The sequence below is a fragment of the Diorhabda sublineata genome, chromosome 7 (genome assembly GCF_026230105.1).
Source record: "Diorhabda sublineata isolate icDioSubl1.1 chromosome 7, icDioSubl1.1, whole genome shotgun sequence".
NCBI lineage: Eukaryota > Metazoa > Arthropoda > Insecta > Coleoptera > Chrysomelidae > Diorhabda > Diorhabda sublineata.
The window spans coordinates 17,631,104-17,740,281 of record NC_079480.1 but is presented as its reverse complement, the minus strand read 5'-3'; the positions used below and the strand labels follow the sequence as shown (position 1 = coordinate 17,740,281).

General features: G+C 33.2%; 1 protein-coding gene across 1 annotated transcript; it reads left to right on the top strand.

Moving 5' to 3' along the window:
* The first annotated feature begins 525 nt into the window (after positions 1-525).
* On the top strand, positions 526-80,057 carry LOC130446337 (protein vestigial). The gene is made up of 5 exons (XM_056782531.1): positions 526-882; positions 48,266-48,566; positions 55,751-55,918; positions 71,954-72,268; positions 79,499-80,057. The coding sequence occupies exons 1-5, from the start codon at positions 739-741 to the stop codon at positions 79,546-79,548; spliced, it is 978 nt and encodes a 325-aa protein (XP_056638509.1). The 5' UTR covers positions 526-738; the 3' UTR covers positions 79,549-80,057.
* The last annotated feature ends 29,121 nt before the right edge of the window (positions 80,058-109,178 follow it).

Here is a 109,178-nt window from a genome sequence, read left to right as displayed (position 1 = left end):
ATCAATAAAAAGTACAGACTTTTATTTTTTTAAGGAACAGTTTCATAAATTCTACCTTAAAAAAATCACCCTGAATTACCGCACCACAGCAATTATTAATAATTTAATAATAAAATAATTTTTATTTTAAAAATATTAAATAATATAATAACCCCCATACTTCTCCAAACCAATATCTAATAATCTCCCCATTTCCTAACATTCACTCCTCTATTAAATTCATCAAACTAAATTGAATACAGATACGCACACTTTAAAAAAAGCGTGCCAGCAATAATGAAGAGCAAATCACTCAACTAAAATGATTCCATATGGCTTCCATACCCTTTGTAGGACTATTATTTGATATAAAACTTGCTCAAGCCAAACCGAACGTCGATTCACGATTGGTCCCTCAAGTTTGAACCTCGATTATGATTGGTAGACGCCCGAGGAATTCCGTAATCACTATAGGAAGGTGTGTTCAGTTCTGCGCAAAGTGGGAAAATGGGCGGGGTTGTATGGAAACAAGGGTGAAGAATTTTTATTTCAGTCCAAGAATCAGTTCCATGCCGGTCTGAGTAACGTCGCGTCAATTTAATATACAAACGTGAACTTTCGGCAATTAGGATGTCCTGATGGATTTTGGAACGTAAAGTATGTTCGGTGCGTCTGTGATAAATTCTTCAGTTAGTTGTTCGTGTGAAATTAGATTGAAGAAAGTGCTAGCGATCGGTTAATAATGTGCATATCTAAATAATGAGTTGTTCTGAAGTTATGTACCAGGCATATTATCCGTATTTATATCAAAGAGCTGGAGCAGCTCCGCCAGTGTCGGCGCATCCTGTTCCAAGAACAGGGCCTTTTACTTCACCCTTCGGAGCTGCCCACCAATATGATAGGGTGAGTTAAATACGAAAGTAATGCTGCTTCAATTCTTACAACACGTCTAGTACAAATAACAACTATTATTTTTTTATTCGATTATAGTCAGTCGTTCGTTTAACTGACAAACTTAATTAACTCACTGAAAGCAATAACAATAAGGCGCTGCATTCTTGTGGCATTATCAATATTTACAGAATCTGTTTATTGAACTTTTAACAGATCTTCTAGACACCTTACATCAATCTTCTTTACTATTATTCTCCATTTTCCTCGGTCCTTTGCTACTTTCTTCATTCAACCCTTCTTACCTTTCTTCTTGGAGCAATTTTTTCTTTGGCTGCTTAATTCTTCCTAGAGCCATTTTCTTCCAGCACCATTTTCCCAATTCTCTGTTGTGGCAGTCTTGCAATGTGTCACAACTATCTTGTTCTCAAGCAATTTGGGTTTTCTTGGACTTCTTGTATCATTATTAGTTTTTTATACGTCTTCTACATATACCTTCTGCCATTTTTACACCGTCATATATTTTCCCAGTTTATTCGCCCCCCTTTTGCCCTGTTTCTAATGCGTATAGAACTATTTGCTACGATTTTGACTGAAATTAGAAGGTTTTTGCTCTCAGAATTATTTATAATGATCTCTACGGCTGTGTTACTTTCAGACCTACCTCATCTTGGCTTGTAGATGTTATAGTTAGTCCTAGATAATGAACTAGATCAATTTCCTCAAAATTATAGTATTTTCCAATTGTTATCCATTTCGAATTTTTGCTTTTATCTGTGACTTTGAAGTTTATTTCGATGCCTTCTGTTTTTCCTTCATTTATTTGTAAGCCAATATTTTTTGCTTCAACCAAATTTTTCCTAAGAATCTATCCCCCAATTTCCGCATTTTCCTAAAATATTTCCTCCTCTAGCGAATTACATCATATTTTTCCACCAATACTAATCTACGATCATGCTTCTCTAGAAAATTTTGTTGTTACATTCTGTTGATTTCTGAATTTTGCTTATTAATATCGCAGTGGGCATTTGTCATTTCGACTCGGCGTCACTTTACCTAATCGGGTAATCAAAAAAATCCTTAAAATGTATAAGACAGCTGGAGGCTTCTCCAAGTTGCACCTACCAGCTTCACCAAAAATTTTATCTACTTTGCACAACATGTTAAAGACATTGGTTTGTTCATTATGAAATTTATGTTAACTGAGCGTGAAAAAAGTTAATAATTTGTCATAGTTTAGCATTTTACGAAAAAATAAAAAAAAGACAAAAAAATGCTTTTTTGTCAAAAAATTGTTTATCTACAGTTAGCAGTTGTTATCCATTTCGTATTATTGCTTTCAATCTGTGACATCGGAGCTTATATCCATGGATTTCATTTTTTTTATTAATTTGAAAGCCAACATTTTTTGCTCCATCCACAAATTTACTGAAAATCTTCTCAATTTCTCTCGATATGATTGGTAACATTTTTCCTAAGAATTTATCCCCCAATTTCCGCATTTTCTATTTTCCGTCTCCAGCGAATTGTATCATATTTTTTTACCAGAACATCTTGTTGATACATGCCGTCGATTGTTTCTCATTAAGGACGCAGCGGATATTAGTCAACGGTATTGGGTATTTCGGCTCAACTGTCACTTTACCTTAGTAAAGAGTAATTAAAAAACCCTTAAAACATACAAGACAGTTGGAGGTTCCTCCAAGATTATCTGGGCAAATTACAGAGTAAATAAGTTGCAACTACCTGCCTTATCAGAAACTATATCCACTTTGCACAATATGTTGATGGAGACATTATTGGTTTATTCATCATGAACTGGGCGTGGAAATAAGTTGATAATAAATCACAGCTCAACGTAATTCAAAAATAAAGAATTGAAAGAGAAAAAAAAATGGTTTTTTGTCAAAAAATTGTTAACAATTTGCAGACACTATTACACTCAAGTAGTCCAAGTGGTGCCTGCCGTGTAGAGGTGCCTGTGGATATTGATCTTAAACTTCTGTAGGTTGTAGTGTTCGGAAAAGACGTGCCTAAGTAGCTCATTCAACGGAAATAGGTCCAGATAAAAAAAAGTTCTGTGCTTTTGCCGGCGACCTCGGAGTAGGTCTCCCAAGTGGTATTATGGCATCTGCCGTGGTAGTATCGGTAAAACAGAGTGAGAGAGACAGTGACCTTTCTTCTATGATCTTAGCTGTAAGTCGACTTGCTCTCTTCCGTATTGAGTCGAGCATTCTCATAGTTTGCTTGGGAGCCGAGCAATACTCCAAAGATGGACGAATCTAGGTCTTGTAGAGGAATAAAAGCTATTTCGTAGTAGTTATATAGCTTTTTGTGCCTAAAGATATCTCAAAGTTTTTGTAAAGCTGCTAATTAGGCGCTATTCATGCGTAATGATTGGTCGATATTTAACGGTAGTATGATCCTTCAATTTAATATCAAAATTATCTTCTTATTGTTATTGGCTAAATGAATAAAAAATTTCCCTTTTGCTATGCTCTCTAATGGAAAGATGAAAGATCTGTGAAAAATGTGTTGTTTCAGTGGTAAAGTTGAGGCCGTCTGCGCTAAAGTGGTTCAAAATGTTCAAAAATGGCCTAATTTCAGTATCTCATATAACTAAGAGATGGCGCCAAGGAATATCTTTTCCCATAACAGTAACATCTTGTGACAAAAACGCAAAAGCGGGTTAACCTGTGTAACATGTGTAAATAAGTATATAAATACTATATTATTCGTAAAAATAATTCTGCTCGCCAGATCTGGATTTAAGTTAGTACGCGGAAAGAGTTGAAAATGCAGCACCGAAGTTTATTTTTAGCAAAGAATTTAATGAACAATTTAACAAGAGTTTTCATGTAACAGATTTATGCCAAAAGTGTGATGCATTAAATATTAAAATTAAAACGGCTGATAATGATGAAAAACAAGACTTGAAAAAGAAAGAAACTTATATTCACTCAGGGCAAATGCTGCAAGAGAAGGCTTAAAAAAGATGTAGAAATCTATAAAAATGATGAAGATGTATGTGTAATTTGCTTCGATCTTATGAAAACACTTCCAACCCCTGTTATTAGTACAGGAATATGTTATTACAAGCGTCAACTCTGGACATACTTCTTAGGTATTCATAATATGAAAAATGATGAAGTGTATATGTTTTTGAGGGATGAAACTATAGTATCCAGATGTCTCGAAGAAATAGCTTCCTGTCTATTGTATTTCTTAAAAAATATTGTAAAATCCAAACATCTTATAATGTACTCTGATCAATGTGGATGGCATATCTAGATGGCTCATTTCTGTCAGTTTGTTGTTTCCAATTCCACTGAATATGGTATTCATAAAATTGACCACAAATTTTTTGTGAGCATGCGATCAGGATTTTTATTAAGTGGAAAAACAGAAACGGTTCTTCAAAAACATCTAAGTGCATAAAGACTAGAAGCAAGTTATTTTAGCGGCTATAAAGAGTAAACCGTTCAAAATAATTTTTTTGACAAAAGATTTATTTTTTTCTTGCAATTCTCTAGAAAAAAATATTACGAATCGTAAACTATGTTGAGATAAAGGCACAGTTGAATAATTAAAGATGCAATGGCTAATATTTTGTGAAATTCATCCTTTTAAATTTTCTTTTAAATATTCTAATAATTATGAAGACTCGTGAAGTTGAACTTAAGAGGAATTCTGTTGTCTTTGAAAATCTTGAACTTTTATATCCCACTACTCACACAATCTGTAAAAAGAAAAAGAAAGATTTAATAGGGTTATTGTCTTATATACTCCCAATTCATCATAATATTTACAGCAATTTAAAAACATCTTCAACAGTTATTGATGAGATTTTCATTGACAACCTCGATAACCAAAATGATTAATTGTTTTTCAATTTCTATTTGTTGTAGTGTGTAATAAAAATAGAGATATTAATAGTAATATAGATTTTTATTCCTGTCCAAAATGGCCTCATATTATAAATTGATATCTGAGACATTATAAACCACAATGCAAAAGTGGCCCAACTCACAATTACAAGTAATTAAATATTACAGTTTTTGTTTCTAAAATAGTTCTATCTTAAAAACTTAAAACAAACTAAATTTTCATTGAAATTTAAATCTGACAAATAAATTCAAAGGATACTATTTTATGACTGTTAATTTTTCCACGGCATTATCTTCTAGTTTAGACCACTTCTGCGATCGCGGCCTCAGTTTTACTTCCATTACTTGGCAAACCAGAAAAGCTTTCAAAAACTTTGTAATAATCTCCGATACTTAGGTATTTAATGGCTTCAATGCGAGCGAAACCGCGGTTAAAAGCTAGTACTAATTATTTAGTACATTTCGAAAGCCAAAATAGTGAATAAATAATTTGTTTATTATTTATCATGTTCTATAGACGATGTAATCCCAATATTTTTCAATCTACCACAACAAATAAATAAAATCAAACGACGAATGATACTTTTAATGAAGATTACAAAATTTAATCTACAAATCATAACAAAAATATGTAATGATACCTACACAATTATATATTTTCATAATCAAAATCATCAATCAAATGTTAGCTCGTTGACATTTCCCTTATGATACAAATCCAAATACAACTATCTATATCGGTCTTCAAGTGTTGGCGGCTTAAAAGAAACCAGACCCCAGTATTTCAAGGAGGGGATGGGGATTGGTTGCTTATACCACTAACTAAGCAGCAACAATGTGGTCGACGTTTATTTTTTGTAAAATCCGGGATTTCAAAATTCTCCCTGAACTTAATCTATTAAGATTCTGATTTTTCAGACCGCATCTAGTTCGTTTCTTTCCAACGCATTTTTTTTAGTATCTGCTCTTCTTCAGTTTCCAGTCGTATTCCTTAATCCTTGAATCCTTAATCTTTTGAACTACATATCATAGGATCAATACTACAATTAGGCTACTACAATTCCGAGGACATCTCAAATTAATACTTTTACCAATTTTTCTGGAGATTGTAAAGATTCGACACCAAGTTACTGCAATATAATTTCAAAATTTTAATCAATTGGGAGTATTTAGGATTTGCTTCCAAAAAAATTTGTGAGAAATATAGAAAAGTAGTCCTTGAAATATAAATGTGTATCTACTATGGAAATTTAGATATCTTGTTCTAGCACTAAGGTCATTTTATATTTTGAGTTAGAAATATTAATATCCCATATAATTGATTATAACATGTTTTTAAGAATTATATTTTTTCTAAATATTTTCCAGCTTTGAAAGCATTAATTTCCCAACGTCAAACTAAATGAAATTAGAAAACCAGGATTTTTCAAATTATTCATTTTACAACAACAAAGCTATAAAATCGAACGTTAAATTTTACTGTTTGATGAAATTCATAAAAGTCAATGTATACATTGGGGAAAATATGAAGCAATAATACAAAATAAAGAACTTTTATAATCAGAATTATCACATTTAAGTTCATCGACATTACCATCATGAAGCAAATCAAGATACAACTGTCTCCAAATAGTCGATGCCTCAAAGAGAATAAAGAAACTAGACCATTGTATTTCAAGGAGGTTGTTAATTTGATTGTATATAATTGCTCTAATTTTTGTTCGATACATAATTTCAAACAACACTCGCTGTACATGTGTGGTCCCAAAAGTAGAGATGGCGGTAGTCGCTTGAAAAATACCTCTGTTCAAAGGAGGTCGTACGACTAGCGGAGACCAGCATTGCAGTGGTCGACTTAATGAGGTGATGACTCCAGAAAGCGGTACTGGATGATCGTCGGCTGAAAGTGTGCGAGCTAGCAGACATAGTAGGCACTTGAAAGTGCGGACATCGCATATTAATTGAAAGTTTGGAAATGAGAAAGCTGTGCGCAGGATGGGTGACGTGTTTGCTTACAATGAAACAAAAACAGCGTCGAGAAGATGTTTCAATTGAGTTTGTGGTAATAATTAACAAAGTTCACACCCAATACAAAAGAACAATCAAAACAATGAAATGAATAGGGAAAACCGACTCTAAAGAAGGCAAATACCGTTCTATATGCAGGCAAGTTCATGGCGTCGGTTTTTTGGGATGCCTGTGGGATAATTTCCATTGACTATCTTAAAAAAAGATAAACTATCAACGGCTAGTATTATGCGAACTTATTGTAACATTTGAGCGAAGAAATCAGTCAAAAACGGCTGCATTTGGCTAAGAAGGAAGTGGGAAAAGTAAAGTTTGAATTGCTACCTTATGCACCCTATTCTCCAAACCTAACCCCCTTGGATTATTTTCTGTTTCCAGACTTAAAAAAATGGCTTGGTGGTAGAAAATTTTCCAACAATGAAGAGGTGATGTCGGCAGTTAATGGCTATTTTTAAAAGCTTGACGATTCTTATAATGAAAAGGGTATCGAACTTATTGGAGAGGAGGAGATTATGTTAAAAAATAAATATATTTTTTTCCAAAATTTTTTTTGTGCCAGTTACTTCTGGAACTATCCTCGTAAACCGGCCTATGTTATCTTTCTATATATAATCTAGTATTTAATATTTGTCAAGAAGACTTTTTTCATAATAATTCCCATAAAACAATTTCTAATTATAGATAGTAGTAAAATAAAATGTGAAATTAACACACTCCCGCAGTTTTACTTCAGTTTTAAGCAACAACGTGTGCCGACGGTTTTTTTGTTGAAATCCAGGGTTTGGGAGTCTCTTCTCTGAACTTCTTCTTTTGAGGGATTATATAATTTCAAAGTCTAAAAGTAAACGAAAACCTATTAACTTGACCTATCTGTGTTATAGTAAATTCTCCCACCAATTACATATTATTTCCTTAACCACTAAACTTCAAGGAATAGGTCCATATTGATTTCATATTGATATTCTTTGAATCTGCTATTTCATCCTTAAGATTACCTAACAATTGTTTTTATGTATAGCTGGATTTATAAACCAATTTTCAGTCCAATCTGTTGATAATTCCTCCCAATAATTCTGTATAAACAGAGTTGCAAGGTACCAGAGCAAATTTTTTTTGTTTGACATTGTGATTTTGGAAGAAAGGTTATTTTGATAGAGATTTCCTAAACTTATAACGGTTAATTAACTGTGTCTAAAGTGGGAAATGAATTAAACGATGTACCAGAAAGTGGAGGCTGGCTATCTTATGTTTTATGCAATGGAAAGAATCGACCGAAATGTATCTGGGTTTCTCGTAAATAAATCAAATTCTAGCCTGTTACTTTTCCTAATTACTACAGTATCTAAAAATGGCAACTCTTCAGTTGCCTTTTTCGTAACAAATACAGCGAAAATGTCGTCTTCGTAAGTACCTGTAACATACCATTGGAAAATACTGAAATTCTTGATTAATCTGCAAATTATTTGGTTTTAGTTCAGCTTCAATCTCTGAAGACCATCCCTTGGTAATTGAAATGCACGACAAGCAGTGTATTCGTTAGTGTTGACGTAGTGGTAGTGTCTTCAGTCTTCACCCACAGTTCCAGATATTCCAGCTTAGTTGTAAGATTTTGATTTTCAAACCGCTTCTAAAATTCATTTTTTACCAATGCATTTTCTCTGAATTTTCATATTCTTTTGGTTCGTAAGTTATTTGTTCATGGAAACCTTGTACTTCTCAATATCTTGGAACTGAATATTGAACTAGTTCGTAGCGGACAATTTGCTTCACGTCATATGGCCCAGACGCTGCGCCTAAAGAATACTCGTAAATTCCATATCACAACATATCAATTCGATCCATACTGCAACGGAATGCAACGACTTTCAAATCACATTTTTACTACAAATAAAGAAAAACATACTGACTACTTAAACTTTTTCCTTTGATGTAATCCTCGCATTAATATCAACTTAACTTATATCGATAATATGCTAAACCGACATCAAATACAGAATGAATCTAAAAATAGAAATGGACGGTACATTTTGTAACAATGTTTTAGTCGGAACGCCCATATTCTTCTAAATCCGTCCATATTTCTTTTCTATCCAATGTTCACTTTTTTGTTCGCATATAAATACCTATGGAAAATGATGGCGTTTCGAATGTTGTCTAACACAAATCGGCTTTTACTTTTGATCCACCGTCTTCCTCAGTGGAATAAATATTGTGCTGTCAACTATGCAACAAACATCTAACCGAAATTTACATATCTTCTGCTCCGTCTGGTTTCTTCTTTACCGATCGACCGCGTGAGAAACTGTGATTCGTGATTCATTATATTGATTTTTTATTAATTATTTTTTTGGTGATTGAGTAACCTTTCAGCCATTCATGTTCATGTTTAGGTAAAGTATTTTCGCATGGGATTTTAGAAGGTTATCGCCAATTTGCAATCTTTTTAATATTGTTATTATCATTTTGTTATCTATTCATCTTCTTCTTCGAGTTCGAAATTTGTGGAATGGTGATTTTTGATAGTCGTTTTTTAGAGTGTTAAAGAAACATTTTTTATACAATTAATAACAATAATCAAAAGCTAAATACTCAGCTCTGAGAAAAGTTAAAGATTTTTCTAATAAACTTAAAGAATTATATACAAGGTGTTCCAAAATTTACTTTACAACTTCAAAAATTCATAACTTCGAAAATAAACATGACATTCATATTCTGTCTTTTGCGTGTATTACTGCAACTAATAAAGTTTTTTTTATTACACTTCAACATGCGCACCATTGGTGGCCCTAAGAACTTCCAGTTTAATAAATTTCAAGCCAGGTACGCTGTAATATGTCGCCTGTGATTGTACTAAAAGCTTGTGTAATGCGGCGTTTCAAGTCATCAATATCATTAACTGGTGTCCGGTAAACAATGTAAAGAGCAAAGTTTTGAAGCATATCCAGGTACACGCAGCCAGTAACTGTGGTTTCTATGAAGAAGAAAGGACCAATGATTTTGTTATGCATAAGCCCACACCACTCATTAACCTTTGGGCTGTTTCGTTGAAGCTCGACTACTGCATGTGGGTTTCAAAACCCAGAACCCCCAGTTTATTGTATCAGACACATGGAACGTAGCCTCATCACTGAAACACACCTTTTTCGAGAAATATTCATCATGCTCAATACGTTGGAACATGTCTACCGCAAATTACACACGTAACAGTGCCTGAGCAACTGTACCTTATAGGCATACAGACGTAACTGTTTATGAAGATCCCTGTAGATTGTAGGCATTTGGAGTTTCCTTGAACCCTGACGAATTACAGTTTTCGAATTGTACTGGAGTGTTCGCCACATTTTCTGGACTTGTGCTGGGTCGTCGTGCCATTCACGGATGGTGGGTCTCTTTGGAATTTTGTCCTGAAGTTTCGTTGAACCTGTGTATCTGTTTTCGTCTCTATGCACCATGACACGTATTGAGCTTTCTGTTGTGGTGTCTACATCTTCACTTATAACTATTCAGCCTATAGAAAAAAAATTATTAGTTGCAGTAATATATGCAAAAGACAGAATATAAATATTTTGTTTATGTTCGAGGTTATGAAGTTAATGAAGATAATTTGTACCTGGTGTTCCAATACTCGAGGACTATATATATATATATATATATATATATATATATATATATATATATATATATATATATATATATATATATATATAAATATATAGAGAGAGAGAAAGAGAGAGAGAGAGTGTGTGTCACATGAGGTTTTGGAAAGTATATTTGTATTAGATGTGGCTCTTGTTTGAAACAGTGCAGGGAGTCTGCTTCTGACGAGCTATATCGATTTGATTTCAATTGGCAAGTGATTGTGCATTTTTTGTGCATTGTAAAATATTGAGCCCTTTAATAATTCTTAACGTGCATTTTTAATCTTCTGAAGAAGTCCCTGCAGTGAGCCCTGCTGTTTTGTCTGAATAAATATCTAACAGTTCTCTTTTGAGGTTTGAAAATTCGCTCAAATTAAGTCGCACCTCACGTACTTCAGAAGGGAAGGATATATCGGAGATACGACATAATAAGGGCATTATAAACTGTTGGATAAATTCAGCTCTTCGGAAACTGATCCCAGCGCAAAAGTGGAGGAACTTAATTTTTTATATAATATAATAATAAGAACTTTACAGAATCAATGACGTCCCTGGTGGTGTTATTTGATATAAAAGACGGCAAGGTATTTTTATATGAAGAAATTTTGGTTTTAAAAACGTTGAGACTCAGAAGATTAGATGATTTAAGGGTGGTTAGGTCACTAGATATGGTCCTATGAGGTGCTGTGAGCTCAGGGTTGCTCCAAGACAAACTAGTATCGTCTGCAGATAGACATATTTCACCACTGATGTCTAGATAGGCGATGTCTCTCATAATAAGAAGAAATATGGCCTAGTACTGAGCCTTGGGACACTCCATATTCTATTGGCTTGCAAGAAAACATCGTTGTATCAAAAATTACAAAGTGACTACTGTTTGTAAGGTATGACTTAAGACGAGAGGTAGTACTGCAATTTGTAAGACAATCGAAAGCCTTAGAAAAATCACAAAAAGTTATTGCAGTGGAGTGATGGCTGTTTAGGCTAGAGTAGACATTTAGGAGGAAGAACATCATTTATGCATTTAACTCCTCTTTTATGCAGAGGTATAATTACAGCAATCTCAAGGCAATTTGGAAAGGTTCCATTTCGAAATTAAACTTCTGTGTAACTGTGTAAGTTAGCATTAGCATCAAAGATATGTGTAAGTGGATCATGAGGAAGAGTTATAGAATTTGATACATTTTTGGCTACATTCATAAAGTAATTATTGAGGTTATGAGGTGAAGTAGAGATTATGCTCGATAAAGAAGCCTTTATCATAGACCATGTTTCTTTAGAAACATTACGAGAATTGGCGAGGCTCCTATTATAATAAATATCTTTGGTAGCTTTTATTGTCTTATGATAAATTTTTCTGTAGTGTCACGTAATTTTTGAAGAAGACACTATCCGAGAATTTTCTTAGGTGAGATAAAGATCGCATGCTCTTTCAGATATAGGTAAACCTTCTGTGGAGCAGGATTCTTCTGGTTGGTGCCGTTAAATGCAGTACCATACCAAAAGAATCAAAAATTGACAAAAGATATTTTTGACTAGCACACACACTGGAATAATCAATATTGAAATAGCTACATAAAATTAGTTTTCTTTTTACAGATAAGGATTCCAGTAAGGTCAGTAGTTTGTGACAGAAAGTATGCACGTCAGCTTCAGGTGTTCTGTAAATACAAACAAAAACAAATAGACGATAGAAAATTCGTATACTTTCTCAGCTATCAATTTATTCCGTTATTTCGGAAAGTCGTTGGTTGTGGACATAATCATAGTACCTCCTTGACATAAATTAGTTATATTGAATCTGGCTACTGCGGTATAATTTTTGTCAAGAACAGGTTCATTATTATTAACCAATATTCAGTGATAGCAAAAATTTCTAAAAACTTAAGCTTCTCTAGTAAAAGACACAGTTTTTTGTCTTAGGGATTGAATATTAATAAGAAACAGGCCGAGCATGCTTCAGTTAAGTCTTTCAGAAGGTGCATGCATGCGTCATTTCAACTAAAAATTTTCATTTTTAACTGTAGGGCTGGAATAATTCTTGTTATGGCTTCCCCTAATTTTTTGAAGCTGTAGAAGTTTCTCCGTTGAAAAGAAAAACCTGAAGGCGAAAATACCAATACAAAACACGTTGTGGAAGCGGTGAGAATCCACGTCGCTAGGGAGTCCCTCTGATACTAGCGTTAGTTTGATGCTGGTATTCGTGTGCCCATCAAAACACACGCTACATAGTTGGTCGTGGAGATAGGCGAGGAATAGTCTAAGTGTTTTAAATATTGTGGTATCCCTCAAGCCTTGCCAATACGTAGCGTACATTTGCGCATCCTAATCTAGCGATAGCCGCACTATAGGTGGTGTAATCTAAATCAATTATTGAGAACAATGAACACGAAATGTTGAAGTCACGATTTAAAAACTCATCGAGTAAAGGATATATAATCTATAAGGATGTGAAAGATTTACTCCGAACATCATCAATTTTGAACACTGATGTCATCAGCTGTATAAAATGTATCATTATCGACGTGTTCTGGTTCACCTAGAAAATACGAGTAACAAGCTTATTGATTCACCAAAAGCTTTTAAAACTTATCGTATAGCCACGATAAACCACTTCCGCAGTATCATTTGTTTAGGCCTCTAGAAAATTTAAGACCCATAGAATTTTGGAATGTAATAATATGATAAAAAATTAAGATGTCATAGTAAGGCTAGAAAAAAAAATATAAGGAAAAATAGGCTGTACGAAATTCAGCGGAAAAGGTCTACGAATATTCAAGCGTTTTTTCTGATTTGAATCGATAATCTATATGAAGAGAAAAATAAACTTAAATTCCATATATCACACTATAAGTAAATTCCAAGGGAGACTTGTTTCTTATATCCGCAATTCAATTATATCCATTAAATAAATGTTTTTACTTATGATTAGTTATTATTATTGAACATTGAAAAGATAGCGTTCTCAAAATATAAATAGATGAACAATTTATAAACAATTTCCGTAAAGAATAAACACTATAATGGTATGATTCAGGTCAGGTTTTTCAATAAGAGAACATGTGAAATGGAATTTCGAGGTTTACAGAACTTTTACCACGTTTTTTATTATTTTATTAGTACAACTAATGGATGTATGTTTGTTTTTATCTCAGAAAAGCATTTCAAACAGGCATTATTCCACTATTTAGACTAAAATTTCAAATAATACTTTCTATTGTTCATAAAACATCGAAAGTAGTTCTTATTCTGGCTTTATTGTTCACCTCTATTGAAGTTTGAAAGAAAATCAACAGATGCCGTCCACTTCGTAGTTTACTCGAATAGAGAATGTGTATTCATCGAATTTGATATTACGGAAACTGTAATTAGACAAATATAGGGAACGGGAATTCCGAAATTTTTTATGCTTCATTCGATTTTTTACCGCGAGATGACAGCACCTCTTAGGTCTGCTTCTATTCCGATTCGGATTAGGTTGATGTAATTAAGGCTTGTAGCATCGTCGTCAGCTCCTCAAAGTATATTTGTCTAGGATATTGTCCGGTTAATACTGGTTTTGTTTGGTTACGCTACGCTACGAATTCCCATTCTGTTTTGTTCGTTTTGTTCTCATCGTTATCATCAACGAAAACTCCATTCCCATTTCGTACCTTCCCGAAATCGGGGCACATCATCCCTTACCTCCAGTAAAATGTTTCAAATTCGAACTTGCACATCTACGAATGTAAGTTTTCCCGGGGAACCAAATTTATTCAATCATTTCTTCATTCCATTTGTCGAAGCATTTTTGCCATTCCGATTGAGGTACCTCCAAATATTTGAAGGCATCAACCGGCGTAGGAAGACTTTGACCTCGCAATTTATTTTTCATCTCTAGGAATAAAAACGTTTTTCCATAAACTGATCTGAGGAGCTCGTATTGTATTGATGAAGAATGTCTCATCTTCTGCGATTGGTTTCCCGATTTTCTCGAGCACTTCTGGCAAACAAATACTGGTTTTGGAAGACCATATAGTCGATTGATGTGTAGTTTTAAGTTCAAATGTATAGATCAATAATTCGTCTCCTATCACGATCTTTTAGACGTCTTTTGAAGTACCGCGTTTGAATGTTTTCTTTGCACCAATCGATACGAGGCTTAATATGAGCGATTGTCAAATTATGCGGGATCCAACGCGAACAAATCTTCTTGACGGCCAAAAGTTCATCTTAAGATATTGAATGTATGCGATTGGAACTATCTCACGAAATGTCACATGACCATCTTGTATTATTAAGGTCACGCACAGCATTGATATTTTCTGGTACAACAGCTATACTGTAGCTAGCGAAACATGTAGCTAGAGATGGTGCTCCATCACCAAAAATACTTTCGGTTTAATCCACGTCGAAAGTCATAGAAAATCATCGCGATTTACTTCTATTTTTTGGCATGGATAAATGCTTCAATTATCTACAAACAACTCGTATAGCATTCGTATTACAAAACGTTTCAAAACTACTTTTAAATTTTCTGCAATTTTTCCAAAAAACAATAAAATAGCATTAGAAAGAACAAAATGAAAAATGATGAGTGTTTATTCTAGTGGTTCAGATATTTATTAGAACAAACCAATTATTTTGATCATCTTTTCAACAATTTTTCAAGCATATCATCAGTCACCAATTATACTATTAGCTTTTAATTCTCTATAGTCGGACGTATCAAATTCGGTTCTCAAATTGAATGTCATATCTTGACACATTAGTTTTTGTCCCTTAGTAACTGTCACATATGAAAGTCAATTTCAAAATACAGTTTGTTAAAAACTGATCATAAAACGTACTCGTGAAGTATTTAGAGATGGTTGGTACTCCTCACACGAAAAAGACTGATTTAACAGGATCACATAAGGAATATGTACCTCTATTCTTCTTTTGTTGAAAGTATGAATGTTAACAAAATGTTTATCTAATAGCTTAAAGTAGGAGCAGTGATGGAACTGAACTACTCTAATGAGATATAAACCCTTTCAAAATTAATTGGTAGGATGTAGATATAACAGAAGAAGAGTTCAATAAAACTTTCGAACTTGCAGATGTTCGTAATATTCTATTATAAGTCACAGTGAATTTGCACATGAAGCAAAAACCTAGATAACGTGAAAATTTTATGGAAAATTTAAAGGATTTTTCCTTATTTCCTTAAAACATCCTAATGATCTGATAAGGTGAAAACAAGGTTAATCTTATCAGTGCAAACCTGAAAAGGACCACGCTAGGAGCGCATCAGGATAACCCTATTTAAAATAGATTAATTTTTCATAAGGTTTCCCTGATCATGCCCATATAAGGAACCTCTCAGGCTCACCCTTTTGAGAAGAAAACTATTTCTTATCAGGTTTTTCTTCAGGCTTTCCTGGTCATGTCTATGCAAGGAGGCTTTCAGGATCACTTCATTAAAATAAAGACTATTTCTTATCAGGTTATCCTGATGAGGTCCTCACTAGGATAACAGGGTTAACACTATTACAAATAAATTATTTTATATCAAGTATCAACTCCGTGAAAGGATTCTCTTAGGTTTACTTAATTTGAAAAATAGGATATTTTTAAGAAATTTGGATAAGTCGATTATTCCCGAATATTATCAAAGCCGGTTTTAAAGCATCTAATTGGAACCTCATATGAATTTCATTACAACTGTACTCTCATTTTACTTTTAGAAATTGCTTTTTCATTTGGCTGTTGAATTGGATATCGAACTAAAGTGTGAACTACTCCAAGAGAGACAGTTCGTCAATAATATAAAGAGAAGTTAATAAAAGATAAATCTTTGCGTGAATAGAAATTACTTAATATAGTCAACATCATAATATTTAATATATCGCGTTTATTATTTTATCTGGGTTTATATTGAAAGCATTCCTACTGAAACATTGAAATACATTCTAGTGTAGTAATTAAATATAAGTTTCTAACTTGCCCATGTGTGTGAAAGCACGTGAAAATTTCATGGAAAATTTATTTATCAACTGATTTCCATGGTAATGACACCTTTATATGTTTTTCCTGATGATTTGTCTTGATTTTAGGACTCTTTTCTATTAAAATCCGTTCAAAATAGTACGTAAAAATTAACGTTCTGATCTAATTCGGTCTTTATCAAAATATGAGTTGATACTGACGATTTGCGTAATTATATTAATCAATAGATCACCTACATCATGAACTAAAGTACATCAACCTCATTTCAATTGCTGCAAACAGGGATTGTCCACAAGGGGGAGTCGCTTCCACACTTATGTGGAGCTTATTAGTAGACGAACTCTTATGCAGGCTGACTGAGCTCATCTAGGCAAAAGGCTGCGTTGAGAATACACTCTGTGACATAGTTCAGAGAGGACTCTATACAAAAAGGTGGTGGTAATCCAATTGGTGGGGCTGCACGTCAATCCGAACAAGACCTTCTTAATTTCCTTTACTAGAAAGAAAAAACCCAACCTCAAGCCCATCAAGACGGGTAATCGAGTGGAAAACAGAGTGGAAATATCTGAGACTCACACTAGACACTAAATTTCTCTAGAACATACATGAAAAAGAGATAATCAACAAAGCCACAAAAGCCCTGATGTTGTGCAGACACTTTGCATGACCAAACAAGAAGATATCTAGTAATTAAAGCAATCCCACATTCTAGATATTTTGAAAGGAATGGGATTGATGGGTCAGTTGTAAACACTGGGCTCTCCAATATCTTAGCAAGGAAGGGGGACACAATAGATCCTTTGGGTCTCAGTGTATACGAGACCCCAAATCCATACATACAGTCACTGTCAAGTGGTATTTTGGTAAAGAGCGTAGTAGATCGAAACGTCGCTGTTTACGTACTAGTTTCACGAAAAATCATATTTTTTTATATTCCCTGTATATTTATATTTCTTTTTCTAAAACCACTTATAAAGTTAAAGATTTCAAACCGTACCTGGATAGTTATTCATCAACTACTATCAATATTTTGGAATGTTACTTTTTAATGAACAATTATTTTGATTATATAACTAGTGCTTTGGAATTATTTGCAATTATAACAGTACCTGGTACTGTTATCTAACGATTATTCATATTGATTATGAATATTTGAAATTTCTTTCTATCGGAGATTGATAAAAATATTAAGAATAAATTGCTTTTGTCAAATAGTCAAATTTGTTTTCTCCAGTAGTGCACTATGCAGTGATTAAGTTGAGAGTATGATCTATTCGTGTCAGTAGTTGGTACTAAACATCATCAACTCGATCAGTTGATAGTAAACATGGTAATATATACTATTAGATATTTTTATTTGATATAAATATTTTAATTAGTTTCAATTGAACTGAAACAAGTTATGAGACTAGATATCAAAATAAACATTCTTAACACGTTGGCGGCTAAACATAATTTTTTTTTTGTTCTCAATTAAATACCTCAATTAACAATAAAATTTATAAGGCTTCGGTTTCTTGTGATTTCGCTAATGCCTTGGATTGTGTTGATCATGAAATTCTGATTAACACACTAAATTATTATAATGGTAAAGTTTAAAATAAATTGGCAGTTGGGTTCAGTTTTGAATTTAGTTCTGTTCTTGGTATCCATTAATGTTGCCACAGACTCAAGAATTGATAGTAAATTCACTTTATTCGCAGATGACACCATTGTAACCTGAAATAGTCCAGATAAACAAGATTCACATTTTACCATTGGCAAAGATACTATTAAGTCCTGGTCTGACGTGAACAATATCTGTTTTAACACTAAAAAAACATTAGTTTTATCATATAAAGGAGATTTACCAGCTCTAAAACTCAACGATCCTCAAATTTGATCAAGTTTCTTGTTCTACATATTGATGATCCCTTTCAGTGGTCAGTACATGTAGGAAACTAGGCAGTACATGTAGAAAACTAGACAAAAAATTATCCTCTGTTTGTTTTCTCATTAAATCTTTGTCTAAACTGCTCGATTCCCGTACTGCATTGACAACTTATTTCTCGATATATATGGTTTAAGTAGTAGAACGCATTCGAATTCTATTTTAAAAAACATAAAATTTTAACTCTCCCCGCTCTGTTCATTTTAGAATCTGTTTATTTGATTTGCAAACACAACTCAACTGAGAGACCCATTCATACCTACCTTACTGGAAGAAAGAATTTGAATATTTACTCAACTATACCCACTTCTGATCTGGTAGAAAATTCCATCATTTTCAGCGCCAAAAAATTATTCAATCAGTTACCTTCGGAATTAAAAATGGCAAATACATCCTATATAGGATTTTACGATGGGCCCAGTATAGATCTAGACTTGGACCAGGTATGTACAACTCTGGCCCTAGCTTGGAAGCCGTTATTGGCCCAGACGTTGGACTCTGCGATGATATAGATGTTCCTCGCTTGGTTTGCAAGCTTGGACCAGGCCTGGTTGCTTAGATGAAACCAAGACTGGTCTACATCCCTGGGCCAGGCTAGTGCTTGTAAAAATAGATTTTTAATATATTGTTGAAAAATTATAGTTTTATGACAAATTTCTATTAATTCACTCTCACACTAATTAATATACATAAAAATATTAGTTAAATAATTAAACATATAAAGAAGAACTTTTTTTATCATTCTATTGTTTATTTTCTTTTATGCATAAAAGAATTTTATTCATAAAATATTATTACTTTTACTGTTAAGATATCTATTATGGATGAGATACTATAACAAAACTTTATATAGTTATTCAGAATTCTGCCAAACCTGGCTGACTATAAAATGGCCAGGGCTAAGTTACGCAGACTTCAACCAGCCTTGGGCCATTATTGGTTAACCAAGGTCGGGTTTCCCAGCGTTGGTCCAAGTTAAGCTCCGTCGTTTAAGTCTGGGGGCTCCTACATGGGATTTAATAAGTTCCGAAAATTGACAAAATATTTCTGTTTGAAAGACCTAATTATTCTGTGGCAGAATTCTATAGTATACCATAGACTATTATAATTTAATTTGTAGTATCGACTAAGATATTAATAAGGTATTATATTCGTAATTATTATAAAAACCAAATTGTTATTTTATATTATGTAATATAAAATTGTGTCGCTTTGCCGACAAAATTGTAAAATTTTCTAATGACAATGAAGGTGAGAGATAACCTGTGGCTGAAATTTTTTTTATCGAAATTTAAACGGAATGCAATGCTTTGAAAACACCATAATATTTTTCTATTTTTACTATGAAAAAGTTCCTGACGAAGGATGTTCGATGTCTGCCATTTGGAAATGACATCCATTCCTGCACCGGAAACGAAACAGATATATTGCAGATATAAAGGCGGTATCTTCAATCCCTGTAACCTAACCATACTTAAATAAGTCTTTTTTGTGGAAAATTCAAAATATACAATTTTTTTAATTATTTTGAACCAAAAATGCACTCATTCTTAAAAAAATAATTTGTTTTCTATCAATTTTTGTTCACTATTTATAAATAATATTGAACATTTACTCATTTTGTAAAATCTCTGCTGATAGTTTTTCGTTTTGTCTTAATGATAATTATTCAAAAGTTCGTATGTTTGGCCATCTCCAGGACTCAATTCCGCAGATCAAATTTTCTTGTACGCGGGTCTAACGATATATTGGATTCGACACAGGTGGTGTGTGCTAGATGCACGAAATGTTTTCTAAATATGCTTGTGCGCTCAATGCACGTGTGCTCTTCGCACTTCACCATTTTTTTTCACTTACATTTATCATATTAACCCTTGTCTTAAGATGAAATAAATTTCTTACCCCGTTAAAATATAACTGGTCCAAATTAAAATTATGAAAATCTAAGGATTTAGCATTAAAAACGTGTAGGACTCATTTCCTTTTTTCGGGTCAAGAAATTGATTAAAACAAGTTTCATTTAAATTCGGTCAAAACTGAGAGAGACATCTTGGAATATTTTTGTTCATGCGGTTTCAACGAAAAATTTTCTGGATGTATGAATAGCAGAAATAAACTATATCTTATTTCAAAATATATGAGAAAAGTTTTGCAAAAAGCAGTTAAGCTATACGGACAAATAGTAAAAGTATTTTTTACATTTCCAGAATCGGATCCTTTTTGCATAACTAGATACATTGAAAAATCGGGTGTCGGGTGTCATAGGCATTAACTAAATTTTCTTAATTGCATCCAAAAATATCCCAAAATACTGAAAATACTTATTTTATCCCAAACTCTAATGTAACTTTTCTACAATCTTTAAACACATAGTAAAATACGCTTGTTATAGATTAATATATACGTTTAAATTTAAGAAAATACACAATATTCGCGATAACATACAAAATGTGAAATTTTGTAACCTAGTGTTAAAGATCCTTCCGTGGCCACTTCCTATTCTATGGGTTCAATACATAAACTTTCTGCTGGATTCACAGAGTTCCGTAAATATTGATTTACATTAATTGAAACCAGTAAATCCTTTTTATACTGAACTCATGTTACAGTTACAATTTCGAATTCTCACAATTCTGCCAGATCCACCTTATTTCTCAAAATTAAATAGTATCGAGACCACCTTCCATTAGAGAATTGCTTGATACCGTAAGTAGAGTACAAAAAAAATAACAGGTAATAGCAACAACTGTAAACAACTATAGAATAAATAAACTGTTAAATCTGTTCTTTATATTCCTCTCGATCAGAGCCTTATACAGGTCTAGATTCAGAAAATTCTACAAAGGAGAAGTTGTGTTCAAATGTTTTTCATAATAATACACTTCTCTACAAATTTCTCTTGTTCTATTGACAAGCGGATGTCGAACTGTTGTCTTATAAACACAAAATAATAGTGTCCGTTATTTGTTCACTTTATATCACCGCATATTTAATTTTCTAATTGTGACAATTCAAAACTTCCAAGTTCCATTGTGTAACTGTGAATTATTTCTTCGGTAAAACGTGATTTATAGTTTTTGGACCAAAACATACTTTTGTGAAGGGATTTGAGAAGGAAGAATACAACTTCACATTTTTGGAATAATTTGAAAAACGAATAGAACCAAATAGGCGACGATTATTTTTCATAATTGTTACAGAGGTTGCCAAAATTGTGCACCGAAATAATAAATATCATCATCATTACATCGATTAATCATCAATTTGAATGGATGTGAAGAAGGACATTCTACCACCTCATATCATTTCGACAGGTCCTCATCCTCGTTCACGTCGCAGTTTCGCGCGTAGAGTCCTTTCTCTCCCCTGAGATCTATGGGAGATGTTTAGGGTCTCATATATAGCCTCTTGGCTATACCCTCTTGTCTCCTTGGTCTGGACGTCTTAATGTGTGTGTATTTCGCTACCTTGGGTAAAACCTTTCCAATCTTCTTCGGCAGGTAAAGATCTAATCCGATTTAGTCATTTGCCTTCTTTACAGCTATTCCTGATGTATAACTCGGCATTTGCTTATTAAGTGCGCAGTTATCGTATCGGGGTTGACTCGGAAAACCTATAATTCTGGAAGAAATTTGTTTGTACTTTTTTTTTGTTTTTCGAGTTTTTTATTTTTTTCATGTGGACTTTTGTATTTATTTGTATTTTTGATAATTTCTTACTAACCTAACTAAACCCATCGATCCAGTTGTCTTCCCGTGTTTTATATAATCCTCTCTGGTGTACCTGATGATTTCTCTTGATTCTTCGTTAGGAGGTGTTGCCAGCTCCTCGGATAGCTTTTCCACCCTGTGAGGTCCCGTTTCTCTGTATAGTTCCTCGCTTCTTGTCCAGTAGACATTTAATGCTTGTTTCAGCGTTATGTTTTGTTGAACCTGTAGTTTTTTCCTGTTCGATTTGCACTTGTCCCCATGGAACCGAGGTACAACCTGTACAAAGAAAGCAACAATGAATTTTCAATCGATTGGTCAACAAAAAGTTTCTTTTCGTTTAACTCGATAAAATGTATGGCTTAGGAGATTCTTAGATCGTTGTACTTGTCATGAAAATCGTTCGCCATAAAGAGACATTCTGAAGAAAGGTATCATAAATTGCAATTATTCATTGAAAATACTTGGAAGATATTGAAATACAAACGAACATATTTAATTAAACTGCTCACTGTTCAACATCGTGTTACTTACATAAAGAAAAAATGTCGTAAAATTTAGTTGGTTAGCCTACAACTTCTCAAATAAAAAACAAAAAGAACTATACTGAATGTTCAAAGTGAGCACCTTGGACTTCTGTACACTTCCGGCGTATACGGAGGATATTTCTTTGAAGTAGGAAGACCATTCGTCATGTACAGTGCAATCTCGAATTGTCGTTTTGCAGATTAATGTATTTTTTGTAAAAAGTCGTCGGATAATTTCTGATTGAAGATTGGTTCATTTGATCCAATTTTACTGTATTGAGAGTTTGTTCAGATTTCAGCACAATGAACAATTTCGCATATTTTCTCCCAAACATACACACAAATCTATTCTGTATGATGTCTTTAAAGCATAACAGTTGCATCATACTTCGGATACATTATAATGGGACCCAAACAATTCACTTATTTTCCAAATCTACTGCAGATTCTGTTGGAAGTTCGATAAAGGTTCGATAAAGAAAACCATCTTTGTCGTTTACGTCTAATGCACATATGTTTGTGGTCAAAATCGACTGTTCTCTTCTGGTATTTGTCTTGTTATATCACCCAAAAGTGCAAGCAAGGTCCAGTATTTAATTATTTTTGAGTAAATCAATCTCAAGTTTTTCCACGATCTAGTCTCCATATGATATGAAATAAATACACTCTACCTTTATACAGGGTCATTCACTAGAACCGCATGTTTTTGAAGTGTATTGTACAAGCTCATGGTGGGAGGGGCACGTGACTGGTATCTGAAGTTTCCTTTGTTCATAGCATTTACATTTCAGTCATTGAGATGGAGCCGTGGACGCTAGACCAACGCTTGTACGCGTATGACTGTTTTGTGCGAAATGACGAATCCGTAACTGCTGTTCAACAGCTCAGTTTAATATCCATCGTAATGCAAGTGTCCCTTTTCGTAACACAATAATGCGATGGGTAAACAACCTTCGAACAAGTGGATAAATATTTAAGAAAAAACCACCGGCTACCCAACGAACTGCTAGCACTCCGGAGAACATTGAACAAGTAAAGGAAGCCTTTGTCAGAACCACGCCGCTCTATTCAGCAGCACTTCAAATGAGACAAAACGAATACTGCATACAGATCTAAATTTCCATCCTTACAAGATAGCCGTCGTCCAGCAGTTAAAAGAACAAGATTCCCAGCAGCGATAACAATTTTCTCGACAAATGCTCACCATTTTTGAAGAAACTAATATTTTGATATTGTTAATGAGTGATGAAGCCCATTTTCGGCTTCGTAAACAAACAAAATTGCCAGGCAGAAAGAAACCCACATCATCTTCTCGAGATACCACTTCATAGCCCAAAGGTAACTGTCTAGTCTGAAGTAGGAAAGGTTGGTCTTGTTGACCAAATTTTTTTGAAGAAAATGACGCTGCCGTAACAGCTGATCGTTAAATTTCAATGTTGAATACGTTTTTCATCCTCGATTTATGAAGCCGGGGAATTGATTTAAAAAATGTGATATTCCAGCCGGATGGGGCCACAGCGTATACAGCGAGGGCAGTAATGGCTGTTCTCCGTGATTTGTTCCCGGGACGGATCGTTTCCAGATTTGGCCACATTACTTGGCCCCCTCGTTCCCCCGACTTGAGTAGTTGTGAGTTTTTCTGTGGGGGTTTCTGAAATCGCGTGTTTACAACAATAAGCCGCGTACTTTGAAGGACCTAAAGATCGCAATTCGTCGACACGTCAACCAGATTGATGTAGACATGCTGCAAAGAATTGAGGACAATTTCCGTCAAAGGCTACAACAATGTATTGCCCAAAATTGATATAACTTGCCGGATATAATTCTTCGTGAGTAAGTAACAAATTCTCCGATTTAACAAGTGTTTCAGTACCAATAAAACTTTATTAAAGTAAATATTCAATTTTTTATGTTTATTTCAGAAACATCCGGTTCCCATGAATGACTCTGTATTTATACCTGATCCTAACAGGGTCGAACTATGCATAGTCCTAATGCCTCTCTCTGTCTGTGTCAGTATTAAAATCAAATAGATTCTCCAAAATTCAAATTTCCCATATAACCTATTGTCTTAAATTAACCACAATTGGGTGTTATCAAATTTTTGTAGTAGAAGTATCTATTAAAATTGTGGAAAATACTATACACAATAAGTTTACAAATAATAATATATCGATATGCGATCCACAATATTTTTTCGTGCTTATTTTGTGATGATGTTGATATCTTCTATTAGATTATATGTGAAATTTTTTCCAAAAAATGTGTTAGAAATCTATCAAAAAGCCATAGAAATGAGAGTACAACAAATATAGTTGCTTGGATGATTATTTCAAGTAAAATTTGTTCTAAAAATCCTGAAAACTCCTAAAAAAGATAGTGTAGGCAGATTTTAACATTTTCACTGCTCACAGCTTGCGTTACTTTTGATATAAACTTACCAATTTCTATTTGTAAATAATTTTCTTTACAAGATATTTTGCCATATTATCTTTGAGTAGATATTTTTCAAGTGCACTAGAAATATTTACATATTATATTTCATATCTCTTTTGTAGTTTTGTATATACTTGGTGTCAGTTTAACATGCCTCGACAGCGCTGGTCATTAGCAGCACACCACAAAAATAATCTTAAGTTAAATACAGGACTGTTACAAAATCTATTACAATGCATAAATTAAATTAAATAAATAAATTTTCTTATACAGCTTGGTGGCTTTAAGAAACTCCACGATTTTCCTTATTTACGTCGGGCAGTTAAGTGTCTCCTTGAGGTTGGTTTTCATATCAAACTGTTGATATGCGGTAGAATATTCTCTGCAGTGAGGATGTGCTTAACAGTCACAGGAACTTGACAAACTCGGCAGACAGGACGACCTTCTAACGACACCAAATAGCCGTGAGTAAGTTTCGTGTGGTTGATGCGAAGTCTTCTTATTGTCATTGGAGTCCCATTGAAGGTGGCTAAGGGTTTTAATTATGTTCAGCCTCTCTAGGCAAATGCATTTTACATCATGAATATGGTGATTCCAGTTGAGTCGAGAATCAAAAGTCATACCAAGGATTTTGCACTAATTCAAAATAGGTAGAAGGGAGTTATCAAAAAAAATTTTAGGTGAGTGAGAGAATTTTATCAACATGGATTTGTTTTAGGGAAAATGATAATTGTAGGTAGAGGGATCTTGTAGTAGATTTATTGCGTTTTGGAGCAATTGGCATGTAGAGGGGAGGTATTTACCATGGCAATAAATGATTAGGTCATCAGCGTTTTCGACATATTTTATGGGAGATGGGAAGTTGTCACATAGCTCATTTATTGTGAGGATAAATAAAGTAGAGCTTAATACTGAACCTTGAGGGATGCCAATATTTTGTGGATGAGGAAGGGAGAGCTTACCGTTTGCGGAAACCCTGGAAATTCTATCAGTTAGGAAATTATGGATGAATGATAATATGTTACCATGTAGATTGTAGATAGTGTCAAAAGCGCCTTCAATGTCGAGAATAGTTGCATTGACATCCTGATGGTTATTTAATGCAGAGGAGATATTTGTTTGCAAGAAAACAAGGTTGTAGTATGTCGATTGATTGCGTCGAAAACCCGATTGTGCATCAGGAATAAGTTTGTATTTTTCAAGGAACCATTGGAGTCTTGTATTGATTATATTTTCAAGGAGTTTGCAAGTAGTGCAAGTGAGTGAGATTAGACGGAAAGTAGAGTAGAGTAGAGTAAAAGACCGTTTTACCAATGTGAGCCTTGGTAGCCGCAAGTATGCTCTTAGTGAATATATCTAGCGTATCGTTTATATTAGTAGTAATGATCAAAGATGATAAGTATGCTTCGGAGAGTAAGGTAAACTCAGGCCAGTTTGCATTTTTTATTTGCCAGAAGCTTTGGAAACTTGCCAAGAAAGAGAGAGTGCAATTTTAGGGTCATAGAAGGTGAGGTCAATAGCAGGAAAATAACCTGAGGAGATGTTAAAGTGATTTTTGGATCCAGTATTTAACAGACAAATACCATTTGAATTTATAACTTTTTCTATTGTGTTGCCTCTAGTGCGAGTTTGGTTGGTGTCCCACATAGTGTGATGTGCATTAAATTCTCCAACAAGAATGTATGGTTGGGGAAGCTGACGAATTAGGTCTGTTAACTCTTTTTCATCAAGTGGGTTGTCCGGTGGAATGTATATACTGCAAATGGTAAGTTTATTGGGGCACCAGGTAGTGACAGCTACTACTTCAAGGTTTGTTGTTAATGGGAGGTGAGATGAGTATATGTCGCTGGATACAAATATTGAAGTACCGCCACTGGCTCTTATACAGTTGGTACGGATGTAATGATATCCTTCAAAGTTTCTCAAATTACGTTTATGATCAATTTTGAAGTTGATTTTTTGGAGACAAAAGTTTGTGGGAGGAAATGATTTTCTGAATTCTTTCTAGTCGAGGATGATATCCATCGCAGTTACACTGTATTAGGCAGAATGTACTTGTTTAGGAAGAAGGGAGAGAGTGTTTACTGAGATAATGTTGATGAGTCAGTGGTATTCCCATCATCAGGGGAATACCACTGAGGGAGGAGTTTTTTGCTCGGGATGAAGTTTAAAGTTAATTCTATTGATTAGACGTGTAATACGGTTTTCAAGAAACGCAATAAATTGGGTGCCTGTAAAGGAAAATGATTAAGGAGAATCGTCGAATTGGTTATGTATAACAGAACGGGATTCAGGGCTTATGGAGTGACAATCGTTTTCAGTCAGTTCAGATTTTTTGGTCTTCTTTTTCGCAGGGTTTCTGGAGCTGGATGTTGAAAATTCGGGGGAGGCATAGGATCTGGTTAATTTCTTTTTTGGTTAATTTCTTTTTTTTTTGGTCAGTAACCATGCTGGCGTGAAGATTAATTTTTTTTAAAAGCGGGATTTTGCCGGCCTAAAAGAGCCTTCCACCGATTTCAAATTTTTTGTAATATAAAATTGTTAATTAACTTCTAATAAGAAGTAGATATGAATTCCACTCATTCGAAAAGAAGGGACCTAGCTTTGGATTACTACTTTATTGAGGATTACTAACCTTTATTGGGATTTAAAACTTTAATTTAGAATTAACGTCTAACCTCAACTCGTGGAACTACCTAGTCCGGGACAACTTACCGAATGAACCTCTACTTCTTAACCACATTCCATGGATATGGTCCTATTTGTATTTTCCTGAAAAGTAAGGAACCCTTATGTTTTGTTAAAAGTCAAATCAACCATTATTTTTTTTGTCGTAAAATTTACTCCATTGTTTTTATTTATACTTCATAATAATCAATTACAAAATTTTATTTTTTTTTCACCATAATCTCGATATAATATATGTATTAGACTAATTTTTATGGTCCACACTTAAAATTTGTACATTACTGTAAACCAACAAAACTCATGAGTTGGTATTTTAACCTTGGTTTTTTTATATTTTCAAATTTCTAATACAACTAGTGTGTTCTTATTAATAAATTGAAATATTTCTTTTAATGTCGAGATCTGTATCAACGCATACATATTATTATTACCTTACTATTTTAATCATAAACGAGAACTTACTAGGTTTCTCAAAATTTCCTTTTTTTAATAATCAAATCTAATCTAATGAAATCAAAATAATAATAATTGTTAATTTCTTGGTCAAGATTGCTTGTAATCTTCATTTTTTTTTAATTACCAATCATTGCGTTTGGTCTCAACGATTAGCTTTATTCCTTAAGATATCTAATCCTATTTCTTTATCTTTCTACGTTTAGGTTAATAAATTGAGTGGTGCCCCATTTGAGAATTTGAAAACATATTAAAATTTTTGAACATCATAAACACTACAAAATCTTGCAACGAACCCTGACAACACACATTTGCATGATGAGCTTAGCCGGAGCCCACAATGTGACCTTGTATGTTACAAGAAGTAAAAACTTATGGAATAACCCATTGATCTTTACATATTTTTATGGAAATTGAAAGTATCAATAAAGGAATTTAATTTAGAAGTAACCTTAATCACTTTAAGTACACATGACTAGACGGATTAAGTAGATATATTTTTTAGCAGTTAATAACTGTCGTACTGATTCATTGTTTACGTAAAAAATAATTTTACATCCACCATATATATTTTCAATGGTCCTATATAAGAACAAGAGATTCCTCTACATACCTGACGTTTACTGATTAAGTTCCTCACCTGTTTTTACTCCAACACTTTTTTCGAATGAAAATCTAAGACGAAATGTGGGAACATGACCAGTAGCACAGAATATGTTCGGCTTGATTAAGGTCGTTTCGCAGGGCATTCCATTTGATGACGACAATATGTATCGCGGCCTCGGACCATCAGGCTGTACAACCATCGGCGAAACGGCCAATGGTTTATGCTTAGTTAATCGCTATCGGTCGATTGTTTTTCAAGCTGGGGTCCCTTGATGGATAGACTGGGAACAAAAACGAGTCACATGTTGAAATTAGAAGACCGGGAAGGGAGGTTTGTCCCGCGCCGAACTATGCTTTGATAAAAGCCGACTATGCGTTGGAATGATGATAGTGCGGCCACAACTTTAACGAAAAACTTACTGTCAAAATATATAGTTTTTATACTTAATTCTTGCTGATTATTTTATGCAATAGGTATTAAAAAATTATTATTCTTAAATATGATTATAATGAATGTTCTTAATAACATGTGACTAATTTCGTTTGGGGTTCTATAGACATAAGATTTTATCTTCAAATAACACTATATAAAAATAAAACACTAAAAGATACTCCTTGTAAAACTCGATACTAACTATTCGGAATATTTTGATTAAACAATTATAAAATGATAAAGTTATTAATTAAACGAAAGATCAAGAATTTAAAATCATGACTTGAATCTACCTTCTATCTCTGTAGTATAGATTTTTTACTTAAAATACTGTGTAGTCCAAAGGATTAAAATCATAAAATCGAAGAGGCTGATGAATCGGAGCTTCTGCTCATCTATTAATGCATTAATTCGGTTAATGGTTAATTAACACCTCATATGAAAGTACGGTGGAGCTCCACCTTTGCTCATTTAGCATTAAATTTTCTAATAACTGGAATTAGTGCTTGTTTGAAAGATCCAGGTACACATCTTCAATCAAATTTCCAGGTAGAATGTGATAACCTATTAATTTGTTACCTAAAATTGCTACCCAAACATAAATTTGATTGATTGGAATGTAATACCCTTTTCACTTGTGGATTCTCACCAAAGCCGCGGACATTTTTGTTGGTGAACATACGCAGTGCGTTTTCAAAAGTCTTTAGACATACGTCAGTGTAAAAATCTCAAAGTTTCAACTTGTTGCTTTGATTGATTTTATTATAGCAGAGCTCGAACAACCACTCAGTCAAGTTGTTTCAAAGATCAACACCAACACGAATCAAAAAAAGAATGAAGGCTGTTTATGGTGACATTTGTCCATCATTTTCAAGTTATTTCACTGGGGATGAAAATCCTTAGAAGATAACTCAACTCTGTGACGTTGATTACTCCAGAAAACATTAATTTTAGTGGATGTGATCGTAGCATAAAAACAAAAGAAATCATAGCACAGACCAGCATTTCTAAAACAAATGCTCTAAGATTACAATTAGGTGTCTCGAATTGTCAAGTGCGTCTGTTAGAATGTGAGCGAGACCTGTGATTATATCAATAGCAACGGGTGATGGAACTATGTTGTTTTGTTATGATCCAGAAGATATTCCATGGTGGGGCATCGGAAAAAAGAACCAAAGTAGCAAAAGTCAAGATAAGTATCAAAAAAGTGATAGATACAAAATTTTGGATCTGCCATTGATTTGAGAGATTTAATTGCAATCGCTAGAGCGGTATATTTTACTTGGAAAGTTCCGTCAAAAAATTATCGAAGAAAGACGCTGAAGCGGTACCTTCTTCATGAAAATGCTCCAATCCACACTGCTTCGCTTTCCGAGGTTACTGTACATGAATGTGGCTTAATAGATATTGAGCACTCACCACTATAGTATTGATCTGATCTCGTCCAACGAATACCGAATCTTTTGGTAAAAGATTTAACAGCAACGATGAAATTAAACAATTATGATTATGAAATTACAATAAAAAAACTTAGAGTAGAAGGTTCCTTTCGGAATCTCCGTTATTTGAGGCACTAGAGGATTGACACTGCGTTGTTGCCAGATTAAGTAACGTCGAATCCCATCGTATACCTACTTGAAGCATGTTGTCTCTGGACTCCGTTGAATGATACGACAAGTTAAAGGTCGGTGTAGGGATTAAATAGGAAGGATTTAACGAAATATCGTGTTAGTTGAGCGAAAACGATTTCCGTGTAAAAGAGTGAGATTCACAGTACTTGATATTCTATTTCATGTTACTTGAAATCACAGACACCAATCGAATTGAGATAAATAATCCCATTGATTGAACACAATTTGGTTTCCAGATCTTATAGGGAAAAATTCATAAATGGTAGTATTATTAGAGTATACACCCGAGTTGCTTATAAGTATACAAGTGTATCGCTACTTCAAAATAACACAAAAATATATACAGACTGTACTTGACATAATGGTAGACGAGCCAAACAAAGGAGGTAATTAGAAAGAAGAAAGACACACGTAAGTGATATCAGGTAAGCGCAGCAATAGAAACTATGAAAAATAAAAAGAACAGAGAAAAAAAGTAAAATATATGGTAGTTGAAGCAAAGAAGACGAGTTGGAAAGACTTCGGTGAAAAACGCAGTAGGATACATAACTGACATTCTAGAAAATCACGTCGTTCCGTTTGGGCCATTTATTGGTGATGATTTTCGTTTAATGCATGATAATTCTAGACCATACGTTGCAGCACATGTTCTGAATCACCTAAACGAATTCATACCCTGGATTGGCCACCAGAAAGTCCAGATATGAATCCTATCGAGCATGTCTGGGACATTTTAAGAAGTGATACAGCACCTAATTGAAAGCATGCCAGGAGAATGCTAGCAACAATTACATCCATAGGCGGAAATACACACTACTAGTGTTTTAAAAAAAGGAACATTATTGTTTAGAATGCAAGTTTCATTTTTAAGAAAATTTGGTTTTATTGCAATGTTTTTATTTTGATTTTTTTACTCATTAAAGATGATCAAAAATTACTACAAATTTCTCATTATTGCGTCAGAATGATTGAAGAGCAACAATAGCAATATTAATTTAAATTTATTAAACAAAAAAATATTTTCAAAAATCGGGGTGGTTCGTTATTTTTAACCACGAGTGTATTGTGCTATATACAGATAGTTTTAACTCGTCGTGGGACACTCTATATAAGCACTTATCTGATATTTCCAACTCATAAATATACTATTTCCATTTCTTTTTTTCAAATTTAACTACTCTATATAAAAAAATTTGTATAGTCTCATAAACATCCACTTTAGATATCTGAATTCATTAAACAAAAGAATATTTTCAGAAATCAGGGTGGTGCGTTATTTTTGACCATGAGTGTATATACTTTTTTTGTGTGTACGATTCAAAAATATATTAATAGGGTATTTTGGAGCTATGATCTATATTTACTCAAAATCGTCTTATACAGATCACGTGCATTATGCGACAAAACTTTTATTAAACATTTTTTTGGAAACCTACCGACATCGAAATAAAAACTAGCTATTTACGTTAATTTTTGAACATACTGTATTATAAATAAACGTGTCAAGATTGATACATTTTGTTTTTTTATTGAATGACGATGACATGAAGGTAACATTTTTCCCTATTGTGAACTTAAACTTGAAATATATTTCTTCTGAAATCCATCGCAGCCACTACTGCATTGTGAAACTAATACACATGTACTTCTTCTTTGAAATTGTAACTGTGTGAATTTATTTCATATCAAATTTATATCCATTCGTGAGTCGAGTGATCAATCAATTCCTAGAAATAAAACAAGAGTAGAGAGCTACGGTACACGAAATCAGAACCGTCTTTAAATTTCTTAGGTAAACAAGAAGGAATTGAAATACTTTACATTTAATGGTACAGTCGATAAAGGATAATACGTACATCCATATAAATCAACTAAACGCTAAACTAAAAGTATAGCAAGGTCATATCGTATCTTCAAAACAGAAGAAATATTTGAACAACTAAGCTGCTCTGTTAATAGCGTGAAAATGAGGTGATTAACACATAAATAATATGCTGGTGATATACTGAGTATTTAAAAAAAAAAAAAGGGTGACATAAGAATTGGAACGAAAAATATTTTGATTTGCTGAAATAACAAATTTGGTATGAGTAAATTGGAATCGGTTTTATACAGAGTGAGTTTTATGTACGGAACCCCTCAATTATCCCGGAAACGGCTTGTACGATTTTTATAATTTTTATGGGTCACCTTGTATATTTTGTGTTGCTAGAAATATTGATTATTTTTTACGTGATATTCTCTATATCTAAATGCCATAATTACGGAGTTATAGCTACAGTTACTGTATTTCCACCAAAGTTACAATGAATATTGAACATTTAGATGGTTACGATTGAATGAACTCGTTTAATTTGAATATTCTTTAATAATTTATGTGCTAATACAAATCTAGTAACAAGGTTTAGTGTCAGTAAATTAGTAAAAAGGTCAACGAAGCTGGTGCAGTAAAATATTTATCCAAATCATGGCGTAGAAAACAACAACAAGTGAAGACAAATCTTTGGATATTTGTGTCATGTTAGAAGTAGATCCACATATGTGAATTAGAAAAATTACGAATTTTAGAAAACGATTTCAACAGATGCTCAAAATGTTTGTCCATTTACTTCAATACAACAAATCCATGCGATTTTTAAAACTTTGCAATACATTTTGCAACATCCCTGATTCTTCTTATCTCTGTGGTAATCCTATCTTTTAATTCCCGAATATTGGCTGGTTTTATTTTATGAACAATGTTTTTTAAGTGACCCCATAGAAAATAGACCAAAGGATTCATGTCGGGTGATCGCGGGAGCCATTCGACTAAAACCACGCCACCCAATCCATCTTCTGGGAATCACATTACTTAGATATTGCCTCACCACACACGCATAGTGAGGTGGGGCACCATCTTGTAGTCAAATATTGTCGTTTGGGATATTGTTATTGTATGAAAATTTCGAGTAATGAAGTTTTCTTTAAATCTAATTGAAAATACTTACTTGGATTTGAAAATATCCGAACAAACTCAGGTATAATACAACTTTCCAATAAAACTAAATACGCCGGACCATTTAAGTTACCCTCAAAGAAAAAGGACCAATTATTTTCCGCCTATTATTCAGTTTTTCGGGATTCACGCAACCAACGAGGATTGTTACGTGATCAGTATCTACAATTATGCCGATTTACGTTTCCATTAATACAAAAAATGACCTTGAAGTTGAACTTTGAATACTTCTTATTGATATTTTAAGTACAAATTCTTCTGTATTGACAAGATAATATTTAATAACAAGTTTTTTTCGTAAGATTAAGAATCTGTCATTAGAAACCGTCGAAGCATATAACAAAAATCAACTAGTATGAATATAATATTACGAGAGCATACAATATTCCATCTATAGGAAAAACGACATTTGGTTGTGGAGATTGATGTTTTATTTATCCTTTAATGTGTGTTGAAATTTATTCCATGTATAAAATTAGTGAGTCAATAACATGAAATATTGCAGAGCAATTATGAGATAGAAAATGACATTATAATTATTGTACGATTGACAAGGTTTTGTAAATATCTACATTCCTTCCTAGATGTTATTTTATGTGATGAAAGAAATAGTTTATCAATAATATTTAATAATAATGAGACTATCGTAATAACTTGATAATAATTGAAGGTGTATAGTGTATAGTAGATAATTTACTTTCACTTTTATCTATTTACGTAGTGCGGTCCATAAGTTCTTGGACTCGTAGAGTGCAAAAATACTCAGGCACGCGTCTAAACAAGTTTTATACAAAGTTCCAACTTGCTACTTTATAACAGTAGTCAAATTGTTTCGAAAAATGCCTCAAAATTAGTTTCCCACTAAGGAAAATCAGCCGAGGTGTGCGCTTGTTTCATTCTAATGTTCCAGTGCAAGCTGCTCCGCTTTCCAAGAATTCCAACTAAAAGTACCATATATATATATATATATATATATATATATATATATATATATATATATATATATATAAACGTTTTCTTTGTGGGATTGTGGCAAACTTAACCCATTCAATACGGCAGCCATTTTGACAGATTATAAATGAGTACGGGGATATTTGAGATAAACCTTTGGTTTTAAAAAAAATGATTGAAGAATCCGATAACTAAGCAGGTGCTCGTGCTCCGTCAGTAGTAAAGTATCAGTTCACCCGGACAACCTAACTTCGTGACTTACCTTGTAACTAATTCGTTGTTGGTTCCAAGACCGAGAAATTAAACTAACAATAAAAAAAATCAAAACGACATTTTAAAAAAATGTAATTGTGTATATTAATTACGTTAACGATTACTTAGAATCATATACATTTTTTTTTATTGTCAATCAAATAAAATTGTTGTAGGAATATAATAAATAAACAACCTTTTACATTTTTTTTTATAAAATGTTTATTATATGTACAATTTTTCAAAAACTTACTTATTTACTAAAATTATCATAAGAAAATTCATATAAATTAGATCAAAATTATATTCACAATTAACAGTAGACTTATTGACTAAAATTAATATAAGAAAATTTATATAAATTCAATTGAAATTATATTTATATTTACAAACAACACACTTATGTACTATAATTACAACTCCATAATATATTTATGATAGTTTACGAAACAGTCAACTAAGCACAAGGAGGGTTTATTTGAACAGTCCGGCCAGGGGTTTTTTGAGAGATGTGCATGATTATATCGTATTCTAACTTCTAAAAATCGATTAAAAAATGAACGAAAATACAATATCAAAAATATAGAAACGATATTGTTTTTAAAAGTTGGGATGGGATAAAGTGAAATCAGAAAAAATAGAAACAGAATGTTTTATGGAGAAATATATCCCAAAATTTGAAAAATAACTAAAAAAACAAAACAAAGAATTAAAAATGATGATAATTTCAAAAATGTTCTCAAAAATAAATGTTTGGTCCAATTTACTATAATCTTTATATACAACTTGCGAAGTTTTTTTATCAAAAATAATTTTATAAAATGGACTGAACGAAATGTTGAAATTGAATATATTTAATTAGAAAAAATGTCAATTTATGTTAACGATTTAGTTATTTAGTTGTCATATTTGTTTTTCAACATGGTTTTACTCATATACAGGTGGAATTTGAAAATTAATATCTATAACAAAAGTAAAATCTACGAAAAATGTATTTCACTTAACTGAAATTCAATTTAAAAATAAGCACACTTTCACTTGTCCGATTTTAAAACGATAAACGGCGTATTGTACACTGTTTCTTCGAGAATCACGGGAGTACAAAACTGAGTCCTTTGGTTATAACGGATAGTTTAGTGTCGAGTTGTGAAGCGAAGGGAAACGAGCGCGTCGGCACGCTCTCCGTCATTGGTGAAGGGAAAGCAGCACGCGCACCGTCAGTGGGTAAGGAATCGAAGAGCGCGCCACCACGCTCTCCGTATTGAACAAAGTGTACTGACTCTAATATATTTCCGAGCTTTCGATTACTTATGAATTCAGCACCTGGGTCTGGAATTATGGTGAAGTACAATAAAAAAATATGTATACAAGTATAAAAAACACTGAATTCATCAATTTCAAAAATAAAATTGACACTTAGATAGAAATATCAAGGTTATTGATCATAGTTGTTGTGATGGGTTAGAGTAAGATGGGTTGCTTCGATGATGCTGAATATTGATTGGTTGTCTAATAAATGACATTTAATTTTGATAGGTTAAGTCGTTATGGATGGAATTATAAGTGTAGTTAGGTAAGGTTAGTTGGTTGTTAATTTGTTTTTTCGAAATCTAGAAGATATGCATTGATTACACTAAGGTTATTTAAAGTTTTCTTAGTAATGCGTTGATAATTTTGGGCAATATATATTTCTAAAAATAGACGTTTTTTGTAGCATTTCTCAGTTGTCAAACATCCTGAATAGCACTATTGAAATAAAGTCAGAATAGAAATCAGTTATAATTACGTGAATTTTCATTGTCAGTGTCATATGTTGCTAAAGATCGAAGTAGGTCTAAATGTCAAATTTTCACTCATTACTCTAAAAGTCATAATTTATAAAAAGTGACCTGAAATAAAGAAAGATAAAATAAAGATAAATTATCACGAAAAACATAAAAATAGGTTTAAGAGGTAAAGAGTGGAAGAAAATAATTAATCAATATTTCGAAAATGTATTCTGTCGTTCTCCAAAGAAGAAAACAACTACTTTCCTGGCTAATGCCTCGACGATTATTGAATTACATCTCCTCTGAAGAGCGTGATGTCAATAGACCTTTTTGTCGATACTAACATCCTCAATGACTCGCAATTGCAAGGAGAGGTTCGTAACCACAGACTAGTTTCGACGTTATTACGTCTCATCAGAGTGGTATAACAACTCTCGTTCTGGTTTAAAACCCCAACTGAAGACAACAACAAAGAGCGTCGCTATGAACTAGACTAGACATATCGCCACTGTTTCATTAGAACAATGTAGAACTCTCCATTCTGAAGTGTTCGAAACAATCAAGAAAACCAATCGCCTAAGATGAATCATTCTCTAGAACGACAATGCGAGCTCTAACATATCAATTCAAATGAAAACATTTTTGAACAGTCAATAGTATGAAAAAAATACTTCGACAAATAGTTCAACGCATGCAAAACAGTATTAAGCATATTTTGAGAAACAATAAAGCCAAACCCAATTATAAATATTTGTTTTTATTTGTTTATTTCAAAACTTAAGTAGCAACGCTTGAAGGGGGAATTACTATATTCACATTCCATGAAGAAATTTTCTTTTTCTCTACTTTCCGCAGAATTTATTCTTGAATTTTTATTAATTTATTTTTGGATGCAATTATTGACAGCTTTGACCGGTTCTGTAAGATCATTTTATTATCAAAAATTGGGAGATATTGGGATTGACTGCTGGAAAATGTATGAAGCAACGTTTCAATACTTAAAGAAATGCTGTATTCGAGTCTTCAAACATCAAACTTGTGTTAAGGCGGGTTTACACGTTACGATAAATCGTAACAACTTATCTGAACGATAAGTCGTTGCATGCAAGTCGGTGTGTGTAAACCGCAAGTCGTTACGACTTGTCTGAGTTGGAGCCAGGTTGGAAGGTTGATGCAAATTTCCACAAACTTCTCGGGTTTGCAACGACAAGTCGGAAGGCTTCATCGACAAGTCGGAACGTGTAAACGGTGACTCCGTCAAATCGGTCACCTCAGTTCTATTTTTGGAGCGAAGTACCTCAGTTCTGCCATTGTGAAGCCATCTAGACAGTGTAGTAAATTTTGTATTTTCTGGTTTTGAGTGAAAGTTTTTGTTGTTAATCAGTTTTTATTATAAGTTTGCTTCGGTGAAATGTCGGACCTACGTCAAGCCTCTCGGGAGTTCCTGTTAGAGTTCATTGAATTGTACCGAAACTCTACATGCTTGTGGCAAACCAAAAGCAAGGATTATTCTGACAGAAACAAGAAGGACTTAGCCTACGCCGAGTTAGTGAAAAAATATCAAGAGATCGACCCAAAAGCAGACAGATCTACAGTTGTCAAAAAAATCAACTCATTTAGAACAGTATATAAAAGGGAACAAAACAAAATAAACAACTCCCTGAAATCCGGAGCAGGTAGTGATGAAGTTTATAAACCAAATCTGTGGTATTTCGAACATCTCCATTTCTTGAATGACGTCGAACCAGCAAGGATTTTCAAAAACACATTCGATGAAACCGAAGAAGGAAACATAAATGAGGTTAGTAAACCCATTTGAACCAGGGTCTAGGGTCTTTTTTGTAAGTTTATTACAGGGAATGTTAACATTTCCTCTTCACACTTGTTGCAAGGCAAGTTATGTACATATACCATAACAGTAATTCCTCCATTGCTGGAAAGCACTTCACAATTCACCTCACACAGGAGAAAGTAATTACTGACTTGAACGAAAAGTCGGTACGTGTAAACGGACATGCGATATTCGACAAATCGTTACAACTTGTCAACGACGATTTGTCGTTCAATTTGTCGTAGGGTGTAAACCCGCCATTAATATTATATACTTTTTATAAACGAGTATCGTGAACTTCAAGCATTTTTAGAAGAAAAATATATTATTGTTAGTAAGCTGTGAAAAGCAGTCTTCTTGGTAATTATAACTTACGTCTTTCCAAATAGCGTCAAAATATGTTGTAAACAATATAGGGAGCACAAAAATAATAGTTATGTGTAGAATAGGTAGAAAAGTGACTCATGACAGTCGAGGTCTTATGCCGGGTTTCCACCGAGCGGACCGGACAAAAACACGAACTATCTATTTGAACAGATATTTCGAACAGTTTTGTTTTAAAATTGCTTCAGCACTGTTGGGTCACCAATGAACTCTCTATTTACACCAGTTATGAACAGAAATCAATAAAAATTAAATTAGATTTTATTCAGTTATCAAAGACGTCAGAAAATATATTGGTAGTTTAGTTTCAAGAGCTAGCTAGCTAAAACGAATAAAACTTAAACTTTGTGGTCTAAATATTCGTTTTCAGTATTTCACTAGAATATGATTATTTCAAATTATTTTTGGAAGAAATTACATCATTTCATCATCATTGTTTCGAGACATTACATAACGAAATGTAATTAGGAATATGAATTTTGTCAAAGAGATTGAGATCGACTCCTAATCAAGCAGGCTCCAAAGATTTTTAGTCGTTAAATTTAGAAGCCAGTAAAGGAAAATATAGTTTTTCAGTTTTCATTTTTATAATCATCTGTAACATTGCGTGCCAAAGTTACAAAATATTTGTGAAACGTCTAGTGGAAAATATTTGTTTTTATTATACTCTATCGACTATGGAGTCACATAAAATTTAAAGGTATGCGCAAAAGGTATGCGAGATGCAGTTGTCATAAAATCAATACCCAACACAGAAGTGAGGGCATCCAAGTCACACCCATACAATCCTAATACATCGTTCTGAGTCCTTTTCTAGAGACTGGCAGCAACCGGGCTACGATTTCAAGAATAGACTAGTAAGAGAGAGAAAAAAGTTGGAAAAAAATATGTTAATTAACTATAAGAAATAAAATTATAAGCAGGGGCGGAACTGCAATTGAAAAATATAACTATTCAATTAAGGTTTCCATTTTTAAATCGAATGAAAACAGGAAATTGGATAATCAGAAAAACAAGTTACTTATATTGCCTAAAATCACGAGTCACTAAATGGCGCTGAATTTGGCTTCTATATCAGTAAAGAACAATACAATCTATAAGGGTGATTGATGCTGTTTAGTTTATTTTTATATTTTTAGTGATTTTGAAGGATTCTCTTTATTTTTGTAATTTCTGTTATTTCCTAAACGTGTTTGTGTATTTAGAACAAAAAGTTGTGTTTAAGAAACCGTCTAAAATGACCAAAATTGAAATAACCCTTTTTAAAATCATGGAATATATTGGAGTCAGAAGCAGATCATCAGAGGGAAATATAGTATTTTGTTGCCTAGAAGGAACAATTTCAAAAACCATTAAAGGTTTGTGTCTGCAGACATCAGGTCTAACTTCGCAGCCTCATGAGGAAACAATTAATTTGAATGATGTAGTTACAGATTGGAAATGCATTTGTTCATGTAACTATGATATGAAGAGACCTAAATATCTATATGAAGCTACCAAAAAGGTACACAAGAATTTTATTGGTCACCAGAATTTTTTTTTAAATTTGCAAAGAGAGCAAAATTTAAATAATTATTGCAATAATTTGAATTGGTCATTTTAATTTGTGTCCATTCATGTATCAAAACGCAAATTGAATTTTAAAAAATTTATGCATTAAGAGTGGGTAACAAAAACTCTACAATTATTGTGGATAAGTGTTGGATAGACTAGCTAATTAAGATCATTTATGGATTGATAGATGGAGACATTGGTTTTAAATTTAGATCATTTCAAGGTACACTTTGTCCAAGGTAGAACAATCTCCCCTACATTTGTAACACTACAACTTTGACCACGTTCTTATAGTCCAGTCATTTAAGCTTAAATTAGGTAAGAATCTCGGAATTCGAGATACCCAGCTGTAAGTCTGTAAATACTTGTATATTGACACCCTTAAAGTTGTCTCAAAACCTACATATGGTAGGTTTTACGCAACTATTAAATTTCAAGGTCAAATATCACAAAAATCGGGCTTTTGTGCTTTTTTGTAAATATCTCATTTCCTATGGGTTTTTTGCTATTTGTATTCTCTATCAATATTGTAGAATACAAAATTCTCTACAAATTTTGTTTAAAAAAATTTTTATACGGTGAACCGTTTTCGAGATAGAGAGCGCGCGGTCACAGGATCACTTCATGTCAACCGGTGCAGTTATAATAGGGCAAGATATTGATTTACTTTTCTTTTTAATTGGGTGTCTACTGTCTTACGAACAAGAAATTTTCTTTAAAAAAGTTGGGAAAGGAAATGTAAAAACGGAGATATACTCGACTAAAAATTATGATAATTATCCTCATTCCAAAATACATATTTTATTTCTGCACGCATTAAGTGGCTGTGACACAACTGCGCTTTTTAAAAAGGGAAGAAGAATGAACTAGCTGCAGTATTTGAGGAAGAAAATTGTTCAGCCCAGAGATTATTAGAGAGTGGAAATCAAACCTTTTGCTCCGAAATCTGTGAAAAGTCTCGATCATCTTCGTTATATGCATTACGTCAAGTCTACAAAACTTAATAAATCTGTGCAGCTTTCAAATATTCCACTAACAAGTGCAGCTGCTCATCAACATTTCAAACGTGTATATTATCAAGTTCAAACTTGGTTAGGGCATGATTCTTAACCCCAGGCATGGGGTTAAAGTAGTACCTGCACCTTGCAATCAGCTTCAGGACAGTAGAGGAAACACTAGAAAAAGATGTTCACAGGAAAAAATCAGTGAGTTACTGGAAGAAACTACAAGGGTAAAGAAAAGCAGAGATACTCCTAGGAAACTAGAGCAAAAAATAACTTTTCAATGTATAGTAAACTGCAACTTAATTATAATTGGGAAAATCAAGTTTTGACTTGTAATAGTGCAATAAATTTTTTGGTCAAAACTGATACATTGAATATGTAATGCAAAACAGTTCGTCTTCTGGTTCCGTAAATTTGTCAATATTTGATAACTTAACAAAAAAAATATCTAAACTTCAAAAAAGCTCATATTCGCTTGTAATAACCGGAATATTACTCGGAGGTCACCACGAAACGATTGCTGCGTATCGACTTCCACCCCGCTCTCACCCTTTAAAAAATATATCTGTTTAATTTCCCCTTTATAATCCTTTTTGGATTCATAATATTTCGTGATTCTGGTTTTCTCAAAATAAAACCATCTCTTGTTTCATTATCTGAGTGCGTCTTCGGTGACAATTTTGACATGTATTCGTCCGAATCATGATTCAGTATATCTGCAAATATTCTAATATATTGAAAAAACAACAACATGGATATAGGTTATGTAAAAAGCTAGAAATAGATAATAGGAGCGGAAATATCTATACGAATAGGAAAACACACAAAGAGGGTTATGCGAGAAACAATCAATACTTCATAAATACATATGGCACTCATACCAAAAAAAAGTCGGTAAACTTATCAATATAGACTATATAAACTAGTCAATATAGACACAATTTCTTCGAAGTATTCCAGCCACACAATCTGCGATAAGCTGTGGCGTGGATGGGTGAGATTCATTTAATTTATGAATTTCTTAAAATAAATAGAAATATGGCGTTGTTCAGACCATGGGCAGATTAAGACAATGAAATTGCACAGTGTAGTGTGAATAAAGACAGGAATGAACTTAATAAAAAAGATTTAGATATACAAATACAGCAAGTTATTTTAGATATATTCGAATGTTTAAAAAAGGAAAATATTCAGCAATGTTTTGTCAGCATATGGTTTTAAGCACAAAAACTGAATAAACGGATGGCAATAACCGAATCGTCAAGAATAGTTCGATGGCGACAAGATTATTTGCGTCAGATAAAAGACTAGCGAAGTTCTAATAGACCAATGGGTTACAAAAAGGGCTCGGTTCAAGTCTGGTACCCTGTTTAAACTGAACGCCCTTTTATTTTACTCGTCTATTTACGTTTTATAATTTAATATTAAGTTGCAGGAAGAGCTATACACCAGCAGACCCGACGTTGTCCTGTACACACATCTTAAATTTAATAATTTCAAATATTTATGTATAAAGTTCAACTGGACGGTTTTGATTTGATTTTTATTAAAAAGTTATTACAATATCTAATGACTTTACGTATATGGTTTTCACAATTCGACCAAGCGACAGCGAGTGAATATGTGTATACTATGAGTTAAATGTAGAGGCTGTGTGAATAAAAAATTAAACTTGTTTCAAATAAAGCTGAAACTCAAACTATTTTATAACATGAATATTTATCAAATTGTACAAAAACTTGTACATTTTAAGCCACAAATCTTCATTGTTTTACCTTGTGACTTATTAATATTGTAAAAATTTCAAATGTATAGGTGAATCTGAATGAATAACTGGGATCCGTGGTACAAGTATAATTTTATCTAAAAATAGATTTGTAGGTTAGGATATTTGTTGATAAATGCGCGTGTAAATTATGTAAAATACTAACTTGCACACTAAATTTCCAGACTTCAAAACTCTTTACACTAATTACATCTTTCTGTAATAATTGAATTAATTTATTTCAACAAAATAATAACACGAAGTAACAAGATAATTTCCTGAACTGGAATCCTGGATCGCTGTGCCAACTGTCGGTACAAACTGGAATTATGATAAAATATTCTTGAATATTCGGTAATGCGATCTTAGCGCAGTCTGTCGGATCTAATGTGAAGCATTCCAAGATCAACAACAATTTATTATTAATTAAATAAATAAATCCATTGGACCGGATTGTGAATCTAAACCATTCTCAAATCGTCTGGAATAGACACAAAAAATTTTATGAAAATCGATAGCTAATTAGAAAACCAAAAAGTCTGATTCAAAAATTATTAAAACTCTTTCTCTCTCTGTGAACCTAAGTTAAATTTTAATAACATTAGTGTAATGTAACATTTGGATTTTCCAATTCTAATTTCCTTTAATAAAATTGGCAGCGACGTTACTGGACGGCAGATTGTCAAACGAAGAGGCTTACGGAAAACAGCGAAAGAAAAGCAACAATTGTCACTAGATTTAATTCTTGGTAAAACAACCAAGACGGCTTTGTCTTTGGTTTAATTCAATGCCAATACAATAGGATATCAAAACAGAACGCAAAAACAACCGATAAAAACGATGTGATTGAAACTTGTTGCGAATACCATTAAAAGGTTTATATAATACCTTCTGAGTGCTGATCAGTATGAGGAATAACAAATTAATTGTTTGGTTACTTGAAAAACTATTTTAATATTTGTTTAATATAGTCATTTAATGCGATTGTGACACCGTAATTATAATTCCGAATACCGTCAATGTTATGAAAAATAAAGCGTATTCTTTCAATACTAAATGAAAATTAAAATTAATAAATCGTTCTCGTTCTTTGAACCTTTCTTTACAAATTGGTGTAATTTGATATTAGTGCAGGTCCGGCGTTTGGCACTAATGACAATTGACAGTTAAGCTTTTTATCAACGTTGCAGCTCGTGGCGACAAACCTCGATCACCGCGCGCCGAGCGCAGGCGGCTCTGTTCTAGCGCGTTAGTTTACTATCTGCCATTTGTTCATAAATTGTTTAATCAATTGCGATTTTAAAAAAACGTACCAGTTTTTCGCAAAAACGCTAGGCATATTTGGATTCAGCGGCTCAAAATACATAAGAATGCCTTGACACTATAATTTCACACGGAAGCATTGACCGCTCGGGACTAATATATTCCATCGTATGTATAATAAAATTAAAACTGCTTTAACTACACAAAACACGAAATAATTATATTTATAACTGAAAGGGTGAGAGCCCAAAGGGTCGAAGTGCCATTATTTGCATTTGGAGATATTAGAAGTCAAAGTTAGTTGATTATTGTGAAATTTGTGCAAACATTTCATATGGTATTTTATTATATAAGTTCTTCATACTTTTAGATAATTTCTGCTAAATGCTACATTTTTTTCATAAAAATGTCATTTGGACCCCTTCGGTTTGACATTTGTCTCACAAGAACAATTTTGTATTATCAAATAAACTTTCTTTAAATACACAACAAAAAGTGATACAGCGTATTTAAACCTCATAGTTGGTTTAAATACTTCATCTACTCCTTCTTCTTTAACATTTTCTTTCATCCGTGGAATAAAAGGCAAGAGCTGAATAAGATTCTACCACTTTGCATATGCTATTTTCAAGGGGGCTGCATAAAGACGTTTGTTTAAATTATCCAGAGATAAATTTGGTCTACCTGCTTTAAGTGAAGAGCACGCCTCAGAATATAAAACAGGAAAATTTGGATTTCTCGTTATAAGGAACATAAAGAATAAAAAGTGTTCACACATGATCTTATGATGGTAATCAAAGTCGAGAAAGTCGTGTTATATACCTGAAAGTTTTTGGTCCTTCCAATGTTCTGGAATAAAAATGCTTAATGTCTGTTTTTTAGCAAACGAACGGTCGCATTTCATATAGGAATGTACTACTTAATAGTACATAATACATAATACTTAATAATAGTAACTAATCAAAAACATAAACAATTTAGCAATGTTTTTATTTTTGTCTTGGCCAACAAATTAGTCTCTGTGCAAATTAGTTCTTCGACAGTTGGTGCCACATTTTATGTGAACTGAAACAAAGAAAATAAATTTAGATAATAGTGTTGAAGTATAATGATAATAAATTTTCAAACTGCAAAAATAGATAGCGATCCAAGAAACAAACAATATTCATGATAATCACTAAAAAAACGATAATATTGATTTTATTGATGGAATTGATTTGATTTGATACAAAGTATCAATGATCTGTCTGGAACATGATGAAATGAAATGAAATAGCTATAAATATTTAGTCGTGAATTTTAATAAAGAAAGGACGGACGACACTGAAATAAACTCGGAAATAAGCAAGGCAAAATTCTATGGAATACAGAGATAGGCAAACAGAAAAATGAGAGCATTTGAAACCAAGAACACAACCACGTTAATATACTCGTATAAATCAGAGACGTGGCAACAACAAGAACAAATGGAAAGGAAAATAGAAGCTAAAGAAACGGACGCAATGAGAAGGAAATCTAGGACATCAAGATTGGAAAAAGTGACTAATAAGAGAATTAAGGGGGTCATCCCATGTGATGGGCTCAAAAAATCGATATTTTCTCATAAATTGCTCTCCTAACATGTTTAGTATACGGTAGTAAAGTGATTTTTGAAAATTCGAAGTCGTTTTAAAGATACAGCAGGTGGTAGAAAGAGCTGTTCGGAGCATTGAGTGGGCAGTTGGGGACGGGGCCTATTGTGTACCGTCGACTTTATATCTGGCCCCCCTTTTATACATATATACAAGTTTAGACAAGTTTCTACAGGCTTAAACAGAAATTTCAAGAGGAAGAGGAAGGAATACTCTATGGACCAGGCATCGTAGATTGGGGGTAAGTTGAGATTTTCATAGTTTTAAATGGACTTGAAACTTTAAACGCGTTATTCTCAAAACTGTAGTTTTTAAACTTTCCTCCATCGTATCTCAAAACGAGCTTGACCGAATGACTTGAAATTTATAGGGCATACTCAACACATGTAAATGCATGGAATGAACTATTATCAATCGAAAATTTCCAAAATTTTGATTTTTTTATAGTAAATAACAAAAAATAAGCAAAATTCGCAACTTTCATTTCGAATGTTTACCAAAAGTCCAATTTTTTGTATATTCATTTGATAATAGTCCATTCCGTGCATTTAGGCTCACAGATTAGAACGCCGTTTTTTGTTTCAGATCAGCCAATCAACCAGAATCGTGGAGGAAGTGCGAGCTCATTTTCGAGACAGGGTTGTTCAGAACGCTGTAACCCAAGTTCTACACAATAGTTCTAGCTTAAAATTTATATTTATACTGTCGAAATATATGTTAATAAATGATAATAAACTTAAAGCTCTATCTATTTACTAGTCGTTAAAAAAATCCTACAAAATCACTAAAAATTAGTCCGTCACATGGGATGACCCCCAAGGAACAAATAGGTGTGGTATGATAGGGCATGTTCACAGAATGATAGAACCAAGATTACCATAGAAAGTACTGAGGTGGATACCACTAGAAAATCGAAAAAGAGAAAGACCAAGGAAGGAATAATTATGTTCCTGAATCGTCTTGATTTTAGGCCTCTTCTGTTATAAAACTAATTTTTTTCAATTTTTGAAAGGCAGATAAAAATTTTATGTTTCGACTACTTCTAGTCTAGTAAGAATAAGATTTGACACTTGTTTTTTTATAACAAAAATAAGTTGACGGCCGCATGGTTAGGTCGTTTCCTTGCAGTCAAATACCCGTGGGCTTAAGTCTGAATGGAAATGTGCAATTTCGCATTTTTTTCATTACTAAAATTGTTTTTATTTTGCTAAATAAAAATCATTCTAAGGAGCCTACAGCCAAATGAAGTCTCAAATGTAGAATAGCTTCCATAGATTAATGGTTGAAATGTTGATAAGTTGTTGATAATTTTCTAAAATTCTAAAATAAAATTTTATTAAAGTTTTCACAAAAATTACAATATATTTAAAATGCATTAAAAGTTGAATTTTTGGCCTAAGTCTTGGTACAATTGATTATTATTGATACAAGAATTCAAATGATAGACACTGAAGAAGACAAAGTTGAAACAATATATTGTCAATATATTGAGTACCTATAGTTAATATCCAAATTCAATAAATTCAAAATTATTATGAGGTCCGATTTCATCGCTGGTGCAGAGTTTCTAGCCCGCACTTTTCTCTTAAGTTCATGTCATGAATGCTCGATAAGATTAAAGTCCAGGCTACGCGCTGGTCAATCCATAGCGTCAATTTCAACATTTTGTAAATACTGAGGCAGTAAGTGGACTGGCATTGTCTTGCATAAGGATGAAGTTATCGACGATGAAACTGGAGTAGGGAACGATGTAATCCCCCAAAATTTCTCGTTTCTCTCATTTCGTTGCTAATCTATCTGCTCCATTGCCAGTTTCCATAAGAACCAACTCTGTTTTTGCTTCCATTTAAATACCCACCCAAACCATCCAGAAACCTTACCATGCAGGCACACTCTAATTTCGTCTGAAACGAGAACGAAGCCCCATTGTTCGTCAGTCTAATTAACTTGTTCTGTGGCAAATCGTAGACGGATTTCTTGGTGGGGTGGGTTAATTTGGAGCCAGTAGAAGTTTCCCTGTGTATTCTCAAAACCGTAATTTTATCAATATTATTTGTTTCAGTTCAACGTTCAACGCCTCCAAGACGCCCACTCCTTATCCCAAGCTGCGGCGGTGGCGAGTTCGAGTAACGGTAGTGCTTCTTCACTCGGTGGTGGCGGTCTCACCGTTCCCGGTAGTCTCGATAGTACTGCAGGACATAGTGGAGTATCGGGGACAGGAGGAGCGCATCCCCTTTACCTACAGGGATCTGCGCATAGTTCGGGAGGATCTGTTAGTTCGGCGGGGGGCGGTTCACCTACTAGTCCACTTAGGCCTGGGAAAGAAGAAGACTGTAGTTTACATGGGAGGAGTAGTACCGAAGGTAATTTTCAATATACCTATCCAGTATCAATATCAATCATATCCACATAGGTATTTTTCTCACTCTGATTGAGAACAAATATTTTCTAATGATTTTTAAATGATTTTTAAATAACTTCATAAAAACCAAACTAGAGATGTGAAATGTGAGTATCTTGTTCGCTATCAGATTGTTCTTCTTCTTCTTCTTCTATTACAACGATTTGGGACAGTGATATCGAGAAACTTACAAATGCATTGAAGATATTTTACTCTAATCTAATTAGTCAATTCAATTTCCAGAAAGGGAACTTAGTGTTGGGACGGTTCATATTTTTTTTATATTAAGAAGTATCCAGGGCGAGACAATTTTCATCACAATCAGTCAAACAAAAGAAGTGAAAATAAAGCAAGGAACAAAGTTCTCATACCAGATGTCACCACTATCTAAACTCTTCACGTTGAAAGAAGTAAATACGATGATTAGAAGCAGGCTTCACTCTAATACAGCCCCAACTTATAACCTCATGACAGAAAATCTAGTCAAAGATCTTCATATAAAAGGTACAGTCTTGCTAACTATTATCTTGAATGCAACCCTACGTTCAGGATACTTCCCTACCAGTGGAAAGTTTCTCAAATTGCTCTCATCTCTAAACCAAGACAACCTCCTACTAATATCACGACCTACAGCCCTAGCAGCCTCTTCTTTATATTGTGTGTGCAGATCGTCGAATGAGCATCCTGATGATTGTCGAGGCTGTAAACGCTAATAAAGAAACGATTAGAGAAATTTTACACGAGGAATTACACATAACAAAAGTCTGTGCGAAGTTTGTGCTAAAAAATCTGACTCCTGACCAAAAGCTCTTGCGTCAACGGGTCTATTCAGATTTCCTTGAAAGGTTAGAAAAAGATCTGCTTTGAAAGGCACCCGATTTAAGTTAATGGAAGCGGTAATGCAAAAAACACTGTTTATATATATATTTATATGGAAATGTTATTGAAGAGGATACGTTTATCAATAACCAACTTTATTTAATAATAAGTTTAGATAAAATTGAACAACTTATAACATTTAAATTAATTTCAAAGCGGTAATATTTATTCTGAAGTCAATACACTCTTTCCATCAGATTATAAATAAGCAAAAACAAGAATAAATTACAAGAAAACAAAAAAAAAGAGTATCAGCAATAAAAAGTAGTCATTGAGTTAAAAATATATCGTTAGATATACATCAGTTTTGATAGCAACATCGTTGCAACTTGAAGATCATGAGTTGAACGAATCTTGATTAAAACGAATCAAGATAATAAAGTCGACTAAGTTATGAGGTGCGTCAAATTTCAAATTTCTTCGACTCCGCGGCATACAGGATGACTTAAATATAGCATAAGCACTCAAATAACCAAAAAAATTTAGTAATTGATAAAAATTAATAATTGAAAAGAAAAGTTTAAACTTGAAGAGGCTCTTTCTAGATGAATAAATTCGTTCTAGTATTTTGAGAAATTTTCGCTTATAAACCGTATAAAATAATTCAACGATTCTGCTTATTATATTGAAAAACATAAGGTACGAGAAATACCTAGTTCAAAGAAGAAAATACAACATTTTCTGAAAAAAATATATTTATTTTTGAACGTAATCTCATTTTAGATACATACACTTTTCACAGCGATGTTATAATAAGAATTGTCAAGCCGCTCAAAATAGTCTTTATTTACCGACCTCACCTCTTCATTATTAGAATATCTTTGACCACGAAGTCATTTTTTTAGTGTACGAGTTAGCAATTCAAACTTTAATTCGTTAATTTTTCTCATTGCAATAACGGATGTGTGAGCTGGTTAGGTCTAGATGAAACAACACGTTCTTCTTTTTGCTTTTTTTGGAGACAATTTTCTCTTCTCACTCCATTGTTTTGATTGCTCTTTTGTATTGTGTGTAATGAACCACAATTCATCCTTGTTTATGAAACGGTGCAAAAATTCTGTTAAACATACGCATTTCCAGTCGACGATCATACAGTACCTCTGGATTTTCTCCAACATTTTTAGAGCAGTCACCTCGTTTGATTGACCACCGCAATGCTGTTCTTCTACTACCCAATATTTTATGGTTCATAACGAAGAAGCAGTTTCATCCAGAGTAGAATCTAGTTCATTTCTTATATTAGTAGGGCTATGTTTACAAATTCACGGAAAACGTTCACTATTGATCGCTGCCAAGCAAATACTAAACAACGTGGCGTCTTCAAACTTGAAATACATGATCAATAGATTGTGTATTTTATAAGAAACTACCGCCATCTCTAGGTCAGGACAAGTACTTCTGTACCCAGGCTGCTCAGCCCAGAAGAAATTTTAAGTGGCCCGCGCAAGTGTGGTTTAAAAATACGCACTAAATTCAGAAATCCCGCGGCGTACATTATGGATCCAGTAGTACGCTGCATAAATTACATACGTGCAAAAGCTCTTAACAAACGTCAATTCAGGCTATTATTTGAAGAAGAAATCAGAGAATATGGAGAGTTACAACTGTATTGTGCTGTGCAATGGCTTTGAAGGGGCAGCATGTTGAAACATTTCTTCAACTTGCGAGAACAGGTGTCACAATTTTTAGAGCAGAAGGGGCTTTACCATTCGAAGTTGATTTACTGAAGAATACATTCTGGTTGAGTGATCTTGCATTTCTTGTTGACATTACGAATTATCTCAATATTGAGAGTTGACTTCCAACTTTCCAACTATGTTTATTTTGATAAGCGGATTCAAAGCAAAATTTCGAGAGTAAAAAACAAAATGTACAAATTTTTATACATATATATATATATATATATATATATATGTATAAAAATTTGTACATTTTGTTTATATATATACAATATATATATATATATATATATATATATATATATATATATATATATATATATATATATATTGTACTTATCCTGCCAATATTCAATTAGAACTTGTTGAACTGCAATATCATGATATGTTGTTGAAAAACCTTTTTGCTAGCAAATTGTCTTCGAAAGCACAAAATTCTTCAGAAGATTTTGCAGATTTCTGGAAATTGGTACCAAAAGGAGAATTTCCAGCAATAACTGACGTGGCGTTACAGTTTTTAAGTAGTTTTGGATCGACGTATGTATGCAAAAAGTTTTTTCAGATCTTAATTATCTAAAAAATAAATACCGCACATCCTTAACTGAGCAACATATTTGTGACTTGTTGTTACTGTCAACGTCGCGTTGGATTTGTCGCCAAACATAAGTAAATTATTAAAAGACAAACAATGGCAAAAATCACATAGGTTCTATAAACAAATTATCTAGATTTAAGTTCAATATTGTTTCTTTATTTAGATTTTAGAATAAGATACAATTTGTTCTTAATAAACAATAATTCAATTTTATTTTCTTAATAATTAGGTTTTTATTGCGCTTGTCCTAAGAGTACATCAATATATATAAATTTTCTATTATACAATATGTTAAAGTATTTATGCTGCATAAACGAAAAATATTTGAATTGAAAAAAAGTAGGAAAAACTATAATATTGGTATTTTCCGAAAAGGGATGGTTTTCACCCCTTAAAAACAATTTTCACACCCTGTAACCATGTAGATCTTGATATGAAGAGTAAGATGAGCTTAATTCTAAATTTTCAGTAAAATCGGAGCTGCATTAAAGAATTCGGAGGTTTGACCCCATTTTGAGCTTGAATAGAGAATAATCATAGTTATCTGGCCTATCTTGGCCCATCATTTCATCAACCTATACTCATAATAATATTACAATTGTTTCTTTTCGGATGCAATAAATTCATCCACAAAACAAATACTAAGTTTACTACAAGTAGTTATTGAACTTGAAATCTTGTCTTACTGGTGAACTTTCTTAATGTTTAATGTTAATATTTAGATAGAATCATTCAAACAATTCTGTTGCTAATTCTCTTCCATTATTTCAAGTTACAATTAATGTTAATAACAAAACAGGTTACCGAGAAACACTTGAATGGTGGAGTAGAATATTAAAAGTTAAATATTTTCAACAAAAAGTAGCGGCGCGCACTGTTCTTGAATGCGACAGTGCTGATCAAGGTTGAATTGAATATTTTGGGCAAGTTTTTTGTTCTGCATACTTCTCTTTAACTAATTAAGGATGTGGAATGCGTTTATCTGACGAATCTGTCCGAAATACAAAGATGTAATCAGGAATTGCCTGCTTAAGATAAACAATTATAAATTAATTATACTTTTAACCATTTGTCATCTAATTTCTAATTATAAACTATATATATCATACAAGAGAATTATTTAACTCAATTTTTTCAAATTATAAGAATACACTCAAAGAAAGTGGACAATGTTTTAGATTATATCGTAGCACTAACTAAGTGGTGTCGATCATCACCAACCAATTCTATCTTAACGGCCAATGCTCTTGAAAAATCGGTAGATATCCATGCGAGAGGTCTCGTGGGTCCGTACTTTTCTGAGGATCTCGTGACAGAACAAAGTTATCTGGAAATGCTCGAAAACTTAAGTGGGCAAATAGACAACGATCCAATACTCGCGAACATCCATCATTTCATGCAGATAGATCTTTGTCTCACTGGTCGGAAATACCTTAATGTTCATTTTGGAGAATGGATAGGCAGATGAGGATTCGTTGATTGGCAAAGGCGGTCATATGACCTGACACTGTGTGATTTGTTTCTGTGGGGCTTCAAGGATCGCGTTTTTGCAAGAGGTTCAAGTACCCTTCCCGAACTACGAACTGCAATTGAAGAATTATTATTGAAGAAGAATTTTTAACTCTTCGCGGACAGCTTGACATGCTTCACCAGACATGCCTCTCTGTTGAGAGAAGTTGCCTTAAATTCATTGATCAAGATGAGCATCAATTTGATCACTTACAGTAACCCTTTTTGAAGTACCTTTTCTAATTAATTTCTTTAAATAAATTTATTTTGAAGCTGCATTTTTTTTAGTAATGCAAATTTGACTTGGTCGACCTCTGTATAAGTAGTTTGAATAGGTGCCAATCAAAGCCACTCGGAGGTCTACAGGTGATTGAGGAACAGAGGTTCATGGGCGGAAATATGATCATTGAGGATATTCAGTTGAAGGTAAAGATCATAAACAAGCTGAATAAGCTAAACATTCTCTTATTATTTTCAAGAACGCGAAATAATTGTTTCCATTTTTGTGTAATAATTCCTCGCGTTCTACGTCAGTTGGGTGGACATCTTTCATAGTTCACCTTGAAAAGAATGTACTAACATGAGATGTTGCCAGGTGTGGGTGACCCCGAGGCAGCCGATTTGGTGAGATAACCACGGCTGACCCCAAAAGTGTCGTAGACTATTAATCAGTGGACGTACCACACCATTCAGCATCAATCTGTGGTCGTTATAGAGAATTTTGGTGAAAAACTTGAAGATGGTTCTTCATCAAGTGTATATAATCCGTCAGTTCTGACATACGTGTAACTTACGTTAAAACTATCCTGAATCTCAGCTACAAGGAAGAAAATGATTTTTGCTACAAATGAACGTAGGGCTCATTATAATATCTAGATAGATAGTGGATAAGCAAAATCGTCATTAATGAGGCACTTAAAATTGTCGTATTACACACAAAGAGCTATTACAGCTGGTCAAAATTACTTTATGGTGTGGTGATGCTGGCATCATAGAGCTACTACTACTCTGAAAGAGCCAATGGTCAACAACTTTCCATCCCCTCAACTAAACGGATTGAAATTGAATGACATGTCTCGTTTTATCGGTTCGCAATGGCCTGCATAACTACCTGATCTAACTGTTTTAGATTTCTGATTTCTGGGGCTTCTTTTTTATCTACTATTTTCAGTTCGGAAGCTGGCTATCATCATAGCTATTTTGGATTTGGAAATTGCGGCCCTAAATAAGTTAGATGATATGAAGATAAACGATTTTGGCATGTTCCTAGGCCAAGATATTCCTCTCTTTCTATTAGAACTGGTTGATACAATTTTTTTCTGAATTATAAGTTATTTTTGGATATCTCAAGAGGTCATCAAAATATTGAAGTTTTCTTCTTCATCTACGTCCATTCCCATTCTTCTCAGAATATCTAAATTGGTAACATGATCTGTCCATATTATTATCTGTTTACTTCGGTAGGTTCACACCGAGAAGGCTTCGAGCCTTCTCGCTCGCATGTACGTTGAGGGTCTAGGTTTCTACACAATATAAGAGGACTGGTAATACATAGCACCTGAGCATCTGTGTTCTCAGCTCCAAGCTCATGTGGCACCCAGCTTCTTGATCCTCACAAACGATTCATAGCTTCTCTCGATTCTAAACCTTATTTTTAAACAGCAATCCACGGAGCAGTCAACACTTATACCCAGGTAGTTATACCTCTCGACTGTTTCCAGGCTTTTCACTTCCATATGCAGCTGTTTATTGGGCGATTCAGTTTGGTTGACAATCATATATTTGGTCTTCTTAACATTAAGTGTCAGATCATATTAACTAACTTTGACGACATTATTCAACATATTTTGTAGCATATTTTTGACGAGAAGTGAGTGCCGTTTTATCCTTATTCTGCCGGTTTAGTTTTCGAGAGCTTTGGTGAAGGTTTCCTTTGAATAGACGTTGAAAAAGAGTTTGGTTATTATTTATGTCAATGTTTTTTGGCTCATGAGTAAACTAATAGATGCCAAATTTTTTGTATAATTTAATGATAATTAATGATAAAGTTTGAACCATTTTCCATGTTAGAATGACTGTATGAGATTTTGCGAAGGGGAATTAATTTAATGCATAACATAACAGGAGTGATAATTTTTTTATGTTGACGTTGTTATAGAAAATACTATGAGAAGAAAACCAATTGAAATGAAAAACTTGGAGAAACGAAATATAGGAGGACATAAGAGCACTCAATGTAGAAAACTGGAGAGCAAAATTCTGGAACCGAAAAGAATGGAAAATAAAACGTCCAAAACAAACGACAAACTATGAAGAAAATAAAAATTAGAAAACGAGGAGTAATCCACCTCAAAAAAAGGTTTTAAGCGCCAATATTGATAGCCACAATCCCCATAAGATTGGAAGGCTTGATGATGATGAAGATTATTATTATTATTATTCTATATGGTAACTCGTGATTACAAATCAAATTTTCTTTTACAGATCCACAACCAGGTGTGGACGACGACGACTCCCAGGAAGCTGCTAGTTCCAGGGCTCAGTACGTCTCTGCGAATTGTGTGGTTTTTACGCATTACCAAGGCGATGCGGCCTCCGTAGTTGATGAACACTTTTCTAGAGCTTTAGATAAATCTTCATCACATACCAAGGGTAAGTAAATTATTTTTAAGATCTAAAGGAGAGTAAATAGTTGATGGAATATAACTTTCTTAGTTAACTCTTTAACAGAGTTCTTGATCTAACCAATTATTTTCTTAATAATATTTTTCTAGCTACGAATATTAGAATTCTTTTACTTATATATTATTTTTAAAACATGAACATACTTTTTCAGGGACTAGTGATTATCGGCTATACACATAATTTTTGATTTTCCTTCATTTCTTCCAGCTTCCAATATTAAGACAGTGTCAGAAAATTTTCCTTTTTTATGTTCTTCGGTAATGGTGATGTGGTATATAGTGGTATAGAATCTCTGTTGCATCTCCAAAGAAAGATTGTTCAATCTCTGCAAACCACTGCTTTTCCAACGATTCCATGTTTAAAACGAAGATCGCTCCCCACTCTGTTCTTTGCATGCGCTTCGTAAACAACCGGTAATGATTTGGGGCTGTCTATCTAAGCTATTATGGATCTCTGACTAGGTGCTTTTCCTAGCATTTTTCTTTTATAGCCTTACTTAATCTTTGAACTCGATTGGAATGATTTGCATCTGTCTTTCCACATCATTAATTGCTATGGTTAAAATTTACAAATTGCACTTAGTCTTGATGGTTGATCAATCAACGTATTCACCACATCCGACACAAAAGGACTTTTTCCTGTATTATAACCTGTATTTACAAAGACTTGAGGTCATCCAGGACATGATAATTTTCGTCTGTACTTTAGATATATGATATACAAAACAAGTCTGGTAACTCCATATATAGAAAAGAACTAGTGATGTGTATTAAGTTTAGTTAGATAGATAGATAATTGACAATTTAAAGCATCTTGAACAGTGTGTGTCATATGATAATGGGTCCAATATGGCTAGGACCTATAAATTATACGTTCCAAGTCATCCCGATTTTATCTGACGATAATGGATTGTAGAAATTTACAATTTACAAAAATTAAATTGGAACTGAACCCGATGAATGTGCAAAAACGGCACATTGTTTATCAACAATTTGGAAAAGGAAAAAAAAATTAAAAGTTACTATTACTGCACAATATTGAACCGATTGAACAAAGAACTCACATTCTTATACGCAGAAAAAAACTCTTTCGCCACAATAGGACAAGTCGAAAAAATCGATGGTTAAGTTCAATTCAATCAAGATGTTTTTAGACCTAACGGAAACGGAAATGAACGATGAATTGAGTTATCACTTAAACAGAAGCTTAATTTGAGGACAATGAAAATAAAAATGCCTTGATGCGATTACATCACTTTCTAGGGAAATTATTTGATGAATAAAACGGAATTTGATCAAAATAAAACTGTTCTTCGTTATAAGTCATTTGTAGAATAATGATTTGACTTATGTCTAAAGAAATCACCACAAATCAGGCGAAGAGGGTGGATGCTCAGTGACTGTTGTATTGTGTGACGATGCAACCTTAACTAGCGATTATTGATTGACTCAAGAACTGCAAGTAAACCTTTTGTAGTGTATCAATATGCTGTAGCTATACGTTGATCTTCACGCTTAATGGCTTTCACTAATCCTGTACAAAAAAAATACGTTCCTGATAGACCTTTTCGCTATTATTGGTATTATTGAATCTTCGTGAATCCACACACAGCACTCCTGGTGGGTAAGAATACCATAAAATGGTATTCCCCTTGCGAAAACTCCATCAAACTAAAATAGAGAGATTTGTGAACTATTGGAGCCAATCAAAAACAGTGAGTGGATCATATTGGTCTTAAGAGGTTAGGTCAGGTTAGGTTAGGTTAGAGGTTAGGTTAGGTTAGGTTAGGTTAGGTTAGGTTATTTAACTGAAATAGAGTGATTTGTGAACTATTGGAGCCAATCAAAAACAGTGAGTCCTGCGGAAGAGTTGATACTGCACAAGACAATTGTCTAGTACCCATACTGGGAATAAAAAAAAGAGAGAGAGAGCGAGAGAGAGAACTATTACCGAAATGTCGATATCAAACATACGGAGGAAAATATCATGAGACAGATGATAGAATGTACGAAAAAATATGATGCGATAGGAAAAAATATCATAAAATAGAAAAGTAAAGAAGAAACTGGAGATAAATATCAATAGACTAAAAATAGTAATTACCACTTGAAGAAATTTGAAAGCGGTTTCTGGTAGAAAGCCGGTTACAAAGAGTGGAAAAACTTTTAGTCGGCTGATGCTCCGGAGGAAAAATTAACCCTACTACTCCCACATCCTGAGGGGAAGTATCATAGCACACATTTCCTAAGATTCCGTATAAAAAGGTTAGTTTAGCTTAGCTTAGAAGGTTAGTTTAGCTCAGATTAGGTTAGGTTTCCGTAGTTTCTTATTTCTCTTGCATTATCTTCACCCCAACATACATCATATACGTAGTTTAATCGATACTAATACGAAGTTTTGACGCTCTTTGTTCTGAGTACCATATGGAGCTCAGGAGATTTTTTTCTCCACATCAACCTACTAATATCAATTTAATTTTCTGCCTACGTTTTAGTGTTTAAACAATGCGGCAATCATTTTTGCATGTACTTTTAATTTGTCAAAGATATTCAAGTTGTTGATGAAAGACGTAGTATTTCACATTTAAGGACGATGCACAAACAATTTCTGATTCCGAGAATACTATACGATAGACAAGAGATATTACAAATTACAAGCGGTAATGTGATTAAAGAGACTCTAAGAGAGAAAAAAATAGAAAAGATAGAAAGACCTGAAGAAGTAGCCGCTGCTTGGCGTAATTTAAGCCCGATAGCCATCTCTCGAGACCAGTATATTAAAAAGCGAGAGAGAGAGGGCATGAAATATTTTTACATCTGATGGATTTATGAAAGTAATTACGGTAGTGAAATGACATAAATAAGGAATGATTTATTGAAAACGACTGAGGCACATAAGCGTACATTGTAATCCATTGTACATATGAATAAAAATAAATAAACACGTTTAAACACTAAAATATTATTTCTAATACGTTTTGAAAATGGGTTCCAAATAAAGCAAATGTTTTATTATTGGAAGAATTTGAATAAAATCTCAATTTTTTCTATACTTTTGCTGTATGAAAAATGACATCGATTGACCAACATACAGGGGCGGTTAGTACATTAGCCCTACAGGGTACACGGTTTAAGAGAGTAGCGTAATTAAGTGGGGAAGTTCGCTGCTTTCAGTCTAACGCAAAGAACAGTACGGTGGGCAGATGCCAAAGAAATAAGTTTTTCTCGCCACTTTTGCAAATGTCTAGTTCTTTAGGACGATTTGTACTTATTAGCAATATACCGTAATAGTCTGTGTGATTTTGTGATTAGATTAACAATACTTGCACAAATTTGAAGATAAAAATACTGGAAAACTTCGAAAGTCATCTTCATAATTGGATATTCGTATGCATTATCAAGAGCAACTGATATCATGACTATATATACAGTTTAATATTGGTTAAATACAAAGAGGTAAAATGAAAATGTGTTAAAGGCTAGGTGGATATTTTGAATGGAATTAGAATTGAATTGAATTAGAATGGAAATCTGTTTTAACGAAAAAAAAAAACATTTTCATTTACAATGGTACTCAACTTTATGGAATAAAACTATAAATTTCACTCAAATTGCTTTGGTCTTTTTTATCATTGTCAGCTTTTTCTTTCTTATGTATGTGAACTATTTCTAAAAATTATCTTTTTCTTATATTTTATTTTGTTAATAATTGAATGTACTTTTTTTGGATATTTCATGGTTTGTTTATGCAGCTTTATTCTTTTATCGTATTGATGACCTTTCAATCTATTTAACAGCTTCCGAATCATTACTTGATATACAATATTCCTTCTTTGGATTTTGTTGGTCTAGAATTTAATTTAGTGAACTATTTGGATGATGTATTATGTTCTTTATGACGTATACTTATATCATATATATTGATAGTTGTTTAGCAAAATACTTCTATATATTACAAGGAAAAATATTTGTTTAGTTTCTTTTTTCTTTGTTAATTGTTGATAGTATCCATTCAACCTTTTTTTGAATATGTTATTTATCGTCTTTTCAGGATAATTGTTTTCGTCTAATTCAGTTGCTGCATTTTGAATAGTTAAGCATCTAAATTCAGGATCTGATAGTTGTAACCAGCATTTGTTTCTAAAAACCTCAAACTAACATGCCTCTTCTCGTCGCAAAATAACAAAAATTACGAAATTTTTTGTTTCCCACATCTAAAGACCGCTTGATATGATGTGAGACAACGTGTAAGAAATTGCATGATGCAAGATCAATATATTGCATTGACGAATGTTGCATGTCGCCTGACATTATGCAAGTTTCTTGCCATTGCATCATGGTTACCTTTAATGAAAATTCCATAAGTGAAAGTAAACAATTTCTTAACCTTAACCGAACCTAACCTTAAATTTCATACAATATTTTTTGGTCGGCTTAATCTAGGTAAAGAAAAAAGTAATCAGTGCGATTCTTGCCATCATATAATCAACTACTGCCTTACTTTTAGAGTCTGATGGACAGAAAAGACCACCCAGGTGATTGTGGGTCAGGCACTGGCTAGATAGAACAAGAGGAAACATGAGTTTAACTATAGAATTAAATGCAAAAACATACAAAAGTATTTTAGAATGAATGAAGAAACATTTGAAAAGCTCTAGAGGCAAATAAAAGATAAGATAACTGAGGAATCCTTAGCGAGAGACGTAATATCAGCAGATCAGAAACTCATTTCGGATCGGAACTAATAATGTTGCAAATTCCAGATTTTGCATGAAACATTCAGCTGAACTTCATCTATGCGCATGTTTTTGATCAAGAAATATTGCGTTTTACATTGCATGTTGTCTTGCATCATGTCGAGCGGCCTTGATGCGGGACAAGGAGAATGAGAATATTGGACCGTGATTGAAGGATACGTAGAAGGAATAAAATTTTATATCCAGACTCCAGGACGCTACCTGAGAGAACGCGAGTGCAAGAGTGGGGCAGTACGCTCGTCGCTTCACCTTCTCTCGCCTCGCATCGCTGACGCTATGCCTCATATAGATTTTTCGGTCGAGAGTCAAAAGACGCCAGAAGATTAGGGGAGATAATCAACCACACTTTTGTGCTCGCTAATTATTTGTTGGCTACTACATGGTAAGGACACTTTCAAGGAATTATACCAAATGGAACCAATAAAATGGAAACCCTTATCACAAGGTGAAATACAGTGGGATAGATGGGATCGGATAAGTGAAAACTCAAATACAACTTCCAATTATAGTACTACAATATTGGTGGGCTTATAAAGTACCTAACGCAATCACTTGGATCACGTCTATTTTGTAGTAGACTTAGGCAATTGAATAAATAAAGAGTGTGGATAGCTAGCACTCCTGTCATATGCACTTACCAAGTCTTGCCAAGAGCTTCTCACCAAAGTCTGAAGCGGGCAGAAGATATTTTAGGATTGTCCCCTCCTCAAAATAGTTTCTCAACACCCCAAATTACAAATCTCGAACTGAACTTGAATGATCTGCTTTAGGAATACATATTCGTTTCTTTATTTAATCTTCTAAGGGACATTTGTGAAAATTTCATACTTCAAGTTTTTGGTATTCACAGTTAAGTTGATGAATCTAATGGTTTTTAATAAATCATCAATTCTCTAAAGATACCGTGAAATATGCAGGCGTCACTTTGAAGTAGAATAAGGGAGTATAAATTGGAGTTCTCGGCATCTGCAGGCGAACTCTATGTTTATGAGCTACGTCTGCCTGTCAAGAAGTTCTGCTATAGACGGGATTATTTTCGACAGCTCGGAAGAGCATTTGCCGTGGTAGTATTGGTAAAACATAGTCAGGTTGGTGACCTTTCTTCTATGCTCTAAGCTGTCCAAGTTTCTGGTCAACTCTTGATCGCCTATCAGCCGAAATGCTGTTTTCTGTATTGAATCGAGCATTTTCAGGGTCAGTTTGGGAGCCGAGCTCCAAATGTGCGAGCAATATTCTGGATAATGAAGATGGACGAATCTGTGCCTTGTATAGGATAATAATTGCGGGGTATATGGCTCTCAAAGAGGACTCCAAGCTATTGTGAAGCTGCCTTGGCTAAATGGGTCACATGACTATGCCAGGACATATTGCTTCCAACCTCAATACCCAACAAGCGAATTTGCGGGGACTGTAATATTTTATGTCCATTTGAGTTATTAATTTCCAATCATTGACCTAAATACAAAGCTAAACCTAAAAATCAACAAAAATAAAATTTCATACTCTATTCAATCCTCTGAGGAGTGGTAAATCCAAAAATCTTTTCTAGGTATGTAGTAAGAGCAACGATCTGTCCAAATTTCCTGATTTTGACTTTGGTAGTTAAGACTGTGCGTTGATGAACAAGTCAGTCTGTCAGGTTATGATTGTTTTATATATATTAAGATAATGATTTCTCTGATTATTACAGGTTGATAAAGGTTAAAAAACTCTCATAATTTTCAAACGAAAACTATTCTGCATACTATAAATACGCGAAATTATTTTTTATGTTCATAAAAAACTATATAAAAAATCTGATTGAGATTTCCAAAAGGGTATTTTAAAATAATTTCAAGCCTATTTATTAACAGCAATACAGAAGCATTTAGACTGAAAACTGAGAAGTATAAACTCATAAATACTAATAAAAACCTATATATATACATATAATGTGAAAAAGCTACTATAGTATCATTTTCAATGTTGGTAACCCGAAATTTATTCATAAGAGTAAATATTTATGTTGTGTCATCATTTGAGACATTTTAAAACGATCATTAATTAAAAAACGTTCCAAAGATCCCCAAACGGCGACCAGAGCACATGTCTCTTCACCAACGGCGCGCATTAAATAATTTACGGAAGGAAATAAATAAATACTTTAGAACAAAAACTTATTATTTCTTCTTCTTTTTCTGCTATCGATTAATGGATGTTTGCAATCAATTCTGACCATTTTATCTTGTCTCTGGTGGTATCAATTAATTCTCCTGTGGTTCTTATCCCAATCCAACCCTTGTGCCATTTACTTTGATGACTAATTGTTGACCCGAATAAAGGTTAAAGAGGAGTGTGGAAAGGACATATCCCTGCCTAAAAGCTCCAAGAATTTTTTGGGCTTTTGAAAGTTTGTTGTCAATTCTAGCTGCAGCTGCTTTGTTTCAATACAAGTTTCTACTATGTATGTATTTGAACGAGTATCTGATGTTGCATTTTATCTCTACGTCAGATGACCGGTCTTCACATAACTAAGTTCCCAGATAGTTAAATTCTTTCACCCGTTCAATCTCTTTGCTGTTGTATGATATTCTGGACCTCATCTAATTTGCCTGTGAATATTAGAAATTTTTTATATTGATATTGATTCCCATAAGCCGACTGTGTATTCCAACTATATCCAGGAGCCTTTTGAGGTCAATCATGCTGTTATCCATGTGTCATTTACTTTGATGCCTAATTGTTGACCCTCGAGTGCTTCTTGTTTTCCGAATAAAACGTCGAAGGATTTTCTGAACTTTTGAAACTTCGTTGTCAACTCTAACATCAGCTGCTTTCTTTCAAGTTTTCTATATAACGTATCTTTCTGGTCTATGTCAAGTCGCCTCAGTATTTGAACGAGGATATGATGTTGCACTTTTTCAAAAGCTTTTTCGTAATCAATAAAACACATACTGTGGTAAAATAAATTCCCAGAGGTACTTCCCCTTAAAATATTGAAACCAAACGAGCTTGTATGTAAATTTAAATGGAATATAAAAAACTTTCAGTTATAACTCATAGTCCTAGTTGTAATTAAAACTTATTCAACTAATTAAAGGATTATTTTCCACTGTCGTCTTCAATTAATACACCAAATACTGTCCTATTAAGATTGTATGTTACATGATGTTAAATAGAACATAAATTGAAACAAAAAAATGATAAATAGGAATACAAATATTTAAATTGAAAAACATCTTAACATAATTGAAGAAAAAGAAAAAATTCAGAAAAAAATAGGTTCAGAACAAGTCACGTAGAAATGATATTAGATGCAGAAGAAATAAACTAGATGCAGGAAAAGGATTGACATGAAGTGGTAGAGGAAAATAGAGGCAACGAACTTTACTATTAGAAACTCACCAACAATGAGAAAACTGAAATATAGTGTAGAGTTTATGATAATTGAGAGGCTAGCATTTTTTTAACAAATGAATCCATGTAAATATTAACAAGAAGTAAATTCGTCTCAATATCATTGAATCTAGAAAATATCTCTTTTTATTATCAAACTAGTCTCGTTTAATTTTGTTAGTATACTTTATCTAATCTTTTTTGAAGGACTATAAAAAGTATAAAGCTCCAATTGCAAAACTTATGCGGGTTTCAAAGAAACGCTTATAATACCCAATCCCAAACCAAAGGTATTAAATTTTAGCATTTACTCCAAAATAAATTTAACATTTAACATCGTACATTTTGACGTAGATGCTAATATAGTTTATGCACTTCAAGATGGTATGCGGGATTTTTCCGGCAGTTTTTGAGCGCGCATATCAAGATATTTTGAAAAATTACAGAAAAATAAATATAATAAAAAGTTTCCGGAAATAAGTTTGCCAGACCCGGCAAAAAATTGGCTTGTGTAATTTTTTACTAAAAGCCAATAAAATATACTGTTGAATACATTGAAAAAAATTTTAAAACATATTTTCATGTTCTTAATCATATTTTTACATTTTTTAGCAATATCGAGCTTAGTTTGTTCCTACACTTATATTCTATTAATTTAAATAAAAAATTTTCGATTCCGCTATGACGGGACTTTCAGTGTCACCGACTCCTGGACTAAAAAATGCACTCGTTCTTAGAAAAAATCGTTTTTTCTATCAATTTTTGTTCAATATTTTATAAAATATTCAACATTTGCTCATTTAGGAAAATCTTAGATGTTGCTGATCGTATGTTTGCCTAGGACTCACTTCGACAGATCAAATTTTCTTGTGCGCTCGTCGAACGATTCTTCGAAGTGTGTTCTAGATGCACGAAATGTTTTCTAAATGTGCCTGTGCGCTCGATGCACGTGCGCTGAATGCACTCCAGTCATCCATTCAAGATCAGTTCTCGAACGTTTCTGTATTTAAATAAAACGAAAAGTCAAAATCGTTTGTGAGTTTTTCCGAGGCAAAATCTTCATTAATAATGATGATGGATATCGAAATATTCTTCTTCAACTTTTTACTTCTCAAACCTTTTTGTCTTTTGTTTTACGATTTACCTTGATATCAGATCTCTTTTGATAGAAAGTCAGTTCAAAATTACAAGTAACTTGATACTGACAATTTGTGTATTTATATTAATCAATAGATCACCTACATCATGAATATCAAAATGGAAACCTGTTTTAACCAGAAAACTTAATTTTTTTCCAGTTGTTACATTTCAAACAGATGTAGAATGCATCAATTAAATTATTCTTAACAAATTAGTCATGAACAAAAACCTAAGTTAAAGTACAAGAACTTAGTGATACGTGGTCTTAAAAGATTCAAACCAAGCGAACTAGATTTAATTGAAATATAAAAACCGACAGTTATAACTTGTCCATGTTGTCATAAAAACTTGTCAAAATGAGGCACGTAGAAACGATGTTAGCAGATGGAATATACCAGATGCAGCGAAAAGATTGCTGAAGTTGTAGAAGGACAACGAACTTTACGATTAGAAACTCACAATGAGAAAATAAAAGGTTAAAAAAAATAATAAATTTTCAGTTTTAAAGACATTTTTAATAAAAATAATGAGTTCTATCTACGTCTCTTCTGAAACTGAAGTAGATTTAACGTAACGATATATCGGAATTGGGATTAAAACATTATTTCTATCTATAATCATCTACAAACTACTAAAGTTTTAATAACATTTAAACAAAATGATAGAAGAAGATTCTGAAGAACTTTGTAATTTATATAGTTAAGTATCAATTTAATCATAAGTGGATCAAATTAAAGAAAAAAAACGTGAATACTACTGATTAAATTGATTGTTCATAGTAATTGGTTAACTAATAAAACATTTAATACTCTTTATACATAAACTAGCATCGAATACCAGGATTCAGAGAAAATATGTCTTTCTTTCTTAGCGACATCTAGAGAGAACATTTATCACCAGAAGTTGGTGGAGTGTGGGAATCGGGAGCCCGATCGCCGGCGAATTCAAAGGATAATCGACAATATAAAACTGAAGTTAACATTCAGAAATAAAAAATAATCAGATAGCATTTTATATAAATCACCAACTCTTCGAGTAAAGACAACGTTCCTGTCGAGTAGAGATGGCCGTGTGGTAACTATTCACTAAACAGTTAAATGGAACGTATTGAAATTTATTATTTATTCATTGGAATTGGCGTTCATATCGTTTTTAAAATCTAAGTCTATTTTCAGTTTCATTTTTTTTTTTATTTTTGATATGGATATGGTGCAGTATGAATTTCCAACTATTCCAGAAATTCCAACTTAATTGGCATGATTCATTTTAGAAATTATCCTGATAAAGGGACAATTTTACTATTCATATTTGGGATTGGGTTACTTTTCGAGTGGGACATCACTTTACTATCGCGCAAGAATTGAATTTAGTAGTTAAAATAATGAGAACACCACAGCTTTTAGAGTGTTGTTGGTGATTTGGTTGATGAACGAATTCACCAGTGACAGGGAAGTTACCTGTCCCACCGGCTAGGTGGGGTTTAAGAATGAATTCTACCTGACAGAGATAGCAGAATTATCGGAAAAGGCTGGAAAATATTTAAGAAGTTTTCCTATGCTATCGTCAATATCTGTAGGAGAGATAGGTAAGTTTTCTCTTGTGGTTTGAGAGAAGGGATCATCTAGCATTAAGTCAGAGGTAGAAATGATGTTTTTGGCAACGGCACTACTTAATTCCATAATGCGGATCATGTATAGACCTTGAGTTAATTTAAACGGCTTGGTATTGAGGTTATATCTATATTGACATAAAAGGTATTGCTGGGACTAAAGGGGCATTTGTATTGGCAATACCTGAGAATTGACTGACCATAATTCTAAATATTGCAATAATTTTATCGAGGCGGAATGATATTAGATAAAATTTCCAAAATCAGAACGCAATCTTACATACTTTATACAAAACCGCCTTTCCCAAAAAGGAATCACACAAAAAACTATGCATATTGGAACAAGCTTCCAATCATCCCCCTATTTTTCCTATGGAAACGTCAACTTCTTCTGCTGCTCGGAATTATTCAGAATATTCCGCTATTTTTTTCTTCTTAGGGATAAGACCAACCTCATTATTCTTTTCTTCTTCAATTCTGGTGATTCCATTATTTATGTTCCGTGGCGTCTATGCGGTGCAAATTCTTAGTTGACTAAGACATTGAAGAGTGGTTTCACTTGCTCGAACTGTTCCTTCTCTAGATCTTCTCCATTATGGCATTGGTGTAAAAAATTTATTTTTGTTTTTTTCTTCTATTTTCATCAACTTTTGGTTAGGTTAGGTTTTTCTTTTCTCTTGTCAAGTTCCTCCGTTAGATGATGGGTACTTGCATCTCCTTCTGACAGTTTCCTCCTAATTTTTCCTCTTTTAATCCAACTCTCAGTATATCTGCTGGATCCTGATGTACCAAGTGGCGATCATTGCTTGTCTCAAGCTGGTGTTTTTTGGAATTGGAGTCTTCAGTTCCAGCTTCAAAAATCTTCCGATGGGTCTTACTTGTCGTCATATTTCCTCATTGCTCCACTAGGTAGTCAATATAGTTCTTCAAAGTAAGTCCTTGGTCCAGGATGGCTCACAAGTATTTGGCCTTGGCTGGTATATGCCTCTTCTTTTCGAAGAATACAGCTTGGATCTTTCTTACTAATCTACCTTGTACACCAGTAGTCGATTCAGTACATGGTTTTCCGAAGTCTGTGTGTTAACATCGCCTATTGATTGGCTCTTGGTTACGATGACAGTGTATTCTGCGAGGAAGGTCATCAAGGTGTTGTACATTCTAAGGATGATGATCTAGTTGCACAACAACTTCTTCAGAGTTCCAGTTTCTCTTACCTTTAATATCAGATCTGCGAGCCAGACGCGATGGAAGGATTTGCTAACATCCGAGAAAATGGCTTCCACCCTTGACACATTTGACAATCTTATTAAGGACTTGGTCTTTAGACCTTCGTTCCTTCCTACATCCGAACTACTATTCTGGCAGAATTACGATGACCTGAAATGTGATAAGAAAAAATTATTGAGCTTTCGGAAACTTTGATAATAAGCTTTTTCTTTCAATTTGTGGGAAATATAAAATATTATAAATTGAAAAGTTGTGCGCGAAAAAAAAATAATTGATACCTTATTAGCAAATTAAAAAAATTTTTCTATAATTAGGGTAATATCGTGATGATATAATTTTCCTGTTGTAAAGATGCTCGATTCATTTTCTGTATCACTAGTCTGTAAGGAAATGAGAGATCCAAATGATTTTTTGGTTGGTACAATTACCACAAAAATCAATATTCTACTCACTGTTTGCTTCTTGTTTATCATCGACTATTCACTCCATGGGAACAAAGGGAGATTTTTCGTACAAATTAACTACAAAAGCTTGATGTCATTAATGTATAGCATTTTCTGACAACCTCTTCGCAAATTGGTTGATTTCTTTGTCGTATGAATCTCCGGATTTTCTCAGCAAAATATTTTGCGCTGGTTTATCAGCGTTTTTTACAATTTCGTCGGAAATTTCCAAATCTCGCCACATTTTAGTTTTTTGTTTCGTAGTAGATAAAAATGAAAAATTATTAGTACCTAAATCAAATTAAATTAGAGGTAACAATATTATGAAATTGAGCTAGAGGTTCTATGTACGCAGCAGTGGTAGTAATTAATATCCTGGGGAAATTTTAGGAATCCATTGGCCAGAAGTTTTGTACGACTGTCACCTTCATAGCATGATCCCCTGGATAAAAAAATAATTATTCTATGTCTTAGGCTATATTATTTACAGTAATACACAATCTGGTTTATGTCTTAACCATCATCTTTTACTCTAAATAAATAGGTTCATTTAGAGAGGTAAGAAAAAATCATGTTTTCGCTTCTATCAATTCATGTATCAATCGACTTTTATAAATAAGAACTGATACCTTATCGTTTTTATCAAATTAAAGCCCGAATAGTGTGGCGGTAACTTTATCTTACAAATTCCACAAACTCAACAAATTTGATCCAATTAAAAGCGAAAGAAATGCAAATACCGAATACCTCGAAAGCGGTAAGGCATCAGTATCGGAGTCCATCGGTTACCAAGTTTATATCAATAAACACAAAACGCCGCTTCTCCAACGTTATCGCAGATGGCAGCACATTACTTGTTGTTCTGCGGAGAGCCAGAGGTGAGTAAACGACGTAAACTTGTTTTGCCGACAGTGACAGAGCGAAAATGACCAGTATCAAAAGAGATAAAACAAATATTTAAATAGAGGCGGAGGAAAGTAATGAATCAATAACAGTTATTTTATTATTGATTGATTATTATATACTACTGAGCGCAGCATCGGATAAAGAAGTAGTGAGGCTTGAGGCTTAAATCGACCCGAAGCCCACTTTAGAAATCAAACGAAATATCTCCAAATAATGTTTGGAAAAAATTCAAATTTTACTATGTATTCAATATTGCTTTTAGAATAAATGATAAAATTAGTATTTTGCGGGGCCTTTGCGTGGCCTCTACCTTCTCGGGGTCTGGGGCTTTAGCCCCTCCTAGACCCTTCCTAAATCCAACGGTGACTGAGAGTAATATATAAATTGAAATTATAGTATTAATAAAGATGTTACACTCTCGAATAATTAAAGATAGAAAGTGATAAGCTTGATATTGTCACAAGAAAATTTCAAAATTTTATGAAAATAAAATAATAATAATAATGATAAAACAATATTAATATCTTCCCAATTTAGATATTCGAGGTTACATAAATTCAAATGAAGCTGAAAATCACTAAAATTATTCAAAATACAATTGATAATAAAATTTGAATATTCCCCATCATTTCTATGTTTTAAAAAAATTTTATTCAAGGTCAAAGGTGAAAAAAATGAGTTTTTCGCAATTTTCAGCGATACGGTGAGTTATATAAATACCTCAGACCAAAATTGTAGATCATAAAATTATCTACAAGAAACGTATCAGTACTTTTTTCCTACAATCCACTGTTTCTGAGATATAATTATTCAAAAAGTTGTGAAAGTTATCGTATTTAATATATATTTTCAGCAGTAAACTTTTCTTACAACATTGAAATGAACTGAGACTTGTTGTGAGTATTTGTAAGAAATTTCTGTTGACTGGTTGGAACTGTCATAAGTTATCCTTATATATCCTTATATTATTTTGTCGAAATAGGTATAAAATAACCAAATCACTGTTGAAATTATTTGTCATTAACTTAATAGATCACAAATATATCCGTTTTCAATTAAATGTAAGTCTGCGAAAAAAAAAGTTGGCGCTTGATGGAATACTTATCGCATTTCTCATTCGGATAAATACCTCGTTGATAATTATTACACGTTAACATTCCAGGAATTCGAAAACAGTCTGAACATTTATCAAATTTTATAACATTATATAACAGAATGTAGTTTCTTTGGTCTTTATTGTACTCTGTGGTGACTGTGTTATGTAAACAATGTGACAGGTACTTTATTTGATAAACTGGCCAAAACTATAATCCAGGTGTTCACTATTAGAACTGTATTCATCTAAAATACTGTAAATAAATCAGTAGTAATTTCAATATTATTTAAACTGTTATTTTATGATGGTGCTGAGGACGTACAGCATTATAGTTCTTCTAATATCAATCGCAGATTATAAAAACTGGTTCAAAACCCTTGCCTAAAATTTTGTTTGATGTACCATAGGCGTAAATACCGCATTTTATGAATTTATTATTTTTATAAATACTTTTAAAAATATTTATATCTTTCGTTAAAAGGCAATCGATTGGACGCCGTTATTTAGACAGACACACTTAATTGTTGTTCTACTTGGAACTTAGAAAAAAATCATTATTATACCTTGTTAACTTGCTATAAATGAATATTAAATTATAAAACGTAAATAGACGAGTAAAATGTACCTGTCTGTAAGGGAGTTGTAATTGTATTTTGGATAATTTGCTACCTTTAGCTGTATTAGTTCTAATGTCGCAACCGAGTTCTTATGTAAACCATAAATTGTCCTACATATAAAATCTTTAGTAGCTTTGTCAACTGATTTCAGTTTTTCTTCACATGTTTTTCGGTTCTGTGAATGATCCACAGTTAATTCAGTAATTCTTATTATTTATACTATCAGATTGCTGAATATTTTCCTCTTCTAAACATTAACTGAATTAGATTAATCTCATCTTACTAAGCCACTGCTTATCTCAGACTGTCTAGAAGGAATATACCAAAGAAATTGTGTGAATACGCCTTCCGACATCTTCGATCAATAGAAATGCATTTATGTTTTACTATTCCATGTTTTCAAAGGTAAACAGTGGAGATGATGAGTCCACGTGGACTATATTTGTTCAATAGTAACCATTTGAATTACATCTTATTATTCCAATGTATATAGTACTTACTTACTACTTATATTGATGCAATTATTTTAAATAGATTGAATTTATTCGATTTTGCATCCTCAGAATTTGTAATACAAACGATTCCAAATTGTCCATTTTAGTAATTTGTATTTTCTCGTTATATGAGTATATGTATATAGGATATATAGAATACCGTTACAAACAGAATACAACGACTAAATAATATTGAAAAAAAACCTAAAAGTAATTAAGCAAGACCAAGACCAATGCAAAAAATTTCCTTGCCTTTGCAGTACCCCACCTCATAAGCGATTCAGCTATACAATGTTGTTTAGCAAATTTTTGTATATTAATTGTTGATATCTGTTACAGAAACCTCCCCTATGACTGCACGTAACTTCCCTCCCTCCTTTTGGAATAGTCAGCACTTCGTCGGTGCATCAAGTACGTCTCATCACGCTGCAGATCTCTATTCAGACCATTACCATCCAGGGGATGCCTGGTACCAATACAGCCAACACCATAGGGCGGTTCATGATTACCATCATCACAATATGGCAGCCCAATATGGAGGGCTGTTGCTTCCTGGTTCAAGACTGCATATGGGCTCTCACGCACCTTGCAAAGCAATGGACTGGCAGCATCCATCTATTGAATCACCATATTCTTCGTATCCGACTATGTCAGGTGAGATATTGTTGATATTATTAATTCCAAGCTGGAATAACACAGGTTTTATTTTTATTGGTGAAAAATATTATTTTAATCTATTTTCATTTGTTACTATACTATACTATGCAGTTGTAGTAAAATAGACCACGAAAAAGAGTTCACTCTTAGATTCCAAGAAAATTCTTCAATCCGAGGGATTTTGTTGTAAAAGGTACATATTTTTACTATGAAAATATAAATGTCATTTTCCAACTTATTCCTCTAATTCACGTCCTAGAAAAGTGATAATTAAAATATTACCTTATAACTACTGTAATATAAAGTCATTTCCACCGTTCTTGAACTACGAGGCACATTGAAAAATATAATCAATTTTATGTAAGTATATCCGAGATGGCTGCTGACCTTAACTGGATTCCTAGATGCTGGAGTTGTATTTTGTTATGGTGCATCGATTAAATCCTTTGTTGAATTCCCAAACTGGAAGCTTTAGAACTGCGAAAAAAAAATAGGGGGAAACTGGAATACAGATGGAAATTACTGAAAAAAGATCGAGTAGGTAGAATAGATTTGAATAAAAATATTCTAACATATGAAAAAAGTGAATTTATATATATATATATATATATATATATATATATATATATATATATATATATATATATATATTCATTATAACCAAACAAAAATATGTTCTGTTCCCCAAATAAAAAGGAAGGTCGAGTTTATACGAAAAATATTATACAAAATTTGCTAAAACAGAAGGAAATTGTTGATAACTGAAATTTCGTGTGCACTTAGATATAAAGAGTAAAGATATTTAAAAAATTTATAAATATAAAGGATGATATCACCACAATTTTTTCTAAATTTAATTATATTTGTTGTAGAAATAGACAGATAGAGGACGATTTAGAATACATATCGAGGTTTTATTGAGTTTCTCGAATAGAGTGGAAGGTCGATAAAAAATTAATTTCTTCGAAAAACTTGAATGTTAAAACTAAAATAGACGTGACTACTGAGCCGTGAACAAAGGAATATTCGAAATATTTGAAAAAAAAACGTAATACGCCGAATGGCATATTACAATAACAAATCTAATTATCAGCTTGGATGTGCTCAACCTGCTAATAGATATATTTTGAATCGTTTAGGAAACTATACAAATTATAGTATATAATATATATTATCTTCGTCACTTGTATTATAATATGATATGATCCAGATTAATCTGATAACTCTGATTTAAAGTCCACTCTGTTAAACATTTCTTCCAATCCTTTTGTATAAACAGAATCAACTAATTTTCCTTGTTTTTGTATTGAAAATGCGAAAATATCATCCACATACTTGTACCATTTTCTGGGAAAATACTGAAACTCTTGACTGATTTGTTTTTCAAAATGAGTCATAAACAGTTCAGTCATAAACGTCGATAGGCAGTTAGTTACCCATTGCTTTTTTTTATCTTGCTTGTATATTTCGTTGTTGTACTTAAATATTTTTGTTAATTGTAAATATTCTTCAACTACATCAGCTCCAAAATTATTAGATCTCAAAGTACTCGAAGGTCTGCGGGATCGGCACACTGGGAAATAATGAATTTACATCTAAGGAAATTAAAATTTCCCGATCTTCAATTTCTGTAGTCTTCACTTTCTTGATAAACTCATCGAATTTTTCACTGAAAACCTCTCAAGTTTGATGAGTAGGTTTTCAAACAAACAAGTAACTCGTATGTTACAAGAACTGGTCTTTAGTCATGGCTTTCTATTAATGACCGGTAGCTGCTAGAATTGGAGGCATGCGAAACCAACGACAAGTGAAATTATACAAGGTGTCCTTTGCTAAAATATGTAAACATGTTCCTCAAAGTTTGTGTCCATTTACAGAAAATTCCATAAAAACAATGCATAGTGGATTGGCTAATAACATTTACATAAATTACAATAATATCGCTTCATTGAGATGTTTTGATAATGGAAGCATAAATTCCACCAGTAGCAGATTAATATCAAAAGCCATGTATGAAACACCATTAGAATTAATTAGATTTATCAACAGTTGTAACTACATAATTTTTCTCCCATTTCTAATTACACGGCTCTATTATTTTGTGATAACTGTATTTATTGGAATTTTGATAATGTTAAATTTAAAATTTCTCATTGGTCCGGTAATTGTCGGAAATTACAACCGATCATTGACAAATCATGATACCAAATCATTAACTTTGATTCAGATACGATCGCTCTGTGAGCAAATTGATCTTATATTCATAAAGCGAATGAATAGTTTATTGTAGATGGATTACAGTAAAAATTTCGAGATTGTAGTTTTTTGGGCATACCAAAAAACATTTAACGTAAACCATTATTTTCTAACGAGAAATCAATTTATGTATGTATTCAAATTTCAATTTTGATGTTTAGGGTAGCACAGAAGATACTGCTTTTTATCAGAACCCGATGATTTGATATCGTAAATTGAATCCATACCATATTTCCAAAAACTTTTATTTAGGTCACATCTTTTGATGGCTTTGGCAAATTTTGAAAATACATATTCCTATTGTATATTGCTTAGTACCTACCCAATTAAAATGTAATTTAAAGGATCTAGAAACTCTAGGATTTAGTTTTTGAATCTTCCTACTTTACAAAGTGGATCAGGTACTAAATTCCAGGTAATACTCTTAATGAATTCGTCACGAGTTGTCTTATATACTCGGACTACCTTTTCGTTTACCAGTCTGCTTTCTAGAATTCATTTAAGTCTGGAATTAGTTTAAAAATTTAAATTTCAAACTTTTAACTATTAATTTCACTTTAATTGAAGAAAAATATCCTGTTTATCATTCAATTTTGATGAAGAACTTGAAACAAAAATAAATTTAAAATATATTCGGTAAAACTAATGTTTTTGAAATTTATAAACTTGTAATATGATTTCTTTCAATAAATTCCTTATGCAGGAAGAGGAAGAGCAGGGATTTATCAAATGTAAATGAAAATTCTACTAATTCAATATAAAACCTCGCAGAATATTCGTTAGTAAACTGTCTTTGAAATTCACTTTACGTTAAAATATATTATTCATCATTCTATATTATAGATTTTGCTGTTATTTTTCGTGTTTCATAATAACGAATGTGTTATATAGACTGAACCATTAAGTACGAGTAAGGTCACGCGATGGTAATTACACCCCAATGCCATTTCCTCCTGATATACTATATCAAAGACTACATCTTGTACAACCCTATTCAAACAGTCACGTCAATGTATATATAAACCAAACAATCTTCCAATGTCGTCAATAATAGGAAAAATTTTTTCAAATTAATTTTTGCAGAGACTAACTAACAGGGGGGCGGTATGGGTGGCCCGCCCGGGCTTCCGATCTTGGGAGGCCTCAAATGCCTAATGTAAAAAACCAACAAAAAAGTTCAGGAGTCTTTTTATGAGAATAGATGACGAGACGAAGAAATCGCTCAGACTACCATAAAATTCTATAAAATATTGTCTGCGCAAACTCTTTGATTGGATTTTTATGAATACAATATTTTTAAGACCCAGATAACTATTTGATAAATCAATAGATTAAATGAATAAAAATATTTTATTTTACTATTGTCCAAGATTTTATCATCAAATAAAGATCCATAACTCTATGATTTAATTAAATATATATATCCACATAGATCTATTGGAATTGGAGTTTTTTTTGAAATTGTGATTTTTATTAGACACAAATAATTATTTAATAATCAAATTTTAAATTCTATATAAAAGACGAACATTTTTTTTCCAACTTCCTAATTTTGTATTGCGTTTAATGCTAAACAAACATTGACCTACTGTCCAATTATGGAGCCATTAAATGACGTTCAAAACGATTTTTTATAGGTACTACAGAATAGAAGATATTAACAATCAAAAATTTAAATATTCTTTAAAGGAATATTTACCCTCACAACAACAACCTATCGCACAAAATTTCAGTTTTATGAAAATTCTCGTCAATCTCCTGTGACATAATTGAAAAATCTCAAAAAGGAACAAGCAATATTTGCTGAAAAAATCATTAATAATATCCTCTTTGTAGCACACCTGGATAATTTATCCACAGCTTCATCATGGATGATTTTGTAAAGATCGAAGAATGTTTTGCGGTGATCTTCTTCGAGGCAAAAACTTTTCGAGTGACCAATAAAATGAAGACATTCATCAGTAAAACTCTCTTCGTCTGGTAAATCATCTAGGAATTTGAAACTTAGTTTCTTGGCATTTTCAGCAATGGTTCTTTCATCAACTGTTTTTCATTTCGACAATCTGTCAACAGTAGCTAGAAACGTGTTTACTTTGAAGCCGTCCGGTGGGATCTGTTCTCATGCCTCATTTGTTTTGTAACTTTCTTATTTTTTTCCTTTTTGAACTATCCTCATAATGATATATTTTTAATTTTTCGATTGCTTTCTCTTCAAAAGCATCAAACTGTGTTTCGTAAAGAGCGAGCGCGAATACAGGATGGGTCATGGGGGTCATAATCCCCCCTAAACCCTGATTAATTAACTTGGTTTTTTGTTTTTTATAAAAGGACGTAGATAGGAATATGTAAAAGTACGAATTATTTACACTGTGGATAAAGGGAGCCAATACCCCCAAATATTTAGAATATCAAAACAATACCTAATAAAACAAAAATAAAATTCTCAGGAAATTCAAGACTACGGAGTAAAAGAATCTGACATAAATTACTTGATATGATTCAAATCAAACTAATCGAAAAATAAATCGGGAGTCGGTCTAGGGCTCTATGGGTAAACAACTTAGGAGTTGGTTTAGTCTAAAGAATCAAATGTCTGTAAGAGAACTATTAAACTTAATAATCGACTCACTCGAAGAGTCGGTCGGATTTTGGGATAGACAAGAAAGTTGAACTAGTGAGGGAAGACAAGAAGAGTCGCAGTTCTTTTGGGTTCGAAAGAGCGCTCTTTTAGATGAACGATTCAAAAGAATCGATTTTCGATTTACTTGCCCACCTCTGGTCCCTCTACGGGACTCAATCACACCTCGGGATTCAAGGTCTTAATCTGGAGTAGTTATATTTTGTGGGTAAAAGGCTTAAAATGCCATGTCTTTGGAGGAGGACTCGCCCTAATACTAATGACACCCCCTTTGTCGAGACCTTAGATCCGCCCTTGATAAAGGGAGCCGTAAATATGTAAGATTAATTTCCTTGGATTGAAGTGTCTTGATTGAAATGTTTAATAAATCTAGCAATTGACAGATAAAAAAAACTTTTTCTTATTTTTCAATTTTGCCGCGCCTAAAATTTGCGGCTCTGGACCGTGCCCGTCCTGTTCCCCTATAAATACGACACTGATACTGACTGGTACAGGATAGGAGAAGATGGAAGAATTAGGTAATAGGGAAGTAAATACATTTCCGATACCCTAGAGAGGGCTTTTTTGTCATAAAACCTCGGCCCCGAAGAAAAAAATATTTCTACGTCGGGGTCATCCCGAATATAACCATAACAAATATCTTTCTCTTCTTCAACAACAAATAAACCCAACAACACTGTGAATTAACGAAAAATAGACAAATTTGAATGTCCTTCGAAATCTACAGTTTGTGATTCATCCTTTCAGATCCTAAGATGCTTCTATATGTTATTAAATTAAGAATTTTTCAAATTTGAGTATATTGTCGAGTATAACGAAATAGTTTGATTGCATTATTTCCCGCCCATCTGAGTCAGATAGCTATTTCGTAATTTAAAAAAGGATTAAAACACCTTACATTCTTTTTAAAATTCTAACACCCCGTATCAGTCGCATGGCTATACAAAAAGGCACTTATATATTACGCACTCGCTCGAAATCCCAATTCGACGCTGCCATGTTGAGAACGGCAATTAACAGTGCCAGTGGAATGTTTGTACTGCCGTAGAGGGGAAATACGTTAGTACGCGGGGTCGGGTAGAAATAACGAGAGCGGGGGCTATCCGCTAACAATTGTGGGCTGGTCCTTTAACCACTCGCCATTGGTCAACAAAAGGACAAACGAGTTATCGATCCTGCCAACGCTGGGCCAGCGCTTCGCACACAAAGGATAATTGCTGGGATGGGTTTTCTTTCTCTCGAGATGATGGTTTTCTAGGAAATTAAGTCGTGGAATGTATGTGATGAAGTGATCTGGGTCTAGAGAGTTTTGCTATTTGGTATTGATTAGTTTCTGGGAAATGTTCATCTTTTTTAAAAAAATTTATAATGTATAATATATTTTGAGAAAAAATGTTGAGTTATTTTGTGATAATATTAATGTCTATTATATATAACCCCATGTTTTGGGGATTTAACCATCTTAACGAATTAAAATAAAAAATGGATTGTTATAGTCCATGGGCGAAGTAATAAAATAGAAACATTAAGAACAGTTGGCGCAAAACATTTTATATTAGTCTATGGACCAATTAATGATATTTGAAGAAACCCTTATAAAATAATATAAAATCTTCAACTGTCATCAATATTTGATTGATCGAACATTCGGTTAGGGGAATGAAAAATTATATATGAAATATGAAGTCCCCAAAGAAATGAAAAACGATGGATTAATTCTCCCAAAAAAAAATTATTTTCGTAAACTATTGAATTATTCTGAAAAACATTTTATCTGTTGAAAATCAGTTTCCAAAAGAGAAAAATGATATCATAGAAAGTGATCTGAATATCTGCATTAAATTACCTAGAAGAAATCAAAGAATTTATTGACATTAGACTTGGATTAACACTCTCCATTCAGTAAACAAACATTGGAACTATCAGATCAGCCAACTCAAAAGGACTAGACTGAAAGGAAAGATTGCTCCACTAAAAATGGATGGTTCATTATCCTAGAAATAGCTTACGAAGACGGATTTGTTGCTGATGTGTTCGCGATTACCATCACGGAAATGTTAATGTCATCAAACGGACTTCACAAACAGATCTATTAATTTTTGATAAATATTACACCTACTCTAGGGTCTAGGGAAGTGGAATCAAGGAATACTCTTGAATATAAGAATGGACTCCTTTTCATGTTCTACTCTGATGTTTCGTCAAATTTCTATAATATGCAGATAAATAGTTTTACCAATGAAATTCATTACCTTTTTAAGAATATTTCGAAATTGATCGTGTAAAAAATAATTAAAAACTGTCATACTGTATTACATTTTTCTTTGTTTCAGGTCTAGAAGCTCAAGTACAAGATTCCTCAAAGGATCTCTACTGGTTTTAAACCAAGAAAGACTATGTATAGTTTCCGTTTTTTATCAAAAGAAGAAAAGTGAGAAGTGATTTTTAAGTGTAATATAGTAGAGTACAAACTGATTTATTTAAATGTTAAGTTGCCTACATGAAGAAAAAGGACTTCACTAAATAAAACAAATGTGCGTCCACAGAAAAAAATGTTTTACCCGAAATGGATTGGTATTAACGAGTTAATTGAAGTAGGTAATGCATTTGGAATTTTTCAGGGTACATGAGGACTGAAATAATTGCCCACATATGTAATTTCAGAGTTAAAATAATGATTTTGCCTATTAAAATTTCATCACTCAATAAAATCAAATAATTAAAATTCCTAAGATACTTTTTTACAGAAAAATTCTAATGAAATTATGAAAAACTGTGCAATAATATAAAGAAATATTTTTTTTTGTGTATGATCCTCAGCTGTGTTGTATTGAAAATATGTAAATATCAAATGATGTCACATGTTACATGCGAAATAAAATTTAAAATTTATAACTTTGTTTTACTTTAGTTTCAAATTAGAAGATGTGGTCTAGTTCCTTTATAAAAAATTCCTAGTTCCCAATTAACATTAAAAAACGTGGTACAATAGTTATTTTGACATAAAGGGTACTACTAACTAGAATTTCTGGAACCGTTAGTGATATTCATACTAAGAACACTGTCTGACGCGCGTTTTTATAACCAACTTATCATCTTCAGAGACTTACCTTCAGTCACTGAAGACGATAACTTGGTGGTATATCCAATATCAATTGAAGATTATAAAAATCCTTGTGGACAATTTTGTTTGATCTACCATAGGCGTAGATACCTCTTTTTATAAATTTGTTATTTTTATAAATACTTTAAGAAATATTTATATCTTTGGGAATAAATATTCGTTAAAAGGCAATGGAATTATTATCAATTGGGCGGCATAATACGATATTTAGACAGATGCCTGCACTTAATTGTAGTCCTGCTTAGAATTTAGAAAAAAACCATTATTATACCTCGTTAACTTGCTTCAACTGAATATTAAATTATAAAACATAAATAGACCAGTAAAATGTACCTGCCTGTAAGGAAGCTTGGTTTAAACAGGGTACCAGACATGAACTGAGTCCATTATGTACCCCAATCGTCTATTAGAACTTTGCTAGTATTTTATTTGACGCAAATAATCTTGTCGCCATCGAACTATCCTTTACAATTCGGTTATTGCCATCTGTTTATTTAATTTTTTGTGTCCAAAACTACGTGCTGACAAAACTTGACGTAATATTTCTGAACTGTTGTAATTGTATTTTGGATAATTTGCTACCTTTTGCTGTATTACTTCTAATGTCGCTGCCCTGTTCTCTTAGATAAACTATAATTTGTCCTACGTATAAAATCTTGAATAGCTTTGTGAGGTAATTTCGATTTTCCTTTACATGTTCTTGGCTCTTATTATGATTGCATTATCAGATTACTGAATTTTTAAAAATCCGAATATATCTAAAATAACTTGCCTTGTTTGTATATCTAAATCTTACAAACATTTCATACCTGTCTTTATTCTCACTACACAGTGTAATTTCATTGTCTTCATTCTCGATCGGTCATCATTTTTAATGGAAAATTTACCTCTTTTGAAGCTTGCACTCCAATTTTTCACGATCGCATACGAAAGACATTGATCACCAAGGGCATTGAGCATATCTTCGTAAATGTGCTTACCTCTTAACCCTTTTAAATACAGGTACTTGATGATGGCTCGATACTCCAATTTTGCGATTATCACAATTTCGGTGGACATCTTTTTCTTTTAATTTATTGCGTAACTCTGATTTACTTTTTTTATGTCAAACTTTACACTGAAACTTCTAATAAGTTATTGTTCGTTGCTATGGTAACGCAATATTTTGTTTATGCATGGAACTGGTCTAGGCTAACTAGATATCAATACATCCTCGTACTGAGAAGCTGTCAGGATTTACACACAGTCCTGCAAGTAGATGAGAGCAGTGACTTCCAGGCTTATGAGTTGTGAGAGGAGTTACAAAATATAATCCCAGATTTACCCAGACGTGAATCATCTGCTCTAATATATCATAGAGAACGATTTCAAAGAAATTCATCCAGATATTAACATTGTCATTAGAATTTTGTTAACAATACTTTCCACTGAAAGGAGCTTTTCAAAATTAAAACTAATCAAAAATTATCATTCAAGAAATATTGGGGGTCAAGAAAAACTTTCAGTTTTTGTAGTTTTATTTATTGAAGCAGATATAGCATCTAAAATAAATTATGAACCAATCATTAAGGAGTAAAATCAATAGTAGAAAATTTCTGTTTCTTTAATCATTTTCTTTTTGTTCCAAAGAAGTAAGAGTAAAAATGAGGTTTTTTTCTTAATGAATGAAAAACAATTCAATTTCAAGTTAATATTTTTCTTACATTCCACGCAATGAGCGGAAGGGTGTACGAGCCACATTTTTGCCAGGTAGGTAATATAAAATTGTACTATCCTAAAATTTTGGTTTGAGGTATTATTATCAACTAATTTCAAACTTAACTCAAACTCAAATTAAAATTCAACCATCTCCGATGATGTGTAACAGTTGTTAAAATTGATAAATTGTTTAAATCGTTTTCTTGATAAATATTAAAAATCACACCAAAGGTTTAGTTGTAATAAAATCCCGGGGCTTGTTGTAACGTGTTACAACACACCTCAAGTTATAAGTTATTTTTTCCTCTCTTCTAGAAAGAGGGTGTATAAAAGAAAGTAAGAGCAACAACAAGCCAAGAAAATGCATCGTTCGGAAAGCTAGTCAGACTTTCGGATTATGTCACATCTCTCTTTATAGATACATAAAGAAAAAGAAGAATAATGAAAGTTTAAGAGTTGGTTAGGTTAAGCTTAGACAAGTACGAGAGCCGTTTTTTTTTCAACCTCCGATCCCTTCGTGTAGACACTACGCGGGTAAAAGAAAGCGAGCATGCGCTGTTAACGACTGTGAAGCTCACGCACTACACACTCTGCTATTGTTGACATTTAAGCGTCAGTCGGCGTTGTGCTACAACTGCGTAAACATGTCCACTATTATTGATGCTCCCGCTAAATGTGAATTTCAGATGACCTGGTTCAACGAGTTGACAGAATGGTTAAAGAAAACAGCAGATTCACCATTACTCCTTTTTCTACGGAATTTCCAGAAGATTTAAGGTCTGTTTTGTAGTCTAATGTTACTGAACGGTAGGCTACATTGACGAGGAAGAGGGTATTGAAAAGCTTGTCCACAGATGTCTCAATTTCTTCGTTGATTATGTCGAGAAGTAACCGTAATATTTTGTTAATATTTTGTTTATATGAACTTGTCATTTATTTATATTTTATCAGAGGTTGAAAAAAAAATGGCCCTCGTAAATATTGATATATTCGTATTTAAATAACCCCGGATGACGATCGAAGATACGGAGGTAAATGCTTACACGTTGATATTGTAATAGCTAATAGCAATTAATTTATCAGGTACTTAATTACATTCTTGGTATTACATAGCGATACATTGTAAATAACATTTCATTAGAAATGCTTTAAATTGTTTGGCGATTTTTTTATCAACGAAAAATGAGTCATTCAGTATTTATTATTCAAAGTAATTTCCTACGATTTAATTAGAAATCTTATTGAGTTTTTAAAAATTGGTTCAATAATGCCGTTGTTCATCAACCTTATTGTAATCTTATTGTATGTAACAAGGTTGACTTAAAGTTTCCGACCTCAACCTGAAGATGTCGGAGCTTATCAATATGAATTATGAAATATTTTGGACACTTATTTTCTGATAATCGTATGAGTGAGTTGATGAGAAGATTTTTCTAGACAGGTTAAAAATCAGCAATGAATTGTCATCAAACATTTCTTATTTAAAGGTTATACATCAACGCAAATGGAAGATGAGTTCAATCCTGCACCGTTATTTACTACTTGAAATTTTGTAGAGCTGCATTCAAACTTGACCGTATCAACTTGACTGACGACGAGAATTAGGACGGCCAAAAGCTACAACAACCAATGATATCGAAAAGGTTAATCAAAGGGTACCAGATGATCCTTCATATTTAGGATAGATATATAGAAGAGACTCTCGAATACATTTGATGGGAAGTACCCACCATATTTAACATATTGTTTTTCATATTATTTTCCACAAATATCTACTGAACCTTGATGCCTTTTTCTTTTGAGGTATAGTCTAGTCTCTTAGTTGAATTCCATTTTTTGTTGTATTATGTTGTTGTCTACAGCTAGTTAACATCTAATTGAATCTCTGGTATGAACATTGATTGAGTCTTCTTAGATGAAATGCTTGTATTATATTTATCTGTATAATGAGCGATGTAAGTCATCTTTATAATGTTTTACCACGACGATTTCTATACGGTTCTCTCAAGAAATCAAAAACAAGAGCGAAGAGAAGAAAAAAGCTTATCTAAAATATCGAACGACGAGGACACAAGAATCTTACGAACAATATAAAACAATCTGTAGTGATTGACAAACTATAACTGATCACTGGGAAGCTCTCTCAAAAAGAATGGAGAGCGACTTCTTTGGCCTCCAAAAGCAAATCTGGCGATTTATCAGAAATCAGAGACCAACGAACTAATTGTACCTAAACATATAACAAAGGAAACCTGGATCGAATATCTTACAAAACTACACAGTAGAGACATAGAATCGGCGTTCCGACAATTGAAAAACAAAAAAAGCCCTGGACCCGACAACATTCCCAGTGAACTGCTTAAGCACGCTGGTCAACGACTTACCCAACAACTAACCAAACTGATTAGAAATATCTTTACATACCACAGAATACCTGATGAATGGCGAACAAGCACCACTTATGTTTAAAAAGGGAGACAAAAAAATGCCAGAGAATTACAGAGGCATAAACCTACTGAGTACAACATTAAAACTAACAACAAAAATAATAACAAACAAAATAAATAGTATCATATCCCTGTCGGATGAACAACAAGGATTTAGAACGGGAAAATCACGCAGTGATGCAGTGTTTGTTATAAGACAGATTGCAGAGACGTCGATCGAATACAACAAACCAGCTTACATGTTTTTCATATATTTGCAAAAAGCATTTGACCGGGTTCAGCTAGAGGATGTTGTACATTTTCTCTACGACAGACAAGTACCCCATACCTTGATCAAAATCATAGAGAATCTCTACAGGCCAAGATCGACGGAGAGTTCACCGAATCAATCCCTGTGGGAAAAGGAATACCACAGGGCGACTTACTGAGTCCACTCCTTTTTAACATAATTATGGATGAAATAATAAAGCAAGTACGCAGATTGAACGGATACAAAATGAGTGACCGCAATATTACAATCCTATGCTATGCTGACGATGCTGTGCTGGTGTGAGAAAACGAAGACGACCTCCAAAGGCTTCTATATCGCTTTAATTGCACAGCAAAATCTCTAAATATGATGGTTTCAACCTCCAAAACAAAAAGCCTGATAACATCAAAAATACCTTTTAGATGCAAGCTGGTCGTAGACGACAAAATAATCCAGCAAGGAATGAAATTCAAATATCTGGGTAAAGAACTATCCGGATATGGTGATATTGAGAGAGAGGTAAGGCAACAAACAATAAAAGCAGCAAGAGCAGGCGGATGTCTGAACGACACTATATGGAAAAACAAATACATAAGTATTGAGGCCAAGTCAAGAACCTACAAAACTGTACCATAATGACGTACACAGCAGAAGCTCGGCCTTATACAGCAAAAACAAAAAGGCTCCCAGAAACAAGCGAAATGAAAGTCCCACGAAAAATTACCGAAAAAACGCACCTAGACAGGGAACGTAGCGACGACATAAGGCAAAAATGCAGAGTGAAAAATATTAACGAATGGGTAGTGCGAAGGATGAACAGGCAACCTGCCTAAAATGGAGTAGGAACAAGAAGATTTCTGTATGATTTTTCCCATGATAATAATGGGTAGTGTAGAGCTATAATATAGTACAGTATATACAGTGACGTATTATACTGTTCATAATCTGGTCATTTACCTCTATACCACGTTGCATCTCCAAGATATGGTTTTAAAGTAGGGCCAATGTAATAGATATTTACGATATAAGTGTCGTAAAGATTCATATTACGAAATGATATAACCCATTGAATATCGTAATATGAATTTACGATACGAACATAGTACATTATTTTACTTACTACCAATACTGTTAATTATTCACTCAAAATTAGTCCATTTTCCTGAAATTAATGATATTAGAATCATGTAACAAGCAAGCGTTGCGCTCATTGTTGATTTATTTTGCGAACTATCAATATTGACACGCTTACTTCAATTTGGTATAATTGTATCGACATGACTATGAAAGTGTGGATTCTGATATAGAACATGCTGCAAATAACGCAATACAAACCCTAGTACTCGCTGAATCTCGCAATAGATACGATTCGAAGACTGGAATAAACATCACGAATTGTACAGGTGTTGTGTTTAATTATTATAATAAGTGAAGCTTAATTTTTTATTCATAGTTCATTCCACTAGTGCGGTATATTATCTCATTACGAAACTCATATTAATATCGTAATGTTTGATCTTACATATTGGTAGTGGGTAAACTAAATTTACAATATTCAGTTTTCCATAAAACTAACAATTGCTGATCTGACCAATGTGTAACTTTCCACTTAGAATTTTACATTGTGATAATTTTTTTCTTAATTTTGCATCTACTGAAATTAGCAATCATTTTTAAAGCGGTGTAATTACATGATAATTGCATATGGAATCGGGTGGTCTATAAAATATAAATTTTTTGCCACGTCCTCTAAGAAGCTTCTTTTTGATGATTTTTCTTTTTACAATTTAAAACAACACGTGCCTCTTGACGATCTAAGTTGATTAAATGTTAAACTAATACAAAATATAAAGATGATTATAGAAGAGAAGGTACTACAAATTCGAAAGAAAGTTTAGTTGAAGCTTTGAGTAAAGAAATCTAAATATTAAAATAACGTTTGTCCTAATGTAATTTAAAAAAATATCAAATCGAATATCTTTAATTTTTTTTATTTAATAGACTAAATCTTTGAATCTAAATTTTTGTTTATTGTTATTTTGATCAAATATTGATTTTAGTTCTATAAATTTTTATATTTTGAATAGATCATGTAGAGACACGTGTTGTTTATAAGCTTTTTAGGAGGCGTTACAAATAATTTTTAAAGACCATCCTCATAATATATGGTAATTATGATATTTTATATGTCAACTTATCTAATGTTTGATAAAATACGTTTACAGGATCATTTCGACACTTTGCTGGAATAAAAATCATTTTGTACACTTATGAATTAAAAATAACGACTATTTAAGATTCTTTTTTTAAATCCATAAGTCTATCACCACGCTATTATTAAAAATAGCTGAAACTACGCAATAAAAAACTCCTGCTTCCTAGTATTTTATCTTCGATGTTATCATTTATGACGTTAATATTTCATTCTTAAGAAGTAGATGTTATAATTACATCTACACATTGGTATAAATCATCAACCCTTATGATTTTGAACATGAAGTAGTCAATTATTTAGTTCCTCTAGGACTGAATAGATAAATAAATCATGGAGTAAATAGACATTCTTTTTCAAGACACTATAATTCTTTTTGGAAAAAACGTTCATTTAGTTCAAATTATTTAAAATGATATTTAGAATTCAATCATCAATCCAATGTTGATTTAATCTGTTTGCAAAACAAAATTTGTTTTTAGCACAAATATAAGAAAGTGAATTTCGATGGAACTTCAGGGTGTTTCTATATTCATGCGATAAAATTCGAATGCGTCGAGTCGATTCGAGCGCACAGATTATATAGGAGGGTGCATCGAAAATTTGCTCATTTTGGAAAATCTTAGATGTTGCTGATGGTTTTTCGTTTTGTTTTAATGATAATAATTATTCAAAAATTCGGAAGTTTGCCCATCTCTAGTACTCCTTTCGGCAGATCAAATTTTCTTGTGCGTTCATCGAACGATCCTTCAATGTGTGCGCTTGATGCATGAAATGTTTTCTAAATGTGCCCGTGCGCTCGATGCACGTGCGTTCCTCGCACCCCACTCAAAATTCAATAGGTGATTGCTTAAATAAAATAAAAATGGGTCTTTCCTATAACAAAATTTCCTCGGCCCATCCCTTAAAAAGTGGTCACTGAAATCGAGTTTTTATTATTTGTTTCTTCTAAAATTTCAGTAATAATAGAAACTTGAAATACTTCAAAATATTAATTTTAATTTCATAAATGTAATTACCTCTTGAATTTAGTTGAATGAATTTAGAAGCACGCTAAATGTACTAGATCTGTATAATGTGTATTTTTAGCAATTAGCAATCGAATTTATACAAGAAGTCTCAGAAATCACAAATGACAAGGTCCCACGACGATTTAAAGCTATCTGTACTCGTATATGGCAAAATACTTAAAGTGAAATCATGAAAATTTGTACGTTTGGGTACAATCGTGATATAATCTTCGTAACTAAAATATTTTCAAAGATAGCTGACTTTTGTCTAAAAATTTTTTTCGAAACATACATACTTTTTGAGTTATTAATTTTTTTGTAGAAAATTTGACTTTGTAAATATCCGTAAACTTGAGAGTACGAGTATTTAAACCATCATTTGGGGAATCGAATGAAGGCTAAAAGCTCTAGAAAACATGATTCTTTTTTCTGTGACAGATTGCAATCTCGGGCCTTATTAATACGGCCCAGGGGCCTGAAGCGGCACACGGGCCGAATCTTTGACATGACTGAATTAAGGTTGTTTGCTAAATATTTTGTAGATTATTGGTGTGCTTTTAACTTGTAGCATTTTATATTCGTGTTGCGTCTCCAAGTACTTTACTGAGTCTGAAACCTGCAGGATTCATACCATGGATTCTTTGTACCTATATTATTATCTCACAATGAAAAATAGTCAATTTAAACGTCCTATTAAAGCCATACGTTTATGAAATAATGAATATAGTGAATAATCATGATATTATTTTTGGAAGACAATGAAGAATTGTTGGCTGTGACAAGGATAATTCGAAATATACAAAAATAGATCACCCTAAGCCGACTTCCTGACATAAAGATATACATTTTCGTGTCGTTTTCCACATCTAGGAATAACACAACTGTTACTGCATCTACAAGATAATTTCAGCCCATTTATATTGTTTTCTAAAGTTGTTTTTCTAGGGAGAAACTAAAATTTCACCCAATTGACACATAAATACTGTTTTTATTGTGTAAACTGACGATAATTTTCGTTTTATTGGTTTAGTCGCTGTCACGTTTTAAAGTGGTTTTATGTTTGGTTGTAACTATTTGTCGAAGCTGTAAATTGTACTTTAATAGGTAAATTGGTTGGATAAGGAACCCACAGAGAAAGAAAATTAAACGTCGAGAAATTCCTGTAATTAATTTCAACTTTTTACTCCAATGTTTAATAATAAAACATATAATATGGGACTTTATCTCAAATATTGGTATAAGCTCATAAAATCCTTTTATTGAAAATGTTATAATACATAATCTGATACACAAAAAAATTTTTAGGTTAAAATTAATGTATAGTATAATTTTTATTCACTGCTGATATCAGCAACACAAGGCTCTGGAGATCATTCAGTTTTTAGAGAAGGTCCTCTGTTACAAAGTTGGAATAAGTATTTTTTTCTTACCTTATTTAATTATAATTGGGTACTTTATGTTGGAACGAGAGCTGGAAAGTAATTGTCATAACTTCGTGGTCTTCCACTTCCAATTTGAGTCACCACCTTTTAAAAGGTAAGCCAAGGAAATTTTGTTATGGTAAAGACCCATTTTAATTTCAAACGAACAATCGCCTCATGAATTTTGTCGCATTAATTCAGAAAAACACTGTATAAGATTTTTACCAAATGATAATTTATATTATGCTGGATGGTACTAGAAATTATTGAACCTGTCTTTGCATACTACATCCGAATCCAATCAATTTCAATTAAAAACTCAGCATTATATGATGACTATCTATTGAACAAATCAAGTTACCAATGTCCTAATTTAACCACAAACGTGTTATATTAATGTCTGTCATTCATCATTTCGGCAGGAACAACCAACAGACTCTTTATACCCTTCAAGGGCGAACTTTGATTAATGCCCTGTAAAACCGCCTCCGCTAAGAGCAAGTGTGTACCATATGGGTCTACAAAGGTATATCTGCTACCAGCGACGAATACAAACTTTGAATGAACTAATAAATAGCCAATTAAGAAATCAGTTGAAATCAACATAACGTTATTCCACCCAAAAATAAACGTCAATATAAAATATTTCAAATTTTTGAACAACTAAGTTTTGTTTTTAGCAATTCACGTGTTTCAATTTACATTGTACACCGCTCTCAGTTTTTTTTTATCTGATTACCTCTATCCATATCTTTACCAAGAGAAAGAGAGAGAGAAATGCTTTATTGTCAAAAAATTTGTAGACAAAATCTTGTAAAAACTAAAAAACAAACATAAAATAACTAAATAAAGATACAAATAAAATATTATTTCAATACACAGAAGAAAATCACAGTGAATAACAAAATTATAGGTAATAGTAACAGGTAATAATTAGTATATAAGTCAATAGCAAAATTAAACCAGTATACAGTATGCTCAGAATTGAATACTAATTATTAGAAGTAGTTTACAGAGTAGAAGGCACTTTCTAGTAAATATGCTCTCAAATTATTGCAAAATGCAAGAGAAGATGTTATAGTTTTGATTTTAACAGGCGAATGATTGTTAATTTTTTTGCATTGTAAAATATTGAGCCCTTAACTAATTCTGAATGTGAAGTAGGTAGGTAAAGGTGGTGCTCTGCGCTCCCAAGTGGATAACCGTACAACGATCTTTTAAAGAAGTCCCGGTAAGAAGTGAATATATAACACTTCTCTTTTATAGTTTGAAGATTCACTCAAATTGAGTCGAGCCCCTATTAAAATAAATATCTTTGGCAGCTTTCATTGTTTTAAGATAAAGTTTTCTGTATAGTTTCACGTAATTTTTGTAGAAGAAACTATTCGAGAATTTCCTTAGATGAGATAAAGATCGCATGTTCTGTGCAGATATACGTAAACCTTCAGTGGACTAGGGTTTATTTTGCTTATTTTCAATATGCCTGAGAGGAAAAGAATTGGATGCCAGACTAGGTAGTATATTTATGAATCTAAAAAATTCAAAGTCCACGTCACCTGCGAGCATGTTCCAGTCAGTTGTTTGACAACGGTGCTTGAAGTTCTGAAAACTTTTCCGAAAAGATACGGCATAATTTACGAAAATCATTTATGAGGTCTGCCTGCTTTTTTTCTCGTTCCTCTTGATCGCCTTGTGATGTTCACGGTCCATTTCTTTTTCTCTTGTCTACCAACATGACCTATCCACTGCAATTATAACTTATATGTTTTATAAATCTCTAATATAGCACTCTTCATTATCTTCTGTATTGTATTTGATTGACTTGTTTTGTGTGGCAATTCTTCTGTACTTTAATACATGACGAAGTTTACTAAATACTGCCCAAGTTTAACCAACTCCTCTGTCCATTTCGGTGTTCTCATTTTCTTTGCCCAAAACTAGTTCGTTGACAATAATACAATATGATTATTTTTTTTTTTGTTATATCAGTCATAATCTTTGTTTTGCTCACATTCATCCTCAATCTAACATTCTTCACTGTTCTGCTAAGTACTTCCAGAACAGCTCACTAATATTAGTCGAAATTTAAACCATGACGCTTCCAAACGCACAGTCTTTATTTAGGATCTGTCAATTATTTTGTTCCCATGATAGTTCTTTAAATTCATCTTTCGATTTTAACATGAAATGTGGCATTACGATAAAGATTTCCAATTATCCTTAAAATTCATAATTTTAATGTTTGTAACTGTTCACAGTCAACAAAAGGCTGAGATAAGGATGTTGCATCTTACCAACACTTTTCAAAATATATGTTTAAAAAGCTCTAACAAATTGGAAGAGATGATTTAGAAAACATGAAAGGAAGAATACGAAAAATGGGGACGGCAGATGAACATACAAAAATACAGTACTTATGTAAAGAAGAGGATAACGAAAAATAACTACAGCGTCAGAAAAGAGTGGTAATTAGGCATCGGACAACGTCGTATAACGTTTTGGACCCGATTTTATTTATATTTATTCAACTGTGCCACGATGCTATGCCCTTTTTAAAAACCCTACGTGTTCTAACAGTTGATACTATTGGTATTATTCATCCTAATCATATTATGGTATAACTTAGGGTAATAGTTTGTCTATCCAAGCATAACTCCAAGTAGAATAAGTTGTTATGATCTTTAAGTGTTTTTGCATGGAATCAAATGCAGGATTTTTCGCGGAGGTTATAATATAATTGCAATTGTCAATAGGGTAAAGCATTTTCAATATATGCTGATGTATATATATATATATATATATATATATATATATATATATATATATATATATATATATATAATATTGGTTCTTTATTTTATAAACACACTTTTGGTGGAATTAGTTGGGACAAATTATGAACACGAGGTAGCACATGTGGACTAATGGGTTTATATGGGAAAAATGGCAATTTATTTGGTGTGATCTATTTGTACATGGGATGTGAGAATGGGCATCATACCATAAGATCGAATGTTTGTTTGATGTTTGTGAAATTTCGTGTCATCTCTTTTCATTAGATTTTAGTTTTGAAAATAGTCAAAATTGCGTTTTATTCAGTAATACGGGATTGACCAAAAGCTCAGTGTCAAAATGTGAGAAGTAATAATGATCATTATTATTGGAAAATGATAATCTACCTGTATAGTCAGAAATGAAACTAAAACGTGCTCAAACTGGTCGTTGCATGTATCGAGAGGTATTGTTACCTCCCAATTACCTCTTTTATTGACAAAAGTCCCATTTCGTAAAGAAATGGCTCAGTAAAGTGGCCACCAAGAAGAAGAATTGTGAATTACGTCTTAAGAAGTGACATAAGGAGTAGCGTCAACTTCTCTCACATATACAGCAAGAACAAAATTTTTACCCTTGGTCACAGTTTCTGTTTACTATTGAGAAACGTAATAAAACATGCTCTAACAGCTTCTCGTAATTCATAAACTGTCCACAAATTATCGCAACCCTCTTTATTTTTTAAATATTTTAAATGTGTTGCCTATTCTTCGAATTTTATTATTATTACGAATTAAAGTTTAATCTACAGAGGACAACAAATCTGATTTACCAAAACATAGGAAATATCAAAAAAATTTTACAAACCATCTATACAAAAGAATGAACGGTGCTTAAACTAAAACCAGCCAATGAATTTCTAATAGCGTGTTTTACCGCTCCTCGCTCTAATTACAGTTTTCATTCGTCTTGGAAGGCTTCTTAACAGGTTCTGACCGTATCCTTTCGGTATGTTTTTCCAGAAGTTAAAAAGAACATTCTCAAGATCATCTAATGCTCTTCTTGGTGCCGGATGCTGCTGAATTTGCCATCCTCGATGGTCCCAGACATGCTCTATTGGGTTAAGGTCCGGCTACGTGCAGGCTAATTCAGAGTGGGTATCTCGACATCTTTTAAGTGCTGCCGAAGCACTCTAGCAGCGTACGGACGAACATTATCGTGCATTAGCACAGAGTTTCACCGATATGAGGTATAAAGGGAAATACATGGGGTTCTAGGATATTGTTATGTACCTGTCAGCGTTTAGTCTTTCATCATTCACTGGTACTAACTCCATGTGATCTTCGAAAGAAATTCCTCCCCAAACCATGATAGAGCCACCACCAAAGCTTTGACAAAAATTAACCTGATCGTGTCGTTCACCACGTCGCCTATATACTGGTACACGCCTATCTGATGAATACAGATAAAATCTTGATTCATCATTCATATTGGATCATTCTTGAATATTCTAATTCACGTGTTCTCGAGCACATTCCAATCTTGCTACTCGATGTTCTCTGGTAAGACGTGGACCTGTAGCTGGCGCTCTGGCTCGTATTCTTGCTTTTATCAGCCTATTTCGAACTGTTTGTAGGCTTATTCGGACATTACAAGCAGCCAAAAAATCTGTTTGCAGCCTTCGAACGGTGGTATGCCTAATTCTTAACGCCGTTAACCTCAAATAACGATTATGTACTACCTAAGTTAGCCTTCCGCGGCATTGTCCGGGTCTTCTGGTTAGCTGCTCTGTTTCTTGTATAGGTGTGATGATTCTAGCGGTTTCTTCATTCGTCACATGTCTTGTTAAACGTTGGGGCACATCCATTATTAACAAAATAAATTTGAATTTTCACTATTCACAATAACACAATTTGCTTAGAAAGTTCTTGATCTCAATGCATTCTCCAAAACAGAAATGATTTACTCGAGCATTTTTGCTTCCAAAAAAAATTTGTAAGAAATTGTGATATTTTTTTGCCCATAAGAAACCAGAAATGTGCTGATGCCCTCTGGTAGATTCATTGAGTTACAATAAAATTTCACAACTATTAGGGGCTTGTAACTTAAAATAGTTAACTAAAAAGTAATATGAATTTTCACTTTTCGTACTTGCTGTTTCTGTTGTCTATACTACGAAATATATTAATATTTCTTTGATTCATATGTTTTTGCTTTCAATAGCTTGTGAACAGAATCGTACACTAAGAAATGCTTACACCAAATTTATAGATCATATGAAAGAGAGTACAATTGACATTTTTATATTTAAAAATGTTTGTTTTATAAAAAATATTGCGTCGTATCCATGTTGACGTTCACAGCTTCTGCATTGATTTTTGTTATTTTTTGTATTCACATTTGCATCATTAGGCATTTTTAGAATAAAAATATTTCATTTTATTTAACAAGTTCAGTTTAAGCAGTTGTGAGAAAATTCATATGTTCACCGTACCGAATGTTATCTCGATCTTCCATCGATGTGACGATTCTTCTTCGGATCTCTTGAAATTTACCGACATCTCTTGGAATGTTGGTAAATTGGACCCTTACAAGCCGCTCTACAACCGAAACTGTTATTTTATGTTGTCTATAAAAGATCGATTTCTATTGTCTTTTAATTCCCATCTCGCCCGATTCTTTTTGAAGTGATTTATAGTCGGTTTATACATTATTTTACCTCAAGGTGACCATTGCAATAAAAAAATTCACATTCATTCTATTCTGGTAATAATGGAAACTCCCATCCCAACAGCATCCTATGTATTTCTTGATTTTTGAAAATAGTGTAGAGAAGCTGAGACTTTGGAAGCAGATTCTAGTTATCTTGGTTTTTGATCCACTTTTTTCAGAATAAAGTAGTGCACAGAATGAACGGGAATATGACGCGCTCTAGACGTTAATAATTGTTATTTCATCACCTTTACCTGGATATTTACAAGATGTTAACACTGCAACCGTTGATATTTGTTCCCAAAATTAGCCCAAAAGCAGTGATCAAAACCAGAGATAGGCAGCTTGCATTCATTCTAATTAGTTCAGGACGCATTGAGATTAAAAAAAATAATAATAAGTAGAAATAAATAAACAAACAGCCAACTTCAAACATTTGAAGAAAAACAGGGTTTTTCAAGAGTGCAGTGACTATTTAGAGTTATGATTCAGTTGAGGTCTATATTTTGAGAGATTTATCGAGGGCCTAAATAAGTGACATCCGTGAGAAGTAGCCCTGATTACGGCTCCAAGGAAGTGGTAGAAAGCCTTCAGATTACATGGTTCGAATTCAAGGTCAACTTTACACAACATGACTTTTTAAATATGAAAATGGTGTGAATGCTCTATTAAACAAAAATTATCGATCGGTTTGTTTTGCTTGCTTTCATTGACTATCTTGAAAAAGGAAATACTATCAACGGCGAGTATTATGCGAGCTTCTTGCAACGTTTGAGCGAAGCAATCAAGCCAAAACAGCCGCATTTGGCTAAAAAGAAACTGTTGTTTCATCATAACAATGCCTCAGCCCACACATTCGTTATTGCAATGGTTAAAATTGATTAATCAAAAACCCTTTTCGCCAGATTTAGACCCCTCCGATTATTTTGTGTTCCCAGACTTGAAAAAATGGCTAGGTGATTAAAGATTTTCCAGCAATGATGTCGGCACTTAGTGGCTATTTTGAGGAGCTTGAAGAGTCTTATCATAAAAATTTTATCGAATCTATTGAATTGAGATCAAGTTCCAAAATTTTTGGTCTTTTCTTTTTGAGGCCAAGTAGTTCTGAGTTCATCCCCGTAATTATCACTTCACTTCGTATTCACTTCATTATCACAAAATTATAATTAAATAAGTTGTGGACATAAATAAATTCCAATTATAATATCAGATTGTTGTTGCACAAAGTGTTTAGCAATTGTCCATCTAGAGACATTTAATTTTATGGCACACTGCATATATACTAAATTTCAATTTTAATTAATTCACTTTTATTTCTGTAGTTCGAAGCTCATCTTATTCGTGTGAATAAAATTCGTCGCCTCTTGAAATCTGTCGCACAAGGCTACAGCGTACACAGCTCACTGATAAATCCACCACTGGTTGGCTAGATAACTAAGTTTCCAAATCATGGAAAATCGGGCATATGATGTGCCTCAGGTCTCCTAGTGAACCACGACAGATCCGAATGCGTGCAACTAACGCACATAAATCGAGCGCACGGTTGTCCGAGCGCACAGATTATGATGTCTGGCTATTAAATAACGAGACTGTGCGCCTAGAGGGTGCCCAAAACAGGTGAGGTAAAAAACGAGTAGTGCGTGTTGGGTATCTAGATATCTTGTCCAAAAACACGTTTTCGTCACTATTATAGTATTTGTGCAGTAGGGGTTTAAAACAAACGTGTTTTTTTCTCGTGCCGAAAACCATGTGTAACAAAAAACGTATCAATCTCAAATTTCTCGTTGAATAGAAAAAAATGACGGGAGTGCCGGCAGAAGTGAAAACTTAAATATTAACGTTGTGCATTTTTGATATTTTGGAATGGTTAGGGAATAATTTTGCACGACTTTGTTTGCTTCAATTATCAGTATAAAAGTACTATCATTTATGTAGTAGAATACAATATTTATTTATTGTGCTATCGTACACAAATTTTCGATCAGGTCACGTGACCTGACGCGAGCTTATCATTTTTTACCCATTACAAAAAAAGTGTTCAACGCCGCTAAAGAAGTTTTCACTTCGACTCAGTGCTATAATTTGTCACCACAGGCAAGAGGTCTATGGTAACGATTCTTTATCTCGTGCGCATGTTTTCTAGTGGTGTAAGCGCTTTAGTAAGTGCCGAGAGAGCACTGAAGATGACCAGTGCCCAGGTCGCCCTGTGATTGTTTCAACTATTATGCGTCTAGATCGTCGAATGAGCATTCGGATGATTGCCAAGGTTGTAAACGCCGATAAAGAAACGGTTAGATAAATTTTACACATGACAAAAATCTGTGGTGCTAAAAACTCTGATTTCTGAACGAGATCTGCTTTGAAAGGGACCTGATTTGACTCGATGAAAGCGGTAAAGTAAAAAACGGCAGAGCTCTTTAAGGCACTCCCAAAGAAGACTTCCAGCACTGCTTCTATCAATGGAAAAAACGTAAGAATAGGTGTGTGGCGAGGGGAGGCGAGTATATTGAAGGGGATCATTCGAACGTAGAATAATTTTTGTAAGACAACCCTTTTTCGTGACCATTCTCGTTATTTAATAGTCAGACCTCGTATATAGGAGGGTACATCAAGTGCACATTTGCAGGTATGTGGACGGTATCTTCAATCCCTGTTTTTAGCTTGAAATGTTTATTACCATGAATAGATGAAGAAAAATAATAACAAAAAACGAGTTACTATTTTCTCAATGCGATTATGCATCATAGTCTCCTAACTTAACCTATACTAATATAACCTAAACTAACCTAATATACCCTAACTTAGCCTAAAGTAATCAAGCCTAATCTAACTATTCTTAAATTAAAAAAGTTTTTTTGTGGAAAATTGAGAATACGCATTTTTTTCTAATTATTTTGAGCCTTATACCAAAAATGCACACATTCTTAGAAAAAATAATTTATATAATATTAAACATTTGCTCACATTGGAAAATCTTAGATGTTGCTGATAGTTTTTCGTTTTGTCTCAATGATAATTATTCAAAAATTCGTATGTTTGCCCATTTCTAGGACTCACTTCGGCAGATCAAATTTTCTTGTGCGCTCGTCGAACGATCCTTCGAAGTGTGCGCTAGATGCATGAAATGTTTTCTAAATGTGCCCGTGCGCTCGATGTACGTGCGCTCCTCGCATCCTACTGACAGATCTAGATCCCGTACTAACCTAATTGATTTTGACAGAAAAAAACCCTTATATTCATGCTATACACGTTAAAAAAGTCGTTAGAGTTTTTAAATACAAAAATGTGTCAAGTGTGCTAGCACTGATAGGTTGACATGGAATAGCTTAATTTCCATTAGACTAATCAGCTGTTTAAAAAACCCGCTATTCTCTTCAAACAAAAACCCTACTTTATGCCGTTTCACTAATTATTACAATCAATAATAGATTCTCGAAAAGATAAGAGAGTTGTTAAGAATTTAAAAATTTTAATAAGTTTTATTTACCGACTGAGACACATTAGTAAGGACCGGCTGACAGAAAAGATTAAAAAGGCGGTGACTAAAACGGCACAAGAATAGAGATAAAACAAAAATGCCGGCGAGTTGCACCGACTGAATTTCAACGGGCCCATTAACGGCTGACTTTTTCCTACCATTCAACGTCGATAATGTCCTCGCATTGTTACAATTACTAATTGATACCGATTGATTTTAAACAGATCTCAAAACAGAAGGTGATTATCGAAATAAAAAAAAGAATTAGTTCGAATTACTTGGGATGTTTTCCAATACAATACGAGGCGTGGCTTGGTGCTATATTGAGACTTTCGCTTTTTTTGGTATTTTTTATATAGAGCAAGTGACATTCCAAGAGACACCACATTATTATACGTAGATAGAAAGTTATTCGCTAACTTACTAAAAAAATTATACAGGGTTATTCCTTACAAACTATTAATCTCTTTACATTTTTGTGGGAAAAAAACTTGTTAACAAATTTTGTCCAAATTTACTCAAACATATACGATAGTGTGCAAATTTTAAAGAATACGTTTTTTGTAGGTACCTAATACTGATTATGTTTATCTTTTAAAATCGTAGTTAAAACAATAAATACGAGGATATATTGAAAAAATCTTACCCTACTATAGAACCAAACAAAATTTCAATGTCAAAATATTTTATTACTCAACATATTCTCCTCTTAATTGGATATATTTATTACAGCGAACCTGCAACGTTTCTAGTCCTTTCTAAAAAAATGTTTCTTCTTGCTCTGCAAGCCAGACCTTCATAGCTCTTATTACCTTCTCGTTGGAAGAAAATTTATGACCTTTTAAACTTTTTTCAGTTATATGTAGGGGTGTTGTCTCTAGTAGTAATCTCCAGTTATTGTTCTACCCTTATCCAAAACATCAATCATGATTACTCCATTGCAATACCAAAAAATTGAAGCAAGAACTTTTTAAGCAGATTTATGAACACGAAACTTCTTAGATCTTGGAGAACCAGAGTGTCACCATTCCATCGATTACTGCTTTGTTTCTGGATTGTAGAAAAGTACCCAATTCTCATCCATAGTAACAATTCGGTTTAAGAAGTCTACATCTTTTTCAAATCGAGCACAGATCGAACGCGATGCTTTGCACGCTATTGGTCAACAATCAAACATTTGGGGATCCAGTTTCCAGCAATTTTTCTCATGTCCAAATTGACGTGAACTATATAATGAACGCGTTTGTATGAAATATTCAGTGCTTCTGATATCCGTTTTAGTCCAATTCGACTGTCTGATAAAATCATGTAAGCATATCTTCGTAAATCTGCTTACCTGTCAACCCTTTTAAATCCAGGTACTTGATCATAGCTCGATACTCCAATTTTTCGATTTTCGCTTTTTTACTTTTTTGACGTCAAACCTTACACTGACACTTTTAATAAGTTATTGTTCGCTGCTATGGTAACGCAATATTTTGTTTATGCATGGAACTGGTCTAGGCTAACTAGATATCAATACAACCTCGTACAATGTTACATGGTGTCAGAATTATAGAAAAACGTCTAAAATAAAAAGAAAAATGCAAGAAAGTTGTAAAATGGAAGCTAACGACGCAGTATCTGAATCAAAGCCTCTTGCTAACCTACAAATAGACTCGGACAAGACCCCGTGTTGGGAAAAGTGGTTAGATACAACAGTTTGAGTCTCTGTTCAATTAGATGAAAAGCCAGCTCAAGTCCGGGCGGAAACATGACAGTGATAGGCTAAGAAGCAATCAAAATATACAAAAGTTTGAACGTTAGTGGCGCTGACAAAAATAGTTGCAAATCATTAAAAATTAGATAAAAGAATAGTTCACATCAAAATCGAATATATAGTTTGAAAAAATTATACAGGGTTATTTCTTATAAACTATTAATCTCTTTTCATTGTTGTTATTATTACATCACTCAATATGTCGGGACACTGATACAAAAATGGCGCTGCCATTGCTAATCCATATGACGTTTATGACGTACCAGCTTTCAAAAGCCGTATTCAAATGTAAATATTTTTTTCTCTTTGTTTATCTCGAATCTCGAGTAGCAGGCTTCATTTTTCCTAAGAAAAAACAATAATTTTGTGCACCATTTTCATTAATAGATAATAAAGGTGCATTAACGAATGAAGAATTTCCAATAGTATCGGGTACACGTACCGAACATACTGTGTACACTAAGACTACACCAACACTCAAAATTACACTGTCTACAGTGCGTTTCGATAACCGTGTTTTCATCTTCAGAGACTGAAGGGGAAAATCACAATACAAATCGAATAAAATGATACACAGAGCAATAAGATGAGATTTATAATGAAGATAGAAGATGAAAAGAAATTGGACACGATATATACAGGAAAAATCTCGGAACTAAACCTATCGATTAAAAAATAAAATAAGCGCAACGAAGATGATTTAGGAATGTTAATTAATGAGACAAAATGGTTAGAAAATTATACGAAACAAAAACAGCGAAAATTGAAAACAACGAAAAGCAACAAAACCATAGAATGAGAAAGTTAAGATACCGATGGAAATAAGAGTAAAATAAGACGGAAAGTATATACCAACAGCTTAACAGGCTTATAGGCACAAGATTTGGAGTCGTTCTACTACTATTTTTGTTCATAGCTGCTTACCGCCAATTCTCTATTCCTATTCTTTCTAAATCTTCTATACATGGTTCTATCCGTGGACAAGGATCTTTTCACTCAATTTTTTTCGACTATTCTGGCTATATGCCCCATCTAACGGAGTCTTTTTGCTCTGACCTCATTTCCCATCTCAACTTCACCTTTGATCTCTGCATTTGTTCTTCTCCTTTATCATTTTGCTCCCGCACTCCTGCGAAAATCATCTTTTCTCTGCAATACTTATATTTTTTTTTTCGTTTTTGTTTATGTTCCGACACTCACTGCCATTCAGCACCGTTGCGTTGGTTGTATAACCGTCTTTTAAATGCTTAATTTGGCGGCTCTTGAAATATCTTTTTATCTTAACACGTTGAAACCCAACCAAAATCCAGGGCACAAACACCATACGGGATGTGAATCCAAAAATAACAAAAACGGCAAAAATGAAATCAGATTACTAGCAAAGAGAGCGAAAGAGGAATAAAAATATTAAAATGAAAGGATAAGCGTGTTGATGTTTTCTACACAGCATGCTGATGAGACATTAAGTATTGACAGACGATCAGGAATGGTTGTAAAGCCTTAAGCCATGGTCGACTATAACATAATAATAATGAAAATCTTCTGTAGACCTGTCTGAACAATGATCAAATTACATTGTTACTGACGAAAGAAAATGTGGCTGTTGCTGATCTAGAGACGCCAAAATAAAACAAAAAACTCATTGCCTAGTGAAGGTCCAAGTCACAAGGTGCGAAGAGATTGTGAAGGGTGCAGTAAAAAAATCACGAAAAAAAAATAGACTAATTATAAGGTATTGATTCAAGGATACAGGATGGTTCAACCAAACTGTAATAGACATTTAAATACGGTCCCTTGAGCCGTGGAGAAGGTTCGAAATAAAATACTTGGTGCGGTCCATAGGACTTTGAAGAAAGTACAAGTACGAGCCTATGGACCGCACCGGGGCTGAACGTGTTAATAGTAATCATAGGGCTCCAAACGTTTATTTCCCTCTCGCCAGTTTTTTTCGATTTCCGTGGTTTCACCTCCTTTGTTTGTTACTGTTACTATCTGGTACTCGAACTCCTGGACTTTATCAAATCTGTATTCCTTATTTAGCTCTGTTGTCACTTTCAATTGGTTGCAGCTATTCAGATACCTTCTCATTTCCATATATTTAGTATTTTGCTCATTAATGCACAGTCCATATTATTTTGCTTTCTTTTCTAGATCCTTTTTTTCTCGTTCTACTTATAAGTAACAAATCTGCGTAGGCAAGGATTTGTGGTTTGTTATTGTAAATCATTCCCTGGGTTTGGATGCGATTAGTTCTCAGGAAAGACGGAAAGTGATGAATAGAAATGAATGGAGAATACTACATCTTACCTCGATTCCAATTACGCCGTATACCCGCCAGATTAAATAAGCAAATAAATTTAGTTGGATTCATATTGGGTTCACCTGCTTGTTAATTGTGATAGTTTTTATTTCCAGATAAAATATGGACAAATATCTTGAAAAATTCAATTATAACTACGTTTCACATAAGAAATACAATCCAATATGTTTTATTGTTGGAATCACACGGTCATAGAAGGGCGATAATTACCCTGTTGTTGTAAGCTCTCCCCGTACTGAAAAAATGAAAAAGTTTTTTAGCTTCCTTTAAACATTTCCCACAATTTTAATATAAATTGTGATATTAAAAATAATAAAAATATTAGCATACGATAGAAATGTGGGTTGTTATTAGTTATTAGCAGAAATTGAATTGCATAGTGAAATTTTTATTGTTGTACAAAGCGGTACATATGCAAATTTGAGGAAAATTATGGAATTGCCGTTAACATTAATATATATGCAAAGTACCTATTTGAAGACGGTATATGCTTCAGAAATTCCACTTTATTCCATGTATTATCTTGAGTAATATTTTACATAAAAGAATAAGGTGATAATCGTTAGAAATGTTAATAATACAATATATGAGATGTGATTAAATAACGGAATTGACGATCTGCAATATCTCATTTCAAATTTGTAGATTCTCACCTTTTAACAACTTCAATATAACTAATCTCTCTTCCTAATACGATCGATGTAAATGATTGTTTGAAATACTCGTAGTGTTGTTTTTTCAGTTTCTTTAGGCCGCGTGTCGTTTTTTATTCCTCGGACAAAAATTACCGTACATAAATTCTACTTTAGAAAACACATCGATATCCCATGGCGCAAAATCTGCCAAATAAAGGAGATAGTTTAATATTTAATATGATGAACTTGATAAGATATATTCAGATATATCGTTACTTCAAAAATTGTTATTTTTGTTAGATATTTGTCAACATCAGAGTGGATCCATTGGAATGTTTAGTTAACCTGGAATCTTTTTGGTTTCAGCTTTTCTTTGTTGTCTTAATTTTCTCTCCTTCTTTTTAGTCTTTTTTGAACATCGTTCATGTAAGATCAACAGTTTCATTTTCACGATAATCATCGTTTTTTTTTAATAAATTATTTGCTATTATCGTTTGGTGAAAGAGGGAGAGAGAGAAATATTTTATTTTTCAAAAAATTGTTACAATTTGTAGAGAAAAGCTTGGTAAAACTCAAAATCAAACATAAAAATAGCTAAATGAAGATAAAAATGGAATAAAATTCAATATACAGAAGAAAACTACTGAAATTAAACAAGTATGCAGTATTATTGCGAAATGCGAAAAAAAATGTTATAAATTTGATTTTAATATGCAAATGATTGTGCATTTTTTTGCATTGTAAAATATTGAGCCTTTAACTAATTCTGAAGGTGGAGTACGTAGGTTAAGGTCGTGCTCCGCGTTTCTAAGTGGATAGCCGTGCAACTATCATTCTGAAATTGAAGAAGCGTGCTTACTAACTAGGCCAACGGATTCAAAGATGAATAAGAAAGGACGAGACAGAATTTTTAGTCTTTTGATAAAGTTCCTGCAGTGAGACCTCCCGTTTAGTCTGAGTAAATATCTAATAGGTCTCTTTTGTAGTTTAAAGATTCGCTCAAATTGAGTCTCACCACACGTACTCTAGAAGGAAAGAGCATGTCGGAAGTGCGACTCAAGATTCACTGTTAAGGAGATGGATAGATTCAGTTTTTTTGGATACATAAAGTTCCGAATAGGGGATGGTTGTACCTATCTGATGGTTGTTGATTTGAATTTCATGATTCTATTTTTGTTGATGATGTTAATGAAAAATCTAGATCTTTATGTAATCCTAGGCTGTTGTAGCTTCAATATATGTTACGGCAAATGATTAACTTGCGTATGCGTGACCATCAAAAGTTCTTCGCATTCGTTTATTTTCAAACTATTTCATTTTTTTGTTAAAATATTTGCAATCACACCGAAGCCTTTTCTGTTACATGGATACGTTTCAATGTTGCAACTGGGACCGACACCCTTCGATAAATCCTGGCCTAGGACTATATTGAGCGTTACTGTTTTTTTTCGTCTGATACTTATAATAGGTATTATCATAGAAAAAAACTCAATTATCATGCAAATTCAACTCTATTTACGTTTTTATCTAAAACATATATATGAAAACAAGACAATAAACAAAGTCATTAAAATGTTTTAGAAATATTTGCTAATTTAGCATAGATAATGTGATAAGCAATGTTAATTTGATGTATAAGCTGTCGTATTTTCTATAATTAATTAATAAAAGTCCATTCGACGTCTTTCTATTTCCATGACTATGTCAAACGTTTTATATTATCAGGTATTGATAACAAACGTCATTTGTATGGTATTTGGATCGCAGGCACAATAGAATAGATATGTGGATATTACATGTAACCTGTTTATGAGAAATATAAAAAAACTCGCTTGATCAAAATAATACCAAAATTCGTACTTCAGCAGTTAAATAATTCATGAAAAATGAGAAGATGTACTATACACAAACCAAAGTCCATATTAAAGTAAGATAAAGTGGATGTTATAAAATAGTTGGAAAAAAGTAAAGCTCAAGGCTGACATAAACGCAGTATGAGTTCCTAGTGTCGAGGTAACACGAGGTTAGTGCTTTCGTCATATGAAAAGAAAATATCTAACAACTGTCGTCATACATCATACATGCTAAATACGGGTAGCAAAACGTGGAAGAGTGGACCCAGTCGTTATTTCTTTCTCGGAATAGAATCAATACGTTCTCCACAGAGACCGCTACACCATTGGCCCTAGTCTTCAACGCCGGAAAAGAACTGTGCTCAAGAACTGAAAAGTACTGAAGTGAAACTTAAACTGAAAAGTGGGTCAACTCATAGGATAACTACAGACAATTTCAGCTTCTTCATCAACAGATTTCTTGAGTACAACAGAGAAAACGGCATCGTGGTAAATCAACTCACTGGAAGGAAACTTCTAGACTTAGTGCTAGGCTCGTTTTACTTGTACATCATGTATGCTGCTGCAACTCATATTATCAAAGGAGGCAAGTGAGATTATTATTATTTGAAGACGACGTAACCGTGATAAAGCACCTGGAGGAGATCAATTTCATTATCGATACGATGTGGGTGGACTTGGTTGGCCTGAGACTATCACAGCGAAAAATATTTTACTGTTAATAAATACCAGATTATACATCAAACAGAATATTAAGTACTGTACAAAGGAGTCTTTACCTCGACTTATACCGGATATATTCGGTTAAAAAATAGAAGAATGTGGGTGATTACAGGTGATCCTGTTAGCGATAGAGAAGATCGACCACGAGTTCTTGAGTTCTTAGCCTAAGACATAAACTGATTATTTTTCAACATATTCTTTATTTCTAAACAATTTACAGAAAGTTTGACTAAAGCTCATATGCCACTATAAGAATGTGATCGTTGCTGTTAGATCTTTCATCCTTTAACTCGGCCTTTAGCTTTCCGAACATAAAACAGTGAAGCGGGGCCCAATTAGGCCATATGGAGGGTGGTTAATCTCTGTGAAGCAACATTCGTGTATATGATTTTTTTAAGTCAATCAAATGCAGTCTCAACATATTGTAGCCATCTCTTTTCTAGTTCTTAACGTGACATTTGCTTTTATTATCACGAGATCTCCTTTCCGATGCCACTCAATAGAATGTCAGATCATAGGACCTGTTGCAATGTATCGGATTACACTTTTTTTGGGTACTATCGGCAAAACACCATAACTCACTCACCACATTCTGCTCGACGCTAATTTTGCACTGCGCTGAGAATCAGAGACACCCACCAAGCACTACTTTTTGTTTTTATATCCTCATGTAGTATCCTTAGAATACCTACTTGTTTCGGAAATACCGGTTTGTGCTGTAATTTCAGAACTTGACTGAATGGTCATAAAATGGATCGATGCAGCAAGTGTAAACTTAGTGTGAAGCTATGTAACTGACGCGCGCATAAAGGTTTTTGCGAAAGCACTGTATTCACTATGCGAGTCCAAAAACTTATGGCCCTACTATAAGTCGTCGGCAAATAAGATAGGGGCTCCTCGACCAACTGAAGAAGAGCTCACCATCTTATTTATCGGATAGATTTCTTTATAAGTCGTCCCTACAACAGAAATTGCTTGGACAACACCGAGCATGTTCGCAGTTGAGATGTTGAGAGTAATTCGCAAAGAAGAAAAGTAGATGGAAGCAAATTGAAAGAAAGGGAGCAATTGGAGGAGATAACAGAGGGTGGATATATAGAAGGATTTTTAGACAGTATTGAAGATGTGTTATCATCCGGTGGATCGTCAGGCTAGTTTTTTTCCTTGGTTTGGTAGAAGTATTCACTTCTTCTCTCCTGTTATTAACATGCACTTCACTAATTTTCTCTTCCTTCTCGTCTTTCTCGTTGAGGGTGTATTTTGCACAGATAATATAGTATAACAATACTCAAATAACTCATAATTGAATGACAAAGCACTGAATTCACTTGTTAAAACTGCCCCTACGACTACCAATACTCCAAGATTAGCATAATACATTGCTTCGTGATTTCTTGTATCTTCTTTTGACTCAAGTCTTGGTATAATTACTGGGTCTTGATGGGTTTTCATTGCTTTCTTCAAGCTGATGTTCGACTGAGATTATAGCTTCAGCTTAAGCCTATAATTTCTCACAAATGTCTTACATCATTTTATCAACTGAGTGCACCAATTCATGGGCAATGATGAATAATACTACGTATTATTTGACATTAGGCATAACCTTGACATTAGTCAAGGTTATGCCTCCTCTTGCGATGTCCACGCTGTCTTTCCGCACCCTCCAGTTTTTTTGTTGAAAAAAATTGGCTTGAGTTCTAGTTAAGTTCATTTAAAAACGTTGGACTGAGGTAATATGGATTAATTTTCAAATAAAGTTTTTGCTATACGTGTATAACTTTATTCATTCCAGAAAAATCATCAACAGGCGTGTTGGTATGAATAAACACTATTTCCATGAATTTTTAATTTTATTGTGAAAATTTTTGGACAATAGTTGTTTGTGTGTGTATATTTATTAGTGAGTCCTATTCGTCATACGAGGATGGTCCCAGAAGTACATGGCCCAACAAGGAAATCCTCAAAATAACCAATTATTCAAGCCTGAGGACAGAAGATGATCCAAGGGGGCTAGATATGGCGAAAAGGGTGCATGACGTAGCAATTCAAACTTCAATTCATTAATTTAGGCCATTGCAATAACGGTGTGAATTGGCGCATTATCTTGATGGAACAACACTTTCTTCTCAGCCAAATGCGGCCGTTTTCGCTTGATTTCTTTGCTGAAATGTTGCAATAAGTTCGCATAATACTCGCGGTTAATAGTTTTTCCTTATTCAAGTGAATGAAAATTGTCCCGCAGGCTTCCCAAAAAAAGTCCTTGTCTGCAGACGGAACCCTCTTTGTCTTCTATGGAGACGGTTCTTTTCAGTCCATTGTTTTGATTGTTCTTTTGTTGCTGGTGTGAAATGATGGACCCACGTTTTATCCATGGTTATGAAACTGCGCGCGAAAATTCGACTTATTTTTCTAAAACATTGTCAAACACTCGATGAAAACATCTTCACGACGCTGTTTTTGTTCCATTATGAGCAATGAGCATGCATCTTGCGCACAGCTTTTTCATGTCCAAATTTTCAGTAAATATGAGATGTATCTTACTTTTTCGAATATAATAATAACGAAGGAGAGGTCTCATTCAGAATATCAAATAATTATGACAAATTTTTTACAAGTTCACTAAAAATGTTCACTATTGATGGCTGCCAAACAAATACTAAACAACATGTATTTTTGAAGTAACTACCGTCATCTCTGGGCCATTCCAGGTACTTATAGGACTAAATCGTATAATAAGTAAGTAATATTGATTGATAAAGCAAAAATTTTGATGGAAGAAGGACTGAAAAACAATTGAGTCAATATATTAATTTTTTGATTATCGTTCATAATAAATTATATGATATAAATCAGTAACTAACTATAATGATGAAAAAGAAACAATAAAACCTTAATAGAAGTGTCGAAAGCTGAAATCCAATTCTCTTTGCTCTATTTGACATTTCGTGGATAAAAATACACAACAAAACGCATTCTCTTCTTTTCTTAAATAGCAGAGGATCTAATTTTATCCTGAAACGTCTCTTGTAAAAACTTAAACGTACACAATACCATCAATTATAGTGATTTAATACCTTAATTGAAGCGCTCTTATACTAAGGATTTATTTATTGTCTGACAAAACATAAATGGGGTACAAAATGGGGAAAAATATGGGGAACGGTAAAAACATGTTGTAAAACTTGGAGCGGTAAAAATCACCAAAGCTTTTATGTATTTAATAGCCTATCAATCATTTGTTAAAAATAGTAACAAGAATACTTAATTGACAGTAGCGACACTATAAACGATGGAAAATTTAAATATGAGATAAATATTACAATAGTTCAACTCGACTATTGGGAAAACAACAATGACAGATTTTCATAAATTGTGGTTTGTTTCCTTGGAAACTTAAATGTTTTAATATGAACCTGATATACTTTCTTACGTGTTATATAACGGATATTTACTTATAGTAAAATCATCAAAATTACTAAGTTTGGGTTTTCGGATACGATGACTGTAACTTTGTTATTTTAAATAGAACACCCTATATATCAATACATTTTTGAAATTTATGTAAAATTTTAGTATACTTTTGTATAAAAACATTTTTC

Bases quoted from the DNA above. Each gene is read 5' to 3' on its own strand.
- LOC130446337 (XM_056782531.1), top strand. From the start codon at position 739: ATGAGTTGTTCTGAAGTTATGTACCAGGCATATTATCCGTATTTATAT. The intron at 883-48,265 runs GTGAGTTAAATA...TATTTGTTTCAG, and splicing joins CTGCCCACCAATATGATAGG to TTCAACGTTCAACGCCTCCA. The intron at 48,567-55,750 runs GTAATTTTCAAT...TTTCTTTTACAG, and splicing joins TGGGAGGAGTAGTACCGAAG to ATCCACAACCAGGTGTGGAC.